Genomic DNA, 144,179 nt, shown 5'->3' on the forward strand with positions numbered 1-144,179 from the left:
GAGTCCGTTATTGCCGCTAATAGGGATTTTATTGAGTAATTGTATAGTCTAGGAGTCAATTAACGTCGTGTAAAAATTTCATGGAATTATAATAAATTTTGCAAAAAATATGAACAAATTAGTTTTAATGTCAATTTGTCCTCAAATACCGTACGCACCCTGTATATATGAGGAACATCCGACGACGGACTTTCTTAATGTGAAATTTACACTTTTCAACTTTGGCTTGAAATAACTCAGTAACGAGAGCATTTGGGGCAAAAATAAAATTTAGTTTCATATATCATATTATATGTTCATATATCATATGATGTTCATATATCATGTTCATATATCATATGATATGTTATGTAATAAGCTCCTGTTGAATCGATTGCGCCTATTTAGAACTTGATCTGACCAATCGTTACGGAGATACAGCTATTTGGTTATTTCCTAATAACTCGAACTGTCGTATAAAGTTTGTGCTCATTTGCTCGCTTCGCGTGCACTTGGCGCGAGACACTACCGTGTCTCTTGATAGTACTATTGGGTGAGTGCAAAAGTTCGTGCGGAGTTTGTGAGTAAAAGTCACACAGTGATTAGGCAAACAAAAATCTTTATTCAATCAATGATATATTCTCCATCGTTTTCTATAATCTTTTCCCAACGTTCTGGCAGCATACGGATGCCTCGATCATAAAAACTGCACGGTTTAGATTCGAAGAACGAAGAGACGCCGTTTTTAAGGCCTCCAAAGAGTCAAAGTTTTTTCCATTTAAATAATTTTGCAATGACCGGAACAAGTGATAGTCAGATGGTGCGATATCAGGAGAATACGATGGATGCGTTAAGACATCCCATTTCAGGCTTTTCAGTTTGCGCAGCGTCTTTTTCGAAACGTGTGGTCTGGCGTTGTCGTGATGAAAGACGACTCCCTTGCGATTTGACAAAATCGGACGTTTCTCTTTTATTTCTCGATTCAGATTGGTTAATTGGCGACAGTACTTGTCCGAATCAATCGTTTCGCCAGCGGGGAGAAGCTCGAAATAGATTATGCCCTTGCAATCCCACCAAACAGAGAGCATCATCTTCATCGAGTGCAAACTGGCCTTTGGCATTGCGTCACCATGCTCACCTGATTGTTTCCATGTCCGTTTGCGCTGAACATTGTTGTAGAGGACCCATTTCTCATCGCCCGATCCAAAAACGACTCGTTATTGAGCCGCCCGAGTAAAGAAACGGCTGCAGAAATTCGCTTGATTTTGTTCTTCTCGGTCAGCAAATGGGGCACCCATATATCGAGCTTCAAATCGAATCCCATCTTTTTTACACGCCGAAAAGCGGTTGATCGGTCAACGTTTAGTGCTGTAGCAACTTCTTCTGTTGAAATTCGCGGATTATTGAGCACTAAAGTACGCAAAACATCGTCATCAATGTCAGAAGGTCGACCAGAGCGTGGCTCGTCTTCAAGGTTAAATTCTCCGCGCCGAAATTTAGCAAACCATTTTTCCACAGTTCGTTTAGCTGGTGCTTCATCCTGATAAACATCCTGAATGTTTTTTACGGCTGCGGCAACGTTTATTCCCTTCCGAAACTCGTAAAGCGTAACATGCCGTAAATGCACCTTATCGATACTCATTTTTAAAGTGATATTTCTCGAAGCAGTTTGTATGAAAACAAATGATTTTTTTTTTAATAACAGCTGAAGACGTCACCTTTCCAACGTTATATAATATGTAGATGGAAGTATTAATGACAACACTTTACGACGCTTATAACTCCATCTATTGAAACTCCGCACGAACTTTTGCACTCACCCAATATTTTAGAACACGGGTTGTAAAATATATATATAATATATATTTCTAATATATATATTTATAATATATGTGACATGAGCTATAAATTTTTATTACTAGCAGTGGATATCGGAAGTTATAATCTAGCATTAGTTTAGCAGTACATATTGGTGTATATTGCAACATGGGTAAAGATAATTAAAGCGTACATTATACGAAGCAAGAACGAATGCTCTTGGCGCAGCTTATCACTGAGAAGGTTATCGGGAAAAAAAAATCCTTCGTCAGAATCATTTAAAAATTCGTTGTCCATTATCTTTTTTTCCTTTATATACTTTTAGTCTGAAAGCGCGACATCACAAGTAAATTATAATGGGACAAAAATAAGTGTTGCAGGTTATGTTTAGTTTTCTGCGCATCATGTGCCAAAAACTTATTGCACTTTTGTGCATTAGTTCAAAAGTACAGAGAAAACGAACAGATCTAAGGTAACATTCCCTCATCAAAGAAGCTCGTGACTTTCTTTGAGATAAGGGAGCCAGTAAAGCTCCTTGTTTGATCAAGGAAGGTTTATGAAATATAAAATGAGGAACAAGGAATCCTTATTTCTCAAAGAAGGACTATAAATACGGGTATTAATCTTGTAAAAGTACATAATAATAATGAATTAATTATACATACATTCACAACAAATGCTCAAAAATTGAGCCATGAACTACAATATACTTTAGAACCCGTGTCCTAAGATAGCGTGCCGTTTCTTTGAATGCAGCAGTTCTTTTTCTCTTCTTATACTATTAGCAGCATGTAAATGCTGCTACTCAATTATATTACTCTATTATATTACTAGTGAAAGTTAACCCATTAACATCGAAAAGTCCAAAATTTGTTGTTCATTTTCAAGCTTTGTGTACTTACTAAGTAATTTTCAAGCTTACTAAGTAAAACGTGAGCGATTTATATGTAATTCTATTTCCTAGTGTTTTTGGATGTGCTTTTTCGAATGGCGGCGTCAAAATTGAGTTATCTCTACTAGACAAATAAATATGGTTTAAACAACAGAAAAACGGAAAATACGACATTTTCTTTTAAGGATTTTTTTACATCGAAATAGTATAGATAACTGAAGACTAAATGTACCAAAAGGGGACAAAATAGTTGTATTTTCAAAATCCAACCCGCAAAATTGTCATATACAACATGGCGGCATTAAAAATGGCGGCTGAAGCGAAAAAATCTAATATTTCGCTTTTTTCATAAAAATTTGTAAGATTTGACTGATAAATATTGTTTTTCATTCCAAACAATATTCCCTCCCCGACACCCCGGCCCTGGAGCTCTCAGGGAGCCCTTCGCCCAAGTGCCACGCCCCCCTTTCAGGAGGGGGACGCGGCTTCAGGAGGGGGACGTGGCTGTCTTCAGTTACCTATACTATTTCGATGTGAAAAAAAAATCATTAAAAAAATGTATTTTCCATGTTTTTTTGTTTAAACTGCCACATTTATTTTTCTAGTAGAGATAGCTCAATTTTGATGCCGCCATTCAAAAACGCACACCTAAAACACTAGGAAATTTAATTACATATAAATCACTCATGTTTTACTTGGTAAGCACAAAGCTTGAAAATGAACAAAAAATTTTGGACTTTTCGGCGTTAATGGGTTAAAGTATTTGGAAAATAAACAAACTTCAAATGAATGTAACTTTGACATAAACGATCAACATAAGATGGCTCGGAAGTCTCTAAAAAGTTTATATTTAGTTAATCCGTAAGTTTGTGCGGATGTTTGTTTAGTTGGCATTTGTACATTGATATTAAGAAGATGGTTTGAATATTTCCATATTGTTGCGAATGCGCCTTTACGGGACAACGTGGTGCTCACGCCGCTGGCACCGAGATTGGCTCATTTGGAATAAGTAGACAGAGGATCCCTGGCAACAAAAATAACAACAGCTGACAGAGAATCTCTGACAAGCTGTCATCGAGGACGGAGGCAAGAATTGTAAAATAGAAAATTATTCCTGTAAGAAACTTGAGCGAGCTGTGCTGTGAATAGTAAAGCTTCATATTTGTTACGCGAGTGTTTTCATTTACCTGAGTGCAAACGCGAGTGTGAGAGTGAGCGCAACAATATAATTACGAGGGTAGTCCCAGAAGTACCCGACCTAAGAAAGAAAACAAAAAATTTGAGAGAAAATATATTTCTCTACATAGTCTCCTTTTAGCTCAATATACTTTTCCCAGCAATGTTCAATAGCTTCGATACCCTGTTTATAATGGGAACCGTCGAGCTCCTCAAAATAGCCATCAACTGCAGACTCCATCTCTTCATTGTTGGCAAATCTTTTACCACCGAACCATTTTTTCAAGTTTGGAAACAGAAAATAATCCGGGGGGCTAAATCTGGCGAATAGGGTGCGTGAGGAAGCAATTCGAACTTTAACTCATTGATTTTGGCCATCGCGATAACGGATGTGTGAACTGGTGCATTGTATTGATGAAACAAAACTTGCTTTTTCGCCAAATGCGGCCGTTGCTTCTTGATTTCATCATTCAAACGCTGCAATAAGTTCGCATAATATTCGCCGTTGATTGTTTTTTCTTTCTGAAGATAATCAATGAAAATTATCCCACGTGCATCCCAAAAAACTGACGCCATGACCTTGCCTGCAGTTGGAACTATCTTCGCTTTCTTTGGAGCCGATTCTCCGTTTTCAGTCCATTGTTTTGACTGTTCCTTCGTCTCAGGTGTGAAGTGATGGACCCATGTTTCATCCATGGTTATGTATCGACGCAAAAACTCGGCTTTATTGCTGTGAAAATTTGCCAAACACTCGATTGAAACATCTTCACGACGCTGCTTTTGTTCCATTGTGAGTAATCGCGGCACCCATCTTGCGCACAGCTTTCTCATGTCCAAATTTTCAGTCAATATGCGATGCACAGCACTTTTTGAAATGCCTACTATGTCTGCTAACTCGTGCACTTTAAGTCGGCGGTCATCCAATACCATTTTCTTCACCATTTCTGGCGTGGTCACCTCATTTGGTCGACCACTGCGATGTTCGTCTTGGCAGCTCGTACGGCCTCGTTTAAACTCTGCCTCCCAATATTTTACTGTTGTAAACGAAGGATCAGACTCCCCCAGAGTAGAATCTAGCTCCGCTTTGATATTGGTTGGACTGAAGCCTTTCAAATGAAAGTATTGTATCACATAACGATCAGTTTTTTTCATGTTTACAAATTCATTGAGAGCGTTCACTATTGATGACTGCCAAATAAATACTAAACAACATAGCGTCGTCAAACTTCAAACTTAAGCTTTATAAGGTTGGTACCAGAGAGAAGCCCGAGAGCGGGCATGGCTGCATTTACAGCGTTATGGAAAAGTTGGCTGATTCGCAGCGCCAACTGGGTCCATTTTTCATGGACATGGACTACTAAGCCAATGTCCACGATTTGTTGGTACTATTCCGTGCTATGTTCACGAGCGAGCTAGATTAGTTAGATAAAAACGAAGAATCGGTCTTTGTCTCACCACCAGCGAATAGACAATCGCGACGAAGCGAGCCAGCAGCGATGTTATCGTAAGGCAGACGTCGCCGTCTCCCCTTTCACCCCCTTATTTTCCTTTCCACATTGTTTTATATTCATAATTCGGGAAGAAAATAATTTCGAGAGTTCGGACGATTTCTAGCAATGACGACAGAGATAACACGCGACCACATTAATTTGTCATGACTTTTATATTACTTATAATTACATAAACGCCCATATATGCAAATTATAGATAATTATTGCACGTATGTTTTAATATTGTACAATATGGTATATAATAACAACTTCATTTCTTGCAGTAATTTTTTTAAGATCTTCGTTGAGGTCGTGAATTAATTTTTTTCTTCATCAATCAGTTTTCTGCAAAAATTAAGATTTTTTAAATAAAATAGAAAATGTTCCTCTTCTCTTCTCTCCGAAGAGTTAATTAAAAAATATGTACTCCACAGAGTCAACTAACAAATGTGTAGTCAGAAGAGCCAATTCAAAAGTGTACCCCGAAAAGTCAATTTAATAGCGTATTCCGAAGAGTCAATTTTAAAGCGTACTCTGAAAAATCAAATTAATATTGTAATCCGAAAAGTCAATTTATAATAGAATATTTACTTCGATGATTCAGCTAAAGAAAAAAACATTTATTTATTATTATATTCAGAGAATAATATTTAATTTATTATTTATACTTATCTTACTTATGCTTACCCTACATATGCTTCTTTGAATGAAAAATTTAATTTGTTGACTGATTCAGATTCAGATTTGTTAAAATATCTCTTATGCGCAACTCTTGAACAGGTAGATAGTAAAATAATTTTTTTTCTTTACGAATTTTATAAACTTTTCACGAACATAAAAATTGAAAGATTCTCAGAGGACAAATAACTTTTCTTGAACATTTAAACCAAAGGAAAATATTTTCCCATTAATAAAGAATGAATAATTAATATCTCACACAAGAGGAATCTTTATCCTTGAAATCACCGTGCGATTTTGCTTTTAGAAAAGTATAATATTGATGTAATAGTAACAAATGCTACCCAAAAACGGTGCAAATTTTAAATGTTTTTATTGAGAAATGTAGTTTGAAGTTTAGTCTTTTCTGTTAATGTCGTTATAGCAGAAGAATTACCAATTTGCTTCAGTAGCGCAGTGGATCAGGCTTTGTGATATGAGCGTAGAGGTTCTACAAGTGTGTTATTTTTACTATCACAGGGAGAACTATGTAGAATGTATAATAATACGCAGACAAATTCTTTATATAATCATACTTATTTCTTTTAGCATGAATAAAAATGATCAATGCTAACGTGATAAGTGTATATCGCAATTGTACGTGTACGCAATTGTACATATACACACACACACATATACACGTATACCAATGATGTCAAAACCGAACAATTCGTGAAAATTTTTTATTGATCGCAATTGTACGCAAAGACGAAAGAGAAGTACACAGGTCTCCGCGGGTATCTCGTCATATTAATTGTCTATGAGCTGATAAACAATTGATCTCCGGTATTTACAAGTTACGCTTGTCCGCAGCTTGTTCGGTTTTGATATCATTGGTATCAGTGATGCGAATTTGGTGACGGGCTTGCACGAGGATTCTCCCCCCCCCCCATAAACGCGCACAGCCAGCTCGGTCAATCTGTGTGAGCCACGCGATCGGCAATTGTCGACGCGCCGAGCGAGCGAGAGAGAGAGAGAGAGAATATCATTCCCTCCTTGTCGCTCTCGTTCTCGCTCAGCGAGCGAGCCTAATTCTTTCTTACCCATAATCTGAATCGCGGGCGCGACTGTCTCTCTCTCCTTTCCTCTCTATGACAATACTGAAAAGTTTTGTCTACTCGGCGCACCGAAATTATTACAAATAATATTTTATTATTAATAATATTATTATTTGTAATATATATTATTTGTAATATTATTATTTGTAATTTTATTTGTAATTGTATAATAAGATTACAAATAATACAAATTTTTACAAATTTTATTTGTAAAAATTTATATCATTCGTAATATTATTTGTAATAGTATTAATAATATTCGGCGCCAAGAAAATAAAACATATTTTATTAATTATTTTGCGGAATCGGGCAGGTTCACAGGTTTGATTATTGAATTGTTTAATAATATTTTAAGAATAATTTTAAGTTATACAAGGATGTAGTATGAAATATAAAAGAATATTGTAACAGAATCAAGAAGTACGAAATGAAACCTCTTTGTTTTTATTACAATATCCTGTAAGTTAACAAATATTTTTCATACAGTATTAAATAATCTCCAAAAACAATTACATCCGTGAAATTTTCTATCTGCGCGGAAAAAAATTCATAAAATATATTTGTTTCGTCGCTCTAAATGAGAAAACTCTCAGAATAATGTCATAGTTGTTCAGTGCACTACTCAATAAAAATATAATAATACTATGTTTGTATGTGTGAAGAATATTGGCTAACTTACAGGATATTGTAATAAAAGCAAGGAGGTTTTATTTCGTACTTCTAAGGCCAAGACTTATTAACGGCTAAAGACATATTCGAATTGATCTTGCCTTAATTGGTCGGATCAGTGATCGGTCTTGCCTTAAGTTCCAAGCCTCATAACTCGGAAAGTACTCGATGAAATGTAACTTTGTTAGAGTGTTTTGGAATGCTCTCGAGATAAGCTACAAGAATATGTAATAAAAAATCGTAGTTTCTATTTAAAAAAACATTAATGACCTTGGCCTGATTTTGACAAGGTCACTTCACTCAAGGTCAAGTCCACATTTCCGTTATGTGTCGTCCTTCAAGCCATGCAACTTTCGTTCGAAAAATTTTTTAATAAAATCATCGATAATGGACCATATCACTTTAGTTAGAAAAGTCTGGGAACGGTCAAATACCTCGAAAACGAAACATTTTTAAGAAAAATGTTTCCAACTAAAGTGGTAAGCTTTTAAAAGTTCTATTGAATGATCATATCCGGTTGACCTTGAGTGGAGGAGTCAAGGCGAGGTCAGTGCCAACATGATTTTTTTAAATGGAATATCCCATTTTTTATCACACAGTGTTAAAGATGACTACGTGATGTTTACGAAATATTACTTAATGTCCTATTTTTGTTGAGAATTGTCTGAGTTATAAGCTTTAGAATTTACGGTGTCGCCAATATTAGTATTATCCAGGATGTACCGCGTGCAGGTTGCATGATCGAACTTTACACCCCCCCCCTGTGTATGTGTGTGTGTGTGCGTGTGTATGTGTCAGCAAAAATAAGGTTCGTCCCTCCTCGGTTCGTCATTATCGTAGTATTTAATGACTCCAAACCCTCTCTGCTATGTGTGTGTGTGTGTGTGCGCGCGTGTGTATATAGACGGGTTTTTATTGAATTAAGTGTTCAAATTGTCTTCCGTTTGCTGCTTGACAATAACCTTATCGTAGATGAAATTCATTTAAAACGTTTCGTCTCATTTCTGGCGAAATAAGATTTACTTGGTGCAGTATGCGTTCCCTAAGGTCTGCCAAGTTAGCAGGTTTCGTTCCATACACATTGTTTTTAATATATCCCCATAAGAAGTAGTCCAATGGAGAAAGATCTGGTGATCTAGAGGGCCACTCTATATCTCCACATCTTGTTATCCATCGGTTTGGGAAAGTATCAGTTAAAAATTGACGCACTACTACTGCATAGTCCTTATCTCTGCTGACACACACACACACACACTCATACACACACAGGGGGGTGTAAAGTCCGACCATGCAACCTCCACGCGGTACATCCTGAATAATACTAATGCTGGCGGCACCGTAAATTCTAAAGCTTATAACTCAGACAATTCTCAACAAAAATAGGACATTAAGTAATATTTCGTAAACATCACGTAGTCATCTTTAACACTGTGTGATAAAAAATGGGATATTCCATTTAAAAAAATCATGTTGGCACTGACCTCGCCTTGACTCCTCCACTCAAGGTCAACCGGATATGATCATTCAATAGAACTTTTAAAAGCTTACCACTTTAGTTGGAAACATTTTTCTTAAAAATGTTTCGTTTTCGAGGTATTTGACCGTTCCCAGACTTTTCTAACTAAAGTGATATGGTCCATTATCGATGATTTTATTAAAAAATTTTTCGAACGCAAGTTGCATGGCTTGAAGGACGACACATAACGGAAATGTGGACTTGACCTTGAGTGAAGTGACCTTGTCAAAATCAGGCCAAGGTCATTAATGTTTTTTTAAATAGAAACTACGATTTTTTATTACATATTCTTGTAGCTTATCTCGAGAGCATTCCAAAACACTCTAACAAAGTTACATTTCATCGAGTACTTTCCGAGTTATGAGGCTTGGAACTTAAGGCAAGACCGATCACTGATCCGACCAATTAAGGCAAGATCAATTCGAATATGTCTTTAGCCGTTAATAAGTCTTGGCCTTAGAAGTACGAAATAAAACCTCCTTGCTTTTATTACAATATCCTGTAAGTTAGCCAATATTCTTCACACATACAAACATAGTATTATTATATTTTTATTGAGCACTGAACAACTATGACATTGTTCTGAGAGTTTTCTCATTTAGAGCGACGAAACAAATATATTTTATGAATTTTTTCCGCGCAGATAGAAAATTTCACGGATGTAATTGTTTTTGGAGATTATTTAATACTGTATGAAAAATATTTGTTAACTTACAGGATATTGTAATAAAAGCAAAGAGGTTTCATTTCGTACTTCTTGATTCTGTTACAATATTCTTTTATATTTCATACTACATCCTTGTATAACTTAAAATTATTCTTAAAATATTATTAAACAATTCAATAATCAAACCTGTGAACCTGCCCGATTCCGCAAAATAATTAATAAAATATGTTTTATTTTCTTGGCGCCGAATATTATTAATACTATTACAAATAATATTACGAATGATATAAATTTTTACAAATAAAATTTGTAAAAATTTGTATTATTTGTAATCTTATTATACAATTACAAATAAAATTACAAATAATAATATTACAAATAATATATATTACAAATAATAATATTATTAATAATAAAATATTATTTGTAATAATTTCGGTGCGCCGAGTAGACAAAACTTTTCAGTATTGTCATAGAGAGGAAAGGAGAGAGAGACAGTCGCGCCCGCGATTCAGATTATGGGTAAGAAAGAATTAGGCTCGCTCGCTGAGCGAGAACGAGAGCGACAAGGAGGGAATGATATTCTCTCTCTCTCTCTCTCGCTCGCTCGGCGCGTCGACAATTGCCGATCGCGTGGCTCACACAGATTGACCGAGCTGGCTGTGTGCGTTTATGGGGGGGGGGGAGAATCCTCGTGCAAGCCCGTCACCAAATTCGCATCACTGATACCAATGATATCAAAACCGAACAAGCTGCGGACAAGCGTAACTTGTAAATACCGGAGATCAATTGTTTATCAGCTCATAGACAATTAATATGACGAGATACCCGCGGAGACCTGTGTACTTCTCTTTCGTCTTTGCGTACAATTGCGATCAATAAAAAATTTTCACGAATTGTTCGGTTTTGACATCATTGGTATACGTGTATATGTGTGTGTGTGTATATGTACAATTGCGTACACGTACAATTGCGATATACACTTATCACGTTAGCATTGATCATTTTTATTCATGCTAAAAGAAATAAGTATGATTATATAAAGAATTTGTCTGCGTATTATTATACATTCTACATAGTTCTCCCTGTGATAGTAAAAATAACACACTTGTAGAACCTCTACGCTCATATCACAAAGCCTGATCCACTGCGCTACTGAAGCAAATTGGTAATTCTTCTGCTATAACGACATTAACAGAAAAGACTAAACTTCAAACTACATTTCTCAATAAAAACATTTAAAATTTGCACCGTTTTTGGGTAGCATTTGTTACTATTACATCAATATTATACTTTTCTAAAAGCAAAATCGCACGGTGATTTCAAGGATAAAGATTCCTCTTGTGTGAGATATTAATTATTCATTCTTTATTAATGGGAAAATATTTTCCTTTGGTTTAAATGTTCAAGAAAAGTTATTTGTCCTCTGAGAATCTTTCAATTTTTATGTTCGTGAAAAGTTTATAAAATTCGTAAAGAAAAAAAATTATTTTACTATCTACCTGTTCAAGAGTTGCGCATAAGAGATATTTTAACAAATCTGAATCTGAATCAGTCAACAAATTAAATTTTTCATTCAAAGAAGCATATGTAGGGTAAGCATAAGTAAGATAAGTATAAATAATAAATTAAATATTATTCTCTGAATATAATAATAAATAAATGTTTTTTTCTTTAGCTGAATCATCGAAGTAAATATTCTATTATAAATTGACTTTTCGGATTACAATATTAATTTGATTTTTCAGAGTACGCTTTAAAATTGACTCTTCGGAATACGCTATTAAATTGACTTTTCGGGGTACACTTTTGAATTGGCTCTTCTGACTACACATTTGTTAGTTGACTCTGTGGAGTACATATTTTTTAATTAACTCTTCGGAGAGAAGAGAAGAGGAACATTTTCTATTTTATTTAAAAAATCTTAATTTTTGCAGAAAACTGATTGATGAAGAAAAAAATTAATTCACGACCTCAACGAAGATCTTAAAAAAATTACTGCAAGAAATGAAGTTGTTATTATATACCATATTGTACAATATTAAAACATACGTGCAATAATTATCTATAATTTGCATATATGGGCGTTTATGTAATTATAAGTAATATAAAAGTCATGACAAATTAATGTGGTCGCGTGTTATCTCTGTCGTCATTGCTAGAAATCGTCCGAACTCTCGAAATTATTTTCTTCCCGAATTATGAATATAAAACAATGTGGAAAGGAAAATAAGGGGGTGAAAGGGGAGACGGCGACGTCTGCCTTACGATAACATCGCTGCTGGCTCGCTTCGTCGCGATTGTCTATTCGCTGGTGGTGAGACAAAGACCGATTCTTCGTTTTTATCTAACTAATCTAGCTCGCTCGTGAACATAGCACGGAATAGTACCAACAAATCGTGGACATTGGCTTAGTAGTCCATGTCCATGAAAAATGGACCCAGTTGGCGCTGCGAATCAGCCAACTTTTCCATAACGCTGTAAATGCAGCCATGCCCGCTCTCGGGCTTCTCTCTGTTGGTACTTTCTATCATAGTCATTCTTTTCAAACAATAACCGCCATCTATATGTCAGGTCGTGTACTTCTTGGACTATCCACGTAGCTATCTACATATATAAAATACTATTAGGTCAATCGGAAAGTTCCGTCCGTTTTCTTGCAAAACGTATGGCTTTATTTAAGAAACAAAATAAAAAAGTATATCAATCAAAGTATTGTCCATCGTTAGCGATGACTTTTTCCTATCTTTCGGTCAGCAAGCGAATTTCGCGGCGAAAGAATGACTCATCTTTGGAGGCTATCCAGTCAGAGATCCATTTTTTGACGTTTTCATAAGAATTGAAGCATTCCTCAGCAAGTGCGTGTACCATCGACCGAAACAAGTAGTAGTCGGATGGGGCACAGTTTGGTGAATAAGGACATGGGATAACACTTCCCAGCGAAGTGCTTCTAACGTTTGCTTGACAGATTTTGTGACATGAGGCTAAGCGTTGTCATGAAGCAAAATCACTTTATGTTGTCTCGTTTCATATTCTCCTCGTTTTTCGTGCAATTCTCGGCTCAAACGGATCATTTGCTCTCTGTAGAAATCCCTTGTGACTGTTTGACCACTTTTCAACAACTTATGGTACAGCACACCCTTCTGATCCCATCAAATACAGAGCATTGCCTTCTTTCCGTGAATATTCCGCTTTGGCGTCGATGTTGAGGGTTGGTCGGGGTCGCAAATAGTTTTTCAACGTTTGGGATTGTCAAAATAAATCCATTTTTCATCCTCAGTGATGATACAATGTGAAAACCCCTTTCTTTGTTGCCTAGCGAGCAGAATTTCGCAGGTGGTTAGGTTTTTCGCCTTTCAATGTCTCTTGGCTCCAGTTCATATGGGACCCATTTTCTTTCCTTGTAAACCTTTCCTACGGCTGTCAAACGATCGCAAATGACAGATTGAGCACAATTTAATGTTTCTGCAAGTTACTTTTGCGTTTGACATGGGTCTTCGTCCACCAATGCCTGCAATTCTTCGTCTTCGAATACTCTTGGCCGTCCAGAACGCTCTTTGTCCTCTACATCAAAATCACGAATTTTAAAGCGTCGAAACCATTCTCTGCATGTTTTATCAGAAGGAGCATTATTACTATAAACTTCTACAAGCATTCGATGAGTTCCAGCTGCAGTTTTCTTCCAATTGAAGCAAAATATTAACACTTCGCACAAATGACGCTTATTTGGCTCAAATTTCGACATTTTCGATGCAGTGAAAAACAATGTTATTGATGCAAACGTATACTTTTATGTACTGAATGTTATTGACAGATGTCAAAACAAACTATTAAGCTTCGTTTAGACATTACAGGTTAACGACAGTTCTAGCTATAGCTACTTGTCGCTAAACGGACGGAGCTTTCCGATTTACCTAATATATTTGCTGTATTTAAGTGCTATTACTCATATAAAAAACAGTAATGCTCTCAGGTAAACGACACACTATTTCAGGACACACCATTTTAGGACACCGGTTGTAAAATATTATAATTCAACAAAATATTGTAAAAATATATTGTAATTCAATTTCTGAGCATTTACTGTAAACGTAACAAATTCGTTATTATTGTGTGTACTTTTATAAAATTTAAACAATTATATCGCCCAAACTACTGGAGATACTAACCATGTCCCCATAAAGTTTTTTTTTTATAATGACTCATACTATCATTTTCCAAAATATTTCTCTTCTTCACTTTATACAAGATATTTGATAACTCATGTAATCATAGCCAATGCAGGCGTAGAACTGATTAAAACAAACATAAAAGTATTGTTTTGCGATTTTCGCAATAATTATCTAGTTATTGCTTATACAAATCTGACGAGGGGAGCGGAGGAGGGAAGGAGGGTGAGAAAGGATGGAGGGAGGGGAGGAAATAGGTACAGGGGAGAAAGGGAGATGGTGAAGTTGGGAGGAGGAGGGAGGGGAGAAGGGGGAGAAGAGGGAGATGAGGGAGGGAGAGGGGAATAGGGGAAAGAGGGGAAGATGGTGAGGGGAGAGAGAGAGGGGTGAGATGGGGGAAGGCGAGGAGGAGAGAAAGAGAGATGGAGGGAGAGAGAGAGAGGGGGAAGGAGCGAGAGGGAGAGAGAGAGTAAGTGAGCGTACGCCGAGATGAATGATTGGAAGAGTGTTATAGGCATTTGGGTTACAACATGGCACAGTTGATTCAATACCTCTTACCTGCACACGGCGAGAGATAGGAGTAGCGAAATAAGACTAGTGCATAGTCGAATAGTGATGTATCATCATCCCATATCATCCTTCCTCTCGCCGCGCACTAATAACAGTTGCTAGATCGATTGGGCTACGCTCTTGTTCGATTGCCTATAATGCTTTTCCAATCACCAATTTCGTCACGCCCTTACTCCTCAGATTTCTATAATTAATAACTTGATAATTATTGCGAATATCGCAAAATGGTATAGGATTTTTATGTTTGTCTTAATCAGTTCTATGCCTCCATTGGCTATAACTATATAAGTTACCAAATATCTTATATAATACAAAAACCAAACATATGGGAAGAAACGACAGCATAACCGCTTATTGTAAGGGGGAACACTAAAAAATCGATTTTTTCTTTTTTACATTTTTCGAAAGATTAATACTTTAGAAATATGCTCCTAAAAGAGTTTCATGAAATTCGAAGTATTTGTCGAGTTATATGAGTTTTAGTTAAAACAAATGCATTGCGTTGAAACGCTTGGCTGGTCTCCTGTTGACGGCCTGAAATGATCGCTAGTATTCCTCTTAGGCCCAGTTGCACCAACATTATTTTGATTTTAAGTGAGACTTAAACATAAGTCTATCTTTATCTTTCTTACTAAATAAATAAAGACAGATATATTTAAGTCTCACTTAAAACCAAAATAATGTTGGTGCAACTGGGCCTTAGCCCTTTTAGCTCCATGTGTTTTGGCTATACAAATCTCCTACAAATACTGATAAATAAAAGTTAGATTGCTATGATATAACAAATGTAACATACAAGGTCAAGGTTCCGGAACGGCTGCCAAAAGTTCCGGAACGGCTAATTATTTCAGAAAATAATGATTGTTTAAAACAATCTTTGAAACAAAAGTTGTAGAGCTTAAAAAAAACCATTAGATATTGATAATTATTGACCTTGAAATAACCTTGAGAAACTTTATCAAGGTCGACATAAAAATCTTAAATGGAAACTCTAATTTTTTATTACACCGTCTTTTTCCACCAATTAATTTGAACAACTTTTGTCTGAAACATTTTTTTATTTGCCTAATATTTTTTTAGATATTTAAGGATAACTTGGTAACTTTTTCAATATTTAACTTACCATATCTCGTTAACTGTTTGTCGGAATAAAAAATGGTACTAGACTTTTCTATTCTACTTGATCTTAAGAATATATTACTACAATAATGCTCTATTTTTTATTAATTTATCGATTTTTCGAAATTTCAAAATCATCAAATTAACAAAAGTCAGGGCGCTATTGTAACAATATATTCTTGAGACCAAGTAGAATAGGAAAGTCTAGTACCATTTTTTATCCCGACAAACAGTTAGAGAGATATGGTAAGTTAAATATTGAAAAACTTATCCTTAAATATCTCGAAAAATATTAGGCAAATGAAAAAATGTTTCAGACAAAAGTTGTTCAAATTAATTGGTGGAAAAAGACGGTGTAATAAAAAATTAGAGTTTCCATTTAAGATTTTTATGTCGACCTTGATAAAGTTTCTCAAGGTTATTTCAAGGTCAATAATTATCAATATCTAATGGTTTTTTTTAAGCTCTACAACTTTTGTTTCAAAGATTGTTTTAAACAATCATTATTTTTTTAAATAATTAGCCGTCTCAGAACTTTTGGCACATCCTGTGTAATATAAGGTAGATGTTGCAAACACACTCGTTAGTTGTAATTTCCTACTCATAAAAGATGCAATTATATATATAACAGAAATATAACGTTATATAACGTAAATATATAACATATATATATATATATAATGCAAATATTATACTTATTACATAACAGTGCTATGTTGAAGTTATGTTGCTGTTATACTAGTATAACTAGAAGATACAGTTATATAACATTGCTATATAACATTGTTTTATTATAAATATATAACAGTTATGGCTCTGGAATAAATTCCCTATGATAAACTAAAATACTTGACTGATTTCTATTAAATAATTCATACTAAAACTTTAAACGCGTTTTTCTCGAAATCACCTTTTCTCAACTGGCGGCATCCATAACTAGAGTAATTTTCGACCGATTGACTTTCGGCTTTAACAGTAGCTTCATAAAATGAGTAGTTTTCATTGCACATAGGGGTTTTTCTTAGTTTTGGAGAATGAGATGTTTAAGAAGCCAAATTTTAGTGAAATTTGGAATTTGTGTCTTCGAACCACTGCTATTTCATGAAAATACATTATTTTAAAATATTCCTATGTGCAACAGAAACTACACTCATATAGTTCCGAAATTTTCAAACTAATTTCATTTCAGATAATTATAACTTAAGTTCTCGATGCTGCTGATGTATCACGTTTTTTAGATCATAGTGGTCTACAATGCTGTGTAATGGCAATATATGTTAATATATCCGTTCAACAACATAATAAAAATATCTTTAAAATGTACTCTATCGATCTATCAAGTCATATTTTTTCTACGGTTCATAAACTTTTCTCCTAACATTCCTGAAAAAGATACTTTTCCGTGCCTTTACTGTAGTATGTCCCCTTAACTTAAGCTTCAGCAATTCTTGCTTCTAATAGTTGACACTACCCATCCAAAATATAAAAAATAAGTTTCAAAATCAATATATAGGTTGGGCCATTTTAATTTATCCACACTGATAACTTCGAAGATTATGGAAATATCAAAAATGTCTAAAAGAAAAGTTATAAGATTCGTAGGAGGTCAACTGATGGGAGGTGACCCCTTGACTTTGACCTTGAAGGGCATTTTCAAGGTCATTTGAAGGTAAACTTTGTTTTTCTGAATAGAAACCCCTATTTTTTACCGCGGATTTGGAAAGAGCGGGAAATTTTATGTTCAAATATGTTATCATGTAAAAGTCAACGTGATCTCTAAAGGTCATTTGAAGTTCAAACAATGACCCAAATAAAAGTTTTAGGGCAGAGCTCGGCAAAATGTGCACGCGACGGCCGATTTTCGACTATCTCCGCCCACCGCTATTCCCTTTACCTCGCCGCTCCGCGCGCTGCCTACAAGCTGCCTCGAGCCTCAGGAGCATATTTCCAATAGTTTTCACATTACCCATGAGGTACTATTGTTGACGCGTCTTTTTTTAAGTGGTATCCCCAGTAGGCCTCTTCATTTTTCAAAAATGAAGTTTATAAAAAGTGAGAAGTTCTTCTTTAAGCGACGATTCCTTACCACGTCTTATGCGGTTCGCTACATGCTATATCCAAATTGACGTTTCCACTCTTACCAATAAAAGACGCCGAAAATCAAATTGAATATTCTTCATTTAACATATTTTATTTTGCTTCTGTTCAATTAGTTACGGGTTGTTACAGTCATCAGTGGATTAGACTTACTGGGGACACCACTTAAAAAAAAAACGCGTTAACAATAGTACTTCATGGGTGACGTGGAAAACTATTGGAAACACGCTCCTGAGACTCGAGCGGCTTGTAGGCAGCGCGCGGAGCGGTGAGGTAAAGGGAATAGCGGTGAGCGGAGATAGTCGAAAATCAGCCGTCACGTGCACATTTTGCCGAGCTCTGTTTTAGGGTTTATAGAATTTGACCGGACTCAGAAAGAGTGAGTAATATCATATTCAGATTGGGTTAGGTTGACCTCCAGAGATCATTTGAAGGTCAAATAGCTCGTAAGCAAGAATGAATAATTTCGAATAATTTTGCAACCATATCCAACACCACGTATCAGGAAATTAGCAACAAAATGATACAAGTTAGTATCTGATGAAACTGAATAAATTCCAATCTAGGAACAAAATCAAAGCAAAAAAATTAATTTTTCTAAACAATAATTTATCGTTGTTGTTCCAGCTCAGAGCACACGTAAGGATTCATCGAATAGAAAAGGCTAAGACTTGATAGTAACTATTATTTTCAGGTTCGATTAGGTCAAAAACTTAAGTAAAATATGGAACTAGTCTCATGATCGATCATGAGCTATTTGACCTTCAAATGATCTCTGGGTCCACCTAACTCAATCTAAATACGAAATTACTTGCTCTTTCTGAGCCCGGTCAAGTTCTATGAACCCTAAAACTTCTATTTCGGTCATTGTTTGACCTTCAGATGACCTCTAAGGGTCAAATTGACCCTTATCATGATAACATATTTGAACATAAAATTTTCCGCTTTTTCCAAATCCGCGGTCAAAAATAGGAGTTCCTATTAAGAAAAACAAAGTTAACCTTCAAATGACCTTGAAAATGCTCTTCAAGGTCAAAATCAAGATTACCATCAGTTGACCCTCTACGGACCCTCTACCCAAACCTTATAACTTTTCTTTTTTCGATATTTCCATAATTTTCGAAGTTATCAGTGTGGATAAATTAAAATGGTCCACTCTGTATGTTTACATATAAATTAATTATATAAATTATTGAATAATGTATAAAAAACATCTTACGAAAACTATGAGAAAATTTGTTTTAACAACGTCAGATAAGATAACATTAAAATTATCAATAGTAATTTCCTCTTATAAAATAATTAACAATTCTGTTAATCTCTTTACTATTGCTACCGGTATAAAATTGCTTTACCTCGTTACTTTTTCACTTCTATTAAGTAATTAATAATTCTATTTCTCCTTACTGCATAATTTATTAGCAAGTGCAAAATTTAAAAATCTCATTAGGTTTTTATTACTATTATACAAATAGAATAAGATTGTACGTTCGTGATACGTTTACAGCATTCAACCTGCACAATTGTACATCGTATTTACATTGAGTTTTAAATTATATATAATTCTTTGGTATTACAGTTAGTATTCTCGTCGAATAGTTACGTGCAAGTATGTATGACATAGATCGCTCAGACTTTTTTAAGACAGTGGTCATTTAAGACAATGGAAGTTATTATTTCACTTAATTGTTCATTATTCTCTATGCAAACAGATTCACTGATTCATTCTATTTTCAGAACTATCAACAATTTTGTTTTCGCTGTACTGACATCTCCGCAGATGTGATTACCATCCATTCGTTCCTGGTAGATTGGAACCATGTGAGACCCAACGAGTACCTGCCATTAAGATTGGCATGCTGGCAGTGGCTAAACCACCATCCACCTTGGTAATTAGCTGCGCAATTGATGTTGCTAATATCCATGTCGCGGTCTTTGGCGCTGAATGCCATGCTATCTTGATAAGATAGAGCGTTTGTTGCGTTGCCGGAATAACCAGATACATGAAGCTGGTAACCAGTTTCTTCAGAGTCAACGCTAAAATGTTCGTACTCAGCACGCCAGTACACACCATACGTGTCCGTCAAGTCGATGCGCAACCGACTGCAGTTGTCACGAGTGAGCCGGTGCAATGCTTCATTGCCAATCCAAAACTCGCTAACCGGTGAGCCAAATCCAACCGAATATTCGTTCCATGTACGATCGAAATCTACGATACCATGAGTCCTACGTGATATAACGATCCAGCCGGCGCGGCAAGAAGCAAACAACGGCACTCCAGGACTAGAAGCTAGCAGAGTAAGACCATTACGTTCCTCGCAATTGCCAGGTAAGGAATCCACCATGAGCCGATATTGATCCTCCACTTGTTCTAGCTCGCGTGTGACGTTCACCGCTTGGACCAAGTTCCGGGAAACATCTAGACGACTGATGGTCTCGTTCAATGCGTCTAGGTTTTTTCGCTGCGCGTCACTCTTCTCCTGCAACTGTGACGCACTTACGCTCAACGCCTGAACGGTACGCCGCAAGTTTCCCAATTCCTCTCTAGTTAATGACAACTCAGCAGCTTTGCGCACTGCATTGATTCCCAGCTGTGCCAGTTCTCGCTTTATTTCAGAACGATTAGTATTGATATCTTCCTCAAGTACGTGTATTGAGTCATACAGTCGCACCACTGACTCGCCCAGTTCGTTCATCAGCATTAAGTCCCGACTGGCATTAAACATCCTCTTTATGAGTTCTTCCTGCATCAACTCGAGGTTTTTCACTCGTTTGTCCAAATGTTCACCATCCTCGTACACTACTCGCTTCTCCACCATCGCCCGTTTTCGCGCCACAAGAGAGATTTTCCGCTCAATGTTCCGCAAACGTTCCTCAAAGTGAGTACGATAAGCTAGGGCACGTACATAGCTGCGTCTGCGTACACTCACTTCATTATGAAAAATATTCGTCTTGTCGTTATGATCTTGCTTCTGATCCTGCTGTTGACTGGCAAGCGTGGGCTCACACTTCAGAGACTTCAGCTCGATTTGTACTGTGCTCAACTGCAACAAATAAAACGCATATAGAATGTATATCAGTCGTCTTCAAGATAAGTTTTATATTCGTGACATATATATATATATACAGTGGCATGCAAAACTTTTGAGCCACACAATTATTTTTATATATTCATTTCATAATGAGCGCTAAAAACTTTACACATATATATAAACAAAATGTATTTATTTATCCTACAATTATATAAACTTTACAAATTCTTCATAATTCTAAATACTTTATTTTTACACAATGTCTTATTACAAACAGTGCAAAAGTATTGCGCCAAAAAGTTTTCTTATGCATAAGAAAAATATATTATTGAAAAATAATAACAGAAAATATAAATTATTGAATAATGTATAAAAAACATCTTACGAAAACTATGAGAAAATTTGTTTTAACAACGTCAGATAAGATGACATTAAAATTATCAATAGTAATTTCCTCTTATAAAATAATTAACAATTCTGTTAATCTCTTTACTATTGCTACCGGTATAAAATTGCTTTACCTCGTTACTTTTTCACTTCTATTAAGCAATTAATAATTCTATTTCTCCTTACTGCATAAAATGTTGTCAACATTTTTTTAAACTTAATACTTTGTTGCCATGCTTTTAGAAGCAATCACTGTAGCACAACGGCGAGACATTGATGCTATTAAATTAGAAATGAGGTCTTGAGGTAAATTTTGCCATTGAGTTTACAAATCTTGCCATAATTCAGCTTTATTCGAGTGTTTCTTATTTTCTGTGAGTAGTTTGAGTTCTTACCACAAATGCTTAATAGGATTCAAGTCCGGCAATTACGAGGGCCAGTCAAGAACTCACATTTTTTTCATGATGAAAAATTTATTTTGTTTTTATTAGTTTTGATGAATGTTTGAAATTGTTATCTTGTTGGAAAATCCAACCACGTGGCATATTTCGAATTGCATATGGCAGCATATGCTGTGTCAATATATCTCGATACATTATAGCGTCCATAGTACTCGTAATCTCAATCAATGGACCAACTCCATTATAAGAAAATGATCCCCAAACCATCACGTTACCTCCACCATGTTTTACGGTAGGAATTTGGTATCTTGAGTTATATCTTGTGACTGTTGGACGTCGTATATACTTTCTACCGTCACTTCCGAATAACTGAAACTTTGACTCGTCAGAGAAAAGTACTTTTCGCCAATCAACTTCAGTCCAATGTTCAAATTTCCTTGCAAAATTTAATCGAGCTTTCTTACTTTTTGCACTAATTAATGGTTTTTTTTACATCAGCACGTCTTAAAAGGTCTATTTCCTTTAGACGTCGAGATATTGTACTTCGACTAATATCAGCAAGATTTTCTTCTCCTAGTTCTCGAGAAATATCCATGGCAGTTTTTCTAACATCTGCTATCGACTTTCTTTTAATCATTTTATCGACGCGCTTTGTAGTTTTACGAGGTCTACCACGAGGTCGTAGTTTATCAGCTAGAGAATTCGTCAACTTATATTTAGCAATAATCCTATTTACAGTACTTTTATCAATTAATAAGCAATTATTAATTTCGCGAGAAACCTTTCCTTGTTAAGAAAGATTAATCACGGCTTTGCGTAATTGAAGGCTTGTATGTTTCGGTATTGTGGTAGACAATAGACTAAAATAGACTAGATTAGTTAAAGCAAATATTTACGAAAGAATTTCATAAGAAACATAAACAAACTGGGCTCATAAAGTCACAACAAGAATACGGCTCAATACTTTTGAACACATGTAAATATTACATGACTAAATAATTAGAAACTATGTAATTTCGTAACTGTACTATTATTTGTAAGAATGTTATGTCAACTATTTTATGTAATTAATTTTTAGAGCAAATCAATATATTGTCATGTATCTTAAAAAGACACTATGGCTCGAAACTTTTGCACGCCACTGTATACAGGGTGTTTGATAGCTGATCATGCAGACGAAAGTTGGAGATAGGTTGGGTGTAGCCGAGAAGAAAAGTCATGTACCATAATGTCAAATTGGCAATAGTTACCGAGTTATTAATTAAAACATGTGAGCCAACGAGCGCGTAGAGAGCGGAGGGCGGCCGCAGTAAGCACGTAGACATTTGTTACAGGCGGAATCAGCGAGTTGCGGTGTAGACAAGCGCGCGCGGCGAGGAGCAACGTAAGCGACAAGAGGCGATCGCGCGCGACGAGGAGCGAGCGAGCTTTTTCTTTATAGCTTTTTCCTTATAGCTCGCTCACTCCTCGTCGTTCGCGCTCGCTCGCTCTTCGTCGCGCTCGCTCGCCTCTTGTCGTTCGCGCTCGCTCGCTCCTCGTCGCGTGCGTTCGCCTCTTGTTGTTTACGTTGCCTCTCACCGCGCGCGCTCGCCTACCGTTACTCGCTGACTCCGCCTGTATCAAATGTCTATGTGCTTACTGCGGTCGCCCTTCGCTCTCTACGCGCTCGTTGGCTCACATGTTTTAATTAATAACTCGATAACTATTGGCAATTTGACATTATGGTACATGAATTTTCTTCTCGGCTACACCCAATCTATCTCCAACTTTCGTCTGCATGATCAGCTATCAAACACCCTGTATACAGGATGTACCAAAAGTCTGGAAACGGTCGAATATTTCATAAACTATGCATTTTAGAAAGAAATGTTTCAGACAAAAGTTATTTCGAGAGGGGTTCGAGGCGGGACATAAGACAGTATCATTGGATTGACCTTGAGTGAACGTTCCAAGGTCATACGGAATATGACCAACTTTGTTTTTTTAAATGGAACCCCCTATTTTTCATTACATATTCTTATAGCTTATCTCGAGAGCTTTCCAAAACACTATAAATAAGTTATGTTTTATTAAGTATTTTCTGAGTTATAAGGCTTGAAATTTACAATACCGCCGGCAGTAGCCAAGGTGTACCGCGTGGAGGTTGCACGATCGGATTTATACTAGGTGCGCAACTAAGTTTCCAGGTTTTTTGATCAATGAAAAATGGAAAATTTCAAGAGAACAAAAAATGGTTTATTCAAAGTATCGTCCCTCGTTAACTATATATTTTTGCCCTCTCTCTGGCAATACATGAATACCGCGACGATAAAACGATGCGTCTTTGGACCGAAACCATTCATCCAACCAATTTTGCACTTCTTCGAAATTGGCCAAGTGTTGCCCAGCCAAGCCATGCGCCATCGACCGGAACAAGTGATAATCGGAAGGGGCCAGATCTAGTGAATGTGGTGGGTGCGATAGCAGATCCCATTTCAGCGTTTTGATGGCGTCCTAGACGATGAAAATGCGATGGCACGGAGCGTTGTCGTGCTGCAATATCACTCGTTCGTGTCTCGTGTCCCATTCTGGCCGTTTTTCGAGCAATGCATGGTTCAAATTGATCAGTTGTTGTCGGTAGCGATGCCCATTGACAGTTTCGCCCGGCTTCTTTTCAGCAGCTCATAGTACACGATTCCTTTCTGGTCCCACCAAACGCAGAGCATTATCTTCTTTCCGAAGCGATTTGGCCGTGCCGTTGATGTTGATGCTTCGCCAGGTGAAAGCTACGATTTTTTGCGTTTGAAATTCTCGAAATATATCCACTTCTCATCGCCAGTAACAATTCGATGCAGGAAACTCTTTCTTTCATGCCGCAAAAGCAAAATTTCGGAAGTGGCTCTTCGATTTTCCATCTGTCTCTCAGTCAACTCATGCGACACCCATTTTCCTTCCTTTTGAATTTTTCCCATGGCATGTAAACGTTTGGAAATACCTTGGCGAGTCATGTTTAATGCCTCCGCAAGTTGATCTTGTGTTTGCGTATCATTTTTATCCAATAACGCTTGCAGATCGGCGTCCTCAATTGTTTTTGGTCTTCCGGAGCGCTCCTTGTCCTCAGTGTCGAAATCGCCACTTCTGAAGCGTTTAAATCAATCTTCACAGATAGTTTTCGATGGTGCATGTTCGATGGTGTAGGTCTCCTCAAACAAACGGCGTGCTTCAGCTGCACTTTTTTTCAAGTTAAAGCAGAAAAGCAAAGCTTCCCGCAAATGCTGTTTATTTGGCACAAAACTCGACATCTTCGTTGTTAGAAAAAATATTTTTGCGTTGCGATATGTGTTGGTATTACGACTGGTTATTGTTAACAGATGTCCAAGCTAATATATAAAAAAAGCTAATATATAAAAAAAGCTAATATATAAAGAAAACAACTTCAGACATGTATGTCGACTACATGTGTCGTTAGCGCCATCCATGTGTGAAACCCGGAAACTTAGTTGCGCACCTAGTACCTCTTGTGTATGTGTGTGTGTGTGTGTATGTCACAGCAGAGATAAGTAGCTACTTATTCAAAGGATCTAACGTGGTCACCATATCCTCGCATCATTCGCAGTAATTCCTTCTGAAAAGAATCGACAGAAGATTCAATGAATGCGGACTGTAGACTAGGGAAAAATTTAAATATCGAAATTATTATACTTTTCATAGTTCTTTTCCAATAAAAGTCTTGCTACATTAATCGTTCCGATTTGACCTGTAGTCGAACGTTTTCCTATCCTGAATACATTCAGCTCTTCGTATTACGACACACTATCAAGCAACTAAGTGAAATTTCAGTGGCATCCAGAATGATATTGTCTGAAAGAGAAAGAATTACTTTATTGATGATGCGAGGATATGAGGCCACATTAAATCTTATGAACAAGTAGCTACTTTATTTAACAATACTTATCCAGATCGTGAACCGATTTCGAAGTCTACAGTCCAGAAAATGGTCAGACGATTTGATGAAATAGGATCCGTCAAAGACCGACAACGCACTGGCAGACCAAAATTATCGACAAACTTGGATAAGAGTTTCGAAATGATGCAAACATTCGTCGAAAATTCTCATTCTACTTTGGGGAAGGCAGTACAGGCGCATGAGATTAGTACAATGTCCATTCATCGTATTTTAGTGAAAGAGAAATGGCATCCTTTCAAAATTAAAATCACTCAGGAGCTATCGGAAGGTGATTTTGATCGAAGAAATGAATTCTGCGACGAAATGATGTGTCAATACGATGATAATAATAACTTTTTTGATCACATAATTTTTTCCGACGAAGCTTCTTTTGAATTGAATGGAGTGGTAAATCAGCATAATTGCCGATATTGGAGTGATGAAAATCCTTACTGGATGCGTAGTATCCGCATGCAGTATCCAGGGCCGGCGCAAGGCAGATTCAGCGCGTTCGCCGGAACCCGGCCCCGCGTTTTGAGAGGCCCCGCGGTCTACAAAAATTACCTAATTAAAAAACACCGATTTTGATTAACTTTTTACAGAATGATAATACCATTAACAGATGCAAGACATTTTTTTAGTAGCGATGATTCAGTTTAAAGGAGTGACAAAAATCATCGAAGTTCAGTGTAACTCCATATAGTCCTCATATCCTGGAAACTACTTTAGATAAAAAAATCCAGACGCTTTCAGAGAAATGTACTTTTTAGAGAAATTAAACTACATCAATAGTTTTTTGCAAAAGTCATACATGATTACAGATTTTGTACTTTCATTGAATTTTTTGCCCCTTGAAAGCGAATTATGGATGCGAAAAAATATTACTTGGATTTGTTTAAAAAACTGCTTTAAAAAATAGAGATAAGACTCCCCAATTTTTGGAAGTCTGTCGACGAGTCGCAGCTCCTACGAACTTGCACAGGAACTGGGTATAGCAACGCCTGACATTTATTAGTGGTTGTGTGTCAGTTGCCGTCTTGCGGTTCATATGTTTTAAACAAAAACGCATCAGGCTATTGCATTGCTACGGTCTTCGATGCTGAGCGTTAGTCAATCTCTCGACGCGTGGCAAGGACTATGATCGTTACGTTTTGGTAAATTTAAGACGACGAATATTTTTCAAAATTATATTGTGGTATAAACCGTGACATATACATTTTCAAAACGTTTAATTTCTGGTAAGTATTTTTTTTCAATTATTTCCCCTCTTTAAAGTTAAAATCAATCCTAACTGAAATCGCGTTGCAGAAAAAACGTATGGCAGTCATACAAATGAAATCCAATACATATAACTAGCTGAGAATTTGAATTCGTTATTATTAAATTAATTTTGCCCCAAATGTTAAAATTTCGATAAAGTGAGCAAGAACAGAGAAATGTTTCAACTATGTACAAACTAATGAAATATGTAGTTTATCCTATCTTGCAGTAAATGTTTTTTGGCACGCGATTTTATTCATTTTTGTAACAGACAAAATTTTATACACAGAAATACGTTTTTTTAAGAACCGCTATGGCTAGCAGGGATAGAGATCGTGGACGGAAATACTTAAGTGGGGCTGAAAAACTGAAACGGAAGAGGCAGCGAGACGATTATATTAAACAGCAAACAAACAACATTTTGAAGTATGTAATTGAAACTACTAGTCATTCAAGACAGCTAAACGAAGGTGAAGAATACGGCAATGAATCAGATCTCTTTGGAAGAGAAAAACCAAGAGTTGAATACACCTGTGAAGGAAAATGAAGAAGACACCAACGAAACTGAATTGGACAAAAATGGAAACAATAGAAGAACGAGCGATTGTGAAATTCATCAAGAAAAAGATATTGAAAATATGGAAATTGAAGCACAAAAATAAGAAAACAGAAATTTCGACATTGAAGATCCTAGCATGTGGCCAATTGACAGAATACAACAAACAGTAAATTTAATAGTTCAGCATGGTCCTGTACAAATTACTCAATTTAATTTCCCTAAGAACGAAAATAACAGGAGTTTTTCTGCAACATATTTTACAAGAATACTGACGAATGGACAAAGGACAACACGAAGATGGCTAATTTATTCTAAATCTAAAGATAAGGCTTACTGTTTCGCTTGTAAATTATTTTCCACTACTGATATTTCATTGGGGGCAAACAGATTTTGCGATTGGTCTCATTTAACACAGCGAATCAAAATGCATGAACGATCTGCGGTACATTTATGAGCTATAAACAAGTGGCTTCAAACTGAACAAAATTTTCGCACTAGCAATCTACTTGATAAAGAGTGCGAAAAATTTTTAAGACTTGAAACGGCACGATACGAACAAGTTTTCCAAAGAATAATTGCTGTTATTTTTTATTTGGCGCAATATAATTTAGCTTTCCGAGGAAGTTCCGATACTTTGTATACACCGCACAATGATAATTTTTTGGATTTAATACAATTAATTGCAAAATTTGATTCTGTTCTAAATGATCATTTGAACAGAACAGCCATAAAAGGGCATTATTATTTATCGCATTCAATTCAAAACGAATTAATAAGTGCAATGGCAAATAAAGTACAAAAAGTAATTATCGATGCAATAAGGAGAGCAAAATATCATTGATATTATTCCATTTTATTGGATTGTACACCAGATGTGAGCTATCAAGAGCAATTATCGGTTGTTCTTCGTTATGTCAACATAACAGACGAGGAGGTTGAAATCAAGGAACATTTTATCAAATTTGAAATAGTTCACGATACAACAGGAAAAGGACTATCTGAAACTATCATGCTCATTCTGGATCAGTTGGGAATAAAAATATCCGACTGTCGCGGACAAGGATATGATAACGGTGCCAATATGAGGGAAATATATCAAGGAGTACAAGCAAATATATTACGTGTAAATCCTAAAGCGTTTTACGTATCATGCGGTAGTCACAACTTGAATTTGTTATCGGGAGATATAGCAAAATCATCAACCCAAGCACTACATTTTTTTGGTGTTTTACAAAAGATTTACACAATATTTGCAGCATCGACATCGCGTTAGAATGTTCTAAAAAAACATGTTGAAAAAATTACACCTAAACCATTATCAGAAACTAGGTGGGAATGCCGTTTTGATAGTGTAAAGGCTATTCGATTTCAAGTTCGCCAATTTCGAAACGTCTTGATCGAAATTGGCAACAACGCATCTGACAATAAATTGAAAATTGAGATTTTGTCTATAGTGCGCAAGATAAATGAATTTGAATTTATTGCTAGTCTTATCATTTGGTACGAAATATTATCAAAAATTAACATCGTCAGCAAAGTATTGCAAAATCAAAAGATGCAAATCGATTTGGCCACGAAGCATCTGAAAAGTCTTAACATATTCTTTGCGGAATACAGAAATGAAGGATTTAGCAAAGCTATGATCGCAGCAAATGGAGTTGCAAAGGAAATGGACATAACACCAGATTTCAAATCATCATATAGGGGCAAAAAACGGAAATTATTCGATTATGAAGGACAGGATGAATCATCGACGATCAGCGACAAAGAATACTTCCGTGTACATTACTTTTTAAAAATAATAGATACTGCGTTAGTATCCTTTAAAAGTAGATTCGAATTATATGCAAATCACCAAAATATTTTTGGTTTTCTATACATGAATGAGATTGGGAATTTAGATGATGAATATTTATTAAAGTGTTGTTAAGATCTTCACTTACACTTGGAAGGAGATTTCGACGGAACTGAAATGTTTAAAGAAATTAAGATGTTCCGGTCAATAACGCAAACCAATTATTCGGCTTTAGATTCAATGAATTACATTGTAGATCAAAGAACAATCTCTCGGAAGCATATCCAAATTTATTAATCGTATTACAAATTATGTTAACGACGCCAGTAACCGTGGCTTCAGCAGAACGTAGTTTCTCGCGGTTGAAACTAATAAAAAATTATCTGCGATCATCTATAAGCCAAGAAAGATTTTCATCTCTAGCTATTCTGTCAATAGAAAGTGAAGTAGCAAATTCAATCGATTTTGATGATGTTATCAAAGATTTGGCGTCGAAAAAAGCGAGAAAAATTATTTAATATTATTATTAGATTGTATTATTATTTAATATTCATCTTTAAAAAATATATAATATGTAACAGCATTTCAAAATAAATAATTCTTCGTTGTAAAATTTAAGTGTAGGATTTGAATGTGTATTCAGGCCCCGTAAAATTTTTGAACCCGGCCCCACAAAAGGTCACGCCGGCCCTGGCAGTATCCCCAAAAACTTAACGTTTGGGCAGGTTTTTGCGAACGTGATATTATCAGACCATTCTTCATTAATGGGAATTTGAACGCGGCGATCTATCAGGAGCTATTGCAAAATGAACTCATACCCGCTCTTGAAAATATGTTCGATGGGAACATAGAAAATATTTGGTTCCGACAAGATGGTGCAGCCCATACTATGCAGTAGCAGTACGGCAATTTTTGGATAATATATAATACTTTTCCAAATCGATGGATAGGAAGACGTGGTCAAATAGAGTGGCCTGCTAGATCACCAGATCTCCCTCCTGTCGATTTTTTTTGGGGATATCTTAAAAACAATGTATAGGAAACAAAACCTGCCAACCTTGCGGATCTTAGGAAACGTATAATACACCAAGTCGATCTTATCTCGGCAGAGATGAGACGAAATGTTTTAAATAATTTTTATCTACGGCTAGGCCATTGTCAAGCAGCAGACGGAAGTCAATTTGAACACTTAATCAACTAAACCACAGACCCCTACATATACGCATGCATACACGCATGCACGCGCGCACACACATACGCACACACAGAGAGGGTTTGGTGTCATTAAATATTATATACAGGGTGTTTGATAGCTGATCATGCAAACGAAAGTTGGAGATAGATTGGGTGTAGCCGAGAAGAAAAGTCATGTACCATAATGTAAAATTGCCAATAGTTATCGAGTTATTAATTAAAACATGTGAGCCAACGAGCGCGTAGAGAGCGGAGGGCGACCGCAGTAAGCACGTAGACATTTGATACAGGCGGAGTCAGCGAGTGACGATAGGCGAGCGCGCGCGGCGAGGGGCAACGTAAACGACAAGAGGCGATCGCGCGCGACGAGGAGCGAGCGAGCTTTTTCTTTATAGCTTTTTCCTTATAGCTCGCTCGCGTTACTATGAGTTATAAGAATATGCAATGAAAAATAGGGGGTTTTATTTAAAAAATAAAATTAAACTCCGTATAACCTTGAAACGTTCACTCAAGGTAAATCCAATGACACCATCTTATGTTCCTCCTCGAACCAAATAACTTTTGTCTGAAACATTTCTTTCTAAAATGCATAGTTTATGAAATATTCGGCCGTTTCCAGACTTTTGATACATCCTGTATACCAGGTGTGGCGGTTAATAATTCTTAATTTTTTCTTAAAAAAGACACGTTTAAATTGGGAGAAAGGTAAAAAATGGTTTATTCAAAGTATGCGCCATCGCTAGTTACACATTTTTCCCATCTCTCTGGCAATTTGTGGATGCCCTCCCAGAAAAACCGTACATCTTTTGAGGTGATTCAAATATCAAGCCATTTCTCGACATCTCCGTAAATGTTGAAATGTTTCATGGAGAGTGCGTGAGACATCGATGAAAACAAGTGGTAGTCGGAAAGGGTCATGTCTGGTGAATACGGCGGGTGGGGCAAGAGTTCCCAGCCAAGTGTAGAAATGGTGTCTTTGACCGCTTTCGCTGTGTATGATGGGGCGTTGTCGTGTTGTAAAATTACTTTTCCATGTCTTGTAGCCCATTCTGGTCGCTTTTCGATCAATGGTTCAATGCATGGTTCAAATTGATCATTTGTTGACGGTAGCGAACGGTATCAACTGTTTCACCTATTTTCAGAAGCTCATGGTACACCCTTCTGATCCCACCAAATACACAGCATTGTCTTCTTTCCAAAGCGATTCGGTCTTGCGGTCGATGTTGATGATTGTCCTGGGTCAACCCATGATTTTCTAAGTTTTGGGTTCTCGAAATATATCCATTTTTCGTCTCCAGTCACGATCCGATGCAAAAAAGTCTTTCTTTTATGCCGAGAAAGCAAAACTTCCCACACCGTTTTTCGCTTTTCCATCTGTTCAATTGATGTGGTACCCATTTTCCTGCTTTCTGGATCTTTCCCATGGCATGCAGACGATCACAAATGGTTCGGCGATCAACATTTAATCTCTCTGCCATTTGTTGTTGAGTTTGGGTATCGTCTTCATCCAACAATGCTCGCAATTCGACATCTTGAAATTTTTCCGGTTGACCTGGGCGTTCTTTGTCTTTCAAGTCAAAATCACCACTTTTGAATCGTCTAAACCAGAGCTCGGCAAAATGTGCACGCGACGGCCGATTTTCGACTATCTCCGCCCACCGCTATTCCCTTTACTTCGCCGCTCCGCGTGCTGCCTACAAGCTGCTCGAGCCTCAGGAGCGTGTTTCCAATAGTTTTCACGTCACCCATGAGGTACTATTGTTGACGGGTTTTTTTTTTTTAAGTAGTATCCCCAGTAGGCCTCTTCATTTTTCAAACATGTTTATAAAGTTTATAAAAAATGAGAAGTGTTCTTCTTTAAGCGACGATTCCTTACCACATCTTATGCGGTTCGCTACATGCAATATCCAAATTGACGTTTCCACTCTTACCAATAAAAGACGCCGAAAATCGAATTGAATATTCTTCATTTAACATATATTATTTCGCTTCTGATCAATTAGTTACGGGTTATTACAGTCATCAGTGGATTAGGCTTACTGTGGATACCACTTAAAAAAAATGCGTTAACAATAGTACTTCATGGGTGACGTGGAAAACTATTGGAAACATGCTCCTGAGACTCGAGCGGCTTGTAGGCAGCACGCGGAGCGGCGAGGTAAAGGGAATAGACCTCTGTGAAGTTGGTCCCACCTTTTCAAAATTTGAAAAAAGTGAGCAGAGTTCTGATTGCCCCCAAAGAGTTCTAGAGTTCTCTATTAATAAAAAAAAAGAGTTCCGTTGATTAAAGTGGTCAAAACACGAAATAAAGTTATGGCGGAGCCAACTTCACAATTGCGTAAATTTCAAAAGATCCTAACTTTTTTACCTTAAACTTTAGCGCTTTGATGCTTAAAGAAAATCGATGGAACTCTTCGGGGGGCTACCAGAACTCTCAAGAAATTGAACAATTTCCGAAAAAAATTTTTCTCTTAGAAAATTCTGCATCTGTGATATTTTGATGAGCTAGAACTTTTTCATTTCTGCTCGAATCGATTCGAGTCATAAGGAAACCGATAGAACTCTTCAGGGGGCTACCAGAACTCTCAAGAAATTGAACGATTTCCGAAAAAAATTTTTCTCTTAGAAAATTCTGCGTCTGTGATACTTTGATGAGCTAAAACTTTTTCATTTCTGCTCGAAGCGATTCGAGTCATAAGGAAAACCGATAGAACTCTTCGGGGGGCTACCAGAACTCTCAAGAAATTGACTGATTTCCGAAAAAATTTTTTCTCCTAGGTGGACTTAGAAAATACTGCATCTGTGATACTCTTTGATAAGCTAGAACTTTTTCATTTCCGCTCGAATCGCTTCGAGCAGAAATGAAAAAGTTCTAGCTCATCAAAGTATCACAGATGCAGAATTTTCTAAGAGAAAAATTTTTTTCGGAAATCGTTCAATTTCTTGAGAGTTCTGGTAACCCCCCCGAAGAGTTCTATCGGTTTTCCTTATGACTCGAATCGATTCGAGCGGAAATGAAAAAGTTCTAGCTCATCAAAGTATCACAGATGCAAAATTTTCTAAGTCCGACTAGGAGAAAAATTTTTTTCGAAAATCGGTCAATTTCTTGAGAGTTCTGATAGCCCCCCGAAAAGTTCTATCGGTTTTCCTTATGACTCGAATCAATTCGTGCAGAAATGAAAAAGTTCTAGGTCATCAAAATATCGCAGATACCGAATTTTCTGAGAAAATTTTTTTTCGAAAATCAGTCAATTTCTTGAGAGTTCTGGTAGCCCCCCGAAGAGTTCTATCGGTTTCCTTATGACTCGAATCGATTCGAGCAGAAATGAAAAAGTTCTAGCTCATCAAAGTATCACAGATGCAGAATTTTCTAAGAGAAAAATTTTTTTCAAAAATCGGTCAATTTCTTGTGAGTTCTGGTAGCCCCTCGAAGAGTTCTATCGATTTTCTTCAAGCATCAAAGCGCTAAAGTTTAAGGTAAAAAAGTTATGACCTTTTGAAATTTACGCAATTGTGAAGTTGGCCCCCTATAAGTTTATTTTGTGTTTTGACCACTTTAATCAACGGAACTCTTTTTTTATTGATAGAGAACTCTAGAACTCTTTGGATGGCAATTAGAACTCTGCTCATTCTTTCCAAATTTTGAAAAGGTGGGGCCAACTTCACAGAGGTAGGGAATAGCGGTGGGCGGAGATAGTCGAAAATCGGCCGTCGCGTGCACATTTTGCCGAGCTTTGACATAAGAGGTTAGATTGTGAACTAATCCTTGTTTCCAGCGTCATCTCTTAAAAAAATTAAGAATTATTAACCGCCACACCTGGTATACAGGTTGTCTCAGAACTTTGGCACATGGGCTCCGTAGAGATATAGAGCTAAGTGAAAGGAACAAAAAAGTCCTGTACCATAATGTGAAAATCGTAATAGTTTTTTAATTATAACAGCGCAAAGTTAGGCGTTTTCCATGCCCAGCGCGGCTTATAGACGCTCCGCGGCAAGCTGTGTGCGTAGGGGCTGAGCGATAACGCGTCTCGCGCTGATTGTCGCGATGGCATCTTGGCGCTTTGACGCCGCGCGACGCTCAGCGCGAGCCGCGTTACCGCTCAGCCCGCACACACACAGTTTGCCGCGGAGCGTCTATAGACCACGTTGGGCGTGGAAAACGTCTAACTTTGCGCTGTTATAATTAAAAAACTATTATGAATCCGAAGTGTGAAAGTAGATTGGGTTAAGATAAACATAAAAGTCCCATACCGTTTTGCGAGATTCGCAATAATTATCGAGTTATTAATGACAGAAATCTGAGGAATGGGAGCGCGCTGATATAGATGATTGGAGAAGCGTTACAGCTACTCAGGCCACAGCGCAGCTCACTCGACCTAGAAACTGTTGGCGACGTGTGGCGAGACGTAGGTTCGGCGAGATAAAATAACGAATAGCGGCGCATCGTCTTTACCATCGCCGCGTACCAGCAACAGTTGCTGGATCGACTGGGCCGCGCTGCGGCCTAAGCAGCTGCAACGTTTCTCCAATCATCTACGCCGGCGTGCTCCCACTCCTCAGATTTCTGTCATTAATAACTCGATAATTATTGCGATTCTCGCAAAACGGTATGAAACTTTTATATTTATCTTAACCCAATCTATCTTCACACTTCGGGTTGTAAACCCGAATGGGGAGTATAACCTTCCACCCTGTATACAGGGTGTTTGATAGCTGATCATGCAGACGAAAGTTGGAGATAGATTGGCTGTAGCCGAGAAGAAAAGTCATGTACCATAATGTCAAATTGGCAATAGTTACCGAGTTATTAATTAAAACATGTGAGCCAACGAGCACGTAGAGAGCGGAGGGCGGCCGCAGTAAGCACGTAGACATTTGTTACAGGCGGAGTCAGCGAGTTGCGGTGTAGACAAGCGCGCGCGATGAGGAGCAACGTAAGCGACAAGAGGCGATCGCGCGCGACGAGGAGCGAGCGAGCTTTTTCTTCATAACTTTTTCCTTATAGCTCGCTCACTCCTCGTCGTTCGCGCTCGCTAACTCGATAACTATTGCCAATTTGACATTATGGTACATGACTTTTCTTCTCGGCTACACCCAATCTATCTCCAACTTTCGTCTACATGATCAGCTATCAAACACCCTGTATACAAGGTGTCTTAAAAATACCGGAACCGGCGGATAACTTTGCAGAATCAAGTTTTCATGAAAAACTTTAAATACAAAAGTTGTAGAAAATCGAATAACAGACTTGATGGTGACTTTGAATTTGACTTTGGCCTACCATGACCTACAAGGTCATTTAGAGCCAACTTGCGTTTTCTTAAATCGGAACCCTTATTTTTTATTACACTATTTTTTCCACCAATTAATTTGAACAACTTTTGTCTAAAACATTTTTTTATTTGCCTAATATTTTTTTAGATATTTGAGGAAAACTTAATAATTTTTTCAATATTTAACTTACGATATCTCGCTATTTATCGAAAGAAAAAGTGGTACTAGACTTTCTTGCTTTATTTAGTCTCAAAAATATATTGTTACAATAGCGCCCTGACTTTTGTTAACTTACTGACTTTTGGAAACTTCAGAATCATCAAATTAATAAAAATCAGGGCACTATTATAGTAATATATTCTTGACAGTACATAAAGTACAAAAGTCTAATATTATTTTTTTCCTTGACGAATAGTTAGCGAGATATCGTAAGTTAAATGTTGAAAAATTTACCAAGTTTCCCTAAATATTTCAAAAAATATTAGGCAAATTAAAAAAATGTTTCAGACAAAAGTTGTTAAAATTAATTGGTAGAAAAAGAAGATATAATAAAAAATTGGGCTTTCTATTTTACAAAATTAAGTTGACTTTCAATTGACTTTGAAAATGCCCTCCAAATAATAAACTGATAATGCCATTCTCTTTCCTCTTCGAAATCATAGAATACGTTTTAGCTTTTTTTAATATCTTTCATAGTTTTCGAGATAATTAGCTGGAAAGTTTTCAAATGAACACCCTGTATATAGGATGTCCCAGTTTAAAAGACACACTTCGATAATTCTTCAACGAAGCATTTTCAGCAAAAATGTTTTATGATTGTAAAGTTGTATAATTTCAAGGGGGACATAAAACAACTATATTATTTTGTTTAGAAGTAGCACTTTCGAGATATTCACTAATCATTACTTTTCGTAAATGGAAACCTCAATTTTTTATGACACCGTCTTTTTTTACCAATTAATTTAAACAACTTTTGTCTGAAACATTTTTTTATTTGCCTAATATTTTTTGAGATATTTAAGGAAAACTTAATAACTTTTTCATTATTTAACTCATGATATCTCGCTATTTGTCGGAAGAAAAAGTGGTTTTTTGATTACACTTTCTTGCTCTACTTGATCTCAAGAATATATTGTTATAATAGCGCCCTGACTTTTGTTAATATGATGAATTTGAACTTTTGTCCGAAACATTTTTGCTGAAAATGCTTCTTTAAAGAATTATCGAGCATTTTTTAAAATGGGACACCCTGTATATATATATATATATATATATATATACATGAAGGTAGTCCCAGAAGTACCTGACCTGACGTATAAATAGCGGTTGTTGTTTGAAAAGAATGACTATGGTAGAAAGTACCAACCTTATAAAGCTTAAGTTTGAAGTTTGATGACGTTACATTGTTTAGTATTTGTCTGGCAGCCATCAATAGTGAATGCTCTCAGTGAATTTGTAAACATGGAAAAAATTGGTCATCGATATGTGATACAATACTTTCATTTAAAAGGCCTCAGTCCAACCAATATCAAAGCGGAGCTAGATTCTACTCTGGGGGAGTCTGATCCTTCGTTTACAACAGTAAAATATTGGGAGGCAGAGTTTAAACGAGGCCGTAGGAGCTGCCAAAACAAACATCGCAGTGGTCGACCAAATGAGGTGACCACGCCAGAAATGGTGAAGAAAATCCACAAAATGGTATTGGATGACCGCCAACTGAAAGTGCGCGAGTTAGCAGACATGGTAGGCATTTCAAAAAGTGCTGTACATCGCATATTGACTGAAAATTTGGACATGAGAAAGCTGTGCGCAAGATGGGTGCCGCGATTACTCGCAATGGAACAAAAGCAGCGTCGTAAGGATGTTTCAATCGAGTGTTTGGCAAATTTTCACAACAATAAAGCCGAGTTTTTGCGTCGATACATAACCATGGATGAAACATGGGTCCATCACTTCACACCTGAGACGAAGGAACAGTCAAAACAATGGACCAAAGTGGCTTGATAGCTATATTGAGGAGCTCGACGATTCCCACTATAAACAGGGTATCGAAGCTATTGAACATCGCTGGGAAAAGTGTATTGAGCTAAAAGGAGACTATATAGAGAAATAAAGATATTTTTTCCCAAATTTTTTCTTTGTTAGGTCAGATACTTCTGGGACTACCCTCGTATACAAAGATATCAAAATGTTGAAAGTAAGATTGCACTTTTCGTTGTGTCTTACATTCTATTTTAAGAAAAAAAAAATATATATATATAATATATACTGAATGTCTGAGATCAACCGTACATCTCTTTTCAAAAACTAAGCATTTTGGAGAAAAACGATTTAGACAAAAATTGTATTGTTTCAAAGGCGACATAAAACAACTATATCGGTTTGTTTACAGTGTGGTACAATCGGTTTGTCTTGTTTTCGAAATATTTTCCGGTCCGGGACTTTTTAGACATTCTGTATACTCTATATTGTTGCGCCCGCGCTTTCAAGAATTGTTTCAAGAATCAACTGCTGTCAATGATCTTGTTACAGACGAGGCGACGAGTTCTAGATAAAAAAGGAATGTATTCACCGTGACAACGAGTCAACGCATAAATAATAGCTGACAAAAGAGCCGCACATGAGTTTCTGAGCCGGGCTAATGTGTGGCGAATCTGATCATTTTTTAATAGTCTTTATAATAGTTTTTAATGCTGTAAATATGAACTAGTTAAACGCTTAGTCTTTTTATAAATATGCATTAATATAAAGCAATATATGCATTTTATAAATATGCATTAATAAAGTATTCATTTCCCAGATGCAAGCGAGCGCAACAATATTTATATTTTTTTTTAATTAGAAACGAATTAAAAAATTGGATGTGAAATAGAAATAATTTAATTATTAATTTTAATGGAAAAATAATTTTGAAAAAAATTTTTTTATGATAGAAAAAATATAGAAACAATTTGAACAATATTTAAAATAAACAATTAATAACTGATAAATAATAATTAATTATATTAGTTAATATTAATATTAATATTAATAATAATAATTAATTATATATAAAATAAATAATTAATAACTGATATAATCATTAAAAATATAATACTAGTGAACATTTTGATTACCGAAAATGAATTTCTACCAATTCATCTTAATTTAACACTACTTTACTATTTTTTAAGGTATTCCTTGGTGATATAATCTGAGGATTATTTGATAAGTTTCAAGCTTAACAATGAAACACTTATATTTTTGAACAAAATAGGTTTTATTTTTCAATATAGTCTCCTTTTAGCTCGATACATTTTGTCAATTTCTTTTCTAGTCCTCTCATTCCGTCAGCAAAGTAGGTTGGATTAAGTCCTACAAAATACTCGTTTACGACAACAATCATATCCTCATTGGTCGCAAATTTTTTTCTCTCAATCATTTCTTCATGTTCGGGAATAAAAAAAAATCACAAGGAGCTAAATCAGGCGAATAGGGAAAGGGAGGATTTCGTAACGTAATTCAGTTTGACCACGACGATTGCAAAATGTATGAACTAGTATATTAATCTGGTAAAAAAGCATCTTTTTCTTTTACAAATGCGGTTGCTTTTTTTATGATTTTCCTTTCAACGTTCTAATAATGATGCACAACATGTGCCAATGAGAGTTTTTCCTTTCTGAAGATAATTGATGAGCCACATAACATGACTATCCCAAAAGACAGTTGCCACAACTTTGGTGGCCGAATGAAATCTTTGCCTCCTTCAAAGCAGGTTCGCCTGGTAAAGCCCATTGCTTTGACTGTTTCTTATTTTCAGATATGTAGGGGTGAATCCATGTTTCGCCAATAGTCACGAATCGATGCAAAAAATCCTTTGTATCCCATTTGATCCGGTCCAAATACTCCTTTAGAATGTTGTATTGTATGTGCGTTTTTTATTCAATGTCAACAAACGTGGCACCCATTGCATAGTCAGATGTCTCATATCCAAATCTTCTTATGTAATATTTTGAACACATGTTCAGAAAATATGCCGTAGGCATCTACTATCTCTCTGACCTTTAGTCTCCGATCACCCAGTATGATGTGCACTAGTGCACCAGCTATGCTTTATAGTTATGCACTAAACACCCAAAACTCATATAATTTTTATACTGCACGTAAAATCACTTTTTTCGACGGATGCCTTGCACGCTCAAGAAATCGTTCCGTATAGAAGCTAACTGCGGCACGTGTATTTTCGCCCGCTAGCCTATAGGCAATAATCATATCAGTGTACTCCTCTGGAGTCAATTTCATTTTTTATTGCCGAGGAGCACGGCGCGTATCAAACAATTTCATGCGACTGAAGACGTGTTCGTCGGATCATTGTCGTAGATGGCGATTATAAACAAAAGTTGATCACCATATCTTGCGATCCGCATATATCTTGGAAAATTTTATATGACTTTATTGTTTAAGTTTACCTATTCTACCTGTACCTGTACAAATTGGTTGGTCTAAAATTTTTCAGATATCCTATATCAGGTCTGTAAATATGAAACCGGAATTTGCCCATAGATGGCCCTAGCTGTCAATGTAGTTACCGTCAAACCGCGTCATTGGCACCATTTCCATTTGTTGACATCTGACAAAGATTTTCAATTCACAACAATACAAGTTTTATACGACAGCATAGTTTGTAATAGCGTTGAACATGTCGAATTTTGTGCCTGAAAGCTACGATTTGCGGACAGCATTGATTTTCTGTTACCATTTGAAGAAAACTGCTGCAGAATCGCATCGAATGCTTATCGAAGCTTACGGTGAGCATGCTCTTGATAAATTACAGTGCTTTGAGTGGTTTAAAAAATTCAAACGTGGCGATTTTGACGTGAGAAACGAAGAACGTGGAAGACCACCGAAAAAGTTTGAAGACAGCGAATTGCAAGCATTGCTGGATGAGGATGACGCTCAAACGCAACAACAACTCGCGGATCAATTAAATGTGACACGAGAAGCCGTCTCCATACGTTTGAAAGCCATGGGAAAGATCCAGAAGATGGGAAAATGGGTTCCACATGAACTGAATGAAAGACAGCAGGAAAACCGAAAAACCACTTGCGAAATGCTGCTCGCCAGGTACAAAAGAAAGTCATTTCTCCATCGAATTATGACTGGCGATGAAAAGTGGATATATTTTGAGAATCCTAAGCGTAAAAGATCATGGGTAACTCTAGGCGAACCATCGACATCGACTGCAAGGCCAAATCGCTATGGACGGAAGACAATGCTCTGTGTTTGGTGGGATCAGAAGGGTGTGATCTGTAATGAGCTGCTAAAACCTGGCGAAACCGTTAATACTGAACGCTACCGACAACAAATGATCGATTTGAATCAAGCTTTGCGTGAAAAACGACCAGAATATCAAAAAAGGCAACACAAAGTAATTTTGCTTCATGATAATGCACCATCACATAGCAAAACTGGTCAAGGAAACGATTGAGGCGTTTAGTTGAGAAATACTTTCGCATGTGGCTTACTCACCAGACTTGGCTCCGTCCGATTATTAGTTATTTGCATCGATGGGACACGCACTTGCTGAGCAGTATTTCACTTCTTACGAAAATGTACGAAAATGGCTCGATGACTGGTTTGCCTCAAAAGAGCAACAGTTTTTTTGGCGTGGCATCCACAAATTGTCAGACAGGTCGGAAAAATGTATAGCTAGCGATGGGCAATACTTCGAATAAAATATTTTTTATCATTTTCATACAATAAACGTGTATTTTCTATACAAAAATTTCGGTTTCATATTTACATACCTGGTATAGTCACTTCCATCGGTTCGCTTAGCATCAAACGTTCCCTCCTCTTTCTCTTTACTCTTACAAGGGATCAGAGATTGTTCCCCCTAATTTTGCCAAATTTGATATGTTTTAGTATATTACCCTCCCACTAATTAATAGTAAATTAATAATAAAATGATTCGACGCAATTCTCCAAACATTTACAAGAAAAATGAGTTTAAAGTTTTCCGTGTACCATATGTACCGAATTGTAGAAATAGATTTCCAATAAGTAGCTATGATCGAAATAGTAAGATGATCGATTGATATGCTGGAACTGTAAATATTGCGAATTCGAACCTTGCTTCCTTCAATTCCTTTTTTCCAATTTTTTTTAATCTGTATTAAAACGTAATATTGTACAATATATTTTTATCATTGAAAACAATAAAAAATAATTTACTTTGTTTACATAACATTTATTTGTTATATTTTTCACTGACATTTTTAATACTGAGCTCTTGTATTTTTTAAAAATCGCTTTTTATGCTATTCTCTACATTGCAAATATTAGTTTTTGCTCTACTCAAAAGCAATTAATAGTCTAACGTTCTAACATCTATGTAGCACGCTCATAAACAAAACAAATTCGTAATTGGATATGCAGCAAAACAATAATTCGTTATTGTTTTGCTGCATATCCAAGGAGATTCGTCTCCTTATCAACAAAAACACTTTCTATAGTCGAAAGTACTCGAAATCCGTTAATATATTGGGTGTACAAATTAGTTCGGTCCGTTTTTAAAAGATGGCTCCGGCTATTATGAATGGTTCATAATGACTGCCGATTTTGGCGGTTTCAAAGAGGTTAGACATCTGCCAATAATATCCAGTTTATATCGCTTTGAGTTTCATACAAAAACCTTGCTTTTTACAGTGTTGAAAATGTCGAATTTTGTGTTAACCAAGCAGCATTTGCGGGAGGTTTTAATTTTCTGCTTTAATTGGAAGAAAAGTGCAGCTGAAGCCTATCGAATGCTTGTTGAAGTTTATGGTGACGCTGCTCCAACTGATAAATCATGTAGGAAATGGTTTCGACATTTCAAGGATGGAGATTTCAGCGTCGAAGACAAGCCTCGCTCTGGACAGCCAAAAAAATTCGAGGACAAAGAATTAAAGGCATTACTCGAAGAAGATCAGAGTCAAACGCAAGAGGAGGTTGCAGAATCATTGGGAGTGACTCAACAAGCCATTTCCGTACGATTGAGATATGGGAATTATTCAAAAACGAGGAAATTGGATGCCTTATGAACTGAAACCGAGAGACGTTGAAAGGCGTTCTTCATGACAACGCTCGGCCTCATATCGCAAAAGTCGTAAAAAAATATTTGGAAATACTCAAATGGGATGTTTTACCGCACCCGCCGTATTCTCCGGACATTGCTCCTTCTGATTACTGTTCCGAAGGATGCAGCACGATTTGGCAGGTCACCGGTTTACTTCTTTCGCAGATGTCGAAAATGGCTCAAAACTTGGATCGCCTCAAAAGACGAGTCATCTTTTCGAGATGGAATTCGAAAATTGCTTGAGAAATGGGAGAAAGTAGTAGCTAGCGATGGAAAATATTTTAATTGATCTGTTCATTCATTTTGTTTTGAAATAAATACATCTTTTAACACAAAAAACGGACCGAACTAATTTGTACTCCCAATAAATACAACGTATAAAAATAAAAATTTGATAAATGTGGAAAATAAGTTGAAAATTATTTATTGCGTGGCCAAAAAATTTTTTATAAACAAAATAAATTATTTTTTATATTTTCAATAATAAAAATATATTGTACAATATTGCACTTTATTGTAGATTAAAAAAATTGAAAAAAGCAAGATTCAAATCCGTAACATGTACAGGTTGCGTGAAAAGTTCGCGGAGCGGCATCTATAAGTAAACGGTAGAATTATAAATTGTAGTCGGTTATATAGGCTGCGTTCCGATATTCACTGCCAGTACTGAAAATCTATAGTATATGTGACACAAATTATATGTTTGCGGTACTGGCAGTGAATATCGGAACGCAGTCATAGAATCACTCTACACATGAACCTAGGTTAGGTTTCATTTCCATCTGTCAATTCTTTCTGTGTTTACAAGCCAATTGAAGCTGATGTGTCAGTATATTTGTTTGCAATGGAAAATTTGAAACAGCGTGCAGTGATTGAGTTCTTTGTTAAAAAAGGTTTAAAGGCAATGGAAATTAATTCCGAGATGGTAAATGTGTTAGGGAAATTTGCTCCTTCAAAAACAATGGTTTGTAAATAGGCACTTGAGTTTCAACGTGGTCGTACAACGTGGTCGTAAGCATTGAAGATGATCCACGCAGTGGACGTCTAAAAAGCGCATCAACACCAGAAATCATTGAGCAAATATATGTTATTGTTTCTGAAGATCCAAGTGTGACTACGCGTGAAATTGCTCATACCATAGACATTTCAGATGAACGGGTACGGCATATTTTGCATAAAGAATTATAAATAAAAAAGGTGTTTGGAAAAGTGGTGCCGCATACGTTAACAATTCAACAAAAACTCGCTCGAAAGCAAATTTCTCAGCGTCATTTGGATCGTTTTAAGAAGAATAAAACCGATTTTGTGCGTCGTTTTATAACTATTGATGAGACTTGGATCTATCACCATGATCCTAAATTGAAACAGGAACGTTTACAGTGGACTGAAGCTGGATGTTCAGCTGCAAAGCAAATAAAGCATGAAAGATCGGCAGAAAAGGTTTTGGCATCAGTTTTTTGGGATGCTAAAGGGATTTTGTTAATTGACTATCTCGAAAAAGGTAAAACAATTAACTCTGAATATTATTATAACCTTTTGGATCAATTGGACGCAAAAATTCGTGAGAAAAGACCTAGTTTGCAGCACAAACAAATCATTTTTCACCAAGACAACGCACCTGCTCACACAAGTGTTTTGTCAATGTCTAAATTCAATGAATTGAAGTACAAATTGCTTGATCATCCACCGTATTCGCCAGATTTGGCACCCAGCGACTTCTATCTGTTCCGAAACCTGAAACAATTCCTCCGTGGAAAGCATTTTTTGTGAAATGAAGAAGCTATAGCAGCCGTAGAGGCATATTTCGCAGACCTTCCAGAAACACACTTCTGCGATGGAATAAAATTATTGGAGAGCCATTGGGCCAAGTGTATTGAAGTTAATGGAAGCTATATTGAAGATTGAAATCATTTTTAGAATTTGGTATTCTTTATTTCAGTTTCGCTCCGCGAATTTTTCACGCAACCTGTACAGTTCTAGCATATCAAACAATCACTTTACCATCTGGACTACTGTTGTTCGTTAGAAGTCTGTTTTTATAATATGGCTGTCATTATATGTAGCACACGAAAAACTTTAAACTTTAAACTCATTTTTCTTGTACATTTGAGAATTGCATTGAGTCACTTCATTATTAATTAGTGGGAAAGTGATATTAAAACGTATATCAAATTCGATAAAAAGAAAACAATCTCTAATATTCCCCTTATTAGATTTATAATGCGACCCAATCGTTCTATTAACAATTATTGCTGGCACGCGGTGAAGAAAAGAACAACGCGCTGCTATTTGTGTTCGGATTGTCTACATCTTGCTGCATTGCGCCTAAGCTCACATCGAAATAGCCGCTAAATATTCATGATTATAACTGCGAGATCATTTTATGAGATAACAAAAACAGTTCATATTAAAACCATAAAAAATTCTATGATAAAAAGAAAATCGTAACAAAGATAGCGATAAAAACCGATGAGATTTACAAAAAATCTCATTGCTTTCTATCGTAATATACCGTTTCGTTGCACTGAATCTGAAAGAATATCGTTTTTTCTCATATTCTATCGTTCTCTGTTAGAAGAATATCTAATCGTTGAAATATGATAGAATTCCTACAGAAACTTACCGTATCCTATCGTTTTGTTCAAGTCTACAAGAAAAGAAAAATGAACGAACTGATGATTGATTGAATAAACTAATTTTTTGGAAAAATATGAACAATCCAGAAATTTTGATTGAAAATATCAAAATTTTGTTCAAGTTAACTAAAGATATTTTCTTTTCGTAATTGTACGATAGACTTTTGAGTTTCTCTTCATATACTCTGTTAATATACCACAGAATTTAACAGCAATTTATTCACGATACGTAAGAAAAAAATCTTTGTTTCATTGAAACAATTTTCTGGTGAAATACGAACGATACAGAAATTTCGATTGAAATTGTCAGAACTCAGTCTAAATTATCAATATCTCTGGTTAACTTAAATAGAATTCTGGTATTTTCAATCAAAATTTCTAAATTATTCATATCTCACCAGAAAATTAGTTCATTCAATCAAACATTCTTTTTTCTTGTAAATTTGAACAAAATGATAAGACACGATAACTCTCTATGGGAATTCTTACTTCAACGATCATACTTCAACTATTGGGTATTCTCCTAAAAGAGAACAATAAAGAGAATACAAGGAAAAACAGTATTCTTTCAGATTCACTACAGCGAAATGATATATTACGACAGAAAGCAATGAGATTTTTTATAAATCTCATCGGTTTCTATCGTTTTCCCCGTTTCGATATTTTTTTTATCACAAAGCTTTTTATGGTTTTAATATGAGCTACTTTGGCTATCTTATAAAATGATCTCACAGTTATAATCACGAATATTTAGTGGTTATATTGACGTAAACTTAGGCATAATGCAGAGAGATGTAGGAGCGGCAATCTGAGCACAATCGGCGGCTCATTGTCCTCCTTGTTGCACGTTGACATTCTATTCTTTGAAAGACTAGACGTCGTGCTATAATCCGAGCAATTCAAATATTTCTTCCTTCGGCGCACACTTATTCATCTGACTTCTATAATTAATAACTCGATGATTATTACGAATATTATAAAACGATGAGACTTTTTCGTTCGCTTTAATTCGTTCTATGCCCTCACGAACAGTAGCACGGTCGTTCTGGGAGACCTTGTATAATATCAGTAATTTTAATTTAGTTTTATATATAACGTGCACATATTTTGTTTATTGTGTTTATTATAATGTTATTTATATTATATAACATATCACATAAATAAATGTTATTTATTATGTAAATAATTATTATGTAAATAAATTTAAAACACGTATATTTTTACATTGAGAGACAGGAAGAGAAAGAGAAAGTTAAAAAGTGCATAAAATTACATGAATAATTGAAAATGTATTGAAACAGAAAATAAGAAAATGGAAATTAGACGAAATAAGACATTTGACATATATTATTAGTTATTGATAAATTAACACACAAAAATTCCAGGTTTTGGAATTTAAAAAATATTGACTATTGTATTAAATGTTAATGTATTATATTACTTAACGAAAAATCAGTTCTTTTTTAATTGTATGATATAAAAGAGATAAAAGATATTAAATAAAAATTAAATTAAATTAAACTTTTATATGACATCTACAACACTTTTTAGAAAACCGTCCGATATCCGTGTTCCATATTTTAGCAATATTTCCTTTCATATTTTTTTAATTCGTGCACAAGTGATAGAGCATAAAAAAACTTATAGTGCTTATTTTATCTATCAAATATCAATTGTTACAATTTTATGATATTTCATAGCTAACAAAGTTCGCTTCACTGCATTACGTATACTAATTCGTCAATCTTCTTTCGTTAATGACTCAAAATTCTATGTGGTTGTGTATAAAATGATAACAATCCTATTACTCCGTTTGATGTATTCTACATATACATGAGCGTTGGTATGACTTGCGTCAAACACGCTGTATATAAAACTCTTTTTGTACGATGATTGAAAGTCGAAGACAGAAGTGCAAAGGGCAGGAAGTGTTTAATAAGTAGTGGAGGAAGAAGGGTATGTTAGGAACCAAGCCTGAGAGCCATATGCGTACAACCCAAAGAATGGATCTACTGCACAGACGGAGCAAGGAAGAAGGGGCAGAGGCGGGTTGAGGAGCAGCTGCCAAGCGACAAAACGAGAAACAGGAACCAAGCAGCTGGTTGCCCCGCAAGGCGCAGGTGCAATAGCTACGCATCCCCCTTCTTCTTTCTGTCGTAAATACTAAATGGTAGCGGCAGCCGTTATCTACGTGAACGCCCGTGTCCGCGCGCGAGCTGCATGGCAGGCCCTTTAGCGCGCGTGTATGTATGTGTGTACGTGCATATGTAGAGTGTGTTTATATATTCACCATTACAAGATCAAGCCATTATGACCGAGAAAATCGGTCGTGACCATTGAACGGCACGCGCGCATCTAAAAATCATCACAGAACTAACGGCGGTGATAACAATATGATACTAAATTATATATATATATATATATATATATATATATGTGTGTAGTCTGCATATGTGCGAGCGCATATGCATTTATGTATGTATATATGTATTTATCTCTCTCTTTCAACATATATTATATATATTACAACTTGTATTATATACCCATTATTTTTGCAGTATATAGAAAAAAGGACTACTCATATAAGACAAATCTTTTCTACGAAAACGCTTTTCTACGATAATTAATAATTAATAAAATATTATATTTAGAGAAGTTAAGCATTTTGAATCTATTAAACCACTTAACATAAGTTGAAGATTTTTAAATTAACAATTAGGTAATTTTTTACATTAGAGTTAACTAAGTAATATATTAATAAATAAGAAAATTATATCGAGTAAAAGAATCAAACTAGTATTATTAGAAATATAAATTATTATGTGTAAATATGTATTTAAATTAGATAAAAATTGTTAAATCTCTCATGCGAAAATTAAAAACTCTAAAATTAATTTGTTATCTGAAAATAGAGCATTTCAATAACTTTTTCCGCAGTCACTTTATACGTAACTGTGTTGCAAACTGATAACTGTCCACTATCTTGTATTTTATTTTTCATCAATTTTCTAATAGTTACGATAGGCAACAACTTACCTGACTGCCAATATCCGCGCAAGAGCGAGTCAAGAGACTGGCACGTTCCTTCGTTGCACCGATATCGAGTCTGATGGTGCTTAGCGCAGCCTCAATCTGGGTAATCCTGCCTCCAAGATCGCGTATACTCCTACCAACCTCGGCGACATCTCCTTTCAGCAAGGCTAGCTCGCTCCTCATTCTTGATCGCTCGGCCAGTTCCTCACTAGCGTTACGTGCCTTAAGCACTTCGGCAACTTCACTTTGCAATTCCATCACAGCGCTGCCGAGCCATCGTACCCGGAGTCGCTCGTTCTTCGCCTCATTGCCGCTTCCGCCGCGAAGAACATTCACTTCCTTCCTGTGAGGATATATAATATGATTATAATATACGTATTTCTAAAGTATTATATTACTGTAGCGATATTATTTCTCGTATAGAACTACAATTAACACTTAAAAAGAATAGAGAAATAAGAAAATGTTTTTTTATCATAAAAATTAATTCATCAAAATTATTAATCATCAGTAACTCATTGAATATGGATAATTTACTGATTATTAAAAAAAAATGTATAACATTTTTCTAACATATAAAAATGTTAATGCATCTAAATAATGTACACAATAGTTTTCGTAAACTGTATAAATTAATTTCTCTACGAAGCGCGAAAAAAATTAGTTTAGCAGAACCTTTAAATTATAAATAATTTCTGAGATTTCCTCATGCATATGCATCAACATATATCTGAATTATGTCATCCTATGATTCCTAATACTATATCTCATTACGATATCGATTACAAACTTGATACAACAAATGTAATTTTACCTCAATTGTTTCACTTCGTTCCTAAGAACGATGAGTTCGGTGTTCTTTTCCATTGCTCTTTTTAAACTCTCCTCCAAAGCATTATAATCTTCCTGCCGATGGTCTAGCAACGCGCTCACTTGCTCCTGCAGCAACTTAATCGTATTTCTGAGATCTTCGTCTGAGCGTATGCCGGCAATCAATATGCTCATTGCGATAATCGTCGTTAATAACCATGGTACTTTCATTTTCGTTTTTACAGAGTCTACGTATAGGATTCTTAAATCTTGCAATCTTCGTATAGAATTCTTAAATCTTGCAGAGTTTTCGTATAAGATTCTTAAATCCTCCGGTTTTTAAACTTTCGAGTTTGTATATCTCGTAATTTAAAGATCTCTGAATATTATATTTTAAAGAAAAAATCAACACAAACTCCTCTCGTATTTTTATAGTTTAATGCATATTTTTAGGTTGAAAATTTCTACCATCGAATCTTCGCATTTTTAAACTCACGGAAAAACTTTCGTATGGAGTTTCATCCAATTTCTTCAATAAAATTATTTCAGCATTTCACCGCAATTATAATTTATCACGTTTATTCGGCACAACTTAACGATAATGTAAATTTAATTTGATTCACCATGATCTATGGATAATCCGATTATAAGAACAGCAAAATCGCGTCCAATCAATATACGATTCGCGTGATATACTCGACTGTCTCTTGAAAGTCTACTGACTGCGGCTGAAACGGTGTACGAGTTTTATATCGGTCTCTGGACAAAGGTCCCCGCTCGGGCCCGGTGTAGAGCAGGTGTTCGTTCAGCAACACCAGGCCTCGTCAGGTATATATTGTCTTGCACGCTGCTGTCTGTATCCCAACGTTGCTTACATGTAGTCCCTCCCTACCTTCGTTTCACTGCACTCATGTCATGCCACGAGATCGTAATAGATACGTTATATAGAATCGTAATACGATAAATGTGCAAAAGAGTTCGGTAATTAGTGCGTCTACGAATAGGGCGAAATTCCTCATTTAAAAATCTGAAACAATTTCTTTCTCGAGTTAAAAATGAATTTCATTCTGCGGATTTTGTAGCTTCTTGAAGTTTTAACAAAACCTTCTGCGTGATGAAAACTTATACAACAAAGTACTTTAACGTTATAAGAGACTACAATACATGAAAACATGATATATTCGATAAAAAAATGTGGTTTAGCAAATATTTTTGCACATATATTTTTAAATCTTAAATTTCTTCCAGAGCAAATAAGACAAAATAGTTTAAAACGGCAATACTCATTTTAAATGTAAATTGTAGGAATAATAATTACGCAAATGCAAGTCTTCTCGCATAGTTAACAAAATATAGATTGATAGGAATTTTTCATCGATAAAAAATCAGTTGCTCATGCATCGTATCGGGTAAAATTAATAATTTATTGAAAACAATGTCCAACTTGAAATCTGCCATTTATAGTTACGAATACGGTAACGTGTTATTAGTTCGCTCTATTAGAATAATGAAAGTACAATTATGCGTGCGTATACACGCGCGCGCATGTATGTGAGGGAGTGTGCACGCGCGTTTATATGCTGAATTTTTTTGTACAAACATTGGATGTACACGGAAATCCACGTGTGCGCGGAAGTAATGATACCTCATATCAATTATAACGCTTCTTCATCATCATATATGATTAACATATCTCGCGATAACGATGTCTCTTTCAGCAACGTTAACACTAACGTCATTAGAGATATTCCGTGAATAATAATATGGCAGAATATGGCAGAATAAGCTACTTACCTTTATAAGGATGAATAACCAACTCAATGAACAAGGTGATTCGATTACTCAACAATAAATTCGGTTAGATATAATAGAGACCTTTTACAATATCGACATCTTACATACAAAAAATACTAAAATCATGTTTATAACGTAAACAATTGAATGTAAATTCGTGATGAAAATCGTAATTCACAGCCGCATTTTCCAAAACATATCTATTTGAAGTGTGTGGGTTTAATATTTATGATATCCGACATATTGTATTACAAGAACTCACTAACAATGGTAGAAGAGTAAAGTATAAGTCGGGTCAAAATAATGAGCTTAGTAGAAAAAATAGGAACAGATGTCACAAGTAACTTCTGCTGAATGATTGAAAGATGAATGTAATATAGAAAACAAATAGAAAAATTGATCAATGCATAAAATTTCTTATTTTAATCCGATTTATTCTGTAATCTCTCTTCTCCTTTCAGCCATCCATGTTACAATTACATATTAATATGTAACTAATTTATCGCTCGCTTCTTCACCATATCAGGCTTCCGTATTTGCTATACATCGTTTATGTAATGATGCATTCCAATACAATGATATAATTTGTCGGACTTAAAAATAGAGAGAGAGGAGAGAGAGAGAGAGAGAGAGAGAGAGAGAGAGAGAGAGAGAAAGAGAGAGAGAGAGAGAGAGAAAGAGAGAGAGAGAGAGAGAGAGAGAGAGAGAGAGAGAGAGAGAGGGGAGGGAGGGAGAGAGGGAGGAAGAGAGAGAGAGAGAGAGAGAGAGAGAGAATTTCTAATTATAATGAATTAACGAATAATAAATTCCGAGAAATGCGTTGAAGAAATTTTTAACAAAAGATAAAATTGCAAGCATTCAGCATCCAATGCCGCTATCGCTACGCCACTGACCGCATTTTGTACACCTAACGTATGCCAGTCGCATGCCGGCCGCCCCCAATATTTTTCCTAAAGAAGAATCACGTCACTTATGAACGGCTATTTTTGCCGTTCAACTTACCGCTCTATCCGGTAACAAGTATATAAGTACTAAATATTTGTCGCTTATTACGGAAGTTAATCCGTAGTTACACAGCCAGAGAGTTAAACTTAATCATTCGTAATGTAATATACGTACGTAATCAGGCTTTTGTTTCTATGTCTGGGCAGATCCGTACGTGCCAGTTGGTGGTCGGTAAAGTCGAGGCAACGTTAGAATCTGCAAGCTGTTAAACGCATACTTCCGCACGCTAATATTTTTCCAGGTGTTCTCTCGTCGGCAACCCTCACTAAAGCAATAGAAATAGAGTTAATCAAATAATTAATGTTAGAATATTAAAATTTCTTTCTAAATAACATAAAACGTAAGCAATATATTTAAGAGATGTTTAATTCTCTAAGATATAATTTTTCAAAAAATTAATTGGATATTAACCGTTTACACTCGGTTGTCCACTCTGAGGAGACAAAAAGAAATTATTTGTGATTATATAGGATAAATTATGCAAGTGCAAAATTTTTCATAAATGTATGTTTTCTTGAAGTTTTCCATTCGCATTACACGAAAATACAATTAAAGAAATGGAAAATATGCCGAGTACACAGTAAGTACACAGTAAGAGAATATCAGCCGACGATACGTAAGTCTTCATAGTGATGACGGCACTTCTTTGTAATGGGAGGTAGAGATAAAGAGCGATCCTATATGAAGGGCAATTTCTGTATAAAAGTATATTGTACGTTCAAATAGAAAAACTTCAGATGAAAGAGTGCATTGCATGTCAGTGATTGTTTTAAACGTTGTCATACATTAGAAAAATATAAGATATAAAAGTTTGATTTCTTGTTTATAAATTTTATAAGATTGAATAACAAATATTATTCGAATAAAATAACTAGTCCCAAAATTATACTATTTAATTTGAAGCCATTCATTTTGTACCATTATTTTGTACCGTTATTATGTAAGAAAATACGATTAAGTTGTTGGTAGGTAATTCGAAAAGTCTCCGAGAAAGAGTTAATCATCCATTATGTTTTAACTTAAAGCAGTAATATGTGGAATTTTTCTGATTTATATAATTGAAATCTTTATTTAGAAAAATTTTTAAACGTTTGCGTTATCTGTCATTCTTTTGTTGATTATTATTTTCCTCTTGTTTTCTCATTTACCTTCGCATGCAGTCGAGTGCCCTCATATATTCGTGCTCGGCCAAATGATATTCCGATGAAAGTATATTAACTTGCTCGAGGGTGATCGACATACCGGTTCGATCTTTCGCGCTCTTGCAACTGGTAAATCTTAAACCACGCATTCTTCGACATATCTGCGAAGATAACTGCAAAATCTCTACGTTCTTGCTCACTTTCTCTTGCACGCACGTTTTTAAGTTGGACATCATATCTGACAATGTGTGGCCTAATATCGATCTGGCGACAACTGCAACAATACATTTATTTTAGAATCTGTCATCTAAAAAATGTCCCAAGAAAATATCTAAAAGATTAAAAATTTTTTAGACTTTTTTATATCTTTCGGAGATCATGTTACGGATAATAATGGAAAAAGAAAATAATAAAAAGGAAAAAAGAGAAAATATGCTCACAACGCGTGGATGCAGGTTCCGTCGGTAGATTCAACTTCTTGAATCTCAAATAATACTCATTTAGCCTGTCAAAATTATCCATGTTACTCTTTTCTTGCGGTTTCGTAGTACCAAGACTTTCAGCCAAAGAAGCCATCTCGTTAATACCGACGTTAAAGAACACCGGCGTTACATTAAACGACAACGTCTGCCTAGATGAGGGCACTAATGGCAGGAGAGAATAAATCGTGTCTGGAACTGGGAGTATTACTGTCAACGCGCTCCGTGATCCTACTACGCGCGGTAGAGGCAATTGAAACGCCACATTGGACTTTTTCTCAATTCTATAAAATAACATTTCCATTTTTCTTTGTGCAATATGAGTAAATACATAATTATTCACTTACCTGGATTGAATGCCACATCGTGACAAAGTGAACGTGACAGTATGAGTGTCTTCAACTGCTACAGCCATATCTCCCCACATATCAATCTCGTCTCCGTAATAACTAAGGAGACCTTCGAAAGAGACCAATGGTCCCAAAGTTGTAAGTATTAGCAGAAACATTGGGTCGGGTCGTTGACACCACAGTTTTGCCATTATGCCAGTTACTAAGGCTGTCAGCTGAAATGTTTCACGATCTCAGATTTTCTCGTAAAGATCTTTGCTCTGATCTTCACCACAAATAATATTAATAGTAAATCACTCACCGCTTGACTGAAGCAAACGTCCCGTCTGTAACGAACATTGCACACACGCTGCGCCGTCTTGGAATCTTCCTGTACGCGAAATACCGAATGTGTCAATCTGGCAGTCTTGAGCAACCCGTCCATGGCCTGTCGTAGCTTCTTCATGCTCGGCCTGAGCTCGCTTGTCCAATCTACGATGGACGCGAAATCTAGACCTTCGGTAAACTTGTTCCTCTGTCCTGAATTACTTTTGATCACTCGCGTCATCGAATCGACCGCTTGGCACACTTTATTGGAAAATGAGTTACAATAATTATCTGTTATTTCTAACAAATATATTACATCGCACGTGTTTTTATCATATTTTTTTCATCCTTCTTCCTTTCATTGTAATAAAAATTATCTTTCATGTAGTAGGAATAAAATCTCTTTTACCTTCTTTTGCTTTAGAGAACGCCGGTTTCTCCATTCCCGGATTAGACTGCTGTCGCGACGCATCGTTCGTTTCTTCCAATAATTTATTCGACTCTTCGCATTTGATGCCGTTTTTCGGCTGTATGGTGACGACTTCAGCATTGTGCCAATTACTCGGCGGACAACCTTTAAGGCTTTGCGATCTGCTCAAGTGTCCGCCCTTATTACGCAGTCGTACAGCCGGACTACTGCATCTGCCACAAAGAAACTTAACTTTTGACACGAGACACATAACACTCGCTTCGATGTTCAGCTGAGTGAGATCCCATGGCTCTGGCTCATCCGTGGGTTTGTAATAATTTGCCGAGGGTGAATTACACATCTTTTGAGTATCAAGGAAACGTCTGCATGGATCGGCGTCGCTTTTCAAATCTTCCCTTTCATCCTCATAATTTTCCTTGTTTTCATGGTTATGAACTCGCTGAACGCTTTCATCTGCAGTCTCCGCTTCAGTTTGTTTCGGATCGTCTTCCACGTCCGGGAATATCACAAAATTCTCCTCCGCAGCATCATCGCTCTCGCCAACGTTGCTACTGGTCACGTCGTTTCTCGCATATGGTAACGGTGCATATTCATCATTTCTCATGCCACCCTTAGACCAAATATCTTGGACGCATTCAGGAGTATCGGGCGTGACAAAATCATCGAAATCGGGACTTTTCAGGTCGAAATTCAGTTGCTGTGTAATCCGCTTGAATGGCGATAGAGATTGGTTTGTCTTGAAATCTAAAGTCAGAGTGTCATCAGTGCTTGTTGGTGCAGAGTTCTTTTGGACTTTTGCAACTTTATATTCTTCCAAAAACGTTAATGCCTCTTCCACTAAACCAGGATCCCATAGGCTGAGTAAGATCCGAGTTTTTGTAATCATATCTTCACATATGGGCAACATGCCGCTTGTTTGCTTCTCTTTGGCGAGCTTCATCAATGATCTCATTGCCTCTACAACATCTCGGCGCAATTGCTTAATCGCTTGAATCGCATCATGCGCCATCGTTATCTTAGATGTTCCTTGGTACAACTGATTGCTCCGTACTGGCGACTCCTTCAACGCCTGCACCAATCTGCATGTAAAGAAAAATATATCTTACTTTGAAAGTTACTTAGACGATTAATCTTGTGTGCTAACTTTACACAATACCTTATAAGTCCACCATTTTTACTTTTATGAGAATGCGCTGTGAAAGCTCCTACGCTAATAAAGTCGTAAAATCCACACTTGTTTAGCGTATCATTATGAACCCACATTCTTTGAAGATGCAAGTTAAGAGGTGCAAATTCGAGAGTACGATCGTTTTTTCGCGACGACTGCTTGAAATAACTTCCTGAAATATGATATTTTAGATGCGTGCGTGTATGTGTGCGTGTGTGTACGCGTGCGTGTACATGCGTGTGCGTACGTGTGCGCATGCGTGTGTGTGCATGCGTGTGCGTACGTGTGCGCATGCGTGTGTGTGCGTGTGCATGCGTGCATGTGCGTGTGTGTGTGTACAGGGTGTAACTAAAACATTCACTAAATACAATGTTATTCCTGATCAAAAATTGAGTGGAAAAGTCTTGAACCATTTTTTTTTATTATACTTAATCAAACAGTAATTATTAAGAATAAAGTCGTGCCATTTAGCACAAATTTTTAGCCGCTCACACGTTAGTGAGCCGCACGCCTCTTAGTGTATGTGAGCGCTATGAGGCATGTGGCTCACTAATGTGCGTCCAACTAAAGATCAGTGCTAATTGACATGACTTTATTCTCAATAATTATTGCTTAATAGAAAAAAATGATTTAAGACTTCTCGACTTGATTTTTTATTAGGAATAACACTATGCACTTAGTAAGCACTTTTACAACCTGTATAGAGTGTCCAGAACCTTTTGGAAACAAAAAATTGTGAAGATTAATCAGATCAAACTGCGAAGAAAAGTCATGTACTATTTTGCAAATAAGTACGCAAATTTTCAAGTTATCAATTAAAAAAGTTTCTAGATGCAATTATTTTCAATCATTAATAACTTAATGATCGCGATTTTTACAAGATGATACTTGACTTTTCTTCTCAGCTTGATCTGTTTAATCTTCACAATTTTTCGTTTCCAGAAGATCCCGGACACCCTGTGTAATAGATAAGTCGAGATATACACTCACCTTTATAGGCAGCTAAGTTTTCTTTGGCTTGGGAATACAAATGTAATAAGTGCAAGTGACGATCAAGTAATTCGACTTGTTTTGTATGCCAAGGTTCCCTCAGTTCTCCCATTCCAGCTACTTCTTGTAGCAATTCCTTTTCCTCCTGTATCCAAATACCTCTGCAATTTGCCAATCGCATTTCACTTCACTGTCTTCATCTTTGCTCTATTACTGTCTATAATATAAAACTATTATATATTCTTACAGCAAATGTTGAGGAAATTGGAAACAGAACTTGCTCTCCGCCATAATCTCGTGCACACAAATATCACCGCCCAATCCGGAATGGAATCTATAAATCCAAAGAAGATCAAAGAACGTATCATAGATATACCAAAATATTTAAGAAATTGGTTCAAGAAACGTTAATTCGAGGAATTGTCATCAATGCACAGTCTGTACTTACCGATAAGTCTGTACATATGGATTCGCAAAAAGCAACTTTAACTGGCCTTGATGCGGGAACTTTATTTTTGTCCCTAATCTGGGTGGCAACGATTGCGAGCGTCTATGTGAAGGCAACTGAAAAATATTATATAAAAATAAATCGATAAAAATTAAATTTTGAACTCTTCTTTCCTTGCCGTAACGATCTTGAATAATGACGTTAGAAGCGTGGAAATACGTATTAAACATTCCTACGAATTGTTGAAATAAAAAATATATCCATAAAACGACGCAATCAATTAAATAAAATAAAATTTCTAAAATGCTCCGGAAACTTCCTTTTTATTTTAACAATAAATAATCGCAAAATTAATATAATTTGCAAATTTTCTTTTTAATCTATTTTTTCTTATGATTTTGTCATATTGAATTGTCACCTATTTATTGATTATATTGACAAAAGAGAAGTTTCTGGAACATTTTAGAAATATACTTAATCGATTATGTTATTTTATGAAAATATCTTTTTATTTCGACATAATTCAACAAAAATTTTTAATATAAATTTTCTCATTTCTAATATTATTAAGAGTTTTGCTGTGAAAGACCAAGAATCTTAATGTAGCAATATTAAATTAACTTATTAACTTATTACTTGTTGGTTATTATTGCCATATACCACGTTTCTCGACGGTGTGCTTTCTGTACTATTTCCTTTATCCTCAGCTTCTAAATTCCACACGTTAATTGTCAAAAATCCGACAGTGGTAGTTTTCGCTGACTTTAACGGTATCCTTAATCTAAAATCAAAATAAAGTAAGAAAATATCGATATATTTAGTAATTTTATATATAAATTTAACATATAATTGTTCACTTTTTTATATTTTTAAACTTATTCATTAAATGTTGAGAAAAGTTTGCATATTTATCAAGAGACCAAAGAGAAAGAAGTAGAAGAAAAAAGAAGAAATAATTAGAGAAAAATTATACTTTTTAAGATTTTTTTAAGAAATTTTTAAATTCAGAGGAGTAAAAATTAAAAGACAAATGGATTATGAATTTTAAGTTTCCTTTCGAGATTTCGAGTTTTCCCAATAACAAAGCTAATATTACCTTGGAGTGTCTTGCACCGTGCTGAATGTCACTATTGCGCTTCCTATCGGAGTTGCGGTTTGACTAACTCTTTCCCTGATGTCGTATGCAGTTATTCTAATTTTTGTTTCGGTTGTCAAACCATCACTCGCACGGAAACTTACCGTAGTTAAGAAACTAGGATTACTACTTCGCTGAAATGATTGAAAAAAAAAAAGAAATGTTTATAGCGAAGATTAGAAAAACAGATCTAGGATTTTTCGCAATTACCTCTACAACTTCTGTCCGTGCATATTTAATCCAGGTTTTAGAAGATTTTGACTGTACATCTATTTCTAAAACAGGTGTAGGTGGTCTGCCATGTCCATCACACAGTAGATTATCGCAAGCTAATGATATCTCACACATCGGTACCTCCGCCGGATCTAAAGGAATGATTTCAACATGAAACAGTATGAATGTTCGCTTTGAATGCTCATACACTGTAAAAGGTTATAAGTACTATTCTCAACTATTCAGTTTGATGTTTGAGCGCTTAATACGGTAATATACGGTAACGAATATACGGTAATAAAGAATAGCGCTCGTTTTGGTAACTATAAGCGCAAAATGACAGATGAAAAGTTAAATTATATATTATTATGTATGTACAGTCTGTCAAGTAAGAGCGTGGTCGGGTTAATTTATAAAAAAATTTATTAAATAAAATTTTTAAATACATATATGCATTATACTCGATGAGAACAAGGATGCAATTATGTCAATAATGCGTCCAGTTACCACTGGCGTCGATAATTGCCTGACATCTCCGAGACATGCTTTCGACCAAATTGACGGTGTATTGTAGCGGCAAGGATCTAAATCCGACGAATCTCGCAAGATAACTGCTTCAAAATGTACGTGCGTTTTCCACAAAGCTTCTGCTTAATGTATGCTCACACATTTTCAATTTGGGATTTACATCGGGCGACTGCGACGGCCAATCTAGATTTGAAGGTCCTTGCCGCTACAATACGCCGTCAATTTGGTCGAAAGCATGCCTCGGAGATGCCAGGCAATTATCGACGCCGATGGTGACTGGACGCATTATTGACATAATTGCATCCTTATTCTCATCGAGTACAATGTATATATATATTTAAAAATTTTATTTATATTTTTTTATAAATTAACCCGACCACTCTCTTGCTTGACAGACTGTATGTATGTATTGTTTGCACAAATATTAATATTGTTAAAGTTATCTAAAGAACCTATATATTTATTAAGTTTGCTATGTTTATTATTTCATTAAAATTTTGAATTGCAAAAGCAAGATCTGGAAATGAAGAAAAATAATTGTAAAAACAGGAAATTGATCAAAATGATCGTTAATTAACAGAAATTAGGAAGAAGAAAATATATCATAATCCTCAAATATTTCTCAATGACTTGGAAAATATTGAACAATTCTATCATTTCCAAAATATTTCACATTATCTGGATAACTAGTAACTTTGACTAAAATGATAATGACCATGTAAGTACGGTTTGTTTCAAAATGTTTTACTTAATATCATAATTTATTGGATACATACTTAATACTACTTCCGATAAATTCAGAAACAAGCATAAAAGCTTACGCTTTCGCTATCCTACCTCATTAAAGTAAACGTTTGTATGCAGAAGTTATGACGTTACGATGACGTTATTACTTAATCTACAGTCTGTAAAGTAAGAGCGTGCACGGGTTAATGTATAGAAACATTTATTTTTAATGATTTTTAAGTACATGGATTTGTTGTACTCCATGAGAAGAAAAATGCTATACCATTAATAATGAGTCCAGTCACCACCGACATTGATAAGTGCCTGGCATCTCTGAGGCATACTTTCCACTAAGTTGACTGCGTATTCGTTCGGTAAAGACCTCCAAATGAGATGAATTTGTCGTGTCAGCTGCTTCAAAGTGCACACTCTTTTTCCTCGAAGCTTGTGCTTGAGATATGCCCACACATTTTCAATGGGATTTGCATCTGGCGACTGCGATGGCCAATCAAGTGTGATGATGCCAGACTGCTCTTTCCACTCGGTGCAAAGCTTGCTCCGGTGTTTTGGGTCGTTGTCTTCCTGTAAGATCCAGTCCTCGTTTCTTTTTATGAAGCATCGTTCAGCAGTCGGCAACAAACATTTCTCATAAATTTTAAGCATTTTCGGAGCATTTAAATTGTATGTAAACAGATGTAATGCTCCAAAACCCTGTTTCGAAAAGCAGCCCCAAAGATGAACTTTTACAGGGTGTTTAACAGTCTGTTGTATTAATCTATTGGTCAAGGTTGACCAGAAACGTCGGATGGCAGTATATCCCCAAACAGAAGCTTCGTCCGTAAAGATCACGTTGCTCCAATCTCGGTCCAAATTCTCCTTTGCCCAAGCGAGTCTTTTCGTCACATGTTTTTCGTCTAACAGTGGTTTCTTCATTGTACTTCGATATTTGAGATTATACGCAAAGAGATGGGTTCGAATAGTTGTATGTGATACTTCTATACCCTTCTGTTTTAATTTTGCTGCTCCTTATCGCAATGTTAAGGTCGGGTTCCGCTTAAACAAATTCACAATTTTTTTTTCCATATTCGGCGTCACTTTGCCTATCGAGCCACGTTCTAGCAAGTCGGCGACATTTTTTATCTTCTTATATTGCTGAACTCACTTAGCGACGAATGATTTTGACTTTCCCATATATTTAGCAGCCACTGCATATGACATTTTTGGTCCTTTGGGGTGGGAACAAAGGAACACAGCCTCGTAGCGCGATGCGTATGCGGCACTCATGGCGGTTAACGTGTTTCTCAGGTTAGAGTTCGATGCCAACTGAATCTTTTGTGACAAAGCATTCACGACAAAGATTTCATCTATCGGCTCACAAAAAACTAGGACGATATTTGAAGCCAATTGCCATTTATGCCGTACACGCTCTTACTTTACAGACTGTATGAGCGCTTACACGTCAAAGTAAACAATAAATACGAGTAATTAAGACCTATTTGTAATGACTGTAATTCATGTGGAGTATGGCTGTAAATTCGTAGGATCCGATTGTAACGACCTGTTTTCGGCGTAATAAACTATATAAGTAACACATAAGATCGTAAGCAAAATGAATTATTTTTATTTTCTATGCTTTAATCTTACATTGACTAAATAGAGCAAAGCAGCACACAAAAAGTACGCAAATGCAGAATCAATTGCTAATATCAGTTATATTTCCAAAATTAAGAAATACAATATTTTTTAACCAAAATGAAATAAAAAGAGAATGAACTTTTTAAATATGAGAAAAGCGATAAGCAGAAATAAGAGGAAAACAAAGAGCTGCTATAACAACTATAGCCGGACTCATAATTATAACTAATCTTTCTTTATATAACAATTCATGAAATGTTATATAGAAATAATGAAGTAAAGGAGTCCACTTGGACTGCTATTGGAGAGAATAAAAAAATTAAAAAAAAGTAATGAAGTTAAATTTTTTCAAGTTTACTTATGAGTAATTAAAGACGCAATAAACAAACAAAAAGACAATCAGCATTAAAATTAAAGCTCTAACTTTCTTTTTTCCTGATTACTCCATTTTACATTTTGCTGTAAACATTGTAAATAACATTGTAAATAACACTGTTTTAAAAACGTTAAATTCAACCTTCAACTAAATGCTATGGACTTACAACCAGATATTGTTACAAGCACTGTAGATGAAGCTTTATAATGTTTATAACGTGTAAATGTTCAAAGCAATCACAATTACGATGGTCAATGTTTAAAAATTTGAAAATTCGACATTATAAGATTCAATAAATACATGCAATTTGAATTAAGCAGTAAATTGATATTCTATGAATGTTCGCGATTTAGTATAATTCCGCAAGCCGCACATCTATAAAAGCAAAAAATATCATTTCCAAATTCTTAACGTTTACCCAACCTGTAAAAGTCCCGCGCTGCAACCGCAACATCTGAATATCGGTGTCGTGCTTGTGACCACTAAATGCCTCTATGCGCTGTCGCAAGGATAACAATTGACTTCGCATGCATTCGTAGCTGGCCAATTGCAACGCCTGTAACCAACTGTCCCTTTCTTCGGCCGTATTGGCGCCTAACTGTTGAAACAAGCCTCCGTCGAAAACTGCAACATTTTTCTGTCTGTGCTTCTGACGTCGCACTCGCACGCTACGTGAAACCAATAGGCGTACGCATGCAAACAAAGATAACAATGACTACGTACAGAAAACATAACATTTATATAACCGTTTAGAAAAAAGTACCTAATAGTTGATATATAGATCCGCTAATTTAGATCTTCCATCCTTCTTTCAAAAGTTGATCATTTTATTGTTGTTCTCTGAACGTAGCCAATAATGACAGCGACAAGTCGTCGAATATAGTCGAAAACAACAGAAAAAAGGAAACAAAAAAAAAGAGAAAAGGAAACAAAAAAGGAAAAAATAGATAATATATGCTTGCCTATGCTGAACCCGTATGGGACGTGATTGTTGGGAGACTCCATGCGGACCGTACATTGTTCCAGTATAATTACTCCTAACGGCTCCGACCACTGCTCCCGCGATTTGAAATAAAACAAAAGGTTGCCACGTAGCCTGCACCATCGTTCGAGACTTACTATACAACAAAAACAAAAAAAGTGTAACTTGAGAGTCAATGTAGCATTTACCAGAAGATTTAGTTTCAAGTAACTGGCGCGCGGACAATAACGAACGACGAAGAAAAGGTAGCAGAAAGAAAAAAAGAGAAGAGGAAAAGGGAAAGAAGAAAAGAAGGGGGAAAAACAGGACGAGGAAGAAGGGGAGAGGAGGGGGAGAACATCTCTTGTTTAATTTATTTGGATTCGACGCAGATAATTTTATGAGGTCTCCTTTGATAATAAACTGAAAGGGGATAAGAAAAGAAAGAATTCTTTCTTCAATCTTGTACAGGATATTTCAGTAACGACAAATAAATGATGTTCATCGAAAGCACTCTTTTAAAAGTTAGAATATTTTCTCAGTTACCTTTATTATTGTTTAATTATTAAATCACCGTGTTCCTTGATCTTTTCCCTTCTTTCTTATTCTTTTTATTAAAATCAATGCGATTGATGTGACATTAAAGTATAAAGATTTGTGCTATACGAGAAGCAATAATCTAAATAAAATTTCTTTTTCCACAATATATATGTAAATAACTTTTGTATTTTGCTGTAAATGTGTATAATTTTATGCATATTAAAAGAAATATCTTTTTACATATTTTTTAATTGAATTTAAAGTGATATGTACCTCGCGTAAATATTAGCAGATTAAAATATAATTTTTTATCACATTTGTAGAAAATTCCTATCTAACAAGTAAACCGTCGACGATCGATTTGAATGGACTTTGGATATGTTGTAGAGCAGAAAAATTAATTAGGTCATATTTTTTTTATCTGCGTATCTCGACGTTTAGAAGTTGAAAACACCCCTCGAAAATAACGAATTTTTTCAATTTTTGGGAATATGTTCTAAACTATGAGATGTATGAAAAAATGATTAGATGAAAGTTTAATGGTATTTTATGCTCTATGTAATGGTATATTTAGATTTGCGAAAAATATCAAATTTTTTAATTTACTCCCCCCTGTCCATTATAATTTTTGCCAATTTCAAAATTTTTGTAAGGACAAAAAAAGAGCTTAAAAAGACAAATTCATCCATATATAATAATATTATATTTGACCGATTACATTTTTAGAAAAACGCATTTTTTGAAACTTCGTATTATAGGAGTTGCGCTATAGACTTACATATTATATTATTTCTTTTCTGCAACATGATGTTTATACAAACAATAACTGCATCTTCTGCATATTATAAATGAACAAAAATTATTATTAGTTACATCATATACAACGTATTATATAATATTATATGGCATTTGATAAATTATGCTGTGTGAGAATGGAAACGTATTTGGTGTTGCTATTGCATGAGTAAGTCTTAGAATAAGAAATACATACAGATATACACACAAAATATATTGACTAAATAGAGCAAAACATACAGAATTTATACAAAACACACGCAGTTGTTTAACGAAATTTAAAATGAGACTCGATATAACTCGTCGAAACTGACTCAATTCTCATATAGTTTATTTAATAAATAGCAATATCTTCTATTAATTCTACTTTTATTAGCATAAATATATTGGGACATAAATGTAAGAGAAGTTGAAACTGAAGTTAAAAATGTAGGAGATATTATGCTATTATATTACATAACGATTGCTGGCAAAGTTTCACGAAGTATTGCCAAGTAGCCTGATTTGGATACACAATTGAGAATAAAAATAACACTCGCATATTGATATAGAATTGTGAAACAAACAATAGTATCGTGTGCAACATGATGGAGCCGTGAACAGCAAGAAGTGTATATAAACATCCGTGATGTGGAATATTATCAATTCAAAACGTAACTTCGACGTTCCGCTCATCCATCGCGAGCGTGTCCATCACGTAACACTATATCTATTAGTAATATGATTTCGTAAACATGTATTTTATAATAATTTTAAATTGCTTTTTATTCTAATTTTATAAATTAGCAAATAATTGTTTTATTGTGCAGTTTTATATGTACAGTTTTTGTGCTGTGTTATGCATGTCATATAAAATAATCCAACACGTAACGCGTCAATATTAATTCAACAATTCAACAATGTTATTTATATTCTAATAAACTTAAGCAAATTTCTACAATTCTTTTCAGCCTATGTAATATTTGGATTTTCATGCTTCATACTTTAGAATATTTTTTTCATTATTACATATTTTGTAAGACTGCTTCCTGTGTCTATATTAACGAGACGTTGAATTATTGATTACTTTCTCACGATTCAGTGGTTTATTTTGGACTCAAATCATATTTTCTATCAAGAGAAAAAGGAGTATCATATAACTAACATAAAGAGATTGCTTTAATTAAATATAAAGTACGCAATATGTTTTACATAATCATAGTTTGGAACAGATATTTAATTAGTAATTTTTTTTAGAATGACACCATTTAATCGATTAAATGTAATAATGTTACTGTATGTGACTTTTATTGCATTAAATATTCCTCAGAGTCCGATAACTTTGGAGGAACGGGAAGTAAAAGAGAAAATTGCATACATGTTACAAGAAATAAGTAACGAAAAAGTATTAGAAATAGAAGAAGAAATATCTCTAGATTTTTATGATCTATATGAGACCTCCGAAGCTGAAGCAGTTGACTTATTTCAGAGTCATGAAGAAATAGAGTATTTACCGGAAGAAGTATTATGTTCTATAGAAGCATTACCAATTGAGTATAAAAGGAGTGCCATAGAATACTGGAAGAATGGTAAAACGAGACGGAAATCGTTAGGAGTAAGACAAAGATTTCGGAAAGTTGCATCAATACGACAATTACGATGATGGGAAAAAGAAATCAATCAAGGTACTAGAAGTGAAAAATTAAGATGAATTTCTGATTACGTAATAAATTGTTTCAATGAAGTACTTGAGAAAGGAATAATTATTCACATTGATATCGCACAATGAGCTGTTCGAGCACAAGTAGAAAATGTACCAGGATTCACAGCTTCAGAGACATGGATGAGAAGATTTAAACTTATGCATAATATTGTATCACGGAAAATAACAAAATTTGTTACTAAAAAGTCTATGTTATCAGAAACAGATCTAAAAAATAACATGCGTAACATTCATTAAAAATGTAAAATATTACATCGGTCAATATGAACTCGAAAATATTTATAATTCAGATCAAAGCGGATTCCAATTAGAATTTCATGCCGGTTGTACTCCAGCGCGCAAAGGTACAAAGAAAGTACAAACTGTAGTACAGTCAATATCATCAACCACGCATAGTTACACTATACAGCCGACCATTACCGCCAATGGTAGATTATTGTCGCCTCTTTTCATATTATTAAAAGAAGTTGGTGGAATATTTGGTCCAAGAGTGCAAGAAAATATATTTAAAGCACCTAATATTTATACTATGGCTTCAAAATCAGGCAAATTAACATCGCAACATGTAAAAACTTGGTTAAAAGATGTATATTTTCCAAATGTTGGAACGAAATCAGTTTTACTACTAGACTCATAGACTGGTCAGTGTCCTAATATTATTGCAGAAACTAGACCAGAATTTGCAACAGATATTGTTTTACTAACTATTCCGGCTGGCACAACGGGAAAAATACAGCCATTGGATGTGTACGGATTTTGAATGTGGAAAAATTTTATTAAATACTTTTCAGATATGGTTATGTTGTTAGATCTTGCAATAGATCTTCATGTCAGAAATAATATACTTAAATTGCAATCATTAACGCATAATCAGTTCTCATCACCTAGATTTCGAAATCTATTTACGTATTATAAATACGCATGGTTTAAAAGTAGATATGTGCAAAATAAACCGACAGAATTTCAAACAAGTCGAGTTTTGTTTCAAAAGTAATATAAAAATATATTGCGACATTTGTGGTCAAACTGCAATAATTATATGTTCTTGGTGTAAGAAATCTCTTTATGTAACACATTTTTTCCATGAACATCATCTTTGCCATGAATATGTACCATAAATGCGCTACGCATATGCATTATTTATACATATGTCATGTTTGTGTCACTCTCGACGAGTTATATCAAGTTTCATTTTAAATCTTGTTAAACTGCGTGTGTTCTATATATATTCAGTATGTTTCTGTGTATGTGTATCTGTATATATTTCTTATTCCAAGACCCACTCATGCAATAGCAACACCAAATATGTTTCCATTCTCACGCAGCATAATTTATCAAATGCGATATAATGTTATATAATACGTTGCATATGATGTAATTAATAATAATTTTTGTTCATTTACAATATGCAAAAGATGCAATTATTGTTTGTGTAAATATCATGTTACAGAAAAGAAATAATATAGTATATAAGCCTATAGCGCAATGTAACGCAGAGCAACTCATATAATACAAAGTTTCAAATGCGTTTTTCTAAAAATGTAATCGGTCAAATATAATATTATTATATATGGATGAATTTGTCTTTTTAAGCTCTTTTTTTTGTCCTTACAAAAATTTTGAAATTGGCAAAAATTATAATGGACAGGGGGGGGTAAATTAAAAAATTTGGTATTTTTCGCAAATCTAAATATACCATTACATAGAGCATAAAATACCATTAAACTTTCATCTAATCATTTTTTCATACATCTCATATCTCATAGTTTAGAACATATTCCCAAAAATTGAAAAAATCCGTTATTTTCGAGGGGTTAAATCCGTTATTTTCAACTCCTAAACGTTGAGATATGCATATAAAAAAATGACCTAATTATTTTTTGCTGCTCTACAACATATCCAAAGCCCATCCAAATGGGTGAGGGACAGTTCCGATGCTTTACTTGTAAGAAAATAATTATGTGGAACATGCAACAAAGCATTGTTTCATTTGCAATCAACCCTCAATTTATCAAAAATATATCTTTGTAACGTCGCATGTCGTATAAATTTTATATTTAATTCTATCAACAGAATCAAATAATCACATGTCCTACATTGTATATTTTTTACATATTAATTAGTAAGAAATTCAAGTACAAATATATCAAGTATGAAATAACTAAAATAACATATTAAAAAATATATATTGAATATATATTTTTATATTTCAATAGATCGAGGGTCAAGGTTTTAGCACAAATATTCTACATGCATTACATCATCACCACTTAGATTCCATCGGAGGACAAGAAAACTAAAGAAAACGAATAATCTCTATAAACAAAAGTCATGATTACATATTAAATCAAAATAGTAAATTCTAACTGAGAGCTTGGCATTCCTTTCATTCTGTTTATTGCATCCATCAATTTCCAATCTTTTACATCGTCTAATTTTCAATATCAGACCGGCCAAATGCAAGATCAATCCCATTAAAACATGCATCATTCTCTCAAATTTCTCTTTTATAAATGTAAGGAACATCCATATATGTTAATTAAAATAAATAAATTAAGCCACCCTTGGGTGGCTTGATTTATTTTAATTTTATTAATTGTGTAAAAATTGTGATAAGAGCATAAAGATTCTAATAAAAAGAATGCATGTATGTGTTTAAATATAGAAAAATGCACTCGAATAATGTACCTTTGTTTGCACCAGCTGTAACACAATTGAGATCTCGTAGACTCTTTCCTCTCTGATTTTTATTCTCTGGTTTACCTGTACCTGGAAATTGCACGAGGCTAACTGACAGCTGCAATACAATGCTGTTCCAAATATATACAAATAAAAAGAAAAAATGAATGACTTAATTTATATTTTCTTGCATGATGACATCAGAGCAAATTGATTTACAATTCACACTGATTCCACATAAAGTAGAAGTGAAAATTTACTAACTCGTTTTTATTAGCAGATTTATTAATATGTATTGTATCATCCTTTATCACATCGACCACTGATAATTATCGAGTAATGATAAAATATTTTTTTACACTATAACTTTCACTTGTCCCATATCATTTGTCATATGTTATTGAAATATGTTTTTATTTTAATACTCAGAAATTTTAATATTTAGATTTTAAATGATATTGCATAATAGTCAGATGGATGCTACCCTAATTTTTAATGCTTTTATAAAATTGTCCATTGACACTGTCATTATTCGACATACAACGAAACAAACATTCTATTTCGTGCAAAGCCATATACAACAGAACAAAATTGAGATAAAATAAAGTCTCTAAAATGATCGCAAGATATTGAATGACCCATGGCATGACTTATAGAAGTTGGTAAACTCTACTTCGTGCAATATATTTTATCATACCTATATTTAATACATATCACATTGCTAATGATGTGTATGTGCACAAATATTAATCAGTAAGCTCTCGTTAATGAGATAAAAGATTCTAAATTATATTAATTTAAACAATATCTTCCTTTTTTTATTAAAACAATGTTCTGATCAAATGCATTTTCTCTTACTCATGACATGTAGCAATTCGAATAAGACAATGGGCTCTACATTAAACATCAAATAAGAAAGTCATACATTATACATATTTATTGTCAAGCCTTAAACATGTACAATATAAATAAGGGACAGTCATGCATCGTTTGTACACTATAAGATATGCTATTTGGTTTTATTTAATTGAATATCTTGTTTGTGTATGGATGTGTGTGTATGTGAATATTATGAAAACTCACTTTCTGTTCTACGAAAGAAACCTTCCTGCCGTTCTCTCACGTATAGAATACCTTCTTTTTCAAATTTCTGCGAAGGCTGGGTAGCTAATGTTAATAGTTCTTGTTTATTGAATCTCATCTTGTATATATGATTAAATCAACATATTTACAGCTTGCCTAGTTTTCTGTCTTTTATATACTGGAAGTAGAATATGAAACTCATTAAAAAGTATAATAACACCATTATTGTATATCACAATTCAGTCTCATGTAGTTTATTAAACTTATAAATTTGGAAATGACAGAATTATATATATAATCTTTATATTAAAATATGTGTTTATTTAATGTATAATTGTATTACAAAGCTTTTTAAATTGTCACAAAATACTTTATTAAAAACATTTTAAATAGTCATGAGAAATTTATAATAAACATTTATTTTATAAAACCAATTAATAAAAACATAATTGTATATTATGTGCACTTTTTTATAAAAGAGAAAAACTGTACATATACCATTTTTACAAACTGGTTATTATCTGCATTCTCTCTCAACTCTTACGAATGTATGACACGCTGGAAGATCAAGGCACGTTAAAAAATTGAAAACAATAATATAAAAAATGCATTTGCACTCACGCAACGCCGGTCAATGCTATATTTAGCACTGACGAAAATCCATAATTCACTCGTGATATTCGTGAAAACTCGTATGACAACGGCGAAAGCTTCTGTCAAAAATTGACCAATTTTTCCATCCTTGTATTTAGAAAACCGCTAGTCCTTGCGACATCAACGAAGTGAATTAATTTCAAAATGACGTGATATACACGCGACATGGAAAATCAGTTAGCTTAAATTGAAAATGCGTAGCCGTCGATTTATGAAGAGACCTGATACATTATAGACAAAACGCTACCGAAACAATGTGAAAGGCAAACATAGCATTACAGTGATGTGTCAAAAAATGAATATTCCTATAACTCAAAATGTATGATAAATGACTGTACGCTGGGTACGATTGGGTGGTTTGTCGGTTTGTCTGCTGTCTTTCTACACGGTGTCATCTATCGGCTGATTGTAAAGATTACACATCAAATTAAGACATATTTTCATAAATTTATTCTTACCAGAGAGAAGCCTGAGAGTGGCCATTGGGCTGAATTCCAAGAGATACTTTTTTTAGTGCGCCCCTTGAGAAAGTGCATGTGAACTACGTCCGTCCCGATGGTAATGGCAAAGCATGCACGGTTCTCATTCACTCTACTTCCACATAGGGCCGTATTCATAGTCAGGACCAGCCCTATCCGACTTCCCTATCTTGTCCATGGACGTAAGAATACAAGGTGTTTGATAGCTGATCATGCAGACGAAAGTTGGAGATAGATTGGGTGTAGCCGAGAAGAAAAGTCATGTACCATAATGTCAAATTGGCAATAGTTACCGAATTATTAATTAAAACATATGAGCCAACGAGCGCGTAGAGAGCGGAGGGTGACCGCAGTAAGCACGTAGACATTTGATACAGGCAGAGTCAGTGGCGATAGGCGAGCGTGCGCGGCGAGGGGCAACGTAAACGACAAGAGGCGAGCGCGCGCGACGAGGAGCGAGTGAGCGCGAACGACGAGGAGCGAGCGAGCGCAAGCGACAAGAGGCGAGCGAGCGCGAACGACGAGGAGCGAGCGAGCTATAAGGAAAAAGCTACAAAGAAAAGGCTCGCTCGCTCCTCGTCGCGTACGATCGCCTTTTGTCGCTTACGTTGCCCCTCGCCGCGCGCGCTTGCCTATCGCCACTCGCTGACTCCGCCTGTATCAAATGTCTACGTGCTTACTGCGGCGAGCCCTCCGCTCTCTACGCACTCGTTGGCTCACATGTTTTAATTAATAACTCGGTAACTATTGCCAATTTGACATTATGGTACATGACTTTTCTTCTCGGCTACACCCAATCTATCTCCAACTTTCGTCTGCATGATCTAGCTATCAAACACCCTGTATACAGGGTGCACGATTTATCTGAAGACATTGAAATATCTCGAGAACTATGCATTGGATAAAAAAAAATGGTTAATGAAAGTTATTAGTCTCGAAGGGGGACATCCAATAATACCAAACTCGACCTCCCACCCCACTCCCTGGGGGTGGGGGTTGGGGGCAACTTTGAAATCTTAAATGGAAACCCCCATTTTTTTTATTGCAGATACGGATTCTACGCCACAAAATACGTAAATTTTGTCCGAAACTTTTTTTTTGATTCGTGATAGATGGCGCTGTAATCGCAAAAAATTATATTTTCCGCAATTCTCCAGAAATGATGATTAGATTGAGAAATAAAAAATACCTGTTCAATATTTTTAAAGAACATAAAAGTTATTCCCCCCATCCTCTCGGGGTAGGGTGGGTAATAACGTTCAAATCTCAAATGGGGACCCACATTTTTCATTGCAGAATTAGATTGTACGTGAAATTTTTATTGAAACAATTTATTGAAACACAGAATTAGATTGTAAGTGAAATTTTTATTGAAACAATCAATAAGTGTATTGAAGTTGAAGGTAAAAATTTCGAACACTTACTCTAATTAATTGAACAGTGAGAGGCAAGGGGACTCACATTAAAAAAGCACCCCGATCTGTGAGAGGCAAGGGGACTCACATTAAAAAAGCACCCGAAGGGAACATAAAACTACTACGTCCTCATCGTTGTTCCTGTGTAACGCTAAAAGTAGTTTCTCAGAAAAATTCAACGCTATCTATCACGAATGAAAAAAATTCTAAATAGATAAAGATTCTAAATCGTGCACCCTGTATATCGAGGATATTCATGCATCGAGCATAATATGGGATATTTGAGTGTTAGAACTTTTGCTAAAAGGTAAACCGTCAATGTTAACTAATAAATTTAATTTTTGTGATTGTTCCTCTAACAAATTGATAAGTTTTTCAACTGCAGATTGAACTTCAATGTGTGAATAAGTGCCTGAACCTACAGGTTTGCTGAATATGTGTCGAGGAGTATGGAGCAAAGTTCTGGGATCCTGAGGCACACAAATATTAGCTTCTGATTTTAATAATTGTAGCAAATCCTGTAAAGTTGAATGTGAAATGTTATGTGATATTGCCAATCGTAATTTATTGATAAAATAATTTTCATTATCTTTTACTACATTTGGTCTCAGATCTATTGAACCATTGCATTCTGTAATATCATCAAAATTATCCAAGGAATCAGAAGTATTAAAACAGTTTGTTTTACTATTATCACATTGCAATTCCCCAGTAAATACAGTTATGTAACAGTTACATTGTCGTAATGTAACGAAATGTAACACGTAATATAACGTGTACGTTACAAGCAATATACATGTTAGTTGTAATTTCCCACTCATAGAAAGTTGCAGTTATATAACAGAAATATCACATGTTACTAAAATGTTATATAGCTGTTATATAACTGTAATATTATTGTTATGTAAAAAATTTACCTGTAATTTTCTCGCGTCTTGCGTCCCGTCGATAGCTTCGATTCCAAGCGGTCACCCCTCCGTGTGCTGACCAACGCTACGCTTTACTTAACCTGACGATTGAGTGGCACGCAATTACCCCAATAACTCCAAAGACGTTCTTGTGACGTGTATTTATATAATGTATCCTTATAATATTCACAGAACATTATAACCTTTCATGTCAAAAATTAAAACAACGCAACAACATTCGATATGCGACGAATATTAATATAGACTATGTTTCAAAATTACTAATAATGGAGTATTATAATGGTTAACCCACAAAAGAAATAGTTTGAAACAAATTCAAGGAAGTTTAAATAAGAAATTTTAATTACTAAATCTAAAAAAAACTTTTGAAAAATATTATCTCAAATCCTGTTTTTTATCAACATGGTTTTCTTCAATGAAATAGAATTTTATTTTCTAAAAATAATATTGTAAAAATATATTTTAATGAAACAACTCAAAATCGAACAAGTAAGAATATTAAACTTAAAGAAATTTTTCTCTATGTGAGTTTTGTATGATATATAAGCGTTCTTAAACGTTTAAATAGTATGAGTGCGGATATCTCCACGAAAATAACAACGTTGTGTCCACGTGAAATCCATGTGGTTTTGTGGATTCCATGTGAATGCAACGAATGCGTTCTACGTGGATTCGATGTACCTTTTTGTGGGAATATACATCCCCCATAGCAAAAAAAGTCACAGTGACATCACAAAATTCTCACAAAAGAGTCACAATGTCACAGGAAAATTGTGATGTCACTGTGATATTACTAGAAGGTCACAGTTATGTCATTATTATCTTTATTATGTGATGTTTACGTTATGTTACAGTGATGTCGCAGTGAGATGATATTGTTCTCACAGCTGTAATATTGCAGTGACGTCATTATAATATGAAATTAAATGTCATAATTAAAGAAATTATATATTGCAAAATGATGACATATATGTGATAGTGATACAAAAGAAAAATAATTGAAATTTAATGAAATTTGTTATTAGTACATTTTTATTAGCGTATTCTATTCTTGTTGTCTTTATCTAAGGAGCGATAAAGATAGGATATTTTAGCGCTGATCTATGGTCTGCTCTTTAGAGCTGCATTAACAATCAGTAGTGCAACTAAGAAGAACATACTTTAGCGCGCTTTGCGCCATTCTTCTTGCCGCGAGAGACATGTTTCGTGTATGTAGAAGCCGTTACAGTACAGTGGAGTAAATACGATTGAACATACTTATACAAATACGAATTTGCCTAATACTCCTTCGTTTGAAACGGAAACTGTATTCGAGTTGATGTACAACAAATACGTTAGCAAGCATAGTACGAATTAAGGTTAGTAAAATATTCTATGCACGTGCAACAGGTCAATATGTGTTACACGTTATGTGTTACACGTGCTTGTCACATTTTGCTATTTCTCTCTTCTTTTTACTTTCTCTTGCTCAAATTAGTCATTATGGCTGTTTTGTTTCAAATACATCCTACACAGCATAAATGTCCAAAATATAGCTCATAAAGGTGTTCTACAAATATCGCAACGTTGTTAGGTTATGTATTTTAGATATTTTTGCTGTGCTATGTAGAAAATTAATGACACGGATAAATCTATTTTACATAATGCATGAAAGTTTCTATAATTACACATTTCTATCGTTGCATTGAATGCTTAATATATAATATTAATATTTGTTCATGTCTGATATTTCAAAATTTATTAATCAATTTATTATAATAAGATTTTTTTTCAACAGTGAAGTGAAATATCAGACATCTGTCGTAAGATATGAGTGACAAACGAAAACTGCCGATATTTTTTAGTACAAGGCATAAACGAAGATTGATTTTAGAAAATACACCAGCAGATGTTGAAATAATAACTCATCGGACTGAGTATTCTACTTTAATAAATAGTAATGATAACCATTTAGATGTTGGTGAACATGATAATAGTGCTTTGTTGATTCGTGATCCACAAGTAGCCCAGTTAGAAATAAATAAAAAGAAAAGTCAATTTGATATTGATCAAGATAATAATGCTCACTTTCTCATTGAAGATGATACATACATGGTGAATGCAAGTAGCAATGAAATTGTCGATGATATTGCTTTGAATAATGAAAATGTACTATATGTAAATGATGAAAGAGAAGCATTTAGGCATGACATAAATAAATGGGCTATTGATCATAATATATCACATAAATCACTTAATGCACTTATACAGATATTGCTAAAACATACTAATTATATTTTACCAAAAGACTCACGTACATTATTACAGACTCCAACATCTACTGAGATTATACAAATTCAAGGTGGGGATTACTGTCATTTTGGCCTAAAAAGAGCTATATTAAAAATTGTTAAGGAACGTAAAAGACATAATTGTATTCTCGATGTTATTCAATTATTTATAAATATAGATGGTTTACCTATATATAAATCAACTGAAAAGAGTTTATAGCCAATATTATGCTCGGACAATGTTATATAGAATGTATATGTCATTGGTCTATTTTATGGAGAGGGAAAACCAAAAAATGTAAACGAATTTTTAAGAATATTTGTAGACGAAGCTGTTACTTCAATAAATAATGGAATTGATTATGAAAGACAAATTATAAAAATCGAAATTAGGGCAATAATATGTGACGCTCCTGCCAAAGCGTTTGTCCTTTGTGTAAAAAGACACAGTGGATATGATAGCTGTACTAAGTGTCTTATCGAAGGTAAAAATATTGAAAGACGAGTGTGTTTTCCATATACATCTAATACTATTAAATTACGCACTGATGAGGATTTTTCAGTTGGTTCTTATCGCCTTGATTATCAAACTGGTGATACGATTTTAAAAAGTATACCAAATCTTGGATTAGTAACAAAAGTGCCATTGGATTACATGCACTTGGTATGTTTAGGTGTTGTGCGTAAACTTATAATGTTATGGCTATCAGGACCTCTTAATATAAGATTATCAAATTCAAATAAAGAAGAAATATCTGAGAGATTAATAAATTTATGCAAAAACATTCCTTCAGATTTTGCTCGAAGGCCAAGGTCATTAAAATATATCAAGCATTGGAAAGCCACAGAGTATCGGCAGTTTTTATTATATACGGGTCCTATCGTACTGAAAGGAATTCTACAAGATAATGTCTATGTGAACTTTTTAATATTACATGTTGCTATTACAATTCTTGCAAGTCCTGTTTTGGCATGCAAAATTGCTCTTGTAGAATATGCAGAAAGTCTATTAAAACATTTTGTAAAGTCATTTCAAGTTATCTACGGTGCAAAATGTTTCACATGATATTCATAATTTACTACACCTGCTACGGATGTAAAGAAATTTGGTTCTCTGGATGAATTCAGTGCGTTTAAATTCGAGAATCATATGTCTGCATTGAAAAGACTTATTCGTAAAACTAAATAACCATTGCAACAATTAACAAGAAGATTTGCAGAAATTGAGAAGGTACAGAATCACAAAGTACTCAATACGTATTCAAATAATATAAATTTAAATGACACTGAAAAATATTTCAAGAAGTCCCATAATAATGGTCTTGTTATAAGAAGTCTAAATACTATACAACAATACAAAATATTATATGGTAATGGATATTATATTAACTGCAACGATCCAAAAAATAATTGTATTTCTTTGGAAAATGGAGAGAAAGTGACAATTTTAAATTTTATTAAATCTAACTGCAACACAATATATATTATTGGTAAACTGCTTGTACCAGTAAAAGATTTGTATTTAGAGCCTTGTGCATCGTCAAGTCTGGATATTAGTGTTATGCATGAGGATTCTCACCTTCAGACGTGGCAGTTTGATAAATCCAAAGCAAAAATGTGGAAAATACTTTATAGAGGAAACTATGTTATATTTCCTATATTACACACAAATGAATAATGCATGTATGTTTTGTATTAATTTGTATATGTAATTAGTTACATGTAATCTAATCATCTAATATTAATTGGAAATGTTATATAAACAATAGTTGTTATTGTTATTCATGCTTTTAACTTGATTGTAGACAAGTTGGCATTTTTTTGCTAATAAATTTAAATTATGATTTGCGGCATATATAATGATATATCACATTGTGGAATTTGATGACGGTTTGCAAGTTGTTCCTTCTGAGTGGTTGACCGATAATAATAAAAAATGTCTATGGCCCACATATACAAACCAAATTAAAATAAACCAACCAATTTCTAAGAGAATATCTCCTTTATGCGATTGGCCGTTGTACAAGGTGAACCGTTTGTTTGGTAGTTGCGGTAAGTAATATATAAAATATTGTACATGTATGTTTATGTATATTGTTCTTTTATGAAATTGTTGAAGTTTGAGTAGTTGCACTGTAATTGGTATATCAAAGAATATCTGTTGTGTGTGTGTATGTGTGTGTGTGTGTAATCGTGAAATTTTCTATTTTCAACTTTTTATACATTTTCAGAGATATACGATAAAGCAATAGAGAAGCTTAAATTAGCTGAACATATTTCTGACATAGATGATATAGATGAAAATAGTAATCTTAAAAAGTCAAGACATCACCGTGCAAAAAAAGTTTTAACTTCTTCTGCTGAAAATTCAGATGATTCATGTGATACAAACATTGATAAATCGAAAGTTTATACAGCTCAGTTTCCTAAAGTACCAAATGAGTTAAGTAGGAAAGAAATAACAATTGGAGCACAGAAATCTCTGAAAAACAGTGAGAAGAAAATAACTAATATCATTCAACGCGAAAAAAGTAAAACAGATGTATTTGTTTCGTCATGTAACAAATCTGTATATTGTTCACAAGAGCATACAGAATTAAATCAAGACTCTGTCATAAAAACTTCAAATACGACAGCTGCATCCACATCATACACCTGTAGTGTTAATGAGAGAGATTTGGGCAAGTATAATCTTTTATATCAATATATGTTTCAAAAAATGTTAATATAAAATATATTTATATATATTTGATATTACATATTATCAAAAATTAACTTAATTTATATATTCGTATATATATATATATATATAATAAAAAATTATATATATATATGCATTTTTAAATTTATTATATGCTATGTTCCGTATACATTGTAATTTTAATGTATAATTTTATTTTGCAGATTTCCATAATTTCATTCTTCGAAAACTGAATACGATATTGTTGAAACTGGATATAATTGATGAGCGATTAATAAGAGTGGAAGATTACAATTTAAACAGAAACAATGTTACAAATGCATCAGAAAACGTAAACTTTGATTTGCCAGCAAGTACAGTTGAGGAATTACAACTCATAGATCGTCAATTGCAAGACAAATCTGTTGCTACAGAAATGGTACAAGTGTACCCAAAATTTATTTCATATTTCATAATTTAGAAATGTATTATTGAAATATTGTTTTATTACAAGAATTACAGTTTTATTACAATTACAATATAGAGATGATATTTTAGATATGTTTATTTATATAACAATGTTCATATTTTTGCAATAGACACAGTATTAACTACAATAACGGTAAAAACTCTGATATCAACTGGATATTCTTCAGCAAGAAATGACAGATCGATGTCAATTTGACATCCCAGGGAGAAATGAGAGATCGAATAGACATCGAATCGATTCGATGTCTATTCGAGTCTTATTTCTCTCTGGGATCATTTCGACTTCAATCGACGCAAGCCTCACTGTGTCATTATTTAAATTTTTATAATATTATAAGCTCGTATTAATTACAATATTTTATACTTCATATTTTGCAGACAAGACAATTGAGTCTTTTGGGAGGGAAAGACTATCATGATGTTATTTCATACATGATGAAACATATATTAACAAATACATTGGCAATACAATATAGTTGGGCTAGTACTAAAATGAAAGACCCATTTAAGAAGCTTCGCATTACAAAATGTATTATTGGTACGTATATAATCATAAACTGATATTCATTAACTGGTATTCATAGTTGAATCTTATATTCACGATTATCTTAAGTAGAGACTCAAGATATCCTAAACTAATCACTAAGCAGTATTAACAACTAAAGACATTCTTGAAATAAGATCAGACTACAAATACCAGCCTCTCTCTATGGTTGGTTGTAGCTTTGGTTATAGCCAGATCTTTTATTTAAGAGCGTCTTAAATTTATCTGTAGATACTCTATAGCTAATGAAATGATTTATATAGTATGAACTTATGACGGTTTAAAATATAAGATCTGATTATAAGTAACGTTTTTAATTATTTTGTGTTCCACGTAATATATCGATTTAATATTAGAATTTCTACCACACTTTACATATGTTCTATCGAATTAAACAATTTTATTGACGAAAAGTCATTTATTTATTTAAATATAAATTGCAAGAAATAGTGGAATGAACTTTTCTATATTTCTTGCTCCTGAGATTATAAACCAAGAACTATCTAAAATTCTACAAACGTCGAGATAAGAAATACGTCTAATAAAACTTAATATTGTTAGATGCTACACGAACTCATAAAAACAATTTGACAAACAAGGAGATAGAAGATTTGATTGCAAGATGGTTAATTTTAGCGAAACAGAGGTCTGAAAGAGAATTGTAAGTTATAATTCATATATCATTGACCATTTTTCCGCAAGAAACTCATGTTACAACAACAATCATATTAGATATTACAAGGTGAATCTTAATGGATAAAGCAGCTTTTTATTTTATAGGATAGATTACCGACTAGACGTCCGTTCTAAAAACGAAATACTGTTTTGCAAAGGAATGTATTTTGCATGTGCAACATTACGATAAAAATAATTCTGTGAATGCAAAGTACGTGTACAGACATTTCCAAAACGAGTTTTAATTTTTTAATAGACATCCAGGCGATAATGCAGCCCCAAGAATAAGTTGGTTCATCCATTAAGACTCAAGACCTTGTATGTCTAAAATGTATATATCCTCTAACATTATATATAGCCAATAAATCAGCTTTAAGTAATAGTGTTGTAACATAGTATCCTTTAATACAATATGGTCATAATTTTATTATCTATCTCTATTTTATTGTCTTTGCTATTCTTTATTTTTAAGTAAATATTTCTAGCATATTACCTTTAATTAAAATAAAAATAATGATATTTAAATCTGGACATTCTCATGATTATTTTTTTTAAATACGAGTATTTATACTTTCAACATACAGACAAAATACATATATACATTCATGGTAAAAAATATTAATATTCATATTTAAATACTACAATAGAAAAGAATGTCCAGATTTAGGTATATTCTCAATATTGGTATTTTTAACTTTTTTTTTTTGGTGACGCAAGGGAAATCCATCATGGATACCCCCTCCCCTTGGGGGGAGGGGGTTATGTCGGACTCTTACCGACTAAAACCCCTGCGGGATGTCTACCTGTCGGGCCGTTGGGTGGGGAGTTGGGGGAACTGCTCCCGCATTCCCTCCCCAGCCCCCCGGCCCCAGGGCTCTCCGGGAGCCCCACGCCATCAATGCACCGCCCCCTGTCCCACTGAGGGAGTCCAGGGCGCGGTCCCCGGTGGGTTGCCCCACCGGTTGGCCTTCTGGTCACACCTATTAGGAGGAAGGGGACATCCACCCCTCCTCCTTTACCCTTCCCCCTTTTGTTAGGGGGGAGGGTTTAGGGAAGTGGGTCCGGCCCCAACCGGGACACCACTCCCCCTTTCCCTACCTATCCGACGCGCGGGGGGGGATCTAGGGAAACCTAGTCTCCCCCTCCCGGTCGGTGGCGAGCCCGAGGCGGCCGAGGAGTCCCCGTCCTGTCCCTTTGGACAGGTGAGTCCTCTTCGGCCGACGCCACCTCGGGCCCGCTGCCGATTCCTCCTCTTGGGCATCGTCGACCGGTGCGTCGCCCCCTGCGACGCACTCCCGGTCGACGACCCCACTCCGCGGCCTCCTTCTGCGAGATGACCTCTCTGCAGAAGGAGGCCGCTGCGTCCCACACTGCCTCGCTCCCGCATATGGCCTTGACCATGCGCGGGAGCGAGAGTTTCCCCCTTCGGCACCCCACCGCCCCCTCGAGGGCATGGCACTCCCCGTCCCATGCGGAGCATGCGGACAGGGTATGGTGCGCCGTGTCCTCGAGTATGGGGCAGTGGTGGCACCGAGTGGTGGGCTCCTTTCTTATCTGGTGCAGATACCGACCGAAGCAACCATGCCCGGTCAGCATCTGCACCAGGTGGAAGGTCATTCCACGTCCCCTCCTGCCCGTCACCTCAGACAGGCAGGGGCGGACAGCCGCGGCCGTCTTGAGACCGGACCCCTTCGGATCGGACAACTCGTCCTTCCATTTCCGAAGGGTCCGGTCCCTGGCCTGGAGATTCAGGCCCCTGAGATCCCTGGCCCTAAGCGTCCCCTCCGCGCGGAGCTCCTTCACACGCCAATAAAGGAGTGATCTCTCCTCAGCGAGGTTCGGTAATCGTGCATGGACTGTGAGTAGTATAGAAACGTAGTCATTTCTCAGTTTGTGAAAATTTCCAAGGGACAGAATCGATTACCGTGGGTGTACATCATTTTATATTGTACTGTATATCAATACACTGTATATCATTTTATATTCTGAGGGTTTTCTCATTCAGCGCGGCGAAACAGACGTATTTTATGAATGTTTTTTTCGCGCAGACAGAAGATTTTACGGATGTAATCGTTTTTAGGGATTGTTTAATATTGTTTGAAGAGTATTTGTTAATTCAGAGAATATTGTAAAAGCAAGAAGGTTTCATTTCGTACCTTCTTGATTTTGTTATAATACTTTTCCATATTTTATTCTACATCTTTGTACAATTTAAAAATTATTCTTCAAATATTATTAAACAATTCCCAAAAACAATCAAATCTATGAATTTGTCCGCAGCAAAACAATTAATGAAATATATTTCATTTTCTCGGCGCGGAATATTATTAATATTATTATTATAAACAATAATATTATTAATAATAAAATAATATTCATAATAATTTCGGCGCGCCGAATAGGAAAAACTTCTCAGTATCGTCATAGTCGCTCAGATTACAGCCGAAAAAGAATCAGCCTAACTCACGTCGTTGAGCGAGAACGAGAGGGAAAGAGAGGGAAAGATATTCTTGCTCGTATCGCCGAGCGAACACGAAAGCGAGAAAGAGGGAATGATATTCTCTCTCTCGCTCGGCGCACCGACGGTTGCCGAGCGCGTGGCCCACATAGATAGACCGAGTCGGCTATGTGTGCGTGCGTGGTGGGGGAAATTCGCTGGCAAGCCCGTCACCGATTTCCTATCACTGCTTTGGACTATCATACTATAGTTTCCACACGCCATTTTCCCGTTGTTGGTGTGCTTTAATATTCTATGTAGATTGATGCGTATTTTGGAGAAATTTTACTATTTCAGAGAATATAGATTCGTTATTCGTGTCAAAATCTGCTTGATGTAGTTCATTTGCTGAGAATCTGTCATTCTTATAGAAAAGTCTTGACAGAAGACGGTCAGATTCCTCAGCATGTTCAGAGCATTTGAATAGTATGTGCTCCAGATCATGTATATGCTATTCGCAACCACATTGTTCGTATCTATTATATTCTTATTGGTAAGATATGTTCTAGTGGAAATGTGGAATGACCTCAATCTTACCATCAATGTGATAATACCTCTGTTCGTATTTGGTAACTCTTTGAACCACGGGCTTTGGAGTAGATTAGGTACCATTTTTCTGTATTCCTTTACTTTAAATAAAAATTCATTTTCAAGATCTTGAAGTGCGTTCTTCTTATTTTCCTCCCATTGTTCCTTGATTAAGTCTTCTGATTGGATAGTGCAATATTGTTCTAAACCCAGACAGCATGTCTATTGACCCAGACGGATGTCTATTGGACGTCCGTTATATGTCCACTTTTGTTACAAAAGATGTCCATAGGACGTACGTTTGTCACAACTTCGGACATAGGACATTCGATATCCAATAAGGATATCCTTGTTACGTCCAATTTATGTCCACGGACATACGGACATAAATTGGACGTGAAACGTACATCCATTGGTGTCCAGTGCTGTCTGGGAAGGAGGTTCGCTGCTTATTGCTCCTAGTTTGGCAAGCTTATCTGCCAATTCATTCCCCGGAGTGTTTCTATCACGTGGAGCCCCCCCTCGTGTTCGAAGGCGGGCCCGAGGCGGTCGAGGAGGTCCCCGATGAATCGGTGGCGGCTCCTCGGCCGGCGCTACCTCGGGTTCGCTTCCCACCGGGGAGCGTCGCCTCCGCCGTGCCCTACGGCAGGCATCGGGACGTCGCTCCCATTCGGCGGCCTCCTTCTGCGACATAACGTCCTTGCAGAAGGAGGCCGCCGCGCTCCATGCCGCCTCGCTCCCGCACATGGCCTTGACCATACGCGGGAGCGAGATCCACGTTGCAGCCCACCGCTCGGGCCAGGACACCGCGCTGCCGGTCCCATGCTAGGCATGAGACCAGCGTATGGTGCGCGGTGTTCTCTGGCACTGGGCAGTGGTGGCATCGAGCGGTGGGCTCCTTCCCGATCCGATGCAGGTACTGACCGAAGCACCCATGCCCGGTTAGCACCTGCACCAGATGAAAAATCAGTCCACGTCCCCTCCTGTCTGCCATTTCCGGCAGACAGGGGCGGACAGCCTCGGCCGTCTGGAGTCCGAATCCCTCGGGGTCGGCCACCGTTCGAGGACCCGGGCTCTGGAGCCTCAGGGCCGCCAGAATCGTTTATAAAATTGATCAAATGTAGTCAATATGTGTGCAATAAATAAATGTGCAACTAAACCGAATAGTAGTTCTTATTTTTTATTTTGCAGAATATGGAACCATTTTAGGAATACATAATATTAAATTAAATTATTCATACAAAAAAAGTAATCTAATTTAATATATTTATATATTATAATACGTTTACACACACACATACACATACACACAACAGATACAAATATTATAGATTATAATAGATTAAAACAACTTCTCATGTGTGTGAATAAATATATAGTAAATTTTTTATTCCAAGAATAAATGAGGATTCATCAATGAATAGGCAATAACATTTCGTTTTTGAATACCTTCTTCTCTATTTTGAATATCTATTATATTCTGATTAGTATATATTATGCCTCATTTATTACTGTTGGAATATCAATAATATCATCATGTAATAAACAAATATTATGTAAAATATAACATGCCACTATATATTTCGGTATTAAATCGGATCTTGTCATCGGTAACTTATCTGGTATACTTCGAATTCGAGAAACAATTCAATTATTGCATGAGTCATTTCCTAGTCGTGTAATTTCCCGTTTTGGTGATCAGATTTGGCCGCCCAGATAATGCGATTTAACGCCGTTGGGCTTTTTTCTTTAGGGTTTTTTGAAGTCTAAGGTTTATGCCAACAAGCCCACGACCACCCACGTCTTGAAGGAAGAAATTGAGCACTGCATCAACGAAATTCAGCCACATTTATGCAAAAAGGTCATGGAAAATTTCAACAAAAGAGTGCATATGTGCCAACAAAACCGTGGAGGCCATTTACCCGATATGCTATTCCATACATAACCCTATACTGTATGCTTTATGAATCAATAAAAAATTTACAATTTTTAATTATAAATCTGTGTTTTCTATCAAAATTACTTCTTGCGTGAATTTTGGGACACCTTTTAGATGGTAATATAAAGCAGATACAATTTTTTGAACAGTTCTCCATGTTGCTTTTCCGAAGCCAGATTGGCTTTGCCAAATCTGTCACACATCTGTAAAAAAATATTCTACAATATATCTAATTTTTCCTAACATACACATAATAATTTACATGTTTCAAGAAAATTTTAAAAATATTGATAGAAAAATATGCATATATTTTATATTCCTTTTTTTTTACACTAGAAATTATTAAATATTACCTATATGAATTAGGTGTTGCCATCATCCAAATTGTCATTAACAACTGTTTTTCGGGAGATATTGATAAACGTCCAGATGCATCTGAATATTTATTCAGATGAGGAGTTAATAACTCTAACAAAAATATAAATGTAGTACGCATCATCTTATACGTAGTAATAATTGATCTAAGATATTAAATACTTAGAGATCATTATGTACTTAATTATAAACTAGATACATATATTTGCTTCGAAAGATTTAGTAAAGTCTATAAATATAATACAATTATAAAAAAATTATTTTCTTTTTAAGACATCATAAATTTTATCTATTAATGTTTGTTTTGTTTTATAAATAATTTTATACAAACTTAGATAGCACCAAGTAGTAATCTTAGATAGCACCAAGAGTTCAAAAAGAATTCATTTATATGTCAGTAATTCTTAGCTTATTCTTAGATATAAAAAAATTCTTTTAGTTTCTGACAATGAACTTAGATGTACTGACATACGAATGAATTCTTTTTAAACTGTTTATGCTATGTGAGAATTTCACATTAATGTTAAATTATATAGGTTTTTATACTTATACTTTGCAACTTACCGAAAATGCATTTTGAAGTCTATATCCGAGTATGATGATACGATATTTTCTAATAATTTTTGCATTTTATTCTAGGTATCCGAGGTTGCATAACTAGTTTTTGCAAAATTTCTATATCACTATCACTATCACTTGATTCACTTTCATTAATGTCTATGAGCATAGTTGCAATAAATGCAACTATATAACGGATCTCTCGCCGTCCCGCCTCGCCCCCTAGCCTTGCTTAGGCCTGTTCGCCGGTGGCAGGATTCGTGGGAGGGGCGTGTGAATGCGGGCGTCGTGAGATCTAGTGGTAATGTTTTTATTATTTGGGGTGTTGCCTTCAGCCTATCTACAATTATCTACGGGGCGTGGGTCTGTTTGCCGCTCGGTTGATGGCGGCCTTCCGCTGCTGCTCGGGTCTGCCGGCCGGGCCACCTGGTTCTTCACTGAGAAGCTGGTCACGGAGCTTGTTGCCCGGTGTTTGGAGCCCTCTCGTCCTGCTGTGGTCGTCCGCGGTGGTCCGGGCACCTGCTGTGAGTGTCACCTGTTGGGAGGGTTCTCGCCGACCCGTAGGTAGGTTAGGAGCGGTGGGTGACCACGAGTTCCGTAGCGGGGACGGTCTTCGCCGATCCGTAGGTTAGGAGCGATGGATAATGGTAGGAAATTGCGAATGGTGTTTCTGCGGTGTCTCTTCCCTAATATTCCTCCTAGGTCTTCTCTCGGAGTGGCCCGGTGGTCGAGTGATCTCTCGGACTCCTTGCTCGCCAGTATTTATACCCCCGGCTGGACGCCTTCGGGCGCCTTCGGTGGCCCGTTCGGCTATCTTCGGCCGGAAGCTTGCGTGCTTGCGCGATGCTTCCGGTGCTTACGGCATTCGGGCGTCTTCGGCCGTTTTCGGCCGCGCCGGGATGCTCGACAGGTTGCCGGCGTTCATGAGCCGTTCATGATGCCCTATACGGGCACCCCTATAAAGGAGGGGATATTTTTAATTTGCCTAAACTATCTAGTTTATCTTTATTCTGAAAAATGAATTTATGAAGTGTATTATTCATTAAATAATTTGCCCTGTTTTCATCTTTCGTAGGTGAGATCAATGCATTGTTCTTGACAAAGTTATCAAAGAGGTTGCTACTCAAATTAAGGCATTTAATGTAAGTTTTTTTTCTAAATATCTCCAACGATGTACAGGTTGAGTAAGTCCCAGATGCGCACAGAATAAAACGGACACAGCAGGTTGAATGAAACAGACACAGTGACAAACGGACACAGTAAGAAAAGGACATAGTAAGAAACGGACACAGTGACAACCGGACACAGTAACAACCGGACACAGTAGAAAACGGACACATGGTGGTTGCAATCGAACACAGTGACAATCGGACACAGTAGAAAACGGACACACGGTGGTTGCAATCGGACACCGTGAGAAACGGACACAGTAAGAAACGGACACAGTGAGAATCGGACACAGTAAAAAATGGACACAGTATCAAACGGACACAGTAGGAAACGGACACACCGTGGTTGCAATCGGACACAGTAAGAAATGGACACAGTGACATTCGGACACAGTAAAAAACGGACACAGTAGGAAACGGACACACGGTGGTTGCAATCGGACACAGTGAGAAACGGACACAGTAAGAAACGGACACAGTGACAATCGGACACAGTAACAAACGGACACAGTAGGAAACGGACACACGGTGGTTGCAATCGGACACAGTGAGAAACGGACACAGTAAGAAACGGACACAGTGACAATCGGACACAGTAACAAACGGACACAGTAAGAAACGGACACAGTGAAAATCGGACACAGAAAAATGGACACAACATGAAACGGACACAGCAGGAAACGGACACACTGTGGTTGCAATCGGACATAGTGAGAAACGGACACAGTAAGAAACGAACACCAGTGACAATCGAACACAGTAACAAACGGACACAGTAGGAAACGGACACACTGTGGTTGCAATCGGAGACAGTACGAAACGGACATAGGAAGAAACGGACACAATGACAATCGGACACAGTAACAAACGGACATAATAGAAAACGGACACAATAAAAAACGGACACAGTAGGAAACGGACACAATAGGAAACGGGGTGCGAAAAAAGTGAAGAAAAAGTAAAATCTGATCGTACGTGCATTATTTATGTGTATTATTGCTGAATCGACTCATCTTTTCATACTGTGCGGTCACTTCTGCACTTGTGCAGATTGTTCTAGTTAAATCATGCAAGATAATGTAGATGTTAAAACTTGTTCAATTTGCAAAGCACAAATTTCATCGGTGTACAAAATATATATGCCATATACATGTCTTACTTTTATTTGAAGTGTATACAAATATTTAGAATTGTCAGCATCTTTTTTAATACATATTCTTTATGACGTTTATCGCACACATATTCTAAGACAGTCGATTTGTTGCCAATATAACAGTATTATATATGTTAAGTATTACGTACTGAAATGTGTTGTAGACTAAGGCTGTATGCAAGATTAGGTTGAAAGTACTTACTGCTAATTTCTCACAATACTTTAAGGTGAATTATATAAAAATTACTTATATGCTAATATTCGAAGTTATTTTCTTTAATAATATGTATTATAAACATTTCCGAAAATTTGTGTGTTACATAATTACATAACAATTACATAACAAGCCAACAAAAGAACAGTAGGAAGCACACATACTAAAATATAACGTATATCTTAAAATATACAGGGTGTTTGATAGCTGATCATGCAGACGAAAGTTGGAGATAGATTGGGTGTAGTCGAGAAGAAAAGTCATATACCATAATGTCAAATTGGCAATAGTTATCGAGTTATTAATTAAAACATGTGAGCCAACGAGCGCGTAGAGAGCGGAGGGCGACCGCAGTAAGCACGTAGACATTTGATACAGGCGGAGTCAGCGAGTGACGGTAGGTGAGCGCGCGCGGCGAGGGGCAACGACAAGAGGCGAGCGCGCGCGACGAGGAGCGAGCGAGCGCGAACGACGAGAAGCGAGCGAGCGCGAACGATGAGGAGCGAGCGAGCGCAAGTGACAAGAGGCGAGCGAGCGCGACGAAGAGCGAGCGAGCGAGCTATAAGGAAAAAGCTATAAAGAAAAAGCTCGCTCGCTCGCTCCTCGTCGCGCGCGATCGCTTCTTGTCGCTTAAGTTGCCCCTCGCCGCGCGCGCTTGCCTACCGTCACTCGCTGACTCCGCCTGTATCAAATGTCTACGTGCTTACAGCGGCCGCCCTCCGCTCTCTACGTGCTTGTTGGCTCACATGTTTTAATTAATAACTCGGTAACTATTGCCAATTTGACATTATGGTACATGACTTTTCTTCTCGGCTACACCCAATCTATCTCCAACTTTCGTCTGCATGATCAGCTATCAAATACCCTGTATATGGTTATTTTTATCTGCAACGACTGCAAGGTTGACGTGCTTTCCGTTTTCGTGTAATCTGGAACATTATGTAAATGTTTCAATGTGTAAATATTATATCTGTCGATAATGAGTAACGTTTCAATGTATACTTACTTTTGATGGAATAATGTTTTCAATAAACGCTAATGGTTGCTGACTATTCTTAATATATTTTTCACAGTCTTGACGTGTGAGCTTTATTAGAGTAATCCTAGGTTCTAATAGATTTATTGGGATATCTTTGGGATCTATAGTAACTTGTATTTTTTCTTCACAATTTTTTCCAGTATTGTCTATCAAAGATATATTTGGAATATTTTCGTTTCCTGAAGCGTGATAAGGCAAGTTAATAAGAATGTAAGTCAGACATACATAATACAGTTAATACTAACTTTTCACATTTATATGTTGTTCATAACAAACAGTTTCAGGTAGTCCGACAAATAATTCCTCTTCATAATTTTTGTCATTTCCATTTTGCAAAGATATGTCTAATACATTTTCCTTCTCTAGAGCATGATAAAGATAGTTATCTTTTTAAAAAATAATTGTTAGTAAAATATAAAAATTATTGTTAATACTAACCTTGCATATGTACGTGTTCTTGATGTAGAATGTTTTTAGATATTCCGATAAATATTCGCAAAAATTGTTCAATGGGTGACCTTGAAAAATATTTTAATATAACGTTATACGAGGGCGGTCCGATAAGTACTTAGCCTCACCGCCTGATGGCGCCACTATCGCAAGAGAAATTTACTATCGTGTAGTACATTCTCGTAGACGGCTACTGTCGAAATTTCAGCCGAATCGGACTCGTAGTTTTGTTTTGACCGCGTGTGGAAGCGGGCGTGTCCGCAGATTTTAGAAAAATGGAAAAAGAGCAATATCGGTCGGTGATTCGATTCTTATTTTTGGAAGGGAAATCGCGCAGCGAAATCAAAGAGCGCTTGGATGCTGTGGGACGGTGACTCTTCTCCTTCGATGGCGACCGTCAAAAATTGGTTTAACGAGTTTCAACGTGGTCGCACGTCGGTTTTTGATGAGCCACGCCCAGGTGCCCCGAAAACGGCTACCACGGAGGATAACATGACAAAAATCCACGATCTCGTATTGGCAGACCGCCGATTGAAGGTGCGCGAGATAGCTGAGACAGTAGGCATCTCAAAAGACCGCGTGGATCATATCCTGCATGAAATTTTGGGCATGAGAAAGCTGTCGGCGTGATGGGTGCCGCGTTTGCTCACTCCGGACAACAAGCGCAACCGTGAGACCACTTCAGAGCAGTGTTTGACGCTGTTTAAGCGCAATCCGAAGGAGTTTCTGCGTCGTTTCGTGACCGTCGACGAAACATGGATCCACTGATACACACCAGAGACCAAGGAACAGTCGAAACAATGGACTTCACCCGGCGAACGTGCTCCGAAGAAGACTGTCCTATCGGCCGGAAAGGTGATGGCCACCGTTTTCTGGGATTCATAAGGTGTGATCTACATCGACTACCTGGAGAAGAGCAAAACGGTCACAGGGCTGTACTATGCCGAATTATTGGGCCGATTCGACGCCGAATTGCAGAAAAAACGGCCCCATTTGGCGAAGAAAAAAGTGCTCTTCCACCATGACAACGCACCGGCTCACACCTCCGCCCTCGCCACGGTCAAATTGGTCGAATTGGGCTACGAACTGCTGCCCCATCCACCGTATTCTCCAGATTTGGCCCCGTGCGACTTCTTTTTGTTTCCAAACTTGAAAAAGTCACTCGCCGGGCAGAAATTTGAGTCGAATGAGGAGGTCATCGCCGCCACGGAGGCCTACTTTGCAGACCTCGAGAAAACGTATTTTTCAGACGGGTTAAAGAAGTTGGAGCATCGCTGGGTCAAGTATATCGAGCTAAAAGGAGACTATGTTGAGAAATAAATCGCCACTTTTCAAAAATTTTCGTTTTTCTTTTGTAAGCTAAGTACTTATCGGACCACCCTCGTATATACAGGGTGTTTGATAGCTAATCATGCAGACGAAAGTTGGAGATAGATTGGGTGTAGCCGAGAAGAAAAGTCATGTACCATAATGTCAAATTGGCAATAGTTACCGAGTTATTAATTAAAACATATGAGCCAACGAGCGCGTAGAGAGCGGAGGGCGACCGCAGTAAGCACGTAGACATTTGATACAGGCAGAGTCAATGGCGATAGGCGAGCGTGCGCGGCGAGGGGCAACGTAAACGACAAGAAGCGATCGCGCGCGACGAGGAGCGAGCTCTCGCTCGCTCTTCGTCGCGCTCGCTCGCCTCTTGTCGCTTGCGCTCGCTCGCTCATCGTCGTTCGCGCTCACTCGCTCCTCGTCGCGCGCGCTCGTCTCTTGTCGTTTACGTTGCTTCTCGCCGCGCGCGCTCGCCTACCACCACTCAATGACTCCGTCTGTATCAAATGTCTACGTGCTTACTGCCGCCCTCCGCTTTCTACGCGCTCGTTGGCTCACATGTTTTAATTAATAACTCGATAACTATTCGCAATTTGACATTATGGTACATGACTTTTCTTCTCGGCTACACCCAATCTATCTCCAACTTTCGTCTGCATGATCAGCTATCAAACACCCTGTATATACATAGCACTTATAGATGATTTCATTTTAGGCACATAGAGAGACACTAGAGGCACTAGAACATACAGAGTGACATATGACATACAAAAAAGCTGGATATTAACACACGTTTCGCAATGATCCCAGACAACACCGCACATCCAATGGATGGACGTTTCACGTCCAATTTATGTCCGTATGTCCGATATACGTCCATGGACATAAATTGTACGTAACAAGGTACGTAACAAGATATCCTTATTAGACATCGGACCTGGACGTCCAACGTATGTCCATCGGATGTTCTATGTCCGAAGTTGTGACAAACGTATGTCCTATGGACGTCTTTTGTAAAAAGAAATGGACATATGACGGACGTCCAATGGACATGTTACGTCCTGCGGATTCCGCGTATTCTAGATTCTTTTATAAATAGAGCGAATTGATTTTATATTGCTCGCTATAGTTCAAATGTTATATTCAACGAACATGTTCCGTGACTCTTCGAGCACGATGACGCCACATACCGATTTCTCTTCTTTATCTCCCCCTAGACCAAAGTCTTCTAGTTGTTTGTCAGAAAGATACGCTGAGTCACTTCCCGAACTGACCAGTCGATATCTGATTTTGTTAATCCTCAAGAACTCACAGCTTTTCCACGTCCCTTCATAAGGTATGTTACCCAATAACTCTCACTAAACCTAACGAAATGATGAAATCCCTTATCGCCATAGATATCCCATCCTTTACAATAATTATCTTAGAGATACTGCAACGCAACTCTTGACCCCTACCTCTAGAAAACATTCGAAGCACAGTCCTATGACCATATTTGGGCATAAAAATTAGATTTTCGAAACATTTCCCTAAAACCCCATTCTCTCAACCGAGCTGACGTTTTGAGAAATGCCAAAAGGCCAAGACACTTCTCGACCGACCAGCAGCCAGAACAGAAGCTTCTCTTCAGCACCCCTTCAGGGTCTCCTAACAATCTAGCCTACTAGTGGCCTAGACAGATCACTGTTTCTTCAGTTGTTAATTATTCTGTGCAACGATCTCGTACACATTTTTGGACTATTGTGAGCAATCCAGCTGAAACCAGCTTCCTATTCTTGGTGCAAAACTTGGGTCATCCATCCTTACCGACACGCAGCAATTACACTCTTCATTTTCTACAAATAGCATAGATCCAGCAGTAAGTTATTAATACTTTCTTTTGCCTGAGTGACCTCTTTCTTTTCATTTTTCTTCTTTCCTTCTCTCTCTTTTTTTCCTTTCCTTTTTCTTCCTTTTTCCTATCCCCCTTAGTATTCCTCCTTAATTGTTAAATCCGGTGTCAGCGACCCAATCTTTTCGATCACAGTCGGACATAACGAACACGGAATTTTACTCAGACCGCGATTGTTTATACATATATGTATACGTACACATTTATAAATATTACAAATTCACTTTCATTGTGAATTTCCGCTTAATCGTCAATAAAACAAGTTATTTGTAATTATAGGCCAATCTCGTTTTCCAACTAATTATTTTCAACAAAAATTCTCACTTCCCTCAACTGTCGCTCACGGTCATATCCCAGGTAAAAGGATTCAGTTCTTTGACTTAAATAAAGGACCACCAACGTACGGTCGCGGACATAAAGGTTGTCACTTTTTTTTAATGACTTTCGGGACTTTCGGGACGCATCCCATCTCGAGAAAGATGAGAGCTGCTGCTCCGCCTGCGGAGCACGCCTGCGCAGTAACTCACAACGAAATGCGAGAAATGAAATATACGTGGTATGACATAAGTATGTTAACAATCATTGCGTTCAGCAGAGAAAACCGCTCAGTGAACAATTAGTGACTAAAAAAATATGATGTCACTTAAAATTTAATATACACTCAAACGCAAAAAACCCAGTACACTAAAAATTTGGGAAAAAATTACAAAATTTCAAATGATCATAACATGGTAAATAATGAAGATACAAATATGCGCAGAAATACAAAATGAAGCTTGAAACGTCCTCTTTAAGAATATCTGAATGGCAATTATGCTCGGCCATTTTTTTCAAAATGGCGGATGATAAAGTGAGAGAATGCAAAATTGATAGTCAAAGGTCCGTGTTTGCGATGGTGCATGGTGTGCATCAGGTATCGCAGCGTAATGGGACCAAATGCACATGAAAGTATAGAGTGTTATCTTTAAAATGCTACTTTACCGAGCTCGATGTGATCATTTTTCACTGAGTTGTTCCAAATTTTGCTAAAAATGCGGTTTTCTTGTTAAATTTGCATAATTCAGTGAATAAGTATCGCATCAAGCTCTATAACGAAGTATTTTAAAGAAAACATTCTATACTTTTAGGTACTTTTCGTCCCTTTGAGCTGCGACACTTACTTTGCTCCATGCGCCGTCGCACGCTCGAACCTTTTTTAGCAACTTTTCATGTTCTCCTTTTTATCACCCGCCATTTTGAAAAAATATCGTTGCGCACAATTTCGATAGATCTTTCGAAAAGTACGGTTTCAAAGCTTTCAAACCGTTTTTGAAATTTGCTGCTAGGATATTTAGGTGTCGAGATATTCAATTTCGAATTTGCAACAAATGTCGATTCAGCGAGGCTTAGGGGCTAAAAGGGGCTAAAAGGCTCTGCGGTTCGTTTGGCTCTTTCATAATTTCAATAGCTGTGTTCATGTTTCTCTATATAATAATTTACATAACCTGCACAATATATTCAATGATTTGCATTTATTATTTTGAAAGCCAGGGAAATGAAAGTAAAATTCAATTTAGGTTCTTCATTTTGCGTAATCGATATTACGTAATAAAGATGAATTGCGTTTTAAGATACCGCTGTCATTAGCTCAAATTATGGTTGTAAGTCTTCCCAATATAAACCGCATGGAGTTTTACTGGTAGGAAAAGTCCCATTGTATGTAGTGTGTGTGTGTGTGTGTTTGTATACCACAAGGATAAGGACCCCGTGGTTCGTCAGCTCCACATTATTTCAAGATTTCACACCCTCCTTGTGGTGTGTGTGTGTGTGTGTGTGTGTGTGTGTGTGTGTGTGTGTGTGTGTGTGTGTGGTGTTACAGCAGAGATAAGGACCCCGCAGTTCGTCACTCCTGCAGTAATTAATGACTCCAAACCCTCTCTGCTGTGTGTGTGGTGTGTGTGTACTAATAGTGGGTATGACTGCCTCGTGCGCGTATTACCTCATTCATACGATCAGGCATACTCCTTATTAGTCTTTTAATTTCATCCTGCGTAATTGTATTCCATTCGTTTTCGAGAATTATTCGCAGTTCTCGCAATGACTGAGAAGCAGGTACGTGATTTCGTACTTTCCTGCCGAGGTTGTCCCATAAGTGTTCGATTGGACTTAAATCTGGACTATTTGCTGGCCAATCGAGTCGATTTATGCCAACTTCATCGAAGAAATCAAGCACTCTTCTCGCAGTGTGTGGTCGAGCATTGTCTTGCATAAACAAGAAGTTCTCTCCGATGAAGGGTGCGTACGGAACAACATACGGAATGAGTATGTCTTCCACATATACATCTGCGTTCATATTCTTGTCAAAAAAGTGCAGATCTGTATGAACATTAGCTGAAATTCCTGCCCAAATCATCACAGAGCCTCCATTGTAGCTATGCCTCTCACTTACCGTACAGTCTGCAAATCGTTCTCCACCGCGACGATAAACTCGTTCTCGTCCATCTGGAGAATAGACACAAAAACGAGATTCATCGCTAAAGAGTACTTTGCTCCAGTCTGCGTAAGTCCAGTCTCTATGCTCAACTGCAAAATTGAGTCGAGCTACGCGATGGTGACATTTAAGTAAAGGTACAGCTGCTGGCCTGCGCGAAAGCAGATTTTGTTCCTTTAATCTTCTCCGAACGGTGTTAACGGATACATTAATGTTGCGGACATCCCTTAAATTGTTTCTAATTTGAACAGATGTTCGATGTCTGTCTCTTAACGAATTTAAAACAATAAATCGGTCATCATTGTAATTGGTACATCGAGGACGTCCCGAACCAGGCCTTCTATGGAAAGAATTGGTTTGTAAGTACCTGGCATAAGCACGTTGCACAGTTGACACTGACAAATCAAGTGCCTGAGCAACGTACCTTCGACTTCTGCTATCTTCAATTAAAGCAATAACTTGAGCAGCCTTTTCTGGATTTATCGTCGCCATAATCGACGCAATAATTTCGATGCGAAACAATCAATTATAGTTTAAATTGATGAAGTTGCACGAAGCAACGCGCCTCGAAAGGAAAAGATCACGGAAAAAGAAAAGTCGCACGAGGCAGCGCTTATCGGAGTGAACACGTTCGGAAAAGGAAAATTGTTTGTCTTTATTTATTGTCTTGGCATATACATTTAAGAAAAATCCAGTCAAGCCAGGCGTTAAAGCCCGGCGCACCGACAGAATCTCAGTCAAGCCAGAACGTAAGCCCGACGTACTGACAAACTCGCGAAGTCCAGCGTACAAGAGATAGTGCCACTATCGGCGGTGGACCGTACGAAGGCCAAAAGCTGTACGAAGGCAATCTCTGATCGTCTCCGCGGGCACTCTTATATGCCCTGAGCAGCTCGAACTCGCGTGCGAGCCGAGGGCCTCGCGCACGCGACAACCCAGATCGCCGCGTCGCGGCCGCTCCGTGGACTAGGAGCGCCAGGGAATTTCGACGTTCAGGTGGCGTCCAGCGACTCGGCATCCCGCGCACCGGGTCACCGCGAACTCAGGCGCGATCCTGAACAGCATATTCAAGCTGTGTATCCTAATGGCCAATCGTACGGAGAAGGTAGAGAGCTAGGGACAGCTTCGCAAACTAAAGTGTATACCACAGTGATCATGCGTAACTGAAGGGTAAAGAATGATAACTTTTGATAAAAATTAAATTTCCAATTCGCAAAATTGTGTAAATTATTGTACAGAGAATAATGAACGCGGCTATTGAAACTATGAAAGAGCCAAACGAACCGCAGAGCCTCTTAGCCCCTTAAGCCTCGCTGAATCGACATTTGTTGCAAATTCGAAATTGAATATCTCGACACCTAAATATCCTAGCAGCAAATTTCAAAAACGGTTTGAAAGCTTTGAAACCGTACTTTTCGAAAGATCTATCGAAATTGTGCGCAAAGATATTTTTTCAAAATGGCGAGTGATAAAAAGGAGAACATGAAAAGTTGCTAAAAAAAGGTTCGAGCGTGCGACAACGCATGGAGCAAAGTAAGTGTCGCAGCTCAATGGGACGAAAAATATCTAAAAGTATAGAATGTTTTCTTTAAAATACTTCGTTATAGAGCTTGATGCGATACTTATTCACTGAATTATGCAAATTTAACAAGAAAACCGCATTTTTAGCAAAATTTGGAACAACTCAGTGAAAAATGATCACATCGAGCTCGGTAAAGTAGCATTTTAAAGATAACACTCTGTACTTTCATGTGCATTTGGTCCCATTACGCTGCGATACCTGATGCACACCATGCACCATCGCAAACACGGACCTTTGATTATCAATTTTGCATCCTCTCACTTTATCATCCGCCATTTTGAAAAAAATGGCCGAGCATAATTGCCATTCAGATATTCTTAAAGAGGACGTTTCAAGCTTCATTTTGCATTTCTGCGCATATTTGTATTTTCATTATTTACCAAGTTATGATCATTTGAAATTTTGTAATTTTTTCCCAAATTTTTAGTGTGCCGGGTTTTTTGCGTTTGAGTGTACATACCTGTTTAAGACCTTGCAAAAGACATTCCCATTTGAGGGACTTGCACTATGTATCTATCCCTCCGCTGCTGATTTTTCAAAATGTAAGAATTGGGTGCGTTCACGACACTCAACGGTTGAGCAACTGTGGAATAATTCGTCAACGTTATTGGTCTGAAGTAAGGATCTAACAATAAGAACCAATAGTCACTAATCGCTCACTGAGCGGTTTTCTCCACTGAGCGCAATGATTGTTGACATACTTATGTCATACCACATATATTTCATTTCTCGCATTTCGTTGTGAGTTACTGCGCAGGCGTGCTCTGTAGGCGGAGCAGCAGCTCTCATTTTTCTCTAGTCGGGATGCGTCCCGAAAGTCATTAAAAAAAAATTGACAACCTTTATGTCCGCGACTGTGCGTCCGTGCCAGATAAAGGGGTCATTCTGATCCTTAATCTGGACCGTAGACTCGCAAATACGTCGGAGCTCGTGAAAGCAAGCGTCAACCCAGACAGCACACGGATGTCCATTGGACGTCCGTTATATGCCCATTTTTTTTACAAAAGACGTCCATAAGACATACGTTTATCACACAACTTCAGACATAGGACGTCCGACGGACGTACATCGGACGTCCTACAAGTCCGATGTCCAATAAGGACATCCTTGTTACGTCCAATTTATGTCCACGGACATAAATCGGACATACGGACATAAATTGGACGTAAAACGTACATCCACTGGATGTCCGGTGCTGTCTGGGAAATTACGTCCCTCCTCCAGGACGTAACAGACATCCGTGTGCTGTCTGGGATTGTATATCTAAAATATATAGTGCCAAATTATGTAAAAATATATATATTATTATACAGGGTGAAGAAAAAACCCCGGGACCCTTGAAAATTTCGAAAAATATACACTTTATAAAAAAATGTTTCAGACAAAAGTTGTAGCGTTGAAAAGATCTATTTATCGATCTTAACAATTTGACCTTGGGTGGCGTTGTCAAGGTCAGGACAAGGTCACCTCGGATTTTTTAAATAAAACTCCCAATTTTTTATTGCATATTCTTATAGCCCTTCTTCAGATCTTTTCAAAGCACTATGGTTTTATCCAATTTGAATAAGCTGTTCCGAAGTTATCGAGTTTTTTAAAGTAAGATATTTAGCCAACTAAGGCAAGATCGGAAGATGATCCAGCCAACTAAGGCAAGATCGTAGGATGATCCGGCCAACTAAGGCAAGGTCGGGAGTTGTCCGGCCAACTAAGGCAAAAGGCAAATTACTAAGTAAATGGAAGAAATAAACATCGAACAGCAGAATAGTTCAAATAAATAAATAACTGAAATAAATCAATCAACGAAATTAAGACAAGCCAATAGGAGCCAACGGCTGGAAGTTAGTCGCGCAATTATTTTTACGAGTTGGCTCGATCATCCTCCAATCTTGTCTTAGTTGGCCGGATCATCCTACGACCTTGCCTTAGTTGGCTGGATCATCCTCCGATCTTGCCTTAGTTGGCTAGATATCTTACTTTAAAAAACTCGATAACTTCGGAACAGTTTATTCAAATTGGATAAAACCATAGTGCTTTGAAAAGGTCTGAAGAAGAGCTATAAGAATATGTAATAAAAAATTGGGGGTTCTATTTAAAAAATCTGAGGTGGCCTTGTCCTGACCTTGATGATGCCACCCAAGGTCAAATTATTAAGATTGATAAATAGGTATTTTTCAACGCTACAACTTTTGTCTGAAATATTTTTTTATAAAGTGTATATTTTTCGAAATTTTTAGGGGTCCCGGGGTTTTTTCTTCACCCTATATTTTAGATTCTAGTATTGTATTTATAAATAATTTTATACTATTACAATATATATTTTTACATATTCAATTATTGCAAATATTTGTTCACGTTTAGCTTTTTCTTATGTTAAATGTTTCCATATGTTCCTGATGTTTATTTATTCAGAAACAGAAATATTCTTATATATAATATTATTCGATGGTTGCAGTAACATTGCATTATTGCATATTCGTTACAGTACAATATTGTTACAATTTATCGTGGCAATCTTTCTAAAAGCGGATATTTTAACGTTTCTACAATCCCATAGCAATACTGCAGCAATATTTCGCAATGTATTTGCAATATTTCAATATTGCAATGAAAGATTTCTGCAATGTGTATGCAACCTTTGTGTGCTGTATGGGTTTTAATTGATATATCTCTCCCCCCCCTCATTACTTTTATCGTTTCAAATTCTGGTGTGCGACTATATGTAAAACATTACTTTTAATATGTAATATGTGTGTAAAATTGTAGGTCGATATCTTAAATAAATTTCAAATGCCGATTTTTGTCCATAAAAGTGGGCGCTGCGCAACACTATGCGACGGTTGCCGAACACGTGGCCCACACAAATAGACCGAGTCGGCTGTGTGTTCGTGCGTGGTGGGGGAAATTCGCTGGCAAGCCCGTCACCGATTTCCCATCACTCCAAACTCCAGAGCCAGATATAGAACCAACCAACCAACGAACCATAACTTGTTTATTTCAATACTATCTAACGGATTGTGAATTTTAGACCTTAAATTAATGTTTGGAAGAAATATTCAATTTATGACGTAAATTGTGGTACGAGAGATATTTAGTTTTGACGTGATATATTTAGATATTGTGATTACTATTATTATTTATAACCTGTAAGAAATAAAAAATGTGTTGGAAAAGCAAAGGTGAAAAGCGATATTAGCACATATACGGTGGCAAAACAACAATATTCAGGAATAGAATGGTATTACGAAAAATTAGCTGCCATATTTTTCAAGGTTACCGACATGTTCACATCAGAAAGAATAGATCTTGGGACAACAAAAATTTTCAGAGATCGTATACGGCATTACCACGACTCACCCCCCAAGAAGTATATTTTTAAATTACATCTAGTTCTAGGATTCTTTTAAGTTTACATGCATTTATACACATACTATGTTCTAGGTTACAAACATTTTGCAAGCCAACGAATATACCAAAGAATTTGATGATTTAGGTTCTATAAAATATTACGATTCGAATCAACTAGCATCTAATAATCCTATAGAAGATACACGGTCCGAAGCTCAATGTTTATTGACAAAAGGTACACAGAAGTAAACATAGTTAATATTTTCAGAATTGTCAATGTTATTAAATGATCTAGCAACATATAATGCAGATATATAATTTTAATGTCAAATACTAATATTCTCAAGTTTCTAAATAATAAGGTTTTATGTCTTGAAATTGTATTGTGGTAATATGAACTAAATTCCTAATCTTTACTACAGGTATATTACTAGGTGTTTTCGATGGTCATGGTGGTGGTGCTTGTGCACAAGTGGTATCAAAAAGACTGTTTCATTATATATCAGCATGTTTATTATCATCAAAATTATTGCAACAATATTTAGATTCCATCAATTCTAAGAAAAAGTTAGAATTACTTCAGACCTTCAATGACAAGGTGGAATTTGTGGCTGAAATCAAAGATCTTTACCAAACTAGTTTCTTAAATTTTGCAAAGAACTTAATACAATCAGATAGTAAGACAGAATTTCAAATGAAAAAAGCTTTAGAAAATGCATTTCTCAGATTAGATAACGACTTGTCAAATGAAGCTTTGTTGCAATTAAACAAAAAAGATGCTGCGAGAACTCTTGCAGTTGCAATGTCTGGTACAGTAGCTGTTGTGGCACATATAGATGGTCCTCATTTGCATGTTGCTGGTGTTGGAGATTGTCAAGCAGTTTTAGGAGTACTTTCAGGTAATTCTTTCATATATCTAATATGTATTAAAAAATTTAACTTATTAACAACTATATTAATAAATTCCATATTGATTTAGAAAATGATGGATGGTTAGCTAAAATGATGACTACAGAACATAACATAGATAATCGTGCAGAAGTAGAAAGAATCTTATCGGAACACCCATCAAGCGAAAAGTCAACTGTGATCAAGATGGAGAGGCTACTTGGTCAATTAGCACCTCTTCGTTCACTAGGCGACTTTCGTTACAAGTGGGATAAAGATGTCATGAAGCGAGCTGTAGTGCCGTACTTGGGAGAAACTTCTATTCCCCCGAATTATCACACGCCGCCGTACCTGACAGCGAATCCGGAAGTCAAGTATCATAGACTGACGCCTAGAGACAAATTTCTTATATTAGCCAGCGACGGATTATGGGACCTGATCTCGCCGTTGCAAGCCGTACGCTTGGTTGGAGAACATATGAGCGGTAAAGTCACGCTTAGTCCATTGAGATTACCTCGCAAGAATATGAAACTGTCGGACATAAACGAGATGTTGCTTCAACGCAAGGAAGGTCTAAAGAAAAAGCCGCTTGACAGCAATGCAGCAACGCATTTACTGAGAAATGCTTTGGGAGGCACAGAATATGGAATAGATCACGCAAAATTATCGCAATTGTTAACTCTGCCAAGTGAAGTGGTGCGAATATTTCGCGATGACATCACTGTGACAGTTATCTATATGGATTCAGAGTTTCTGAGGCATTGTCCGCCTTAAAATCGCCTCTCTGTAATCGTTAATTTTAAATATTGTAAATTCATCAATTTATATATCCGTATACAGCTTGTTATTTATTTAGTTAACAATAAAAACAACTTACATGAAAACAGCATCCTGAATATTGAGATATATATATATATATATAAATATATATATATATACATATACATATTATATATGTATATATATATATTTGTGTATTATGTTGCATAATACATGTTGCTCTGTATTCTTACAAATTTTCATTACTTATTCTTAAATTTACTAATCACGATTCGATGTCGATTTTCGTACAATCGCTATCGGTCACGTATGAATCGAAACAATCAAATGAAAATATACAGAAGCACAATATTAAAATTATATAAATGTATTATGAAGTAACTATAAAATCGATAAGATTTACAATTAATTTGTTAGGTATATGTGATTAGATAGTAATGCACTAAATACATAGTTTGTCATACACCTTGGTAAACATATCACATTTTTCCTATTTTGCATTTGATGATCAAAAATAATTTACCTTCTGTGTCCGACTGATAAATCTAAATTCTTTCGTTATCTCAAAATATAGTTTATTTTGTAATATATGAGTTATTTCCACTGGTTAGTGTTTGTAAATAAACGACAAGCTCACAATATCAGATTGTATTCGTTTCTTTTTTTTTCATGTTGCACTTAAAACAAGGAGAAAAATGAGCTCGTTTCCGAATATATTTATATAGACATTATAGAGTGTTATTCATAAGAGGAATAAGGCAAGTGTATACAACTAAAGACATTTGTTGAATTAGAAATCCCTTTACATAATTATAAGGGCAAGTCCAGTGACCTTTCAACCCTCTTGACCGAAATCTTCCTTAAATTTATCTAATTTTTTCTTGTCTTCTTCGTTCACGGTAGGACGGGTAGTTCCTAATGATTTCAACATATCTTTCTAAAATGACAAATATATTACACATAAAAATACATTATAATTTATATATAAATATGTAATTAATTATATAATCTATTTACTTTTTTTTCAGATAATATGAAAGAGAAGTAAAGTTCACAGGAGATGTCAACGAATGGAATCTAAATCTCTCTTACCATGGTAACTGGTGGTTCATACAACTTGTCACCATCTACTTCCATCCAATTCATTTCTATAGCAGCCGGGTCACCAGGTGAGCACGGAGTGAGTAAGTCGTCAACGATGATAGAAGGATCTTTCGGTGACGGTCCCCTGACACGCTTAAAGTGCGTAGCCGTTTGCACTTGTCGGACTGGCTGCATTAAGGCATCCCGTACGATGATACTTACATCAGCTCCCGAGTAACCCTCTGTGGATGCTGCTAGTTTCTTAAAATCTTCTTCCGTTAAACAATGCGAGGTGCTGCCCAAATGAAGTTTAAACATAACAGCACGCGCTTGTTCCTCGGGCAATGGAATGTAAATTCTTTTCTCGAATCGTCTTCTGATCGCGGCATCTAGTACCCAAGGTATATTGGTTGCTCCCAATACAAGTATACCATCATTGTCAGATCCTACACCTAATGTTAAAACATGAATTACGATGCGATTTACGAAAAACAAAAAGAGATTATAATTTATAAATACCATTAATAAATACCATTAATACTTTGAATTTCATACCTTGCATTTGAACTAAAAATTCTGTTTTTATCCTTCTTGCAGATTCTGACTCATTGTCAGAACGTGAAGAACAGAGAGAATCTATCTCATCGATAAATATAATGCTAGGTTTGTGTTGTCGCGCTAATTCAAACAAATTTTTTACAAGCTTCTCTGATTCTCCTAACCACTTGCTTACTAAATCTGATGATGATACGGAAAAGAAAGTAGAGTTATTAGCTTCTGTCGCCACTGCTTTCGCTAAATATGATTTACCAGTACCAGGTGGCTAAACATAAGATTAAAAACATGATAAAAATTTTGTATAAAAATAAGCCATTCATAACTACTACATAATTTGTTACATCTTTGATCATACTTACTCCAAACAATAGAATACCCTTCCAAGGTATGCGTTTACCAGTAAAAAGATGAGGAAAACGAATTGGTAGAATAACAGCTTCTTTTAAAGCTTCTTTGGCTCCATCAAGACCAGCCACATCGCTCCATTTAACATCTGGTTTTTCAATTATTATCGCACCTTCTAATTTACTTTGTAATTTCTTTTTCTCAGGATCACTGTCAGTATCACTGTCACCACTGTCGCTCTTTTTATCTTCATTCTTGGAATTATTTTCTCCTGTCTTAACTGGTTTTTTCTTACTTTTTTTCAAGTAAGCTTTTAATTTCTCTGCTCTTTCTAAATATTGCATACATTTTGCTCTTATACTTTCCTTTGCCCTATCTCCATGTGTATCATCTAAAAAAATTATCATTATTAAAAATATTATGTATTAATACTAATTCAGTACAAGATATTAGTTTTACTAATTGTGATACAATATAATTTTCACTACATACATGAAATCCAGATGTTTACTTAATACTAAATATTAGATATTATTTATCTCACATACATTTGATTGAATGCAGGAAGTATTCAACAGCATGTTCGTATAATCTCAAGGCTTCTTCATAGTTCTTGTTGCGGTCTTCCTCTGTAGCCTTTGTCACGAGATCTATTGCTTTCTGCAAAAGTCATTGCTTATTAACTAAATCTACTAGATGTCTACATTACAATTACAGTTATATGCTCTATAGTGCTGTATTAGTGATATATTAACCCATATTTCTATATTATTACCTGCAATATTGCCGAAGTCATGCCAGCTTTTCAGGATTTTTCCTTCTCAATGAGAAGTCAGGTAGAATTCGATTAGGGAAGTATAAAAACTTGTTTAACGCAATCACACTACCATATTGATCATAGGTTTGTTCTTTATTGCTGAACTTTTTGCACTAATGTACACTAGTAGTACTGGAACGTTCTTTATTGCGGTGCAACATAACCCAAATCCGTTCTATATTGCAGTGCAATGAAATTTAGTGCAATAATTCATTGTAATAGTAGTAGTATATTGGTTAAATGGCGCTCGGGGTCAGCCGATTTCCGTTATGGCCAACTGCTAGTTTAGAAGTATAATAGTTCAAATATGTAAATTACAGAATTTGCAGAAAGAGAGAAGTAATCTGCACAATTGTGCGTAGGCTTGACCAGCATTCCGAAGATGTCGATGGGGTGATGAGGAAAGGAGTCTTTGAGAAATTTGACAAGATGTGTTGCTCGCGGTCTAGTGTTGGGAAATAGAAAATCACATGGTTGGCATCTTGACGAGATTCACCACAAGTACAATCTGGGGTACGTTCCAAAATCCAACCTTGGTTACCATAATTCGTTCCGAAAATATTTATGCTGAGTGGTTATCCAATGATAGCCGTTCCAAAAGTCGCAGTTGGTCGACCACGAAGGTAACTTTCTTACCTCATAAAATGTAGAGGTTGTTTGGGTTACCACTGCTAAAGCGCGGGAAAATACAAAATGAAAGTATTCAACTGTTTATTCTTAATTGTACATTAGCTTCCCTTGATCAAAATAAAATTTTAGGCAGTGCAGCATCATGGCTAACAATGATGTTATACTTGTAAAAGGACGACATTTTTCAGTGTTCGATTCTCAGCAAGAAATTGAAAGAGGAAAGAATGGTGGAATCTTAGTTACAGATAAAATTAGTAAGTATTTCAGTGATATATGTTAGAACTGAGATAGATTAAATCACTTCTAAGTTTTATATCTTATTTTATTTATATTTATATATTTGTAAGGTGGATTACTGTTTGAACTGCCGCTTTCACCGAAGGTTATGGAATTTTTTGATATTTATGTAACAGATAAAAGTGAAACATTACCAGAGAAAGCAACTGAAGTTAATGCCTCATGTAATATTATTTTATTTACTTTATAATATATTTGTTTACATGAATATACGAATATATTAGGAGCGCAAAAAGGTTCTGAGCCTTTTTTTGCAAAATTCAAAATTTATTTAAGAACAAACAAAACTATATTAATCAACGAAATATTCCCCGTTTGCATCGATGACCTTTTGCCATCTTTCGGGCAGCTTGCGAATTCCCTGATGGTAGAAGCTCACCGGCTTCGAGGCGATAAAGTCATCAATGCATTTTCGTATCTCTTCAAGTCATGTCACAAAATGTGTATCAGCCAAGAAATGCTGCAGAGACCGGAATAGGTAGTAATCGGAAGGCGCCATGTCTGGGCTATACGCCGCGTGCGAAAGAAGTTCCCAGCCTAACGCAAAGATATGGTCCTGAGTCACTTTCGCAACATGTGGTCGGGCATTGTCATGAAGCAGTATCACTTTACGACGTCCTTTGCCAGTAAATGGCCTCTTTTCTTCAAACGCATCGCTCAAATTGCTCAATTGTCGCTGATAGCGATCTGCCGTTACTGTTTCACCCGGCTGTAACAACTCGTAATACAATACACCTTTCCAATCCCACCATATGCAAAGCAAAACCTTCTTGGCGTGGATATTGGTCTTTGGCGTCGATGTCGAAGGTTGACCAGGGTCAACCCATGATTTTTTACACTTCGGATTATCATAAAGTATCCACTTTTCATCACCTGTAATGATTTGGTACAGAAAATCCTTTTTCCGGAACCTTGAAAGCAAAGTGAGTGCCGTGTCACGCCGTCGATTTTTGTTGTCTTCGAACAGTGCATGCGGAACCCATCTGCCTTCCTTTTGAACTTTTCCCATTGCATGTAAACGTGTGGAAATGGCTTGTCGCGTAACGCCAAGTTGCTCTGCAAGCTCCTTTTCAGTTTGTGCAGAGTTTATATCCAACAATGCTTGCAGTTCGTCCGTTTCAATCTTTTGAGGGCGTTCAGCACGCGGTTCATCTTCAAGACTGAAATCTCCTTGGCGAAATTTTTGATACCATCTTTTACACGTAGCATAACTTACAGCGTTCTCTCCATATGCAACACAGATAATTGCAGTGGCTTCAGCAGCATTTTTCTTCAGATGAAACGCGAAGTGAATGGAAAATCGAATATGCTCTTTTGTTATTGCCATCGTGAACACTGCTGATCTTAAGGTTATGTGCATCAAACGCCAAATCGCACGATGTTTCGAAAGACCAAATGTCACTGCTTTAAAACCGCAAGAGGGCGGGAAAATTAATGCAATTTAAATTGTGGTTTCAGTAGTATGGAATCTAGGGCTCAGAACTTTTTTGCGCTCCTAATATATACATATATAAATTTATCTTGCAATAATTATTTCAATTGTAGGTTCGAATTTAAATAATAATAACTCTGTTAATCATAATAATATAGATGAATCATCAAATATAAGTGCAGGTATATATTAACGAAAAAATTAACATTAAGTTGTAACGCAAATCAATTTTTTCACTCATTTATATATTTATTTTACTTTTCAGCTATTTGGGACGATGAAAGCATGAAACTGTTATTTAGTTTATATGAAGATTATCAAGATAAGTTTCAAAGCACTGTAATAAAAAATGATACAGTGTGGGACAAAATTAAAGTACAAATGAATATTAGTGGAAATTATAATGTTACCAGAACACAAATTAATGATAAGTGGGCAAATATGAGGAAAACCTACATGAGAATAAAAGATCATAATAAAAGGACAGGAGTTACACCTAAAACATGCCGATATTATAATGAAATGGATTGCTTATATGGAGACAACCCAAATGTAAATCCGGTTAAAGTTGTGTCAAATATGAGATTTGAGGCTGAAGATGAAAATATATCATCTGCAGAAAACAGTGCAGCAGATAATAATGAACCAAAGAAAGGAAAGAAGACTAAAATTGAACGACATTTATCTTCCTGGACAGAAAACTTTATCGAGTATAGTAAAGAACGAGACAAACGTCAAGAACAGCGTAATGCAGAAAAAATAGTTGCAATAGAAAACGCAACAAAAACTTTTCGCGAGGTAATGGAAAAATTAATAGAAAAACTATAATTTGCTAAAAATGTTTTTCTAAGAGACTGTTTTCAATATTTCATTTTATTGTATATATTAAAAATATTAAGATTTGTTTACGCATTATTATCAGTATTATTAGTTGTATCGTTATATATCGTTACTATTATTAGGAATTTTGTGATAAAAATAATTCTTAGTATGTGCCAAAGAATTGTTTTTAGGAAGATAATTAACGTTCAATTTACAAAAGTTTGGTTAATGTTATTTTTGTGTTCATATTAAGGCTTCCGTTTTCTCACATTATCTTTCCTTTTAATGATATCAAAAGCAAGAAAATGATGCTAAAAATTCTTGCAAAATATGTTGAAATAGAAAAATATATCCATGAAATAACATCTATAATTGATCGAGCAATTTTATTAAATAGTCCAAACACTTCCCTTTTACTCTAACAACGAATAATTGGTTGCAAATTAACGTGACATATAATTAATGTTTTTAATCTATTTCTTCGCATAATAGTGTTACATTAATGTACATTAAATTATTTATTATTAGAAAAAAGAAATGTTCAGAATATATTACAAATTTGTTCCATGGATTGCAAGTGTCACTTTATACATATATCTTTTTATTTCAACATGTTTTGCAAAAATTTTTAACATGCGTTTTTTCACTTCTGACATAATTAAAAAGAGATAAATGATGCGAGGAATCAATCCTTAATGTAAGAAGAATTTATTTTTCACGTTGATATTAGGCTCAAGTCTGTCTTACATTTCTGGACTGATACACATAATAGAAGCATAATATTTATGGAATACTTTTAGTTTTGAGTTGTTTGAATTTTATTTCGAGTTTAAACTTTAACATGACATATTTTTAGTTATATAATGATATATATTTCAACAAACTAAAGTTTAATTTAAGTTTATTTTGGTTCTTATTCGTAACTCATATTCTTATTTTCAAGTATTGTTCGAAAATGTTTATTTATTTCGTTCATAAATATTTAAATACATATATATATATAAGTATTGTTACAGTTATAATAAACACAGTTTATACAGTTAATTAACATAATTTTTCAATCTACTAAATGTAACATTTGAGCTATATAATCCCTTTTATTATTAGGTTGTTCGGAAAATTCGTTTCAAATTTTTGAAATAAATTAAGAGCGCAATATTTTACACAAAGAGGAACTTTATTGAAGCAAATATGTACCGTTTTGTTCAACGACCTTGGCCCATCTTTCAGGAAGCTGCATGATGCCTTTGCTCTAAAATAAAGGTTGCTTATTGGCGAAGAATTTATCAAGATGACTTTTGAGGACTTTCAAAGACTCGAATTTCTTGTCCCGAAGAAGATTTTTTAAAGAAAGAAATAGATAGTAGTCAGATGGGGCAAGGTCGAGAGAATATGGAGGATGAGGAAGAACGTCCCATTCGAAGTCTAACAGCTTCCTACGAATAGACATTGCGACATGAGGTCTGGCGTTATCATGATGGAAAACAATTCCACGCCTGTTGGCCAATTCAGGGCGCTTCCGTGCGATGACAGTCTTCAGTTCGTCCAGTTGAAGGCTGTACTTCGCCGCGTTGATGGTTTCGTTTGGTTGAAGAAGCTCATAATATACCACGCCCTTAAAATCCCACCAGATACTCAGAAGAACCTTTTTCGCGTGAAGCCCCGGCTTGGCCACTGTTTGCGTAGACGCGTCGCTGGTTCCCCACGACCTCTTGCGGCTAACATAATTGTATAGGATCCAACTTTCATCGCCTGTTATGATCTTCTTCAAGAACGGTTCTTTTTGGTGCCGTTGAAACAGCATATCGCAGACGTTCACACGTTCCAGCAACTGCCGTTCATTCATTTCGTGTGGCACCCACACATCCAGTCGACTTGAAAATCCTAGCTTCTTCAGATGGTCATGCACGGTGGAAACAGACTTGTGCAGAGTGTCGGCGAGTTCTCTAACTGTCACTCGAGGATTTTCGTGCACAAGATCCATAAGAAGCGTTTCATCAACCTCCTGAGGCCGGCCTGAGCGAACTTGATCTTCCATGTTGAAATCGCCAGCTTCGAATCTTCGATACCATTTTTGAATTGTCTGGTGAGTGACGCAGGCATCTCCATATACTGAGAACATCTCATTCAGGGTCTGCGAAGCCGTGAAGCCACGTTTAAAGCAATATAGCATCACATGACGAAAATGGACTTTTTGGTTCTCCATTTTTCAAACTGATTTCTGACGAAATAGTTGCACTTAGGAAGATCTGCGAAGTTTCCTTAGCGGGCTCATAGATCCGGGAATGTTTGTTGACAAACATAAAATCGTTTAGAGCGCCCTCGTTCTTACTGATTACATAGAAATGCGGAGCGCGCGAAATTTGAAACGAATTTTCCGAACAACTTAATAATACCTTCTGCGTCTCCTGCATGTTCATCATTATTATCATCCACTTCATTATGTATTGGTTCACCATCTAAGATATACTCATCTATATCTTCATCTATATCATTAATACATAAATTGTGCAGAACACAACACGCCAAAATAGTTTCGGGAATCAAATCTACTCGACTCATATGTAAGTATTTCAGACGTCGGAATCTCTCAGACGGCCTGATTGCGAAATCTGGCTTTGTAGAGACCTCGGGGATAGATCGAAGAATATGTTACAACAATTTGGTACTGATATATGCCAGCAACGAGGCAAAATATTTTTTCTTGTAACATGGTATTTCGCGGGACTCGATGCGATGTTTCGTACGACACACGCTTTATTAATATATGATAAATTTTTTACGGCCGGAATGCAAAATCTGGCTCTGTAAGGACCTCGATAATAGTTCAAGGAATATTCCATATCAATTCGGCGATTACATATATTACGCCAACAAGGCGGAATATCTCTTCTTGTGAAATAGAATTCGCATGATCCACTTTGACGCTTGATGCATCTTTATTTATTTATAATAAAAGTTAGACAGCCTGATTGCAAAATCTGGCTTTGTGAGGATCTTGGGAATAATTTTAGATATATGCTATAACAATATGATGATGATATATTACATCAGTGAAGGAATATATCTCATTTTGTACAATGCTACGAGTACTATACGTGATCCGCTCCGACGCTTCATAAACCTTTATTTATTTATGATACATTTCTCACAGCCTCACTGCAAAATCTGGCTCTGTAGGTTTCTCGGGGATAGTTAAAAAAAGATGCTATAACAATTTGGCTGTGAAACATATCGTCAAGGAGGTGAAATTTTGCATCTTCTATAATGATTTTTCAACTGATTCGCTCCAACGCCTGGTACGACGGGCGCTTTATTTATATATTATACATTTTTTACGACCGGATTGCAAAATCCGGCTTTGTACCGTTCTCGGGTATAGTACGAAGAAGATGCTGTAACAATTTGGTAATAATACGTATCGTCAAAGAGACGAAATATTGCATCTCGTAAAATGATATTTCGAGTGACTCTCAGCGACGCTTGGTACAGCAAACGCTTTATTAATGTATGATAAATTTTTGACGGCCGGATTGCAAAATCTGGCTTTGTAGGGTTCTCGGGGATAGTTCAAGGAAAATACCATAATAATTTGGCGATTATATATATTGTCAACGAGGCAATATATCTGTTCATATAAAATTGTATTCCGCCTGACTCGCTGCAATTTGGTACAGCTGACGTTTTATTTATATATAATAAATTGTTGATAGCCTATTTGTAAAATCTAACTCTGTATAGATCTCGGAAATAGTTGTAGGAAGGTGCTATAACAAGTTCATGATCATATATTACGTCAATAAGGCAAAATATTGCTTCTTGTAAAATGGTATTCCACCTGACTCGCTGCAACTCCTGGTACGGCTGATACTTTATTTATATATTATAAATTTTGGACGGCCGGATTGTAAAATCTGGCTGTGTAAGGTCCTCAGGGATAGTTCAAGGAAGATGCTGTAACAGTTTAGCAATTATACGTATTGTCAACGAGGCGAAATTTTGCATTTTGTAAAATAATTTTTGGAGTGATTCGCTGCGATGCTTGGTACGGCGGACGCTTCATTTATTTTTCATAAATTTTAGACGGCCGGATTGCAAAATCTGGTTTTGTGGGGATCTCGGGAATAATATAAGGAACATGCTATAATAATTTGGCGGTGATATACAGGGTGCACGATTTATCTGAAAACATTGAAATATCTCGAGAACTATGCATTGGATAAAAAAAAGTGGTTAATGAAAGTTGTTAGTCTCGAAGGGGGACATCCAATGATACCAAACTCGACCTCCCACCCCACCCCCTGGGGGTGGAGATTGGGGGCAACTTTGAAATCTTAAATGGAAACCCCCATTTTTTTATTGCAGATACGGATTCTACGCCACAAAATACGTAAATTTTGTCCGAAACTTTTTTTTTGATTCGTGATAGATGGCGCTGTAATCACAAAAAATTATATTTTCCGCAATTCTCCAGAAATGATCATTGGATTGAGAAATAAAAAATATCTGTTCAATATTTTTAAAGAACATAATAAAAGTTATTCCCCCCCATCCTCTCGAAGTAGGGTGGGTGGTAACGTTCAAATCTGCATGACGGTTGCCCAGCGCATAACTCAATAGCAGCACGGGAAGTATTAGACCGTGATTACAATGGTCGATGGATTGGCAGAGGTGGCCCGATTAATTGGCCTGCTAGGTCGCCTGATTTGACATCGCCGGATTTCTTTCTGTGGGGTTACCTAAAAGATAAGGTTTATCAACAAGTGCCAACAACTGGTGAAAACATGGTAGAACGCATAAGAAACGCTTGCGCTGAAACTCTCGCAGATATGCTTCTATCCTGTGTACAGTCATTTGAAAAAAGGATCAATAAGTGTATTGAAGTTGAAGGTAAAAATTTCGAACACTTACTCTAATTAATTGAACAGTGAGAGGCAAGGGGACTCACATTAAAAAAGCACCCGAAGGGAACATAAAACTACTACGTCCTCGTCGTTGTTCCTGTGTAACGCTAAAAGTAGTTTCTCGGAAAAATTCAACGCTATCTATCACGAATGAAAAAAATTGTTTCAATAAAAATTTCACGTACAATCTAATTCCGCAATGAAAAATGTGGGTCCCCATTTGAGATTTGAACGTTATCATCCACCCTACCCCGAGAGGATGGGGGTAAATAACTTTTATTATGTTCTTTAAAAATATTGAACAGGTATTTTTTATTTCTCAATCCAATGATCATTTCTGGAGAATTGCGGAAAATATAATTTTTTGCGATTACAGCTCCATCTATCACGAATTAAAAAAAAAGTTTCGGACAAAATTTACGTACTTTGTGGCGTAGAATCCGTATCTGCAATAAAAAAATGGGGGTCTCCATTTAAGATTTCAAAGATGCCCCCAACCCCCACCCCCAGGGGGTGGGGTGGGAGGTCGAGTTTGGTATCATTGAATGTCCCCCTTCGAGACTAACAACTTTCATTAACCACTTTTTTTTATCCAATGCATAGTTCTCGAGATATTTCAATGTCTTCAGATAAATCGTGCACCCTGTATATCGTCAGCTGGACAAAATACGTCAATTTGTAAAATGGTGTTGCACGTGAGTCGCTGCGACACTTAGCTCACTCACCCAAAAGCCTGAAAAGCATTTTTTCGCCGTGTATCGGCCGGCGAAATGCCCGAGTGAGTAAGACAAGGACGGTGCGACCGATTGTTCGTCCTTGTCAAACTGACTTGACCCAACCTTCCTGCTCTTGCGCTCGCGCGCACGGTGTTGGTTCGCGATCTCGCCGCACGAGGCCTCCAAGGTCAACGCTGTGTGGGGACTTTGAGCTCCCCAAAAGCGCACGCATCCGTTTTCCGTGCGGCGCTATAGAGCGCGCGCAAGTGTCACTCGTGCGGGAAAAAGGACCAACGAGCCAACAGTAACCGTTGGAAGCGCACACAGAGCTCACGAACATACGATCGCTAGTATATAGTTAGTTATTCCTTTTTGTCGTGTGTGACACCGCGAGATCTGCACGCGGTCGCGATTGTGCGAGAGCGGGCAGGCAGGAGCATCGGCTCCGTTCGACACACATACACATATACATACGAGTCCCGCAGTGGCTCATATGTCGTGCGAGCGCAGAGAACTATTTTCTCTTGTTGTAAGCGATAAGTTGTACCTGTGACTCACGTGCTCTGCAGCTGGCAGGCACGTGCGCAATAAAGGGACCAAAGAAGAACACGCCTAGGTTGATTTAGGAACCTACCCTCCACTTGCATCAGCGAGAGAGCAAGAGGACACAAAAACCCTAAAGCTGTATTTGTCTCTGGCTCCTGTAGACCCTTAACCTCCGAAGTTAACCAAGGTTGATTTTGGAACGTACCCCTGGGGAGTACACTCGTGAACTAAAAGGTATGTGCACCGATTTTTTGTTGACTTCGGAACGCGCTCCAACTTGAGGAGAAAGACAACCACTGTTTCATACGTCAGCGCTGTCACTTATTACGAGAGCAGAAGGGTGGCATATACGAGTGTCAAATAAGTAGTGATTGTGGCGTAGATACAAATGTCTTGGAGACTTTGAGTTATAATTGAAGAAATGAAGAAAACAAATAGTGATTGTGATGAAAAGTGGCAAAAGACTTCATAAAATTTGTAAAACAGCATATTAAAGGAGAGTATTAATTGTTTAATAATATTTTAAGTGAAAAATATTTTTAAATTTGAGTGTAAGTTAAAAAAGTTATAAACCATAATTTCTTTAATGTTAATAATTTTATAGCTATAAATTTGTCATCGACGTTAAATGAATATGTATGTAATGCTATCATTTACATAGGTGGAAAATTATGTTATTGCGCTCATAAAAAATAAGCAGCAGACCAAGTCGAGTGATATTTTTTTAACAAGATACTCATATCACTCAATTTGATCTGCTGCTTACTTCTGCTGAACACAATAATATAATTCCTCACCTATGGAAATAACAGCATTATATATACGCATCCGCATCGGGCCGACGATTAAATATCTCGGCCTGACGTTGGACGGCCGGCGGGACTTTGGCCCGCACTTTAGGGATCTGGCCCCCAGGGTGCGCAACGCGGGACTGGCAGTCGCTAGTCCCCAGCGCAATCTTGGGGGTCCAGGATGGAGGGCTCGCCGCCTATACGCGACGGCCGTTCTGTCGATCGCATTATACGGGGCGCCAATCTGGGCGCCTCAGCTCAGCGCCTGCCGCGAGGGCCAACGAAGGCTGAGGCAGGCGCTGAGGCCAATGTTTATAAGGATGTCGAGATCGTACAGAACGGTCTCGTACATGGCGGCGAGCACTCTGGCCGGCTTCCCTCCCGTGGAGTTCATTGCGGAGGAGCGCAGAGTCCTCTATTGGAGGATAAAGGAGCTCCGCGAAGAGGGGGGCCTTAGGGCCAGGGATGTGCGGGCCTTAAAGTCTCAAGCCGTGGCCCGTACTCACGAGATGTGGGCGGACAAATTGTCTGACCCACGGGGGTACGGGCGCCAGACGGCGGAGGCCGTCCGCCCCTGCCTGCCAGAATTGACAGGCAGGAGGGGATGCGGATTGTCCTTTCATCTGGTGCAGATACTGACGGACCATGGATGTTTTGGCAAGTATCTGCACCAGATAGGAAAGGAGCCCACAACCAGATGCCACCACTGCCCCGTGCTCATGGACACAGCGCTCCACACCTTGGCCGCTTGTCCGGCCTGGGAAGGGGAGCGCCGTGTCCTGGCCGGGACCATGGGGTGGCGCGACGGGGACATCTCGCTCCCACGCATGGTGGCGTCCATGTGCGGGAGCGAGGAGGGATGGGAAGCGGCGGCCTCCTTCTGTAGGGGCGTAATGTCCAAGAAGGAGGCCGCCGAGAGGGAGCGCCGGCCACATACAACCCGTCGTCGTCGACGACGACGGGGTGGCCGGCAACCCAGAGAGGGGACCATTTAGGCGGGTCCAAGGAGACACCGGCTGAGGAGGAGGAAGGAGCCCCGACTAGCGGGGATACAAGACCTCCTCCTCGGCCGCCTCGGGCCCGACTCCGTCGGCAGGGGAGATCCGACTCTTTTTCCACCTAGGAAGAAGATGGATCCCCCTGGCCACGGACAGGATAGGTTAGGGGGGAGTGGTGTCCGTTTTGGGGCGGGCCCACTCCCCCAAAAACCCCACCTCCCCGACTTTAGGGGAGGGGAGTAAAGGGTGATGGCAGATGCCCCCTCACCCCATAGGCGACACCAGAAGGCCAACCGGTCGGTCTTAGACCGACCGGGACCGCGCCCTGGATTCCCTTTGCGGAACAGGGTACGGTAAAGGATGGCGGGTGGCTCGGCAACGAGCCCTGGGACCGGGGGGTTGGGGAGGGAATACGGGAGTAGTTCCCCTAATTCCCCTCCACTTGGTCCGGCAGGTAGGCATCCCGCAGGGGTTTTAGTCAGTAAGAGTCTGACATAACCCCCGACCCCCGCAAAAAGGTCGGGGGTATCAATGATGGATTTCCCCTGCGTCACCAAAAAAAAAAGAAACTTTCCCTGAGCTTCCACCCTAAAATCAATCATATGATACATCAAATTGCTTGTAAAGATATGCACTATAACTTGAATAGGCGCCTTTTTGTCGATTTTTTATTACAACGCCAGAGAAAAATCATATTTGATACCGTAAGTCGCACTTACTTGAATACATGGTAAGCTAGAAGATCCTAAGAACTATCGAGAATTCGAGATTTTGTCAAATTTGTTTCCAAACTGATAAGAATAGTGTAAAGTTGCCGATTTTGAATTCATTCATCGCGATGCGATGTCACGTCTCCAGATATTTTAACCCCTTCGCTGTGGACACCTAAATTGCACAAGTGGGCCCAAACTGTGCAGTATTAAGTAATAAGTCAAATGTGACAAATAAATATGTACAAACGGTTTTCGAGGTCGCTGAATAAGAATCTGTTGTTAAAATTTCAAAATTCAAAATGGCTGATTCAATATGGCGGCCAAAACAATTAAAATCTATCTGATTGCTATGAAACTTGGTATCTAAGCATTTTTCGGATCGCTGAATACGAATCTGTGAACAAAATTTCAAAATTCAAAATGGCGGTTACAATATGGCAGCAAAAATTGAAGATCTATGTGCTGTTATGAAACTCGGTATCTAGGGGTTTTTCGTATCGATAAGCATGAATTCAGTGTCAAACTTTCAAAATACAAAGTAACGGATCCAATATGGCGGCCAAAAAATTAAATCTATCTGATTGTTATGAAACTTAGTATCTAGGCATTTTTCGGATCACTGAATACAAATCTGTGGTCAAAATTTCAAAATTCAAAATGGCGGTTCCAATATGGCGGCCAAAATAATAATAATAATAATGAATCTTCAATGTTGAATTAAAAATTTTTTACTTTAGCAAAGTCGAAATAATCGTCCGCCATATTGGACCCACCATTTTGAATTTATGATTTTTGAATACGGATTTGAAATCAGCGACCCTGAAAACCTATTAATACCAAATTTCAGCACATTTGGACCATTTTTAGTATTTTCATCCGCCATATTGGATCCGCCATTTTGAATTTCGAAATTTGGACGTCAGAAATGGAATCAGTGATGCCGAAAACCTTATATAATCATGTAATTGCTAGATATTTACATGTGTTTAACAAGATATGAATTTTGGCCAGTATCACCGGTCTCCTGGCCCACTGTGTAGCGGTATAAAGTCCGACCATGCAACCTCCACGCGGTATATCCTGAATAATACTAATACTGGCGGCACCGTAAATTCTAAAGTTCATAACTCAGACAATTCTCAACAAAAATAGGTTATCAAGTAGTATTTCGGAAACGTCTCGTAGTCATTTTTAACACTGTGTGATAAGAAAGGGATAATCCATTTAAAAAAATCATGTTGGCATTGACCTCGCCTTAACTCCTCCACTCAAGGTCAACCGGATATGATCATTCAATAGAACTTTTAAAACCTTACAACTTTTGAAAACAACGTTGGAAATATTTTTCTTAGAAATGTTTCGTTTTCGAGGTATTTGACCATTTCCAGACTTTTCTAACTAAAGTGATATGGTCCATTATCGATGATTTTATTAAAAAATTTTTCGAATGAAAGTTGCATAGCTTGAAGGACGACACATAACGGAAATGTGGACTTGACCTTGAGTGAAGTGACCTTGTCAAAATCAGGCCAAGGTCATTAATGTTTTTTTAAATAGAAACTACGATTTTTTATTACATATTCTTGTAGTTTATCTCGAGAACATTCCAAAACACTCTAACAAAGTTACATTTCATCGAGTACTTTCCGAGTTATGAGGCTTGGAACTTAAGGCAAGACCGATCACTGATCCGACCAATTAAGGCAAGATCAATTCGAATATGTCTCTAGCCGTTAATAAGTCTTGGCCTTAGAAGTACGAAATAAAACCTCCTTGCTTTTATTACAATATCCTGTAAGTTAGCAAATATTCTTCACACATACAAACATAGTATTATTATATTTTTATTCAGTAGTGCACTGAACAACTATGACATTGTTCTGAGAGTTTTCTCATTTAGAGCGACGAAACAAATATATTTTATGAATTTTTTTCCGCGCAGATAGAAAATTTCACGGATGTAATTGTTTTTGGAGATTATTTAATACTGTATGAAAAATATTTGTTAACTTACAGGATATTGTAATAAAAGCAAAGAGGTTTCATTTCGTACTTCTTGATTCTGTTACAATATTCGTTTATATTTCATACTACATCCTTGTATAACTTAAAATTATTCTTAAAATATTATTAAACAATTCAATAATCAAACCTATAAACCTGCCCGACTCCGCAAAATAATTAATAAAATATATTTCATTTTCGTGGCGCCGAATATTATTATTAGGTGCGCAACTAAGTTCTTGCTGCTTTTTTTATGAAAATGCAACTTTATTGTGAAAAAATGGTTACAAATGAATCATTCAAAATATTGCCCATCGCTAGCGACAACTTTTTCCCATCTTTCTGGCAGAGCTCGAATACCGTCACGGTAGAAGTGTTCGTCTTTTGAGGCTATCCACGAATCAAGCCATTTTGAGATGTCTTCATATGAGCGGAACTGCTGATTAGCCAGACCATGTGTCATCGAACGGAACAAGTAATAATCGGACGGCGCAATATCTGGGGAATATGGCGGGTGGGGTAGGACTTCCCATTTGAGCGTTTCTAAGTAGGTTTTAACGGGTTTGGCAACGTGAGGCCGAGCGTTGTCATGCTGTAGAATCACTTTTTCGTGCCTCTGCTCGTATTGTGGCCGCTTTTCGCGCAGTGCTCGGCTCAATCGCATCAATTGAGTTCGATACCGTTCCCCAGTGATGGTTTCGTTCGGTTTCAACAGCTCATAATAAATAACATCGCCCTGGTCCCACCAAATACACAGCAAAACCTTCGCAGCGTGAATATTCGGCCGAGCCGACGACGTAGAAGCATGACCGGGCAGTCCCCATGATTTTGTTCTCTTTGGGTTGCTGTAATGAATCCATTTTTCATCACCCGTAACGATGCGATGAAGAAAACCCTTCCTTTTTGCCGCTGGAGCAGTTGTTCACAGGCGAAAAAACGACGCTCAACGTCTCTTGGCTTCAAATCATAAGGAACCCAAGTTCCTTGTTTTTTAATCATTCCCAACGCATGCAATCGCTTGGAAATAGCTTGGCGGGTAACTCCTAATGCTGAAGCAAGTTCTTTTTGCGTTTGGCACGGATCCTCATCGAGCAATGCCTCCAATTCAGCGTCTTCGAAGGTTTTTGGCCTTGCTTCACGCGAACGGTCGTCAACATCGAAATCACCATCTTTGAAGCGACGGAACCAATCACGGCACGTTGTTTCACTTAGAGCAGCATCTCCGTAAACTTTTTGGAGTTCTCGATGCGCTTCAGCCGCCGTTTTCTTCGAATGAAAGAAGAAAAGCAACACTTCCCGCAAATGACGATTATTTGGCACAAAATCAGACATTTTCACACAACCAAAAGTATATGACGCAAAAACAAAATCACTAATGTGTCAAAGCGGTTTGTTTACCATAGCTAAGCTTGGTTCATGACGTTTTGGTTATGTCACAATCGACCAGCACTTACTACTGGAGCCATCTCTTGAAAAACAGGGAACTTAGTTGCGCACCTAATAATATTATTACAAATAATATTACGAATGATATAAATTTTTACAAATAAAATTTGTAAAAATTTGTATTATTTGTAACCTTATTATACAATTACAAGTAAAATTACAAATAATAATATTACAAATAATATATATTACAAATAATAATATTATTAGTAATAAAATATTATTTGTAATAATTTCGGTGCGCTGAGTAGACAAAACTTTTCAGTATTGTCATAAAGAGGAAAGGAGAGAGAGACAGTCGCGTCCGCGATTCAGATTATGGGTAAGAAAGAATTAGGCTCGCTCGCTGAGCGAGAACGAGGGCTCGAGAGCGACAAGGAGGGAATGATATTCTCTCTCTTTCTCTCTCTCTCTCGCTCGCTCGGCGCGTCGACAATTGCCGATCGTGTGGCTCACACGGATTGACCGAGCTGACTGTGTGCGTAAATGGAGGGGGGGAGGAGAATCTTCGTGCAAGCCCATCACCAAATTCGCATCATTGATACCAATGATGTCAAAACCGAACAAGCTGCGGACAAGCGTAACTTGTAAATACCGGAGATCAATTGTTTATCAGCTCATAGACAATTAATATGACGAGATACCCGCGGAGACCCGTGTACTTCTCTTTCGTCTTTGCGTACAATTGCGATCAATAAAAAATTTTCACGAATTGTTCGGTTTTGACATCATTGGTATACGTGTGTATATGTGTGTGTATGTGTACAATTGCGTACACGTACAATTGTGATATACACTTATCACGTTAGCATTGATCATTTTTATTCATGCTAAAAGAAATAAGTATGATTATATAAAGAATTTGTCTGCGTATTATTATACATTCTACATAGTTCTCCCTGTGATAGTAAAAATAACACACTTGAACAACCTCTACGCTCATATCACAAAGCCTGATCCACTGCGCTACTGAAGCAAATTGGTAATTCTTCTGCTATAACGACATTAACAGAAAAGACTAAACTTCGAACTACAATTTCTCAAAAACGTTTAAGATTTGCACCGTTTTTGGATAGCATTTGTTACTATTACATCAATATTATACTTTTCTAAAAGCAAAATCGCACGGTGATTTCAAGGATGAAGATTCCTCTTGTGTGAGATATTAATTATTCATTCTTTATTAATGGGAAAAGATTTTCTTTTGGTTTAAATGTTCAAGAAAAGTTATTTGTCCTCTGAGAATCTTTCAATTTTTATGTTCGTGAAAAGTTTATAAAATTCGTAAAGAAAAAAAATTATTTTACTACCTACCTGTTCAAGAGTTGCGCATAAAAGATATTTTAACAAATCTGAATCTGAATCAGTCAACAAATTAAATTTTTCATACAAAGAAGCATATGTAGGGTAAGCATAAGTAAGATAAGTATAAATAATAAATTAAATATTATTATCTATATATAATAATAAATAAATGTTTTTTTCTTTAGCTGAATCATCGAAGTAAATATTCTATTATAAATTGACTTTTCGGATTACAGTATTAATTTGATTTTTCAGAGTACGCTTTCAAATTGACTCTTCGGAATACGCTATTAAATTGACTTTTCGGAGTACACTTTTAAATTGACTCTTCTGACTACACATTTGTTAGTTGACTCTGTGGAGTACATATTTTTTAATTAACTCTTCGGAGATAAGAGAAGAGAAACATTTTATATTTTATTTAAAAAATCTTAATTTTTGCAGAAAACTGATTGATGAAGAAAAAAATTAATTCACGACCTCAACGAAGATCTTAAAAAAATTACTGCAAGAAATGAAGTTGTTATTATATACCATATTGTACAATATTAAAACATACGTGCAATAATTATCTATAATTTGCATATATGGGCGTTTATGTAATTATAAGTAATATAAAAGTCATGACAAATTAATGTGGCCGCGCGTTATCTCTGTCGCGTCATTGCTAGAAATCGTCCGAACTCTCGAAATTATTTTCTTCCCGAATTATGAATATAAAACAATGTGGAAAGGAAAACAAGGGGGCGAAAGGGGAGACGACGACGTCTGCCTTACGATAACATCGCTGGCTCTCTTCGTCGCGATTGTCTATTCGCTGGTGGTGAGACAAAGACCGATTCTTCGTTTTTATCTAACTAATCTAGCTCGCTCGTGAACATAGCACAGAACAGAACCAAATAATTATGGACATAGCACGGAATAGTACCAACAAATCGTGGACATTGGCTTAGTAGTTCATGTCCATGAAAAATGGACTCAGTTGGCGCTGCGAATCAGCCAACTTTTCCATAACGTTGTAAATGCAGCCATGCCCGCTCTCAGGCTTCTGGTTACACGACATTTTCCCGAGGGACTTGGTCGTTGACCCGCTAACGTATCAGGTCGGTTTCTCTAAGCTCATTTTGAGTGTGTTTAATATCCGTTGTTTTAACGACGATTCTTTTACATCTCCTCGTGCTGTTTATCTTATACAAATTTGGCTTTATTGTGGACTGTTTTTTGGACCGATCGTTGTGACTCAGGACTGCTATCTCTTGACAAAACCCTTTCACGATTTTTCGCCCGCCATCTTGGCTTTGACGACTGGATAGGAACATGGACAAAGAACCGAATATGATCTCTCTGTAAGTAGACATGGAACATGCCCCTGGCCAAACGCTGATTACAGATTCGAACGCTCAAATACAACTGACCACGGACTCTGCTACTTCAGGTAATGCCCACAAGATTAAAAATAACGAGTCAATCGCACAGGATTACCTACAAAAACTCCTGGAAAATTCGTATGATATTTGCGCACGTGGCCCTTTTGAGGTACACTTTGAAGAAACAATTGATAATCGCGATGATGAACACAAGAAAAACTTCAGTGAAATTGGAATAAGGAAACGCCTATTCAAAGCTATACCGGATTTATGGAGATTTACCTTTAACCTTAAAAACCTTGGCACTCATAAATTCTCGGTCACCTTTCCGGATCCCTCCACTGCTAACAATTTTGTTTGTTGCCTAAAAAAATGGGACATGAAATTGTGCCGGACACTCGCTGGTCGGCTTATATTCCTGATTATCGTGTATCGGTCAAGGTCGTTACACGGGACATTGATCTCTCTGAAAGCAAAGAGGAAATTTTGAATAATTTACTGCCTCCTCCCTATTAGCGTGGGACCTGGCCGAAACTAATTGACGCCAAGTTTCTTCTGGGGAGACGTATGGCTCCAGATACTAACGACCATTCTAGCAGGAAGAAGTCTAACATTCTACTGCTTACTTTCAAGAGTCACATTCAACCCACTGCTGCTTTATACTTAGGGAAAAAAATAAGAATGACTCCTTACATACAAAAGGTAAAGCGTTGTTTCAACTGCCAACGTTTTGGATACCTGGAGATGCAATGCAGAGGAGGTAATAAAGCCAGAGTATGTGGTAAATGCGCCTCCAAGGATCACTCTACCAAGGACTGCACTTCGATTATCCTTTCATGCATTAATTGCATTAGGAATAAGTTGCCAACAACGAATCATAGTGCTAATGATTCTAATTGCCTTGTCTTTATAGAATGTCGCCACCTGAAGGTAATTATGGCCAAAATGGGTCTGGGACCTAGCGACGCACTTAACTTCCACAAGCAAGTAGGCTCACGTCTGCCTGAAGACTGGTACAAGTCTGATGACAACAAGGGAAATGACTTACCTACTTTCGGGAACTTTATCCCCTGGTTCACGGAAAATTCTTTAGACGGGACTCATGAGAATGAGTTAGGCGTCATTCATCAGCCTGCAGGGTTTGCCCATGACAGAGATAAGGGCCCTGTGAGCTCTGAACCTAATCGCTCTAGACAGCTATCTGGCCGGAAGCGCAAAAGGTATGAAACAACCAAACAATCCTCTGCAAAAAGCAACTCGCAGCCTCTTGCTAAACTCTTTGAAGTAAACACTTCGTCTCACATATCCTTTTCAATTCTTGATTCGCCCACTCCAATCGAAGACAACTCAATGGCAATCACTCCACAATCCCCTCCTCAAGAAATTGTATACGCCAGTGAATTTAAACCTGAGACGGAATTCGATTATCTCTTAGAATTCAACAGCATTCTTAAAGAATTCCAAAATAATCTCCAATCCTCATTTAAGGAAAACCAACATCTTAGTATCTCTATTGCTGGACACTCTGAACAATTATCTCGGGTCTTTGACCTTGTTTCTTCTCTCATTATCAAGCATCATCTTGTCATTCCTGACGACGTTCAGCAGGAATCGCAGGAATCCTAATTACTTATCTTCTTCTATCACACTTACTACAGTTTCATTTTCTTTGAAAATTATGAATCAGAGTAAACCTAAGAAGTCAAATTCTTTCAGCATCTTACAATGGAACTGTCGCTCTATTAAAGCCAGAGCCACAGATTTATGTGCTATGCTTAACTCCTTTGAGTCTCTTCCTGAGTTTCTATGTTTGTCGGAGACTTGGCTTAGCGACACAGACATCCTTAATGTTCCTAACTACAAATTAATTACTCATAATCGTAACTCAATGGGAGGAGAGTCTGCCATTGCATGTCGTAACGACATTAAATTCATTTCTTTTAAAACTGATGCTCTAGAGCGTCTATGTCTTAAATATAACATCAATTGCTGTTCTATTCGTTTTCTTATCAACAACACATATATAATTCTTGTATCAATTTATAACCCTCTTAATAATACTTCCTGTGACAAACATGGATGGGAGGAGATTCTGACTAGTTTTGACAATTATAATAATGTAATTATTACTGGCGACTTTAATTATAAATACTCTTTGTGGTGTAACAACACAAATATCCCTAATCATTCCAGTAGCGACTTTTATGATATAATCTCTAATTCTCAATATAGTATATGCAATAATGGTTCACCAACGTGGCACAGCGCGGATATGGCCAGCGGTAGCGCCATTGATATTACCTTAGTTTCAACATCGCTGTGCAACACCCTTAACTGGGACATTCTATCCAATTCATTCGATAGTGATCACTATCCTATAAGTATTTCCTTCACTAATTTAATAGCCGGTAAATTTGTTTGTAGACCGCACTTTTCTATCGCCAAAGTAGACTGGAAGGACTTCAATATATGCATGAACGACTCTTCTCTTCATGAAGATCTCTTGCAAGACGGCAGGCACTCGAGCCCAGTCTCTGCATATGAAGATCTTGTACAACTAACGACTGACTCTCTACATGCGTCGGGAGCACGTGTTAAAAGGGATTCGGGCTATTTGCGTAGACCTCCTTCCCCGTGGGACGAGAGTTGTGCCAAGATAGCCAAACCAAAGATTGACGCGTTTCATGAATATAAGAAACACCCTAGCGGAGAAAATTTGGATAAATATAATGCAATATGTAAGTCTGTCAAAAAACAGCTCAGAAAAATTCGCAATCAAAAGTACAAAGAGTTTTGTGCTTCTTTGAACAAAGACACTGATATCAGGAAAGTTTGGAACATGGTCTCGGCTTTCAAAAAGAAAAAACCTATTTCTAATACTAATTTTGAGCATTCTGATAGATGCTTGGAAACTGCTAACAATACGTTTCAAGAAGCTGTTTCTTGTCAACAGCCTAATTTAGTTACTCCGTCTTTTACTAGAGACAACATCAAAAACAAAAATCTGATATGCTCTTCGCCGCACATTGTTCATAATCGTGACTGTCAAATCCTCAATGAAGACTTCAGTGAGGAAGAATTTAACCTAATAGTACAGCATAATCTCAGTAAAAAAATAAACAAATCTCCGGGACCCGACCTCCTCTCTTTCCAGATATTATCGCATCTTCCTTCATGGTGTTTTGAGGCTATCTTTAGAATCTTCAATGAATTTTTCAACAGGGGTATTTATCCTTCCTCCTGGAAACTTTTTTATATGGTCTTTATACCTAAACCGCATTCCATCAAACTACGTCCTATATCTTTAACCAATTCCTTTCTCAAAATTTTTGAAAGCCTTATTAAGAACCGATTGGAATGGTGGTGTGAAGCGCATACTGTGCTTCCACACTATCAAGACGGATTTAGGAGAGGACGATCGTGCGCCAATAACGTCCTAGCACTAAAGGCTTTCATAAATGATGCCTTTTGCAATAAGCTATTGGTGGGAGCGGTTTTTATTGACCTTACAGGAGCGTTCGATAACGTCAACCCATTTAAACTACTCACTATTCTTAAGGACCTTGGCATTCCATCCAAGATTATTGAGTTCATATCGCACCTACTATTAAATCGCAACATTCTTGGATACTTTGGTGGGCATTTTCTCGGTTCGCGTACGGGCTCCTTGGGGATACCCCAAGGATTAGTTCTAAGCCCGTTATTATTTGATTTATATATAGCCAATATACACTCTGGCCTGGATGACTCAATTGAAATTATGGCTTACGCGGATGACCTGGTCATATTTACCAAACACAGAGATATTCAATGCATTGTTAATCGACTAAACGCTAACCTGAAAATCCTCAGTATGAATCTCTCAAGGCTTGATCTAAGTATCTCCACTGAAAAAACCAACTGGTGCATCTTCGATCAAAGCAGAAGGTTTCGCACTCTGCAGGCTATAGTCAACAGCGAACATTTATGGTTACTACTTGAGAATTCAGTCATTCCTCTTGCTCCCCGGGTAACATTTCTGGGATTCGTCTTTGACTCAAACCTGACCTGGAAACATCATATCAATAAAATCAAGATTGAATCAAATCTTTCTCTGGAATTAAGTGGGGAGCGCACCCAAATACCTTGCTAACAGTATATAAAGGCCTTGTTAGATCATTTCTAGACTGGGGCGGTATTGTGCTTACAGAAGTTCCTAGGAAGTCCTAGGAAGTCGGTTATATAGTTAGACAGACTGTTCAATACAGCTGTGTTCGAGTAATTCTTGGCCTCATGAGATCTACCCCAACTAACATCTTACTAGATCAAATAGCTGAATGGCCGCTGATGTTCAGGTGGAGATTCTTAGAAATGAAAGCCTTCATTAAGAGTTACATATTGCCGGAGAATCCGCTGATCAGATTTGTTGAAGACTGGTTTGCCTCTGCTTACAGAAGAGACGATGCTCGCAACGAGTTAAACACAGTCTCACCATTTCTGTCTAGCGTTCTAGCACTACAAAGAAAACTTAAGTTAATAAGAAATCATCATCTTCCCTCCTCCGTTGAATATCCCTTCAAGCTTAGATTTTTTAGACCCAACATCAATGCTAATCTATTTGACGATATCAGGAGATTTAACAAGAGAAAAGGGAACGGCAATCTTTGGTTTAACTCCAATAATAAGTGTTTGTCGGTTGAAGGGTTTCTAAGACGTGCTCGCGGTATCATTCGTGACCTGAACCTATCCGCAGAAGTGTACATGGATGGCTCTGTCCTTGGGGACAGAAATGCTGGATTTGATGTACACATCCCGTTTCCTGAGTTCCGCATATCCATCCATACCTTTGATTCGGGCAGTATCTTTTGCGTTGAGGCACTGGCTATCCTTCGGGCAGTTATCACTATCACAGAAGAAAACCTTACAAAAACTGGCATTTTCACTGATTCCCTTAGCACCATCAGCACACTTGACTCAAACGACCCGGAGGGTAAGGCTTCAAGTATTATCTTGGCCATCAAATTTGCTTTATGGAATGCTTTCATCAAGGGATTAGATATCTCTCTTTTCTGGACTCCTGGTCATAAAGGTATTCCAGGCAATGAGTTAGCGGATGTTCTGGCTGGTCTGGGAGCGAGAAGCACAGAACCTCCTAACGAGATTATTTCACCTCCTTTTGTGGATGACCTTATCGAAGAGTTCAAAAGGAAGTTACAAGAACACGTCCTGGAATTTTTGGAAGGAGAATTCTTGCTCAAAGGAACTAGGTACAGGAATCGAATATCTTAACTATCTACTAAACCTTGGTTCACCAATTTGAACCACATAAAAAGAAGAACAATTACACTGATGGCAAGGATGAGATCTAAGCATATCTGTGTCACGGAGCATTTATCTGGGAAACTCAACGTGGAGGACTCCGCTTGTGAATGTGGTTGGAGTAACAGAAACGTGGAGCATATACTATTTAGATGTCCTTTATTTTACAGAAAACTCCGATCGACTGGCACTCAAACTCTTCCAAATAGGGGACATTACAAGCAACGATGAAATTACAAACTTGGCGTTTAACGACAAATTCATTTCTAGTTTTGAGGAAATCACAAAATTCCTAGAGGAAACTAACCAGACGCTGTAACCAATAACAACACTTTATATATGGACACTAAAGCTAAGACTCCATGCATGCGGTGAGCTGCGGCAAATGCTGCGATGACCAATCAGGAGGGAGGCGCAAGTCCGGTTGCGGCAAGCTCCGGCATGCGTCTGTCTCCTGATTGGTCACCGCAGCCGTTTGCCGGAGCTCACCGCATGGAGTCTTAGCTTAACAAGAGAGTGGCGTCGGAGCAGTGGCTTACACACCCAGAGCCATCTATTGAATTGAATTGAATTGAATTAACATTTTCCCGAAAAGTAGAGAGGATAATGTTGGCACCAACGAAAACCTCTAGGCAACCTAATTTCAATTTCCGTCGATTAGTAACACTGTTCAAGTAGTAGTCTGCCAGTTTGTTGAATCTTTTTGATAGATGTGCGCGCGTGTTTATAATAAATATTTACGATCGTAATATTTTATAAATGTAAGTATAATATATATATATATATATTACGACATTTATTTAAAATAAAATTAAGTAAAAATATTACAAATAAGAGAAAACGTAAAATTTATTAATATGAACGTAATGAAAAACAATGATATTATACGTATAAGTGGATTAATTATTATATGCAATTAAACAATTTGAGTTCTTCAATGTTTTAACGTATCTTGATAAATATTACTTATAGTTGTGGCATCGTGTTCTTCGCATTTCTGTCGTCAATAACGGAATGAAGCCTATACAAGATGAAAGGAGCATTAATAATGGAAGAAGTAAATGGAAAATAGACAAATATATATCAGATAAGTAGCAAATATTCTCATGAAAAGATTATGTATGTATGTGCTATCTGTAATTGTAGATGTTGTTGGATTGATTCTTTTCTTTGATTAATTTTTTTGTTCCAGCTTCCCAGCTAACCAGGAGTGCTTGTAAAATGTCGATAGCCAGAGGAACAATAAGGAAAATTAAAAGAAGAATAAGAAGTATATTAAAGTATTTATTAAATAATCTTTTTTTTTTCAACTAATTCAGATAATGAATATAATATTAATAAAATATCTAAATTTTTAGTATCTTGGATTTTATTCCAAATTGTTTGAATTTCATTTTCCCTCTGTTTTAAAAATAATACTCTAATCTCGCCCAGAAGTTTGGATATTTCAGTTTACTTCGAATGTCTTTTTGGTGTTCAATTAGATTAGCAATAAATAATATTAAATTATAAGAACAGTAAAAATAATGAAAAAACTGTTTACAATAGAGCATTTACAATATATCTAAAAATTCAACTATTTTTGAATGTTTCTTTAGGCTTTCTTGTAATTCTTGGTTGTGCCTGTCAGAAATATTGTTCGTTCTGTGTAACTGTTGAAAAACACAAAATGAACGAGGTTTGAAGCCATTTAACTCTCTATAATAATGAAAAAGTGATCGAAGATATTTGCAATCATTAAATATTATTTTATAAATAATTTCGAAGGCTCCTTCTATTAAATCTTCCGGCAAAAAGCCAAAGATATTGTAAGATACAGACGAGGGAGGACAGCACCAGTCTATTCCGGGAGGAGCCACGGGAGAAAGACCGGTCCTAGGAGATCAGACTCGTCGGATGGAGAAGAGGGTAAAAGGAGACGCACAGAGAAAGACGGGGCTTTTTGCCTTTGGCTTTTTAGCTTTAGCCTTTTGCCGATTAATGTCGAGACGAATAATAGAAATTAGAGTCAAGTCGAAGGAAGAGTCGTAGAGCGTTAAGCTTTTGTAAAGAGATATATTTAATATAAGCTGCGGTGTCGGTTACTATTGTATTATTGTTTATTTAAAATATACATACTTATATTCTTGTTCATAATAAGAAGAGTTCACATTAATCGCTCGGAACCTAAACATCCTGAACATCCCTCTCTTATAAAGGAAGAGGATCAAGAAGAGGAGAGACAGAAAGATAATAGAATAGAGAAATAGAGGATCTCTCTTTTTAAATCTTACAATATCAATAGTTTTAATGCGCCCCAACCTGATTCCTTTTTGTCACCTTTTAGGATGTTGTGCTTCTTAGCATTATGTATTAAGGCCTGTAATAAGAAAGTGGTATAAGGAAAATTGACATGTATTTCATGTTTATTGTTTTGTATATAGTTATCTTTTATTACCTGACTATAATGAAAGAAGCAGCCAATGACTTTAGCTCTGGGAAAAATCGTTTGTAATGCCTTTTGCTCGGCTTTTTCAAAATCTGATATAATTTCTGGTGCTAATTTAATTACGTGGGTGACTTTCTGTAAAACATTTAAATAATCATCAAAAATGCGTCCTTCCATTATAGTGTAAACAATTGGAAATGTCTGAAATTTAAGAACAATTTAATTTACTCATTTATTTACATAGAATGATTTTGCAGGAAAATCAACTAATTATTAAATGAAGAAATAAATTAATTGTTTGCTTACCTTATTATCATATCTAATTATAATTGTTCACAATTGACAATTATTTTCTTGAATTTGAGGAACTGTCTTAAATGTTCCATCCACAAAAATGGTTAATTTGTCATTAATTATTGACATAACTGACTGCACTAAAACCTTATCAATGAAAATAATCGCTTTGGTATTTTTTCCTTTCATTACAAAATCAACAATAAAAAAATCAGTTTCTATTTTTAATAATTCTTTCCAATTTTCTTTATTTAAACAATATGTTAAATCATTTAGATTTTTTGGAATATTTCGAATACATTTTTTTTTATGTCTTTCAATTGATTTTTCTAAATTACCAATTTTTGTCAAATCTAATAAATGGTCTTATCTAGATATAAATAAACAAATTATAATTACAATTACAAATATAAAAATTACAATTATAAATAATAAGTACTCATCTTCATTAATAACATTTATTTGTTGTTTTCTATTTTATTGTTTTATACTCACTTCGAAATAATTCTTTTCTTTATTAATCTAGATGATTCGAATACACATGATGCTTCAATTTCTTTACTAATCTCACATAATTGAAATATAGGTTTTTCCTGCTCATGTTTTCCACTAACAATATAATTACCACTTACAATTTTTAATTTTGCTTTACAATGCACTTTATTTTTATGAAAACTACATTCATAATATCTATGAAAAAATTATTCATAATTAAATACATCAAATATATGAAATAAATCTAATACATAAATACATCAAATTATTCATAATTAAATACATCAATACATCAAATACTGATACGCTTCTGTGCTGATTACGTAAATTAATAAAAAATTATCTTCTGAATAATTTTTATAAAACTATATAATGAATTAAATAAAAATTAGATAGATTCTCAAAAATTAATAACTGTGATTCAAAAGAAGATAGTATATACGATTAAACAATTATTAAATTATAAGCTGTTTTTCTATTCATAAATCAGATTTTTTATGGCATAATAATTTAATGAATTAATTTTATTCTGTTTAAAGCTAAGACTCCATGCATGCGGTGAGCTGCGGCAAATGCTGCGGTGACCAATCAGGAGGGAGGCGCAAGTCCGGTTGCGGCAAGCTCCGGCATGCGTCTGTCTCCTGATTGGTCACCGCAGCCGTTTGCCGGAGCTCACCGCATGCATGGAGTCTTAGCTTTAGCTTAAGAAATCTGCTTACATTATATCCCTATAGGATTTATTATAATGGAAATGATATCCCTCGTATTCTAATTTTGGATGTTGTATTCTTTTATTGCACTCAGTATTGCACTTCTTTTTTTCTGTCATCTCGAAATATAATATAAGATAATAACAGTGCAATAAACAATGGCATTCACCATAATACCACTGTAAGAGTGCAAAAAGACAATCGGAAAAAGTGACAATCGGGAAAAACAAAATCATAATGAAGCGCAATATTTGATTTCGAAAAAGTTGAAAAATATTACAGACTTCTTCACCGCATCACAGAAATTTAAAATAAAAATCATAAAAGAGAGTTTTAAAGAAACGATTAGTAAGAAACGATGAAAAAAAATGTTGTGATGAAGACAATCTGCTATTTATAATTTGTAATATAATTATAATTTATAATATATATATTATATATATATATTATAATATATATATTATAATTTATAATATATAATATAATTTATAATTTGTAATTAGTATATTTACACATAAACACAAATATTTACTGGACTTGACAAGTATTCTAATACTGAACAATCTATTAAACGTTAAAGAAAAAAATATTAAACAGATTTCAAAAATTCTTAATATGATTTACATGATTACTTATAAGAAAAAAACATGGTAGGAAATATTAATGGATGCAACAAACTCTTATATTGTTGATTATATGATTATAAATAACAACATAAAAGCTGTTCTTATTGATAAAAGTAACAATCAATTACAGATATAATTAATGAAAAATTAACTATTTTTCCTGATGAATGTTTGTGACAGTACTCCAACCACAAATATCAATTATAAAAAATTACAATGAGACATGATAGAATGAATAAAATAATTTATCATTTCATTCATTATTAGTAATTAGTTCATTTAATTGCAGAATATCTTTACATTCTATGTAAATATATGAGTAAATTTAATTGTGCTCAAAGTTCTAATATATCCAACTCTGTACACAATAATGGAAGAACATAATGCCAAAAATTATGTATTATATTAGATGTGTATATATTATATTAGACGTGTTAAGAAAGGTAATAAATTTTGTAAACATTAGATCTGATAAAGCTCTATAAAGCTAATAAATCTCTATGAACTTCTATGAGACATCCACAATTCTTATCGAAATCGGAGTATGATACCTTCAAGCAGAAAGAAGTTGAAATCCAAAAAATTTGGAATAAAATCCAAGATATCTAAAATTTTAATATTTTATTAATATTACATTCATTATCTGAATTAGTTGGAAAAAGAGATTATTTAATAAATTTCTTATTCTTTTTTTAATTTTCTTTGTTGTTCCTCTGGCTATTGACATTCTGCAAGTACTCCTGGTTAGCTGGAAAGCTGAAACAAAACAATTAATCAAAGAAAAGAATCAATCCAACAACATCTACAATTACAGATAGCACATACATACATAATCTTTTCTTTCATGAGAATATTTGCTACTTATCTGATATATATTTGTCTATTTTCCATTTACTTCTTCCATTATTAATGCTCCTTTCATCTTGTATAGGCTTCATTCCGTTATTGACGACAGAAATGCGAAGAACACGATGCCACAACTATAAGTAATATTTATCAAGATACGTTAAAACATTGAAGAACTCAAATTGTTTAATTGCATATAATAATTAATCCACTTATACGTATAATATCATTGTTTTTCATTACGTTCATATTAATAAATTTTACGTTTTCTCTTATTTGTAATATTTTTACTTAATTTTATTTTAAATAAATGTCGTAATATATATATATATATATATTATACTTACATTTATAAAATATTACGATCGTAAATATTTATTATAAACACGCGCGCACATCTATTAAAAAGATTCAACAAACTGGCAGACTACTACTTGAACAGTGTTACTAATCGACGGAAATTGAAATTAGGTTGCCTAGAGGTTTTCGTTGATGCCAACGTTATCCCCTCTACTTTTCGGGAAAATGTCGTGTAACCAGGCTTCTCTCTGACTGAATGCACCCAATAAACCCCTAGGCTGCGTTCCGTTTCACGCATGATACGCATGGAGAGCATAGAAGTCGTTCCGTTTCACTCCATGTATACTTCATGCGCGCATGAAGATAGTCCCGCACCACCATGCCGCGCTATAGTGTGTAGCGCATGAGAACGCATGAACTGCCTCAGCTCCCGAGGAGATGCAATCCATGCGCGATAGCCACTTAGGCGAGAAAGATTATCATCAGAAGTTTGTAAGAGTTTATGCACACTTGATTTATTTTATAATTCTGTAAAGATGAGCGGAAAAAAATTAGAAGTTTATGTCAATGATGAATTATGGACATTTAACATCTCCAACGCTGAATTCGAAGCAGCAACAACTGGCAGTAAGTTAATATCTTAGAAATTCTAGAGAAATTTTTTTTATAATCTTAAACTTTATCGTTTTTTAACTTTGCTGAATTCACTCTATGGTCCCTCAGACCAACTAAAACACAAAACAGATTTTTTTTCCAAAACCGATCTATTTTCCGAAATTGTACACATAAAGATTAATGTTATTTACTATTTTTTCTGCTTTTTTATTAACAGATATCACGAACTTAAAAATGAAACTAAAAATGAAAGTTCATGCAAAAAGAACTTCATATTATATTTCTATTGCGTAAAAATTACAATCTCACAAACTGTAGTCTGTGTGTCATAGAAAATAGGATGGGTTCAGAAAAGTTAAAAAACAGCAGCGTGATATTAATTCCATAGGGATTGTGTTTTTGTTTATATATGAGGCCAATTTCATTTGCCTCATATATATAAACAGGCAGATATTTAGAATATATATATATATATACATATATAGAATATATATATGTATATATATATATATATTTAGCATACTGAATTTGAATCGAAATATTATTTTGTGGAATAACACTCACTTTCTAGGATGCTCTAAGCAATTAAAGTCTTATTTTACTTTGACAGATGAGGAACTAATCAAGTTTTTGGTGGCTAAAGAAAGTGAAAAAAAAAGCATAGCAGTAATTGACGAAGAACAAGCTGATAAATCAAGACAGCCTATATCTGAAGCAAACGAAGCTAAGAAGGATTCTTTCATTTGGCCTGATAAGGCAATTCTTTTGCTTTTGGAGATTTACCGAAACAAAAAGTCTGATTTTGTATCAGGGCTGATACGTCATAATAAAATATGGATGGATATTGCCAGTGAAATGAATAAAGCAAAGTATAATGTCACTGCTATACAATGTCAAAATAAAATGTCAGGATTGAAAAGAACATACAAAAATATATCTGATAGCAACAATAAATCAGATAATCATGCAAGTTCTTGGGCCTTTTACTCTGTTATGGATTCAATACTTGGAAAAAAAACCTGGATAGAACCTGCATCAATAGCTAGCAGTGATGGTCCATCTAGTCCAGGGTGCTCTTCATCCTCCTCAGATAAGTCGTTAGAAGCAGATGAGCCGAAACCAAAAAAAAGGCGGGTGGAATCAATTTTAGAATCGTTCATTGCAGAAATGAAAGAAGATAAACAGAAGAAGAAGGAGGAAAAACAACGGAGGAGAGATGAAAGAAGAGAAGAAAAGGAAAATAAGTGGAAGCAGAACAGTGAAACACGAAAAAGTAGAATGGAGTTCCACCAGTCCCTGCTTAAACTACTTGCTAAAATAGCAGAACAAAAATAGAGGCCTATTCTATAACTTATAACGATGTTATATATAATTGCACAGCTACTGCAAAAAATCTGTGCAGTGATACATAACATCATTAAAAATTACAGGATAAACCTCTTTAGGAATATTTCAAACAGTATTGTCATTCTATGCATAAAGTGCATAACTAGTCAAGATTTGATATTTTATTTTGTTTTTGTAGGTATAGTTAGCGTCCATATGAATTATGCATATACCAACACATTTACATATTCTGCATGCACATATGTGGAAAATGTATTTTGATATATGCTTAAATTCATATGGAAAAGCTTTAACGATGATATCTGTATATCTGATATAAGTTTAACGCTGTTTGATATATATTGACTCTTTTATTTAAATGATTGCATATTTAATTTTCGTTTAAATTGGAATTATGAGACCCCTTTTAAGTTTATTGTTGCATTAAAAAATTAAGAATAATGATCGCATACTTATTTTTAATTTGAGCTCGACTGATTAGATTAAACTTGTTCTTATTTTATACAGTTAGATGCTTTAGAGAATATAAGAAAAATAAATTTAATAACATATTTAGCATATTTTTTATATTACTTCCAACGTGATATTCAATTTTCATTTAAATTGGAATTATGAGACTCCTTTTAAGTTTATTATTGCATCAGAAAATTAAGAATAATGACTGCATACTTAATTTTAGTTTGAACTCGACTGATGAGATGCTTTTTGATTATTGTATTAGGAAAATTAAGAGTAAGAACTGTTATGTTTGTATCCAATGTTACTTTTTTTACTGTTTATATGTTGTAAAATATCCCATATATGTGTAATAAATAACCAACACTTATTTCAGATATATTTATTTCCTTTTTTCAGTAACACATGAGCAAAAAAGAATTGTTTTTAACACATTGATCAATTGTTATAATTAAAATACATGAAATACACTAGAATATGTGGAAGTTATTTCATTTTTATCTTATATTGTAAACATCAATAAATTTTTAATATAAATTAAATTAAAATCATTTTAATAAAGGTCTCAAACCACCTGTCCAAAGTCAAAGAAACATCTAATTGTTTTCATTTATAAATCTCATTGTCAATTCATTCATGATTCTTATTCTTTTTTGGTTGCCTAAATCTGCCCCTGCTACTATAACACCAGTGGCAATATTCTCAACATTGTTAGGACAAACAATAATATCAATATTGTCATTTTGTAATATGCAAATATTGTGCATTACACAGCATGCAATAATAAATTGTGGTATCTTGGTCATATTAGTAAGAGGCAGACAGTCAAGTAAAACTCGAAATCTCATTTTCAAAAGTTCAAAAGCTCTTCCAATGGCCATGCGAGTAGATGATAAGCAATAAGTAAAGTTTTTTTGTCTTGCAATGAGATGTCCGTTATCTCTAAATGGCACTATGACATGTGGATGAATTGAATATGCTGCATCTCCTAAAAGATGAGAATCGAAGGGAAAATAATTATGTGGCCGTTGGATAAAGTCAGCTAGAGGAGAGTTTCTAAAAACTCGTGCATCATGCACAGATCCTGCATGCCCAGCATAGCAATGAGTAAATAATCTTCGAGCATTACACACAACTTGTAGATTAATAGCGAGATAATTTTTTCTACAGACATAAGAAGCTGCATCTTTTTGAGGACTATGTATCTGTATAAATGAGCCATCAATAGCCCCAATAACGCCTGGAAAACCTTTTACTTTTTTAAATGCTTCCATGGTATCGATAGCCTCTTCTTCTCTTGGCCATTTAATAAAATGTGGTGCTAGACAATGGAGAATATGAGTTACCTGTCTCACAGCGCGCAATGCAGTGGCCTTTCCCACACCAAACTTGACGCACACAGATCTGTATACAGAATGATATGATTATAGTTGCAATATTATGCTGTTTCTTTCAATAGTTTCAAATACATACCGATGAATCTGGAGTAGCCATGTACCATAATGTTATTAAAAGTTGTTTTTCTGCAGATATTTGTTTCCTTCCACGAGCATTTGTGGCATTCAAAGGTGCCCTCAAAAGCCTCAGAATTATTTGAAATGTCTCTGGAAACATTCTACATACTACATGAAATGAAATATATGACAGACCTGCATTTATTAATCATTGACGAGAAATACATTTGTACAAACCTAAAATGTTCCTTAAAAGTTATTTTTGAATATCCTGGAATAACTCGTTCCACATAATCGTTTACTTTTTCGACTTGACGAGTTTGACCGCGCGTCTTATTCGCCATTAACATGACATATAAGGTACGCATGTCAATTTCCTCGTCATTAAAATCATCTTTATTGTCATTGGAATCACTGCTGGATGATGAAGAAATTTCGTCATAATCTTCTTCGTCAATCTGGCTGCAGATAATAGAAGACACAACAACGAGTAACTTCTTATCCGCCATGTCTGTTTACAAACAGTCCAAAGATCGCATAGGTCCGTTCTGTTTTTCTATGCGCATTAAGAGTAATGATAAAAACGGAACGAGCCAATACGCTCATATGATGCGCTGCTGTCGATGCGATCTATGCGTGAAACGGAACACACCCCTAGATTATCAAAGAAGCGCAACCGTTACCCCCTCCATAATTCCCGTCCGCATGTAAGGCCCACAGCTGATCCGTTGAGTAAACAAAGTATCTATATGCCAGGTATATTCTCTTTGATCACTCTCAGATATATTTATTATAGTTTTAACATTAGAATCAACCTGAAATGAGTTATATAATTTGGGAATTACGAATCTTGTAATCATTTATAACTTTTATATTTCTTCTATTTTATAGTGTCTTTGAAATAAATGACAATAGTAAAAAATATATTTATTTTACTTTTATTCCAACCTTTTATATATAACACTGAAATATATATAACTTATGTTCATATAACATGTTTATATAACATTGAACTTTAAACTTATAATAACACAAAATAAATTTTATTCTTAGAAATTCTTCGTTGTTGCTGTCCTGTAGATTAGCAATTACTTCATTCAACTAAAAAAGAATATACACACACACACACACATATATATATATAAAGTGAACCACAATCTTTAACAAACATAAAAAATCCATCAGTATAACAAACCCATCTTTTATCTTAACACTGGTATCACTATTATGATCATTGCCAAATTCTTTCTCAATCATTATGTTCTCTTGCAATAAAGTTGATGATTCGGTTATCTTACTCATCACCACTAGAAATGGTGATGACGGTGTGGTTGGTGAAGTTGAACAAGATATATATTCATCATCGATAATATTGTGTATGCATATAATATCACTATGTATATCTTCCACATATTTTACGCTTTGTTGTAAATCTTCCTCTTTATGAGTATTTTCTATTGCTGAGCAGTCCTGTGCCTGCTGAAAGGATGCAGTGCTCTGAAAAAAAAAACATTATTTGGAACAAAAGACATATATAATATTGCAGCACAAATAATATGGCATAAAATCTAATGCTTACTTGATCATATGGTAATGCTTTTGAATAGTATACATAATCATTCTCTTTTTTGTCATTTCTAATGAAAATATTTGTTACATATTTCAAACATTGTAGAGTTTGTCGAAATCTTCGTACGTTATTACATTGATTTTCATTATCTTTAATTTCTTTTACTTGCAATGAAAGAAAAGCAGATATTTTCAGCTTTCGACTTTTATTTCCTCTTGTGTATACATAATCAGGAACAAAATGCAATTGCAATAAAATAGAATATACATGATACACATATCATCTGAAAACATGTTTCAATATTTTATTATTCATATAAAATATCTCACAAATTCTGCTATTAGTCTTCAGAATCCATCCAGGTCGTTTACGAATAATCCAAGCTATCCAAGTATTCCGCTGTTCCACATTTTTAGGAAAGTTGTGCACACATATTCTTTCATATTCTGTTGTTGCACACCCCAATACTTCACACACTTTTGTGTTCACACACATTGTTTATTTACTAACTCATTTCAATAACGATGATAAATATCCAATACTACGTATAATCATATAAATCAGCTGTGGGCCTGAAATCCGTGACTTTTATTGGCGCCGCGGATAGCCAATCACCAAGCTCGCCACCGGTTGCGCTTCTTTGATAATCTAGGGCTTAGTACTGAATGCACCCAATGTACTCAATGATGCTAAGGCGATAAAAATCATCCAATCAGAACGTTCGAATTATATCGGCTGCTTCGTAGTATTCGTAGGCCGTGTTCCAAAATTCACTGCCAGCGCTGAAAAGTTATAGTTTGCGTGACACAAACTATATATTTTCAATACTAGCAGTGAATTTTGGAACACGGCCTATGAATACCGGCCTATGATTTTTGGTATGTGTGGTCTGTTCTTTGTAGCTGCACTGCTGAACTGGTGCAATAAGCTAGAACGGAAAAACCTATATTTGTCTCACTTTAACTTATTGCACCAGTTCAACAGTGCAGCTACAAAGAACAGACCATTGGAATTCCTTGTTCCTATTCCTTATTTTCCTTGTTCCTATTTTCTGTTGCCTGGCCTTTCTTCCTATGTCCATGATTTTTTCTAACCTCATTTGTCATCTATTGAAAACAAGTAGTCGAACAAACATGCCACACATTTCTCGATTTCCTCTGCATCCTTCATCTGGTACAGGTATTGTTGGACGATTCAAGACATCGATACGTTTCGTTCGTTATGGCTGTGCCAACAGGCCGTTTTATCATCTTATTGTAATGAATGTACGTTAAATTAATCAACATTGTAGAACTTGATGTAGATTTCTTTCTCTCAACTATGTTGTTTACTTATAAGTTATTTGTAAGGAACTAAGAAGTGAATGTTTACATTAATGTTTCGAGGAATGAAATAATAAATAATATAAATAATAATAATATAAATAATAATAATACAAAATTTTACATAGAGTAATGAACCGATCTTTTTTTATTTTTCAGCTAAAAGCACACCAGAAACAACCGCCGATAGAACAACTCGGCACCTATGACCCTATTCCAAATAAATACAACGAGAAATTAGTGTCGTTCAATTTCGAAAGAATACAGTATTGGTTAGCAAAAGGATCACATGTATCCACACCTGTTGCAGAATTGTTAGGACTTGCTGGGTTCTTTCCTGTTCATCCAAGAACATACATGACGGCATGGAGAAATCGCAAAACTGTTGAGACAAATACTGTCCAAGAAAACATACCGGAAACTGAACTGTCTATGAATTAAAATATCTTCAATATATTGCTTTAATTGGATCTAGATGCTATTAGTTCTATACGTATAAGTGAAATTTACCAATAAAGCCATTATCAATTATTTGGAGAATATATATCATTCTATTATGACATGATTCATCTGATATAATTTATGAATATAGAGTAGAAAAGCTTATTTTTAAGTCTTGAATGCAAATATCTAAAGAACAGGAATTGGGTTCATTAGCTTATTATAAACTCAAACAGTAATAGATTTCAGATTATTTGGAAATAAATTCTCTATGTTCAATAATTTTGATTTATAATTTTTTCAATACTGATTTTTCCAAGATTTTACAGATTAGTTTATAGTAATTAGGTATTGTCAGCATGGTTGTTTCAATTAAATATATCTTAAAAATACCTTTTGCAGTATATGTAACACTAGTTATAACATTATCTATAGTTTCTTAAAATTTAAGTATTAAATTAACTTCAGCATTATTAAATGCTTAGACAAAATATATATGTTTAACATCTTTATTGTTATATTGAATATTAAGGTCTATATATAGGGTGTCTCATGTTAATAAATATGATTAATTATCTCTTAAACTAAATGAAATATTAAAATTTTGTTTTTTGAAGTTATATATTTGTAAAGAGACACTTGCTAAAAATTTAATTTCACATTAATTTAGTAAGGTCACATTAAGGTTATTTTGAAATAGAATAATTGTTTCAAATAGAATGTTTTTTCTTTAATAAATTGATTTCTCGAAAATTGTTATGTATATAAAAGTACTGAAATAAAATCATTTAAAAGTATTTTCCAATTATTTCAAGATATTTTACATTTTATTTACTGATACTTTTCAGTATTAAGATGTAAAATATTTCATTAAGTATTTACTTTTTGATAATCTCATTATTCTGTGGACATAGAATGAAACAATTTGATCAATAATATTAATCTTTACATATTGATAAATCAATGTATTTGAAAAATACCAATGTATTTGTAACAGAAATTTTTATGTATTAATATTTATCTCACAATCATTAATTTTATGTCACAAAAAAAGATCATTTTGTATTAAAAATGACATTCTATTAAAAAAGTTTAAGGTAATCTTTATTTGAAACAGATATGAACAGCTCAAATTAAAAAAAATTTTTTATCAAATATTTTTTCTTTGCAACTATAACTTATAATGTCATTATCAAATAACAATTGCTTAATGCATATTGTTAATAATTATTAAATAAATTCTCCATCAGATATTGTATATATACACAAAATAAAATAAAGTTATAATAATAAAAAAATTTCCCCAGGTGAGGCTCGAACTCACAACCCCGGCATTGCTCACAGATCACTGTCGTATAAGTACCGTGCGCTAACCGATTGCGCCACTGGGGACTTGTGAACTCATCCTTCTTATTATAGTAGATATCGTAGTGGATTCTTTATTCGTATATATAGATGCGTAACTGTAATAACTTTATAATTACTTTGTTCTATATAGGTGTATATACGATGTAACTTACAAAGAACATTCGCAAAATATGTGTTTCCGATTTCAATAAAACTTGACATATTTGTAGAGTAGCCAAAAATAAGAGATCCATATTTTGTTATCGACAATAGCTCAGGTTTAAGGGATAAAACTACCTTATAAAGTTTCATCCACTTTATATTATCTCGATAATTATTGCAGATAGGAAAAAATGTGTTAACACGTTGACTGCCACGAATTTTCACGATTCCGGTCTAAAGAGCCAATTTGATTTAATCATGTTATATTATTAAAAACTTTAATAATAGTACATAGTAATAATCAAAAAGTTTAAAAAAGTTTTTTTTTAAACTTTTTTTTCTCTTTCCTGAGGCCATCCATTCATATTTACACTGTTATGCTACGAGTTTCCTCGTAGCTGTACAAATATGGCAAGTAATGAAGGGACGAGATAACTCGTAGTTAGGTGTCCTGGGCAAGTAAACAACCTATGAGATATCTCGTAGTTGGCAGTCAACCTGTTAAACAAAAATTATATAGTCTTTTACGAAAAATAAAATAGGCTTGGTTAAGATAAAAAAATATTTTTAACAATTAATAAAATAACCAAGTCAGGCTTAATTATTAATTTATCAAATTTATTATATGGAGGGAAAAGCATTTTTCACTCTGAATCCATTTATCTATGTATTGTTTATATTTAAATTTAAATATATTTTATATTTAAATATATGGACATTATACGGACATTACAATTTATAAGTAAAAGTGATACCATGAGCAAAGTGCTTAATAACATGCACGTTTAAGCGCTATATTGCTATGCAAATGACGAATTTACATTTTTTGAACATATTTTTTTAATACATACAATATAAAACAATATAAAATATCACAGGTATAAAAAATAATTCAGAACTATTAACATATAAACGCGGGCCGCCGAACATTTTTTTATTTGTAACATATATTCCACATCATATTGTTTTTAAATGTGTTTAATATAACAGACGAGAAAGGTATACATGCGTGTTTATACCGACATATGCATGTACGTATATAGAGACATTACAATTTTAAATATTTATCAATGTCCAGATATATCTCTTGCACCGTAATAAATACGGTGTCTTCCATACGTTGCTGTATAATATTCAATAAATTATCTTTCAATTTTTCATAAATATTAATCGATATATCTTGCTGTAAAATATTAATGTTTAGTGGTAAAAGGCGTCTCATTTCAAAGTATTTATACTGTTACGTATGTACAGTCTTATTGCATAGATGTTTTAAAATAAGTCTTAATAAGAAAATAATATTATATAATTAAACTAAAAGATAAAAAGTATTAAATATTATCATCATAAAAAAAAATTTTTGCATAGATGTTTTAAAATAAGTCTTAATAAGAAAATAATATTATATAATTAAACTAAAAGATAAAAAATATTAAATATTATTATCATAAAAAAAATGTTTGCATAGTAACTGATGTCACTCCTGTCATAATTCCATAAATCAATAAGTCGAAATTGTTTTCGATTAAATCGT

At 35.9% G+C, this 144,179-nt stretch overlaps 9 protein-coding genes, 1 long non-coding RNA gene and 1 other non-coding gene across 18 annotated transcripts; 6 read left to right on the forward strand and 5 right to left on the reverse strand.

Annotated features, from left to right (window-relative positions):
• Positions 1 to 19,395: 19,395 nt before the first annotated feature.
• LOC105185589 (protein scabrous) lies at positions 19,396 to 49,731 on the reverse strand. Its single transcript, XM_025304731.1, has 3 exons — positions 49,344 to 49,731; positions 48,533 to 48,872; positions 19,396 to 20,981 (listed from the first exon to the last, which is right to left on the reverse strand). The coding sequence occupies exons 1-3, from the start codon at positions 49,568 to 49,570 to the stop codon at positions 19,680 to 19,682; spliced, it is 1,869 nt and encodes a 622-aa protein (XP_025160516.1). The 5' UTR covers positions 49,571 to 49,731; the 3' UTR covers positions 19,396 to 19,679.
• A 2,135-nt stretch (positions 49,732 to 51,866) lies between these two features.
• On the reverse strand, positions 51,867 to 70,892 carry LOC105185586 (type I inositol 3,4-bisphosphate 4-phosphatase). 6 transcript variants are annotated; one of them, XM_025304725.1, is made up of 20 exons: positions 70,446 to 70,889; positions 70,323 to 70,382; positions 69,825 to 70,002; positions 68,751 to 68,852; positions 63,027 to 63,182; positions 62,488 to 62,688; positions 58,797 to 58,951; positions 58,548 to 58,720; positions 58,088 to 58,232; positions 57,452 to 57,567; positions 57,251 to 57,337; positions 57,004 to 57,164; positions 56,002 to 56,185; positions 54,825 to 55,924; positions 54,411 to 54,676; positions 54,107 to 54,324; positions 53,721 to 54,043; positions 53,287 to 53,554; positions 52,253 to 52,403; positions 51,867 to 52,083 (listed from the first exon to the last, which is right to left on the reverse strand). In XM_025304725.1, the coding sequence occupies exons 3-19, from the start codon at positions 69,940 to 69,942 to the stop codon at positions 52,271 to 52,273; spliced, it is 3,906 nt and encodes a 1,301-aa protein (XP_025160510.1). In that variant the 5' UTR covers positions 69,943 to 70,002; positions 70,323 to 70,382; positions 70,446 to 70,889; the 3' UTR covers positions 51,867 to 52,083; positions 52,253 to 52,270. The 6 variants fall into 6 exon arrangements, with proteins under 6 accessions (XP_025160510.1, XP_025160514.1, XP_025160511.1 ...); XM_025304726.1 differs by lacking the exon at positions 51,867 to 52,083 and having other exon boundaries at positions 52,252 to 52,403; positions 70,446 to 70,890; XM_025304724.1 differs by lacking the exons at positions 51,867 to 52,083; positions 52,253 to 52,403 and adding an exon at positions 52,608 to 52,815 and having other exon boundaries at positions 68,751 to 68,831; positions 70,446 to 70,892.
• Positions 70,893 to 74,345: 3,453 nt separating this feature from the next.
• Positions 74,346 to 84,916, forward strand: LOC109503823 (uncharacterized). Its single transcript, XM_025304736.1, has 8 exons — positions 74,346 to 74,659; positions 75,079 to 76,802; positions 77,377 to 77,623; positions 77,803 to 78,252; positions 78,476 to 78,690; positions 79,119 to 79,278; positions 79,846 to 79,945; positions 84,738 to 84,916. The coding sequence occupies exons 3-8, from the start codon at positions 77,431 to 77,433 to the stop codon at positions 84,745 to 84,747; spliced, it is 1,128 nt and encodes a 375-aa protein (XP_025160521.1). The 5' UTR covers positions 74,346 to 74,659; positions 75,079 to 76,802; positions 77,377 to 77,430; the 3' UTR covers positions 84,748 to 84,916.
• A 15,312-nt stretch (positions 84,917 to 100,228) lies between these two features.
• Pdp (pyruvate dehydrogenase [acetyl-transferring]-phosphatase 1-like protein, mitochondrial) lies at positions 100,229 to 102,264 on the forward strand. Its single transcript, XM_011145246.3, has 4 exons — positions 100,229 to 100,511; positions 100,586 to 100,727; positions 100,915 to 101,391; positions 101,472 to 102,264. Exons 1-4 carry the CDS (start codon positions 100,380 to 100,382, stop codon positions 102,152 to 102,154), a joined length of 1,434 nt encoding a protein of 477 aa, XP_011143548.1. The 5' UTR covers positions 100,229 to 100,379; the 3' UTR covers positions 102,155 to 102,264.
• A 247-nt stretch (positions 102,265 to 102,511) lies between these two features.
• On the reverse strand, positions 102,512 to 105,136 carry Vps4 (vacuolar protein sorting 4). The gene is made up of 6 exons (XM_011145247.3): positions 104,922 to 105,136; positions 104,695 to 104,806; positions 104,161 to 104,537; positions 103,799 to 104,066; positions 103,253 to 103,695; positions 102,512 to 103,097 (listed from the first exon to the last, which is right to left on the reverse strand). Exons 1-6 carry the CDS (start codon positions 104,940 to 104,942, stop codon positions 102,996 to 102,998), a joined length of 1,323 nt encoding a protein of 440 aa, XP_011143549.1. The 5' UTR covers positions 104,943 to 105,136; the 3' UTR covers positions 102,512 to 102,995.
• Positions 105,137 to 105,409: 273 nt separating this feature from the next.
• Positions 105,410 to 106,048, forward strand: LOC112589869 (uncharacterized). Of its 2 annotated transcripts, none has more exons than XR_003113831.1 (3): positions 105,410 to 105,476; positions 105,723 to 105,847; positions 105,941 to 106,048. It is a non-coding gene; the product is annotated as an uncharacterized LOC112589869 (long non-coding RNA). The 2 variants fall into 2 exon arrangements; XR_003113832.1 differs by lacking the exon at positions 105,410 to 105,476 and adding an exon at positions 105,541 to 105,586 and having other exon boundaries at positions 105,782 to 105,847.
• A 1,408-nt stretch (positions 106,049 to 107,456) lies between these two features.
• On the forward strand, positions 107,457 to 110,712 carry LOC112589878 (trihelix transcription factor GT-2-like). The gene is made up of 3 exons (XM_025304744.1): positions 107,457 to 107,504; positions 107,588 to 108,120; positions 110,659 to 110,712. Exons 2-3 carry the CDS (start codon positions 107,608 to 107,610, stop codon positions 110,710 to 110,712), a joined length of 567 nt encoding a protein of 188 aa, XP_025160529.1. The 5' UTR covers positions 107,457 to 107,504; positions 107,588 to 107,607.
• Positions 110,713 to 134,307: 23,595 nt separating this feature from the next.
• On the forward strand, positions 134,308 to 136,423 carry LOC112589871 (uncharacterized). The gene is made up of 2 exons (XM_025304733.1): positions 134,308 to 134,558; positions 135,157 to 136,423. The coding sequence occupies exons 1-2, from the start codon at positions 134,468 to 134,470 to the stop codon at positions 135,879 to 135,881; spliced, it is 816 nt and encodes a 271-aa protein (XP_025160518.1). The 5' UTR covers positions 134,308 to 134,467; the 3' UTR covers positions 135,882 to 136,423.
• A 293-nt stretch (positions 136,424 to 136,716) lies between these two features.
• LOC112589872 (uncharacterized) lies at positions 136,717 to 138,442 on the reverse strand. 2 transcript variants are annotated; one of them, XM_025304735.1, is made up of 3 exons: positions 138,041 to 138,442; positions 137,823 to 137,964; positions 136,717 to 137,753 (listed from the first exon to the last, which is right to left on the reverse strand). In XM_025304735.1, the coding sequence occupies exons 1-3, from the start codon at positions 138,310 to 138,312 to the stop codon at positions 137,655 to 137,657; spliced, it is 513 nt and encodes a 170-aa protein (XP_025160520.1). In that variant the 5' UTR covers positions 138,313 to 138,442; the 3' UTR covers positions 136,717 to 137,654. The 2 variants fall into 2 exon arrangements, 1 of the variants encoding a protein (XP_025160520.1); XR_003113833.1 differs by having other exon boundaries at positions 137,632 to 137,753; positions 137,823 to 137,971; positions 138,041 to 138,430.
• A 1,903-nt stretch (positions 138,443 to 140,345) lies between these two features.
• On the forward strand, positions 140,346 to 141,226 carry mRpS16 (mitochondrial ribosomal protein S16). Its single transcript, XM_011137207.3, has 2 exons — positions 140,346 to 140,638; positions 140,855 to 141,226. The coding sequence occupies exons 1-2, from the start codon at positions 140,447 to 140,449 to the stop codon at positions 141,134 to 141,136; spliced, it is 474 nt and encodes a 157-aa protein (XP_011135509.1). The 5' UTR covers positions 140,346 to 140,446; the 3' UTR covers positions 141,137 to 141,226.
• A 1,209-nt stretch (positions 141,227 to 142,435) lies between these two features.
• Positions 142,436 to 142,528, reverse strand: TRNAI-UAU (transfer RNA isoleucine (anticodon UAU)). The gene is given in 2 exon segments: positions 142,436 to 142,471; positions 142,491 to 142,528. It is a non-coding gene; the product is annotated as a tRNA-Ile (tRNA).
• Between the last annotated feature and the right edge of the window lie 1,651 nt (positions 142,529 to 144,179).

This window comes from Harpegnathos saltator, unplaced genomic scaffold (assembly GCF_003227715.2).
Source record: "Harpegnathos saltator strain DR-91 unplaced genomic scaffold, Hsal_v8.6 scaffold643, whole genome shotgun sequence".
In the NCBI taxonomy this organism is placed as follows: Eukaryota; Metazoa; Arthropoda; class Insecta; order Hymenoptera; family Formicidae; genus Harpegnathos; species Harpegnathos saltator.

Coding starts and splice junctions, on each gene's coding strand:
- LOC105185589 (XM_025304731.1), bottom strand. CDS start 49,570: ATGAAAGTACCATGGTTATTAACGACGATTATCGCAATGAGCATATTG. Junction 48,873..49,343: donor AACGAAGTGAAACAATTGAG/GTAAAATTACAT, acceptor ATATCCTCACAG/GAAGGAAGTGAATGTTCTTC. Junction 20,982..48,532: donor GCGCGGATATTGGCAGTCAG/GTAAGTTGTTGC, acceptor TATTTGTTGCAG/TTGAGCACAGTACAAATCGA.
- LOC105185586 (XM_025304724.1), bottom strand. CDS start 69,942: ATGAGATTCAATAAACAAGAACTATTAACATTAGCTACCCAGCCTTCG. Junction 63,183..68,750: donor TACAGCTGGTGCAAACAAAG/GTACATTATTCG, acceptor TTTGTTGTATAG/TAAGTCTCGAACGATGGTGC. Junction 58,952..62,487: donor GCAGCGCGGGACTTTTACAG/GTTGGGTAAACG, acceptor TCATTCCTTTAG/ATCCGGCGGAGGTACCGATG.
- LOC109503823 (XM_025304736.1), top strand. CDS start 77,431: ATGATATATCACATTGTGGAATTTGATGACGGTTTGCAAGTTGTTCCT. Junction 77,624..77,802: donor CCGTTTGTTTGGTAGTTGCG/GTAAGTAATATA, acceptor ATACATTTTCAG/AGATATACGATAAAGCAATA. Junction 78,253..78,475: donor TGTTAATGAGAGAGATTTGG/GCAAGTATAATC, acceptor TTTATTTTGCAG/ATTTCCATAATTTCATTCTT.
- Pdp (XM_011145246.3), top strand. CDS start 100,380: ATGGTATTACGAAAAATTAGCTGCCATATTTTTCAAGGTTACCGACAT. Junction 100,728..100,914: donor TCAATGTTTATTGACAAAAG/GTACACAGAAGT, acceptor TCTTTACTACAG/GTATATTACTAGGTGTTTTC. Junction 101,392..101,471: donor AGTTTTAGGAGTACTTTCAG/GTAATTCTTTCA, acceptor ATATTGATTTAG/AAAATGATGGATGGTTAGCT.
- Vps4 (XM_011145247.3), bottom strand. CDS start 104,942: ATGACTTCGGCAATATTGCAG. Junction 104,538..104,694: donor CTTCCTGCATTCAATCAAAT/GTATGTGAGATA, acceptor TAATTTTTTTAG/ATGATACACATGGAGATAGG. Junction 104,067..104,160: donor AGGGTATTCTATTGTTTGGA/GTAAGTATGATC, acceptor TCTTATGTTTAG/CCACCTGGTACTGGTAAATC.
- LOC112589878 (XM_025304744.1), top strand. CDS start 107,608: ATGAAACTGTTATTTAGTTTATATGAAGATTATCAAGATAAGTTTCAA. Junction 108,121..110,658: donor CAACAAAAACTTTTCGCGAG/GTAATGGAAAAA, acceptor TAAATTGTGCAG/AACACAACACGCCAAAATAG.
- LOC112589871 (XM_025304733.1), top strand. CDS start 134,468: ATGAGCGGAAAAAAATTAGAAGTTTATGTCAATGATGAATTATGGACA. Junction 134,559..135,156: donor CGAAGCAGCAACAACTGGCA/GTAAGTTAATAT, acceptor TTACTTTGACAG/ATGAGGAACTAATCAAGTTT.
- LOC112589872 (XM_025304735.1), bottom strand. CDS start 138,312: ATGGCGGATAAGAAGTTACTCGTTGTTGTGTCTTCTATTATCTGCAGC. Junction 137,965..138,040: donor ACTTTTAAGGAACATTTTAG/GTTTGTACAAAT, acceptor TGTAGTATGTAG/AATGTTTCCAGAGACATTTC. Junction 137,754..137,822: donor TGGCTACTCCAGATTCATCG/GTATGTATTTGA, acceptor TTCTGTATACAG/ATCTGTGTGCGTCAAGTTTG.
- mRpS16 (XM_011137207.3), top strand. CDS start 140,447: ATGTCCATGATTTTTTCTAACCTCATTTGTCATCTATTGAAAACAAGT. Junction 140,639..140,854: donor ATCATCTTATTGTAATGAAT/GTACGTTAAATT, acceptor TTTATTTTTCAG/CTAAAAGCACACCAGAAACA.